The sequence below is a fragment of the Mustela erminea genome, chromosome 17, assembly GCF_009829155.1.
Source record: "Mustela erminea isolate mMusErm1 chromosome 17, mMusErm1.Pri, whole genome shotgun sequence".
Taxonomy (NCBI): Eukaryota; Metazoa; Chordata; class Mammalia; order Carnivora; family Mustelidae; genus Mustela; species Mustela erminea.
Window position 1 is genome coordinate 44939678 of NC_045630.1, and position 141762 is coordinate 45081439.

The window sequence follows — 141762 nt, forward strand, 5'->3', positions numbered from 1 at the left end:
CCCCACCTGCTCCCTCCATACTCCTCTCCCAGGGAACTGCCCCGCCCCCCCGCCCCTGCATCATGGTCCCATGTCTCCACTCTCGGCTATGGCCTGGAGGACCACACATAAGGGAGTGCTCGCAGGCTGGGGAACTGGGCATGGCCGCCTGGCTGAACGGGAGTGCATACCCCTGCTTCGGAAAGGAGCCCTGGCCCGCTGCTCCAGGGCGATGCGGTCAGGGCAGCGATAACGGCCTGTGCTTGCATACTGTGCTCTTCTTTTTTTTTTTTTTTTTTTTTTTTTTAAAGATTTTATTTATTTATTTGACAGAGAGAGAAATCACAAGTAGGAGGAGAGTCAGGCAGAGAGAGAGAGAGAAGCAGGCTCTCGCTGAGCAAAGAGCCCGATGTGGGGCTCGATCCCAGGACACTGAGATCATGACCTGAGCCGAAGGCAGCGGCTTAATCCACTGAGCCACCCAGGCGCCCCATACTGTGCTCTTCTAATCAGGTATTTACGGATACTAGCTCATTAACAACAACCCTATGACCACTGTTGTGACCCAATGTGACAAGTGGATAAACTGAGGCACAGAGAAAAATGACTTGCCAGGTGTCACACAGCATATGGTGACAGAGATTTGAATCTGGGCAATTTGCCTCCAGAGCCCGTACACTTAACAACTATCTACTCTGCCCTCCTAGACGAACGTTCTCTTCTGTTAGACTGCTTTGAAGGCAAATGACAGAAACACTGGGCAAGGATCGTCCAGGTGGAGGGAGCAGCCGCTGGTGGTCGGTGAGGGCTGTAAGCTACAGGGAGCAGAGATAGAGAAGTCCCGGCTGGGACCTTCAGTTCATTCAGGAGCACACATGGCCTCGCTGCTATGACCTGGAACTGAGGACACTGGTCATCTTGTCCCTCAGGCCAGGGCCGAGGAGAGACACCAAGCATGGCCGGGAACCTGGGCTCTCCTTGGCCTGTGCTCCGCATCCGCTCTCCTATTCCTGACTCTCCTCTTTCCTTCTCTACTTCCTATGGTTTTCCAGACCCCGTTCTGCTCCCAGCTCCCCTGGAGAGCCAGTGTTCCAGGGAGGGGAGCTGTGACCTGTCTCAGCTCTCCGGGAAGGGCCGTTTCGGGGAGAGACTGAGCATGTGGCTGACACGTATCCCCATGTGCGTCCTGTTCTTTTAACTACAGATCCAGGGGTGCCTGGTGGGCTCAGTTGGTAGAGCTCGAGACTCTTAATCTTGGGGTCCTGAGCCCCACATTGGGCACAGAGATTATGTTTTTAAAAAAACCTCAAAGATTCATAGGAGGGGTGCTGTGCCGGGCCCTGGGGGCTGCAGAGGGCCAAGTAAGCGTGTCCGTGATTCAAAGCCTCTTTTCTTTAGGGGTGTGGTCTTCGGTCGATCTTTTCCCCTTTGTGCTCTTACCCCTGCCAGTTTTATAGTTTGAGTTTCCTCTGGATCTCCACAGTGAACTGGCTTAGAAGACAGCATCCCTCTCCTGCGTTTCCATCTGCCCCACCGCCATATTGGACGTGGCTACGGGCGTCGGGGGATGAGGCCGACTGGTGGCCTGACCAAGCGTCTATCAGTGAGTGGCTTCCTCCCCCTGCTCCTGCACGGGAACTTGAGCAAGCCATGGAACCTTCCTGGGCTTCTGCAGCTCTAACGTGTGAGACAAGGTGTTCGGTGACTGCCTCTCCTGACCTCGCACGCAGGGAGCTGCCACAGGACAGACGGAATGGAGAGGAGACCCAGCGAGCAGAGGCCCAGCTCGCCTCCCCCGGAGATGCTCGGGTCGGAGGGCTCTCGTTCCCCCAGCAAAGAGTCCAGCTACGAGTAGCTCTGGCTGTTGACCTTGGCATCTGTGAGGTCGGGGCACGGCTGAGGGAGGAGAGAGGAGACGAGAGAGGGTTCACGTCAGAGCAGTTGCGTAGGGGGGAGGCTCCGGGTGGGTATGGGCAAAGCTGCTGTGAATACGGCCTCTTCTTTCTCCCCAGCCGGCCGCTGCTCTGACCCCGAAGGGCAGATGGACAGGGGGCAGATCTGCTCAGGAAGTAGGAGACGGAGGAGGTGGGGCAGGGAGCAGTGCTATGAGTGGGGTATCTGTGGGGCCTGGGTCCCGGGAAAGACAAGGAGGCCCTGGCTTGAGATTTGGCCTTAACCAAATGCCTGGGAGCCCCTGAGAATCGGGGAGAAGGGGTCTTGGAGACTTCAAGGACAATGGCTTCATTCCACAATGAGGAAGGGCAGACCTGCATTTTCTGGGAACGCAGGCAGGACCGGAAGATGGCAGGGAGGGGCTGGCTGAGGGGAGGCTGGGGGGTCCTACCCGCCCGTGGGAGGGACCCTGCTCTATGGTGGGTCCTCTCTGACGCGTCCCAGAGGTACAGAGACTTGGCGTTCATGGAGAGGTTTCTTCCTTTATGTTCCTCGTTCTCTGTGCATGTAATTTCGTTAAAGTGTCACCCCCTGCGTCAGTCACTGCTGTTGTCCTCAGGACACTGAGACTTGGAAAAAGGAACTATGGCGGGTCACATGGCCAGGAAGTGGTGGCGCCAGGCCTCCAACCAAAGCTCTGCGCCCCAGCAGCTTCAGTGCCCTCTGCTTCTGCTGGCCTTGCGGCCCTGGCCAGAGGGGGCGCTGCGGAGGCCTCAGGGCCAGGGCTCCCTGGGGGCGGGGGTGCTGTGAGCAGTCCCAGGCTTAGCCAAGGCCCCTGGACAAGGCAGCTCTGAAGCCAGCGCGTCCTCTAGGAAGCCTTCTCGAAGCCCCCAGGGGAGCAGGTCCTGACGGCACTCGCACAGCCTCGCCTGGGGCCTCTTTGACAGCATATCCTTGTGTTACTCTGTTTGTGTTCTTGTAGTTTGTAGAAGAGAAAGTTACACCAGGGCTTGTCCTCATTACCCTGCGCACTCTCTGGGGACAGGGACTTCATTACGCATTGTGCAGGGCAGCTCGCAGAGGCTCTGCAAAGAGCTCTAGGTGATCAATGAAAATTTGCGGAATGAACTCTTAGCCGTGATCACTCTGAAGACTGTCGAAAGTGATTTCAGGTGCATTATCTTATTTGCCCATTCATTCAAATCACACGCGCTTCCCGGGCCTCCAATAACGCACCTAGACCTCACTAGAATCCAGGGTTTGAAGACAGAGAGACCCGGTCTGCACAGGGAGCTCATGGTGGGGGGGTGGGGTGGGGAGGGCTGGGCAAAGGCAAGAGGCTAAGAAAGAGACAGAACAAAACAAGAACTGGAAACACAGACAACTGTAGGATGTGCAGCTAAGGGCCAGCCCAGATGCTGGTGAGGGCAGAGGAAGCAGGGCAGGAGGGAGGCAGCCAGGAGCCTTTGGGGAGCCTGTTTTGGGGGCCTGTACACAGGTAGTAGTTTGGGATGGCAGCCTGGTGCGGGACAAGGGAGATTTGAAGACCCAGGTCTTCAAAGAGGGAAGAAGGAAATAGCACCTTTCATTTGAACCTGAAGTTCTTTGTATTTTCTCAGTCCCTCTGGGGTCTGTGGTCTCAGATCAGCCACGGGTGTTACCCGCTTCTGCTCCTGCCGCCACCATGAGAGCAGGTGCTGTGATGATCGCCTCCTGCGTGGGGAGGGGCACCCTGAGGCCCTGGGGGAAGGAACTTCTCCGGGAGGGGTGGAGGGGGCACTGTCATGCTCCCTCAGCATTGGGGAACATGGAAGCTGGAGGGGCGGGTTACGGGGCAGGTGTCTGGTGTTGTGATGTATGGGGGACTTGGGACCCGAACTCAGGCCTCTGGACTCCCAGCCCTGCACCCTCTCCTGGAAGTTTCTCTAACTCCCACTGAACTAGAGCAAACAGCCAGATTGTGGGTGGAAATCAGCTCAGGCTGCCTGGGTGTTTCTCCAGCCATCAGCTTCTGCCTTTGCCACCGGAGGGGCGGGCAGTCACTGCCCACAGCCGCGACCTGGGCTTTGGGTCGGTCGGCTGGTGCAGCGCGGAAGCCATCCTCTCCCTCCTGAGTGCATGCTGCCACACCCAATCTGCTTGCTTAATTCCAAAGTGATTCCAAATTCCAAATTCCAATTCTTAATTCCAAATTCCAATTTGCAAAGTGAATCCAGTGATCCTGAGTTCCTAATAGTCTTCAGTTTCCCTTCCGGGGCTCCCCATCCCCTCCAAGCCCAACTGTCCTGGGGTTCTTGGTCACCATGGAAGCAGGGGCCTTTACCTTGGTTTCCACTGGCAAGATGCAAACTCAGCAGCCCTGCATGATCTGTGAAGTTCCCTGATCTCCTTCTATCCCCAAAGTTCCCGGGGCTGTGCTCTGCGGTGTGATCACAGTCCCTCTGTCTTGCCTCTCCCTCTTCTGAAACTTCTCTAATGGACTTACTTCTGGGGAGGGAATGTTCTTGGCGGCCACAGCTGCCGCTGTTCTAGCCTCCATCACAGCCTTCTTCTTTCGAATCCCGGATTCTAAAAATGGTTTTTGCTTTTCCTTCTCTTGTTCTTCCTTCTGAGGAGTTGCTCCGAGCACCACTGTGACAGCGCCCCTGGCCTCTGATCCCACAACCTTCCCTGTAACGACAAATAACTCCAGTTAGATGCCCCATCTGTGGCCTACTGGGCCCCCAGCTTGTCCCTTTCTACTGTCTGGCTCTGCCAACCCTAAAATCTTCCCTGGTGACCCCCATTTGTCACCTCACATGGTTCTGGAATGAATCCTATGTCTACCTGCTTCTTGTGCTCACAGATCTTCAGCCACTGAGGCAGGGAACAGAGTAGATGGGTAATTGGTTGTTAGGATAATCTTATTTGGATCTTGGTCACTGCCCACAACCGCGGGACCTTGAACGAGACTTGACCATATTTCTTTGAGATATTGTGCAGAGATTATGAGATCCAAATTATAAGTCATCTAGTATGTGCACAGTAAGCTTTCAACAAATAGTAGCTATTAACTAATCATAGCAAAGGCTTTTCAAAGGGAGTCTATGATCATGAATTTGAAAGTGGTTGGAAATTCCAAAGTGCTTTCCCTTCTCAACTGGAAACCCCGTGAGGGCAGGGGTGTTATCTTCTGTCCACGATATCTGGAACTTAGTAGAACCTTCATGTACATGCAGTAGTCCCACCATCACCCCTGGTTTCACTTTCCGTGGTTTGGCTACCTGTGATCATCTGTGGTCTGGAAGCAGGTGATCCTCCTTCTGACCTACCATCAGAAGGTCAACAGTAGCCTAATGTTTGGTCACCATGTCTACATCATTCCCCTCACTTCTCTCATCATGAAGGCGTTTTATCGTCCCACATCATCATTAGAAGGGTGAATACAGCACAGTAAGAGATTTTGAGAGAGACCACATTCACATAACTTTTATTACAGTACATCGTTACAATTGTTCTATTGTGTTGCTAATTATTGTTGTTAATCTCTTACTGTGCCTAATTTACAAATTAAACTTTATCAAGATATGTATTCGTAGGGAAAAACAGGATGCATAGGATTTGGTACTCTCTGTGGTTTCAGGCATCCCCTGGTGTCTTGGAATGAATTTCCCATGGCTAAGGTGTGTGTGTGGGTCTACTGTATTTATTTTTGGGTGAATGAATAAATCTGAGCTATCTTCAATTTGGACTCCAGGATTCGTTTTTAGTATTAATTTTTCCTGATTATAAAAGTAATCCATGTTCATTATAGAAGAATTAGAAAATAATTTCAAAGACTGGGAAACTGAAGCTGGCCGTGAGCCTGATCCCTCAAGATGGCCACAGATGACGTTTTGATACATTTCCTTGCAGGCTTTTTTTCTGCGCTTACATATATTACAAGTTTTTTTTATTCTGTGTTTTTAGTTGACCAAATGAGCATTTCCCTGTGTTATTAAATTATCTCTCCAAACAAGGTTTTAAGTGCTACATATATTATTTTGTGATATGAATGTATCACAATTTATGGAACCAATATGCAGTGGCTGGATATCGAAGTTGGTTCAGTTTTTCACCATTGTAAATAAAGCTGCAATGAACATCCTCCTGCATAAATCTTTGTATATTATCTCTGAATTAAGATTTTTCTATGAAGAATAAATTCTAAAAGTCAGTTATTGGATCTAAGAGTGAACATTTTAAGGCCCCTTGTACTGTTAAATGATTCTTCACTGGGGTTGCGCTAATTGACTTTCCTCCCACTATCAACAGAGGAGACTTCTCATCACTAAATATTTGCAGGGTCTTGGGATTGAGTCCCACATTGGGCTCCTTGCTCAGAGGGGAGACTGCGCCCACAAGCTCTACCCACGTCTGACCCCTTATTCGGAGAACCGAAAATGTCTTCAGATACTACATCCACTGGAGAATAATGTCACCCCGGGTCGAGGATGATTGAGTTCCACTCCATTAACTATTTATTGGTTGGAAGTAACAGAAACCAACTCTAAGCAAAAGTTGGGACTTTGTTAGAGGAATCGTAGGGCATCGTGGAACCCAAGGGCATAGATGCAACTGGGTCTTCTCTTGTCAGGTCTGACTCATTTTCTTGCTGTTTAGACCAGCTGCTTCTGTATTTTTGCCTGCAGAGTGGAAAATGGTCATCACTAACACTTCTAAAGTGTACGTCTCTCTTGTTTATGAGAAAGCCAGATCTCCTTGGGATCTTTTGGTTCCAAATCCTCAAGGAAGAACTCCGATTGGCTCAGCTCAGGTGATCTTCCACAGCTGGTCCAGCCACGTGGCTGTAGCGGCAGCAGAAAGCCTGGGGACTCCTGCTGTGATCACACAGATGTGCAGTTTCTAGGAAAGGGGCTGCTGGGCAGCTGGGCCTCTGGGCGCCTCCTACGTGCCCAGGTACCTGGCGGCGGTTCCTCAAGTGTGCCCGTGCATCACTGCCCGAGAGGCCAGGGCCCATGTGTCTCAGCGGGTGTCCCCCTCCCAGCCCAGCCTGGACTTACAGGCTTTGGTGCAGGGCATCTTTGGGACGGAGGGGCCCATTTCTCTGTAACTGATGACATAGCTTACTCAAGCAGGTCCCCCAGAGCGAGCCAACTTGGGAGCCTAGTTTTTGCAAGTCCATAAAGAGGTTCCATGTGGGACATAATGGCTGGTCCTCCTTCATAAAGCTGGCTTTGGAGTGTGCAGCCGCTGAGCAGAGGAGCCCTGGGCCATCCCCGCAGCACGCACGCTGAGCTACAAATGCAGCTTTGGCCTCCAAGGCAGGAGCAGGTTGGTGCATGTGCAGCCCCAGCCCCAGCCCCTGAGCCCCAAATCCCGAGCAGACACCTCTCCACTTGCAGACGCCTTGGACCCCCAGGAAGTCAAGACGAGCTCACTCCATCCTATCCTGAAAGCCTTTCCATGTCACGGATGCTGTTCTTGCCCTTGTCAGGCTGTGACCTTGGATGAGTCACTGCTCTCCAAGTTTCAATATCTTTTCTTTTTTAATCAACCCTAATGAACTAGAGCCTAAAACATTGACCTGTATTCATCTATCTGGTAAGAAGCAACCTTCCCACTGCGCGTAAATGCTAGCTTCCAGAAGTTTAAGAAAAAAAAAAAAGGTCAGCAGTATTCCTGCTGGGTTGGCTCCCCCAGGCCTCCCTCCCCTTCCTTCTCCCCTTACCCCTTCTCTCCCTTCCCCCTGCACCTCTTTCCTCTCCTGCGTGTCCCCCTCCCCACCAGCTGCGTCCAGAGTTCCCCATCCTTCCTCTCAGTCTGGCAAACCCATCCCCAGCTGAATTGGAGCCCTGAAATCTCTGACCAGGGTTCCTTTTCTCAAGCGGGGGAACCCCAACTGTCTGATTTTCATGTTTGATGGGGATTATAAGAAGGCCCCACTTTGGGGTTCAGAGGGAAGAGGAGGGGGTACTGGGGGGGCCACGCACAACCCTTGCAGAGACTGGGCCTACTTGTCTGTCTCTCCGCGTTGTCCTGGGCAATTTCTCCATCTTCTGGCTTAAACCAGCAGCTGAAACATGCCGGTGCCTCCCAGAACTACACCTCGTCTCTGAGCTTCAGAGCCACAAACCTAGATGCCCACTGCAGCCCTTACACCCGCCCCAACTGTCTCACAAAGCCGGTGCGGCTGAGACCCCAGTCCCATCCCACAGGCAGACCGGCTTCTCCTCCAGCACACCCTCCATGGGGCCCCTCACCCAACTGCCTGAGATCCCTCCGGAACCTTCCTCTGCCCTTCACCTCAGTTCATCCTCACGGATGTGACTTGTCTCCCTCTCCCTCCCCACTGATGCTGCCTTGGTTTCCTTTCCTCCCTGCCTTCCCTTCGTTTCCTCTTTTCTTTTCTTTTTTTATAATAGGGTTTATTTTTTTAGAGCAGTTTTAGATTCACAGCAGAACTGAACAGAAAGTACAGAGATTTCCCCCCCAGCCCCACACATGGCCTTCCCCACCATCCCCACCCCACCCCCACCAGAGGGGTGCATTTGTTACAGCTGACGACCCGACACAGACACGTCATCGTCGTCCGCAGTCGGTGGTTGACACAAGGGCTCACTCCGGGCGTTGTCCATTCTGTGGGTTTGGACTCACATGTAATGACATGGGTCCACTACTGTGGTCTCCTACGGAGTTTCCCTGCCCTAAAAATCCTCTGTGCTGCACCTGTTCTACCCCCCGACCCCCTGGCCACCACTGATCTTTTTCCCATCTCCAGAGTTTTGCCTTTTCCAGGATGGCCTGTAGTTGGAATCACACAGTATGTAGCCTTTTCCAATCGGCTTCTTTCACTTAGTAACATGCATTTAAGCTTCTTCCATGTTTTTTCATGATTTGATAGCACATTTTTTTTTTTTAGTGCTAATCAATATTCCATTGTCTGAATGAACTACAGTTTCTTTATTCACCTACCAAAGGACATCTTCTTCACTTCCAAGTTTTGGCAATGAGGAAGAAAGCAGCTGTAAATATCCTTGAGAGGTTTTTGTGAAAACATAAGTTTTTAACTCCTTTGGGTAAATAAGAAGTAGCATAATTGCTGGGTCCTATGGTAAGAGTATGTTTGGTTTGTAAGAAACGGCCAAGCTCTCTTCCAAAGCAGCTGTTCCTGAAGCAGCCTTCCCACCAGCAACGAACGAGAGTTCCTGTTGCTCCACATGCCCGCCAGCATCGGCTGCTGTCAGTGTTCTGGGCTGAGGTCATTCTGATAGGTTGTGTAGTGTTTTAATTTGTGTTTCCTGGATGCCATATGATGTGTGTGGGGGGGGTGCTCTTCTTCTGTGCTCACTTGCCGTCCGCAAATCTTCTTTGGTGAGGTGTCTGTTCAGATCGGTTGCCCATCTTTTAATCAGGTTGTCTGTTTTTTTACTGCTGAGTGTTGAGTTCTTTGTAGATTTCAGATAGCTGTCCTTTATCAGATGTGTCTTTTTTTTTTTAATGTTTTGTTTATTTGAGAGAGAGAGAGAATATGAGCTGGGTGAGAGGCGGGGAGGGGGGCAGACTACCTGTTGAGCAGAGAGCCTGATGTGGAGCTCAATCTTGGTACCCTGAGATCATGACCTGAACCAAAGGCAGATGCTTAACCGACTGAGCCACCCAGGTGCGCCAATCAGATGTGTCTTCTGCAGCTACTCCCTCCCAGTCTCTGTGGCTTATTTTCTCATTCTCTTGACAGTGTCCTCCACACAGCACAAGTTTGTCATTTTAATGAGTCTAGTTCTTCAACTTTCTCTCCTGGGCCGTGCCTCTAGTGCTATCGACTTTTACGTGGACCGCACTGTGGTCTCCTGACTGCTGACTCCCCAGGTCCTTCATCTCCTGCCCTCCCTGCCTGCACTTTGAGGATCTCTGTGAACTCCATTAACACAGGTCTCTCACATCCTCAGATAGCTTCACTTGTTGCTGCCTTTGCCCAGCCGACTCGCCTCCATCTTGTGGAACTCACCTCATAAGCTCCCTTGGAGGCATCTTACCTGAGGTCACAGTCCAGCTGGGGTGCCCCTCCCCTCATCGCATCTCTCCTAGTCCCTGGCATCTACTTTCTCCCACTAGTCCCAAGTGAAAGATGCAGCTGCTTCTTCTTCTTCTTCTTCTTCTTCTTCTTCTTCTTCTTCTTCAAGATTTTATTTATTTGAGTGAGAGAGAGAGAGTCACAGCCGGAGAATGAACACAAGCAGGGGGAATGGGAGAGGGAGAAGCAGGCTTCCTGCAGAGCAGAGAGCCCAATGTAGGACTCGATCCCAGGATCCTGGGATCATGACTTGAGCTGAAGGCAAACGCTTAATGACTGAGCCACCCAGGAGCCCAAGATGCAACTTCTTGCTAAGATGTGAGGTCCAAGAGAGCAGGTATAATTTCTTTACTGACCACTGTTTATCTCTGTCTAGTTATGTTTTGATCATAGCAATAATGATTATTATTTTTTTAAATATTTTATTTATTTATTTGACAGAGATCCCAAGTAGGCAGAGGGGCAGGCAGGGAGAGGGGGGAAGCAGGCTCCTGGCGAAGAAGAGAACCTGATGCGGAGCTCGATCCCAGGACCCTGAGATCATGACCTGAGCTAAAGGCAAAGGCTCAACCCACTGAGCCACCCAGGCACCCCAATAATGAGTATTTTTAAAGAAGATTTTATTTTGATGTGATCTCTACATCCAACATGGGGCTTGCACTCATAACCCCAAGATCAAGAGTCACACACTCCACTGACTAAGCCAGCCAGGCACCCCGATAATGCTTATTTTAATAGGAAATACATCTACAGTACTATGTGCCAGAAACTCTCCAAAGCAGGCTGCATATTTGACTTAACTCTGCAATAATTCTGTGAGTGAATATTGGATTATTTCCAGTTCACAGACAAGATATCTGAAGTAGAGTCTGGGCAAGACCGTAGAGTTAGTAAGTGGAAGAGCTAGGGTTCGAACCCAGAAAATCGGGCTCCAGAGCTGGCATTCCTTACTGCCCTAGATTCCCTCTCAAGTTCATTATAGGTTTGTTGCATAAATGACTACATCAGAGAGAAAGCGACAGAGATGATTGGGAAATAGTACAACAGAGCAGGTGCTCTGTTCAGATCAGAGTGAATGAAAGAGGCATTTGCCTCTGAAGGGCCCCTTAAGGTTGTTGATGGATGGACTCTGGAACAGGGATACTATCCTGCCCCCACCCCTCGTTCCTTCTGGGATGAGCAGCACAACGCAGGTAACTGGTGAGACAGAGACCGAGTCCTTTGTGAGGGGTGTGTTGAAAGGATGCCACAAGACATGTTAGTACTGAGCCACAGATATTTACTGCTGAGATGTTCAGGACATCAAATAAAGATTCAGTTGGTGGGGACTGCCTGGGTGGCTCAGTGTTAACCCACTGAGCCTTCAGCTCAGGTCATGATCTGAGGGTCCTGGGATCGAATCCTGCATCGGGCTCTCTGCTAGGCGGGGAGCCTGCTTCCTCCTCCCTCCCTCCCTCTCTCTCTCTCTGCTTGTCTCTCTGCCTACTTGTGATCTCTCTCTGTCAAATAAGTAAAATCTTAAAAAAAAAAAAAATCAGTTGGTCATTCACAGCAGCTCTGGCTCAGCCACAGCCTTTTTAGGGGGAGACACTGGAGCATCCAGGGTGCCCTGAGGTCACTGCCCGCATTTCTGCATCTGACCCAGTTCTGGTCACAGCAGGGGGGTCCATTGTTGATCCACCTCCCCTTCCCCAGTCACCCCATGCCAGGAAATTTTGCTTCCAGTTGTGTCGTGTATAAAAGTAATTTTCCCAGACAGTGAAACTCTAACTGAGCAGTCTTGGGGAATGTTCTGCTCCTCCCTGGGGGATACCTGGATGTCACAGCCTCAGTCAACAAGGCTGGTTCCCTGAGCTAACTTTTTGTTCTGTCAGTCAAGCCATTTCTGTTGTTCCTGCTCTTTAAAGGAGAAACATGGCACTTTTTACACGGGGAACAAGGACTTGGTGGGGCCTCTGGAAAGAGAATCCCGCTTTGACAGGGATGAGAGGCATGGGACAGGAGCTGACTCAGAGAGAAGCTGGGCAGACAAGTACAGACAAGAAGCAGGGCAGAAGCCCCTTCAGAGATTGTGTCTCCTGTAGAGGCTGCCAAGCTCCTAGAAAGCCAGAACCAAGATGGCGGCCCAGGACCTCCCAGGAGAGGGTGGGCCTCCTTGAACACACCTGGATTCCAGCCTCCTGGGCACACGAGGAAGGTGTGGGCAGACAAGTACAGTGCAGCCTACAATACTAGGAAGGAATCTAGAGGCCAGAGAGAGCTGAGCATTTCTTACTCAGGAGGCTACAGGATCTCCTGGGGTTCTGGGCAGTAGGAGAGCAGATGACAAGTGTACCCACGTACGTTCCTGGTGCTGACGCCTTGAGAAGAGGTAAGGGGAGAAGTCCGGAAGGATCAGAGGCTCCCCAGCCCCAAAAGCAGGGGCCCCTGAGCTTCTGTGGTTAACAACCACCTCCTAGAGGGTTGGGGCACATAAATGGAACTAGGGATTTTGGAAGCTTGAGCAGTGCCATCTGGTCTTGCCTTTTCCACATTTGGGGATATGTCATGTCATTGTGTTGGACATTCCTGAGGGATTGCCCTTAACTTCTTACAGAAGTACTCCTCACTTAAAAAAAAAAATTTTTTTTTTTAATAATCGCTATACCCAGCATGAGGCTCAAACTTACAACCCTGAGATCAAACATCGCATGGTCTACCAACTGAGCCAGCCAGGCACCCCACAAAAGCCTCCTTTTAAAACCTTCTCTTCTGGGGCACCTGGGTGGCTCAGAGGGTTAAGCCTCTGCCTTTGGTTTGGGTCATGATCTCAGGGTCCTCAGCGGGCTCTCTGCTCAGCTGGGAGCCTGAATCCCCCCCTCTCTCTGCCTGCCTCCCTGCCTACTTGTGATCTCCCTACAAATAAATAAATAAAATCTTTAAAACAAAACAAAATTAAAACCTCTTTTTATGTTAAGAGGAAGAAAGCCAGGTACCTGGCTGGCTCAGTCAGTGGAGGTGGAACGTCCAACTCTTTTTTTTTTTTTTTTAAGATTTTATTCATTTATTTGACAGAGAGAGCGTCCGCAGAAGTGGGGAGGGGCAGAGGCAGAGGGAGAAGGAGGCTCCCTTCTGAGCAAGGAGGCTGATGCAGGACTCGATCCCAAGAACCTGGGATCATGACCTGAGCTGAAGGCAGACGTTTAACCGGCTGAGCCACTCAGGCACCCCAAACATGCAACTCTTGATCTCGGGGTTATGAGTTCGGGCCCCACAGTGGGTGTGCAGATTACTTAAAAAGAAAATAAATTAAAAAAAAAAAAGAGGAAGAAACCCTTTTCTAGCTTTGGGTCCATTTATGTGAAGCTCAAGAACGGGTGAAATCGACCTATGGCAAGAGAAACTGGGAATGGTGGTGGCCTCTGTGGCATGTGCTTGTTTGTCTAAGCTTACTGAACTGTAGACTCAAGTTCTCAAATAAATACATGGAACAACCCCCTTGCACTGTTTTTAGGGAAGAGATTTTCCCATTCTTCTTCACTGTAGAAAGGTGGCTGGCCAGGCCCCCAGGGAAGCAGTCAAGGGCATAAGAGACTGAAGGTTGCTGGGAGTAGGGTGGGGGATGGGTGATGGACACTGGGGCAGGTGTGTGGAGTGAGCCCTGGGTGCTGTTTGAGACTGATGAATCACAGACCGTACCCCTGAAACAAATAATACATTATATGTTAGTTAATTGAATTTAAATAAATAAAAAAAGAAAGTGCCTGGCTTTGGAGTCAGTTCTGGTTCTAATTCTGTTCTGCCATAATTACTGTGACCTTGGATAAGCTGATTTCTGATTTCCTAATCTTTAAAACGAGGTAGGAGGGGCACCTGGGTGGCTCAGTTGGTTAAGCGTCTGCCTTCCGCTCAGGTCATGATCTCAGGATCCTGGGATAGAGCTCTGAGTTGGTCTCCCTGCTCAGCAGGGAGCCCGCTTCTCCCTCTGCCTCCACACCCCTGCCCCACTATGCGTGCACTCTCTCTCAAATAAATAAATAAAATCTTTAAAAAAATAAAATGAGTTGGGAAGTTGCTGTAAGTAATCAAGCTCTACAGCTAATTGCCTGGCTATAGATGGTACACAGGCAGTCACCTCCTACAGGAAGCCTTCCCTGTGCTCTCCAACCTGTGTCATGTGTCTTCCTCAATCCCACCCAACCAGCCTTGGTGTATGTGTTGTTCAAATCTGTGTTGTTGAGACAACCCTGGACCTCTTAGGTTGCTTACTGAAGAGTCAAACAGCAAATATGGAATCTACAAATGCTAAGTGTCACCTTTTTTAAAAAAATTAATATATAATGTATTATTAGCCCCAGGGGTACAGGTCTGTGAATCGCCAGGTTTACACACTTCACAGCACTCATCATAGCACATACCTTCCCCTATGTCCATACCCCCTCTCCACCACCAACCCTCAGTTTGTTTTGTGAAATTAAGAGTCTTTTACAGTTTGTCTCCCTCCCAATCCCATCTTGTTTTATATATTCCTTTCCTACCCCCTAAGCCCCCCATGTTGCCTCTCAGCTTCCTCACATCAGGGCGATCATATGATAATTGTCTTTCTCTGATTCACTTATTTCCCAAGCGTCCCCTTTATTGTAATATTTTATCGTTCTGGTCCCCACCCCCCCACGAGGCTCTCAGATCTTGAGGGCAAGGGCCGGGTCTTGCTCACCTTTGTATCTTCTCTGCTTTAACAAGTGCTTAGTATGTGTTTAACCAGTGAGTGAACACATACTACATAAATTAGTACAAGCGTAAGTCATTGAATTGACGCAGGAAAGAACACATGCACTAGTGAATTATGAAGAAATGAATGAGTCTGTATGGACCTATTTAGCAAGAGACTTTCATTAAAGTTAAACTGTCCCTGCTCCCCTTCCCCCAGAGGATTTACTTGGAGACAAGTCCTGGAAACCAGCCTCAGGTAACAAAGCTCAAATACAGGGGTGGGTCGGGCTAGTGGAGACATCCATCAGTGGGGGGACGCATACTGTCTCCCTGGTTACCAAGGAGTATGGGCCCCGCCCTTTGCGAGACTTTGGGCGCCAATCCCAACCAAGGTGATAGGCTGGGTCAAATGTCTACTAGGGTAAATTGTAACTCAACTGGTCACCTAGCATCACTGTGGAGTTTCCTGTGTGTGTTACAATCTCATTGGCCACCTGTGCGTGGCCAGGCCCGACCGCATGGCCTTTGCCCTTAAAAACTAGTCTGTGAAACAGAGAAGGTCGCCCTCTCTTGTAAGAGGTGCGTCCCCGAATGTTTGGTTAGATTCTTGATGCTTGGTGCGAAATAAAGCTTTGCTTGACCTTCGCTTTATATCAGTTTCGCTCCTTTAATCACGGACCCATTATTGGGGCATAACAAGTCCCTCAGGGCATAAGGGAGGGACTAGGTGAACGGTGGGACAGTGAATGAGGACAGAGCTGAATGAAAGAAGGAATGAGGGTTGCTGGAGGGATAGCCCCAAGGGAGGGCTCCGCAGCTGGAGTTCTCCAAATACAACCATTCTAGAGGATTTCTCTCCCTTTGCTTCCGGCCAGCATCTACCGCTGCTTTGTGGACACAGCGGTGCTGAGGGAGTGTGAGGCAGGGCAAGCCTCCAGGAGGCAGGGAGCTAAGTCCACGGCTTCCTCCTCTGACACCACATCCCCAGCAGATCACCCCAGTCTTGTCCTCAACGGAGCACAGAGCGGCTGTCGGGAGTTTGCATTATTTATCTGCTCTGTAACATTTACTGGGATGTAGTGTTTAATAACTGTCACTCCAATATATCTTCTCTTAATCCCTTCAGATCTGCTGCTGTGGCAATTTTAAACATTTATCAACACTCTCCGTGTATTCGCTGGTTGGGCCGCAATTTTCTTGTAATTAAAGATTTACAAGACATCGCTTGAGATTTACAAAGGGTTGGTCGAGATCAAAGGGGGAGCAGAAGAGAGATCAGGTCTTGCGATCTGTGGTTGGGAATTCCCAAGCTGGAGTTTGCTCTTCCCCAGGAAAAGATGGAGCTTCCTTCACTGGCTCCCACTTTCCTCTCTCTTTCCTGCAGCCCAGTGTTCCAGTAAGCAGAGCTCACAGTGAGTCCCAGGCCACGGTGTGGTCCTGCCTCCCTCTGGAGGCCCCCATCACCCCACAGCAGCCTGGAGCTGGGTGCTGGGGGACAGCAGGGAGCGAGGCAGAAAAGGTCCCTCCTGACGGGGGCTTATGTTCTAGTGGCAGAGGCAGACAATAAATGTCAACAACGTTTTTTTTAAAGACTTTCTTTTCTTTTCTTTCTCTCTCTCTCTTTTTTTTTTTTTTTTTTTGAGAGAAAGCGAGAGTGTTCAGGAGTGCGCAAGCAGGGAGGGGCAGAAGGAGAAGGAGAGAGAGAATCCTAAGCAGGCAGGATCCCACAACCCTGAGACCATGACCTGAGCCAAAATCAAGAGTTGGACACTTAACTAACTGAGCCACACAGGCACCCCAAATGTCAACAAATTTCTAAAGATCATTTTGGATTTTGAAATATGCTATGGAAGGAGTACATAGTGACTGAGGGTGGGAAACTAGTATCAGAGTTCCTTCCCTTAAGCAATAGAAACGGACTCAGCAAAAAGAAATTTCTGGAAGTTTCAAGGATAAAAGAGAAACAGGGTAAGGCGAGGCATAGGAACCAGGGCTGGTTTGTGGCAGGCACCAACAGACCGTCTCTTCAGAAGGTGGCCTTTGAGGAAAATGTCTTCTGACCGTGTTCTGTTTTGGTGATACTGCCCAGGAGTCACAATACAGAGACCGAGATGTTGGTTCTTGGGCAGGGGTGAGCGGGGGCGCTTTGACTGACAGCTTCACCCAGACTGGGTCTGTTCGGGGAGAAGTAGTTAACCAAAACAGAGTCTGAGTGATGAAACCCAAAGAGGGGTGTCACAGGTGCTGGCCAGGCTGAGAACATTAGGGGCATATTCATCTCAGAAGGCTTCCCGGGGAGTATCTGAGCTGCCATCAAAATGATGAGGAGGGGCCGGACACATGAAGAACTGGGGAAGGAGGGACATGTAAGGGCAAAGCCCTATGGTTGGAAAGAGCTTGGATTTTCAAGGGTCTGGCTGGCTGGTTTGATCTTTCCTCATAGACCAGACTGGGGAATGGGCCCATCTCTAGGTCCACACAGGCATAACATGGGTTAGGGGGCCAGAATTTTGTTTATTCCAGATGGAATGGAGTAGAAGTCTCAGGCCCAGGGGGTGTTCCCTAGCTCCTAGGACAAGGCAACCAGTGAGCATGGAATTTTGGTCAAGTCATGTTTCTGGAGGCTGGGACAGGGGGTGGGAGTACCAGGCACTGTATTCAGTTCGGTAGGCTAAGGATGGCTACGATACAGCACAATCCTCAGAGCGCAGACACGCTGGTAGGGAAGACACACACAGATCACGACAGCAGGGCAGTGACAGCAGGAAGCCTGGAGAGATGATTCGAAAGCTGCTTCTTTTCTATGCCGTGTTGTTAGTGCTATAAATTCCCCACAAGGACTGCTTTGATATTTTGTTTCTCTAAGTCTCTGTTTCATCACGTAGAAAACAAGAATCATAATAGTACCTTGTTCACATGAAATTTTTCTAGGGATTCAATGGGATAATATAGGAAAAGTACATACACCTGGTACATAATAAGTGCCCAATAAATTTTAGCTATTATGATTAATAATAAAGGCTTGTGAGTTCCACTATCCCAACACCAATGACTTTGAGATGTTGCATTTTTATTTTCCTTCCATTCAAAACACTTCCTAGTTTCCCTTTGTTTTGGCCCATGGATTGTTCAGCGGTGTGTTACTTACTTCCCAGATATTTAGGGATTTTCTAGTTATCTTTCTGCATCGATTTCCAATTTATTTCTCCTGTGGTCAGAGAGCATACTTGGTATGACTTCAATCCTTTAAAATTTACTGAGTGTTATTTATGGCCCAGAAGATGATCCTTCCTGATCAAAGTTTTGTGTTTACTTGACAGAATGTGTGCTCTCGGCTGCTGTTGGGGAAGGTGCCGTGCGGTGGGGATGGGGTGAGATCCGGTGAGGGTTGTTCCGGTCATCGATAAGCTGGCTTGTGTTCGGACTGCTTGTTCTAGCAAGTGTGGAGAGCAGGGGATGGAACTCTCTGACTGGAATTGTGGCTTTGTCAGTTTCTCCTTGTGGTTCTATCAATCTTTGCTTCACATATTTTTGGCGCTCACTATACAGTATGTGAATGTTTACACCTGTTGTGCAATAAAGAACTAGACCCCAAATGTCGGCTGAGAAAGCTGAGAAGCCATAATCTAGAGCTGATGAGACAAGACTGTTCGACGTCCCGCACGTCAGGGGTCTTCTGATCGGGCCTGTAGGAGCTCGTGTGAGTGGTGAGCACTGTTCCTCTTCACCTTTTTGATGTCCATCCCCCCACTCCCCTTTGCACAGATTCTTCGCATGCACATGTTGATGAGAACTCAGCTGTCATTGAGGGAGATTCTCCGTGTGGATCTCCAGGGTCCGCCTCTGAGCAACTCTTTCTCTGCAGCTTTCTTTCTGCAAATTCTACCTGCCCTGTACCCTCAGCACCATCTCCTCAACTCTGCAAGCCCACCAGGCCCCATCTGAAAGCCCTCCCCCACCTGGGAGCCCCCCAACCCACCATGGCCCGGACACTCTCTGAAGGTAGTGAGCCTGGGCAACCATAGTGATGGTCTTCTGTATTTACCATCTTGAAAGGATCGCTGTGCTGCCTTGCCTGGTGCCTTGCCATGTCCTGTAAATGGTTGTTTCATCTATTTTGTCTGGGTTTTTTTGTTGTTGTTGTTGTTATTTTCAGTGGGAGGGTAAGTCCTATCCCTGTTACTTCCTGTTGTCTGGAAGCTGGTCCCTTTGGATTTTGGAGACCAGTTTTATGATGCTGATGCCACCTGTGGCAACCTCAGTAAGAGCATCCCACTGGAGGTCCTGAGGCATGAGGAGAGGACAGAGGCCAAGTTTCTCAGGTCGCTATTCTTTTCAGCAATGATTTTGGCTTTGTCCTGGCCCTGATAGGCAAATCTCCTGACCCCTTGACCACACATGAGTTTGCAGCTAAAGCTACTCATCATGTGGACCCAGCCATCAATTTAAGCATGCCCAGAAGCACCTCATCATCAAGGACAAATGTTCTCCATGGAACTTGGCCACGAAGATCGCAATGGCTCATGCAAGTTCTAGTAACAAGTCACTCAACCTCCCCAGTGTGCCCACTCCTGGGGCTCTGCCCCATCTGCCTCCATGTACCTCTATAGATTCATGGGAAGTTGACCAAGGAGGAGAATGATCAAGATGGCTTTGCAAAACTCTTCACAATGTTCGATATCCACCTAAGGTAAACTATCTTAGCGGTACGGCTCTTCAGAAGTGCCCTTGAAATGGACAGAGGACAAATATCCTCCCGATGGGAGCACTTTGAGTAGTACAACTTGTTGACTACTTGGCTTGGAAGGAAAGAGGGCCTGAGGTAAGGTTCTCACTAAGTCATGCACTTTGCTAATGGTTTGGCCAGATGGTAAAGAACTTGAAAGAGGTCAGATTCAAGAACTGGTGACAAGAAAGTTAGGAAACGAGATGTGGATGGGCCTCTTGGAATAGGCACAGAAATTGAGGATGTCTGTGTTCCATTGGATATTTACCAAGCTCCTATTGGTAATTGGGCAGACAATTCCCTTAGCAACCCCAGGGTTTGCTCAGTGGGCTTCTGAACCCAGTGGCCACGGTGACAAGTTGAGGGCATGGCAAAGGCTTCCCCAGAGAGTCTCACCAAGGCTAACCTGCCATTGTTAAATGCTGACCATTCCAAAAGCAGAAATCGGCCCTGGGCTCCTGACTTGGTACAATAACCTATGGGGGCCATTCAGCTGCCTCCACCCAGGTAGGTTGTTTCAGATCCCACCGGTCTAGAGGGCATGACTTGTTTTCCTGAAACAGACAATGGTTCCCAGTGGAATGAATGGTATCCAGGGTCACTTTTGTAAGGATGGTGGTCTGCAGACCTTTGTTTGTTTGTTTGTTTTCCTAAGGAATAGGTTCAGGAATAGAACCAGGATGTGGCACACAGATTTGGCTGCCATGGGCGGATCATCAAGAAGGTCCAGAGACAGATTGGGAGGTGGTGCATGAGCCAGAGAGGGCTACAGGGGTGAGTGAACAGCCAAGTCCTGAAACATTTATGCTTTGCACAGAGCTGAATGATTGTCGTGGAGTGTGTGTGTGTGTGTGTGTGTGTGTGTGTGTGTGTTGTGCATGCCCATATCTCATCTTTCTGATCAGCTGAGGAGGGCTTTCAGGCAAGGGATGATTAAGAGATCTCAGAGGGAGGGAAGAGTGGGGCAGTCTCTCATCCCCTTGTTTATTCAGGGGCGAGCATACATTCTCCCACAGAACAGTTTCATTTGTTGAATGAGAAAAAAGAACAGGAGACAAAATGAGCAAATCTGTGTACCTTCGGGTTAGAGGTCATCTCTGACCCAGCACCGTCCCCCACCATTCGGAGACTGTCTTTGTTGACCTCCCCCCGCTGGCAGCCCCTGGTGTCTGCTTGCTGTTCGATCTAATGATTGCTCTAGCTTCAACTGATCTAGTGTTTTCGTACCTTCGTGAGGGACTCTGTAGGCATTAACCTCATAGAAACCTCAGAACGCGAGAGGGTAATTATGCGTACATACTGGCGAAGAAGCAGTTTCAGGTAACTTTGTCAAAGTGACCCAACAGGTCAATGAGAGAGTCGGGAATTGAAGCCTGATGGGTCTGACATGGTGGCTTGTGTTCATAAAGCCTCCTCTGTACCGTTGGGATATGCACGGTGCCGGAGGTCTCACCACTTCAAAAGAGAGCTCATGTTCTGGCTGTGGAAGCAGATATAAGCAATCTCTTGTGCCCGGGATATGTGTCGCTTAGCCAGATTTGGCTGTTAGAAAATTTCCTTACGTCGAGTTGAAGCCTACCTCCCTGTAATTCGTTCTGAGTGTCCTCTGTGGACTCCTGAGAACCATGTTCCTCCCTCCTCCCCACGATGGTCCTACCTTTGGTTGCAAATACTGTTAGCCTGGGGTGCTCAGGCCGAGCAAGGTGAGGTCTGCCCAGTGCGGAGACTTTCCAGACCATTGCCTCCTGTCTAGACACTATATGGTTATTAATGCCATTTCACCTCACATTAGCTTTTTTTGGCAGGAGAAATTCTTCCCCTGCTCTGGGCTGCTTGGCTGAATGACTATGGAACTTAGCTCAAAGCAGGAAATAATAGGAGAGGGCAGGAACAACAAGTTCCCCTGGGTCTGGTCTGAGTCACCTGTGATTCTGGTCTCCGGGTCTAAGAGCACGGCAGGGAGAGAGGGAGGGGAGCCCGTGCATGAGCTGGAGTGCTGCTCCGGGTTTGTGGGGTGACGCTTAGTAGCAGTGTCTTCTGGAGCAAAGCTGCACACTGTGCGTGTGATGCGTGCGTTCATGTGTGTGTATGTGTGTGTGTGAGTACACATGCACGTATGTGCAAGTGATGTAGCAGAATAATCTAGAAAACAACTGTTGAACCTTTGCTTCAGCCTCGTCTACCTGAGCCTTTCCATCCTTACCTTGGAAGCAAATGAATCTTGTTTCACTAGAAAAAGTATCTTCCAGACTGAGCTGAGTCTGCACATGAGATAACCTTCAGATCATCCCCCTGAACCTCCGGGCCGCAGTACAAAGAGGTGAGTTAGGGAGCTACACTGGGGTGGGAGCCAGGAGGTCCAGAAGCCCAGTTCTGGCCTCCCGTCGAGGCTGGAAGGAGAGGGCACGCTGCCTTTCCACCTGAGCCCAGGCAGAGTCCTCTGGGACCTGTGCACGTGGGGAGGTGGTGGTTTTCCGTAGATGTGTTCCTTTCGTGCAACTCCAGGCTAAATGGCTTGGATTTCCTCCTCATTAGGATGTAACGTGGCTCCTGATGCCCAGAAGGGAATGAGCATGAGAGCTCCAGGTCACTAACAGACTGAAATCGGTAAGGGCAGGGAACCAAATGCACCCAGGGACAAAGAGGACAGGCGCATGGGGCTCTGCTCTCTCCTGCTGGCCACAGCACGGCAGCTGCGAGAGGGCAGGCGTCTTGGGCTTCCATCCCAATGTTGCCGTCAGCTCGCTGTGTGACAAAGGGCTGCGTCTCACCCACCTGCCCCATGAGGGAATGGCTTGGGGACCTGTGGACTTTGGTTTGAATCCTAGACCTGATCTTGGGTAAGTCACATAAACTTTCTGGATCTTTGTCTATAAAATGAGGTTAAAACTCTTCACCTCCTGGGATTTCTGGGAGGATCAGAGACACCCCTGTCTCACAAGGTCACTTGGTGAAGAATTGAGCTGTCGCTGTAGGGAGCCCTTGCTGTCACTCCCGCCGTCATGGGACTAACGCCATGGGAGTAACAGGGCTAACGGAAATGAAAGCTCTTTGGGGTCCTGTGTGCTGTTATGAGTTAGCTCGATAACAATAGCAGTATTTACATAAAAGTCCCCAGTCCTCTGTGTTCCCAGGATGGAGAGCTCTGGGGGCCCCAGGGGAGAGTACCAGCCCTTAGGGACAGACCCCCTTCTGCACGCCTCTCCCCCAGATCATTGCTCTTCCCTTATAAACGTTTCCAATTCCAGGACCCGCCGTTTACCAGTTATATGAAAAAGATTCAGGATGCTGTAGGGGACATTTTTGTCGTGCTAAGGTCTCTCCATTCCGCAGGGAATGGCCAATTACAGCCTGGCTCGGAGAGATGCATCACCATCATACCTGGCTCCTAGGCACCACCCCCCCCCCGCCCCCGGCCAGGCTGGCTGCCCGGGCAACAGGCCACAGATCCCAGCTGTCTCCTAGCCATGGCAGGAGGGCCGAAGGGTAAAGGACACGATCACTGGGCAGAAACTGGGACACCAGGAGGCCTTGAAGAAACCATAAACTCTTCGTTCCTCAGTGTCACAGGGCAGGGGACAGCTAGATAAAGTCAAAGACATCAATAATCCAGAGCTTTGGATCAGATTGCAAAGGAATCCAGCATTCACGTTTCATTGCTTGGTCCCCGCCCTTCTGCCTACCCTCGTTTCCCATAATTTTGGGGAGGCCCTGAAGGCCAGAAGACAAGAAGAAAGTTGAAAGATCCGGCTAATTTTAAACTTGACATTCGTGGTTGCACGTTAGAACACTTTATGCGGGTGGAAGGAGGATGGAAGCCGGCCAGCCCTCCCCCCGACCCCCTGCCACCCACCCCCCTGCCCCCCGCCCCCCACCCCCCTGCCCCCCACCCCTGCTCCTCCCATGTCTCATCAGTCTCCCGATTCAGGCCTGCATGCATTTACTCACACATTCATTCACTCATCAAAAACTTGTAATGAACATCTACACCGAGCCAGGCCACGTTCAAGGTGCCAGGGATAAAAAGTGAACAAGACTGCTCTGTTCCCAGAACCTAGTCTTTTCAGAACACGAGCAAGTCACCAGGGAGTACACCCAGTGTGCGAAGATTCTCACGATCCCCATGATAATGCTGAGAAGAGGTTCCGACTCAGAATGGGGGCGGCCACGGAAGGCTTCCCGGAGGAAGTGACATCTAAGCTAAGACCCTAAGGTTGAACAGAACCAGCTAGACGAAGAGAGGAAGGACAGTGCTGTGGGGAACATGTTCCAAGTGGAGAGAGCACTGTAAGCAATGTCCCAAGATAGCTGCGAGCGTGGTATGTTCTAGCAATGGAAACTCCTCCGTGTGGCTGGATCTCAGACAAGGAGGGAGTGACACAGCAGATGTGCTGAGAGGTGGGTGGGGCTGGGCGGTGAAGTGCAGTGTTGACGCGTCCAGAAGTTTCATCTGAGGGTTGTGGGGAGCTACGACACATTCGAAGCAGGGAAGGAACTGGATTGTATCTGAATTTTAGAAGGAGCCTTTTGGCTGCTGATTCGCTGCCTCACACCAAAAGGGAGGCAGGGAGGCCAGGTTGGAGACTATCACAGTGGTGCAGGGGAGAGCTGACAGTGGCCTGGACTTCCACACCTGTGTCCTCAGCCAGCCCTCTCCTGCGTTCATCCCCTTTGCCCTGGGCTCTGACCACGGGCCCCACACAGCCAGTGGATGGGGCAGCAGTCCTGTTCTTACCCCAAATCTTTCTCATCGCGGAGTGCTCCCGCAACAGGAGCGATTGTAGGAGCACCATTGTTCTGGGGAGTTTGCTTGACTCACTGCCTTGCAAATTCTTGTTTTCTTTGTTCCTCGCAGGCCTGCTAGAGCACAGAGCTCATCAGGGCCCAGGTCACGGCCATGGGACTGCCCCATGTGGACGGAGAAGTGAGCTCGGAGAAGCCTGGGGACGATGACACCAGTCATGCGGACTGACGTTCTCATTTCAAGTCAAGCGGTGCTGGGAAGCCCATTGTTCTCAGGGACCTCTGAAAAACAAAGCAGGTGGAGGCACGAGAGCCCTTGTGCTCAGTGGGTGGGAAGGTAAAATGGTGCGGGAATGGAAAACACCACGGCGGTTCATCAAACATTAAACATAGAATGACTACATGATCCTGCAATTTGAACTCTGAGTCAAGACCCCAGAGAAGGGAAGGCATGGGTCTCAGAAAGCTGTTTGCACACACATGTTCCCAACGGCCTTGTGCACAAGAGCTAACAGCTGGAAGCATGGCAGGCGCCCATCAGTGGAGAAATGTGTAAGCAAAATGTGGTCTCTACATCCAAGGAAATACTCAGTATTAAAAAAGAAAGAAATCCAGACACCTGCTACACAGCATGCATGACCCTTGAGGACTTTATGCTCAGTGAAATAAGCCAGTCACAAAAAGACCACATGATTCCACTTATTTGAAGTCAAGGTCACAGAAACAAAAAGTAGCATGGTGGTTACCCAGGGCTGGGGGAGGGGCCAGCGGGAACTTGACTTAATGGATAACAGTTTCCGGTTTGGGAGATGAAGAAAAAACTCCGGATCCTAGTTGCACAACTGTGAGTACCCTTAATGCTTCCGAGCTGCACAATTAGAAACGCTTATGATAGTAAGTTTTAGGTCATGTGTTTTTAAACCACAATTAAAAATTAAAATAAAGAAATCATATCATTTATATAAAATTTTTTTTTTAAAGCCAAGCAGGTGGGAGGGTAGGTGGTGGGGGTGTTAGCAGCTCTCTCCTTCTGAGAGCAGCGGGAAGTGAGAGAAGTTCAACCCAGATTCTGACTCCCCTCCTCTGGGCTTCTCCAAGTAAGGGCATTAGATCCCCAGCCTTCCCCCTTGTCCTCACTGGGGTTGAGGAGGAGTGAGAGGCAGCTGGAGGAGGAGGAGGAGGAGGAGGAAGAGAGGCAGCTGAGCCCTCAGTTGGTACCCACGGCCAAGGGTCCCAGCTGCCAATTTCTCGACAGCATCCCTTCCACACATACACTCTCTCCTCCAATACAGACTTACTTACTTCCCTCTCTGTATTAATCAGAGCCTGTTTCTTCTCTGCAGAATTGATGGGCAGGCTGAAAGGTGGGAAACACGATATTGCTTTTGGTCCCACACTCCTCCGGGGTGTCTCTCCCTCCGTATTTCTCTCACCTGGTTTCTCTCCAGAAAGCTCGCTGAGGTCCGGCTGGAGCCAGGGGATGGCTGGGATGACAGGCTGGCAGCCCCTTCGATCCATCTGGGGAAGAGTCCGCGCGGAGGGAAGGCTGCTGTGGATTTCCCTTTTGCTCAAGTGCGACGTTGCCCTTCCTCATGCCCCCTCTGGCTACAGCAGCTGGACCTGATGGGGGTCCCAGCATGGGCCTGCTGGTAGTACACCCCGACGGGCTCGGCCGCGGGCACCCAGTGGCTTGCGTGGTTTCTCAGATGTACCCATCTCTGCCACCGCAGGGGTTCCTCCAGCTCCAAGCCCCACTCTGCCATTAGGCCTGACCCATTGTATGCCTGTGTCGGGGGTCTTGACCACACACGCACCGTGACTGAGTTCCTCTATGTGCCAGGTACTCGGGTTCCCTAAGCTTTGCGGCTTCTCTCCACCAGGATGAAGTGGGTGTCTGCCGAGGGGTCGGCAAGGAGGAGGAGAGCCGGTGTATTTATTAAAAACAGGGCAGGGGCACCCTGCTGCCTTCGGCTCAGGTCATGATCTCAGGGACCTGGGATCGAGCCCCGCATCGGGCGCTCTGCTCAGTGGGGAGCCTGCTTCCCCCTCTCCCTCTGCCTCCTCTCTGCCTACTTGTGCTCTCTCTCTGTCTAATAAATAAAATCTTTAAAAATAAATAAATAAACAAACAAGTAAATTAAAACAGGGCAAAGCCCCACTGGCCTCCCTAGTCTTGGCTGATTCTCCTCTAGCTCTTCATCTGTGTTCCCCTCCTGGATACTGGCTTGGTGCATTGTCCCCTCCATCTAACCCTGGATCGCCGCCATCTTGTACCGCCGGCCTAGTACAGAAACGCTTTCACTGGGTGAGACTCGACTCCCTCATCCCAAGGTAGACTCCCAAGGGGAGGGGAAAGGCTCTTCATTTCTTCTTGGACTTTGCAGCAGGATCTTAACACAACTTTTGTTTTGTAAAAACTGTAGCTCTTCGTCTGTTTCCCATGGGCCTCTCCCAATTTTTTCTCTCCATCGCATTGACTTCTGAGGGAGCTGTTGTGTCATGATCCTTGTTGACATTCTTGTCTCCAGTTATTTATTGACTGCCCCCCACCCTGCCACGAGACTTATTTTCTCCGTGGCTCTGTCAGTGGCTGAAACACTGCTCGCATGGTTGGGGGCCGAGATGTGCCATTTCCCTTGGCAGTGGTTTTCCATCGTATCTGTTTGTGAGGTGATGACCACCCACCATCAGCAGGAACTGATGAAGATTTCTGGGCTGGGGCAGGCTGAGGCTGTGGGCCAACGGGAAAGAACACTGGAGGGGAGGTCACGGTCCGAGTGCGGTCAGTTCCTCTGTGAGTGTTTTGTGTCATGCTGCCTCTCATGTCCCCGCACAACCTGTGGGAGCCGGAGAGTTAGCACTTGGGTCACAAGGAGCTCCATCTTGGCCTTCTGATGCTCCGAGGGTGGTGTCGGCTGCAGTCCCTTTGCCGGGTCTCATTGGCTCCCACCACTGAGGGAGCCCCCCTGAGCTGTGGTTTTGTCACGTGGGAGGGGAAGCCTGGGCTGAAGTGCTCCGGAAGTTCAGAGCTAATGAGTAGGAATCATAAGGCCAGGCTTTTGGTTCAGTCTAAGAGAGAAATTTGAAACAAATAGAGTTGCTACACCGGACAGGCTGCCTTATGAGATGCGAGCTCTCTGTCACTTCCAGTTTTTAAGCTGCGAGGAGATGATGGGGCGGCTGTAGAGGGAAGTTCTATGGTGGGACGGGGGTGCCTGGAAGACTCTTCCAGATCTGAGAGAGTCATTAGTCTCTATCATGGTGCGAACTCCTGAGGACAGGGCTGGCTTTATTCAACCCTGTATCCCGGGGGCACACCATAAACACGGCCATTGCCTCTTGGGTGATGACTGAGCGAATGCCTGACTAGGCTCACTGAACGCAGGACCCATCCTCTCAATGGGCCTTCATACCCAGCCACACTAGAAGACAAAGGCAAAGTTATTTCCCCATAGTTCTTCCCGAAGAAGCCAGGAGTGGATGATTGGAGCCCTGGGGAGAGAGGAGAGGTCCTGAAAAGAGGGGCAGCTGGCTCAGTCATAAAGGTGGTTTTGAACGTATTGAGCTCCTACTACAGTGACTCTCAACCTTGACTCTACATTTGAGTCGCCTGGGGAGCTTTAAAGAGAAGTAGTAATGGCTGTATCCCGCCCCCAGAGACTCAGGTTTAATTGGTCTGTGGAGTTGGGCATCAGTTTTTAAAGCTCCCCTGGTGATCCTAATGCACAGCCACGGCTGAGAATCACTACGTTACTAAGTGCCAGGTGCTTTACCTCAATTTTCTCATGAATCCCCCAACAACTCACGAGGCAGCTCGCAGCGTCTGGGCACTGGTCCCGAACCTGAGGCACCAGAGTGAGGTCCAGCAGCCCTTGTTCACAGATGAAGCGGACAGCTACCGTCACGAGGAAGGACCACAGCCAGGATTTGAATCCAGGTGTAAACCTCTGTCCGGACCCAAACGTCCTCCCTTTTGCATGTGGTCCTGCATGGTCAAAGCCAAGACATACTGCGCTGCTGGTGGGGAAGGGACTGGGGTCTCCTGCTAGCCCTGGGTGGATTCTTTCTCCCCGTCACTTGGTGCCAGGATGGAGCTCCATCTGGAGCCCAACTGCTCTTGCCCTAGGGAAGCAAAGGGCAGAATACCTCAGGATTCATTCTAAAATGGTTTTATTAGGTGCTTAAAATAGCTTCTAGCAGATGGTGTGTAGAATGCGGGACTGGAGCAGAGCTGCAGATGACATTTACAAGGTTGTGTGTGTTGGTGCAAGCACATGCCTGGGCACGTGGGCACACAGCTGGGGTGTGAACAAGCAGGGTGGGAGGGGGTTGTCAGAGACGTTGAAGAACGGTGGAAGGGGACATGAAGGAGAAGCAGAACAGGATGGGTGATTCTAATCTACCTAAGATTACAGAGGAGGAAGCCTTGAAACTGGTTTTCCCAAGGCACTTGGGTGAATCCCGTGCCAGCCCCCGGCTCATAGTAGTCAGAAAGATGTTGTTGCCTGGCGGCGGGACCTCTAATGTGGCTCCTGGGGTTGAGGAACCCATGGAATTGGCATGGGGGTGCAGCACATTTCCAGGAGGCTTGTTGATTTTGATGAGCTAAAAGCCTGAAGTTGACTGAAGGTTAGGGGCAGGCCCAGGAATGCTTGGTTTGCAAATGAAAACACTGGGAATTCACTTCCTTCATTAAAAAAAAATGTCTACTTGCGGAAATCCGAATCCCATTAAGGTGCAGGGATGGTGGATGTCTGCCACTCGGATCCTCCCCAACAGATTCTCAAACTGTTGGGGGTGTCCCTGTTTCCCTTGGCAGCTCCCGACTGGACTCTTAAGGCTTTGTGCTTGTGAGTGTGACTCTTGGACCTTCTCATGCGGTAATTCCTGATTTTTCAGAGTTCTGGACCCATTTCAGAGTCTCATTAAATCCAGAGTGCCCTCTCTCTGGAAAATTTCACAATCACATACACAGAAAAATCTGTCAGCAATTCGTAGAGGCCCATAGACTCTCCAGGTCCATCTTTGAGCTACTGGCTCTAGTGGAGGGTCCCGAGGAGGAGGACTCAGTCCAGCCCTGCCCTGAGCCAGGAAACTAGAGGGCTCGTTCCCTTGCACTGTGACATGAATGGAGATAATGACACTGAAGCCAGGGGAAGGCAGGGGCCTGAATCAGAGGACTCTGTGGCTGGCTTCAGCTGTGAGAATCGGGACTTCCATAAGTGGTGGCTGGTGACCCTTAAGCTCTGAAACTAGGACCTGTCACAGCTCACTCTCTCTACTGAGGCTCCTCTGCTCTGTCAGCCCCTCTCCTGTGAGTCCTGGGGCTCTTGCTCCCGTCCACCACGCATCCATTCCTTTAACCCTTGCCAGTACAAGTGAGAGCATCTTCTTTTTATCGTCTGTAGTTAGTGCCTGATTATTGCCAACTAACCTCCCAGATCTCCGAGAGGAGTGTACTCCACTTGCTTTCTTGTTTTCGATGTAGAAGATAGTGTGGGTAAGTGGGTAGAGCAGGGGAATTGGGAATTAGAAGATCTGTGTTCAAATTCCGGCTCTATCCTTATTGGTGGTGTGACCTGGGGTCAGTGATTTAAATTTCCCAAGCTTCAGTCTCCTTACCTGTAAAATGGGGACAATAATCTTATCTGTGCTGCCTGACTCCTTGAGTTATTACTAAGGACAGACGAGAAAGTAGATAACCAAGAGCTTAGTAATGGGCTGCAGTGGGCCACCCATTATTCTTACCATGAGGTTGGGCCGGGTTCCTTCTTCTGTCCTTATAGGCTGACAGCCTGGCCCTTTTTGATTTCTGGTGACAGCAGTCAGGGGATGAAGTAGAGCTCCTTACCACCATGTCCACGTACTCGAGTCCTCTTGCTGCCAAGCCAGCTACCGTTTTTCAGGGATGGCCCTTTCAGAGCTCTAAGGCATCCCCCAGCAAGACCACTGGTCTGCATAGTGGTGCTGAAGGTGGGAGTGGGGAGCTGTGGGGATCGGAAATTTCTACAAACAAGGCACAGGGGAACTCTGGGTTCCTTAGTCGGCGACTACAGGAAAGAGAACCTGGAGGGACCCAAAGACACTGAGTGTATGCCGGGGACAGAGTGGGGGTGTCATGGAAGGTCACAAGCAGCAGAGCCAGCTTTTGGATGAAGACAACAGGAGAAGGGCTCAGGCGAGCATTGTGGTAGGACAGTGATCTGGGCCACTTGGCCAGAAGGTGGCCATGGGGGACTGCATTTTCTAATTAGTGCTCTAACATGGGTGCAAAGGCCAGAGCTGCCATCTGGATACTCGCTTGGTGCCATGTCGGGCTCGGCGTCGGGTCTCCGAGGAGCTCCTGACTTGCCCAGCTGCCGCCTGGGCTCCGAAGCAACGGAAACCCACTGGGAAAGCTGCTCCTGACATAATTCTGACCAACAACAAAGAACTGGTTGGTGAGGGGAGCGATCAGCCCCCTGGAGGAAGCCACTCCGCTGTTCTAGAGTTCCTGGCATCTATGGGAGGGAGGGGTGAGGGGGCAAAAATCAGACACACACCCCCAGACTTCCACAAAGCATGCTTCAAGAATTCAGAGAAAGGAACCAAAACTGTGATTCTCAAGAGAATAGAGTTCAAGAGGTTTTAAAACTGAAGTCCTGACAATGAAGTCGCAAATTATACTGAGTGTTTAAAAAAAAAAAAAAGAAAGAAAGAAAGAAAAAAAGAAAAAAGAAAAGAGGGCAACATCTAAAAATAAAGGTGGCTGGACAGGGGAGCTCTCCAGTGCACACAGATTTTAGAAGTTCTTGTGTTCTCAAAAAACTCCTGACATACTTTTAAAGTGTATGAATTTGAATAGAGTCGAGCGGGGTGGTTAAAACGAGCCCTTGGAATCCGTGTTTGAATTCCAGCTCTGCTACCTACTAGCTGTGTGACCTTGGATAAGTCATTTGACCTCTCCCGAGCTCTGATACCTCAGTTAGTAAAATGGGGATAGTGGTATCCCCTCTATAAGGGTTTGAAATGCAATGGGGCATGTGAATGCTGACCAGAGAGGCTGGTGCACAGACATTCTCCATAGCCCTCCTTACCAGCTGTCTATAAAAAATACAGGAGCTGCTCTGAATCAGAGGGCTGCAAAAGGATCCTGCCAAAGGGCTGGAATTGTATGCGGAAGGTGAAAGACGGGTTGATGAGACCCTTGGGAAAACTCTGCAGAACACACAGGGGCTCTCTTTGGAAAATCATCAAGAAGGAAAGCAGACGTCAGGCCGGAACAGCAATGCGCTGTCTGTGGTGGACAGAAGAAGGGCAGGGTAGGGACTCCTGCTGTCCCTGCAGCCTCTCCCTCAGAGGGACATGCTTGATGACAAGCACAAGCTGGCACTGAAGGCCGGTCAGGGTGGTTCTTCACTCCATGGAACAAGTCCCACTGGCTGTTGCAGGGCAGGGCACTGACGGAGCCTGCACACGTGATGGTGGGAGCGACCTTGAAGGATCAACCAGGAAGGCTCACGCTTGCCCTTCCCTTTGCTCTCTCGCTGTGGCCACACTAACCTCCTTGCTCTTGGCCTTCATTCACCCTTACTGTTCTCTTCGGCCTGGATCACTCTTCCCTCAGGGCTTTGCTCAAATATCAGCTTCCCATGAGGCCTTCCCGGAGCACCCCGTGCAAGGCCCCATCGTCCCCCAACCCTCTTGGGTGACTTAGGTTTTTCTCCACAGTCCTCATGACCACCCTGCATACGGTCGATTCTTGCTTGTGTGTCCTGTCCATCAACTTTCCCCACTCACGACAGTGCAAGGTCCACGGGCTCAGAGATGTGTACCTGCGTCCCCATTTCCGACCACTATGCTTCCCACCTAGTTACGTTCATTAACTATTTGTTGGCTGGGGGAGACATGTTGGTGGGGGGGGGAGCAGAGGGAGGGACAGGAAAGGAGGAAAGGAAGGAAGGAAGGAAAGTTAAGGAAAGGTCAGGAAAGGTCCGGAAAGGTCAGGAAAGGTCTGGAAAGGCAAGGCAAGGCCAGGCAGGAGGAAGGGAGGAAAGAAGAGGGCACAGTTAGAAAGAGGCTGCCAGACTTGGTTGACCAACCATCCCAGTTTGTCCAGGACTGGGAGACTTCCTGAAACAAAGGATTTTCAGTGCTGAGACCAGTAAAACTCTAACTGGTCACCTACACTCACTTAGCCAACAGCGTGTACTTCTCTGAGTGGGGACTAGGCTGCTAGCTCCCAGGACTGCCTCCAGCTCACCCTCTCCGCATTTCACACAGCTTCCCACAAAGCGTGTCCCTGGGAGGTTGCAGAAACGTGGGCTGCAAGACAGCGTGTTTGAGCGGCGGGTAGGTGGCTGAGTGGCCACGCCAGGCACGCGGAGTGATGGAGCCCGTCAGGATGGTGGGAAGGCTGTGCGGTGAGCCACGGAACTGTGTCCCAGCTCCACAGTCAGAGCCGTGGCTGAGCACGTGGCAGGCAGGGCAATCTCGAAGGGGCATGTCCTAGGGAGGGAAGGCTAATATGCACAAGAGCTGGGCCGCGTTTTGAAATCATCTCGATGTATGGAAATGACAGACCCTTTGTAATAAGTTAAAATGTAAAGGGAAATAAATACTGTTTTCTATTTATGGTTAAAGAAAAATCCATCTTAAATGCACAGAAGAGACCAGGCTTAATGGCTGTTTTGTTTTAGACCCAGCATGTTAGCTGCCCACACGCTCGGTCCAGTGTGAAAACAGAGACTCTCCCCACAGAGATGGTGTCTAAACAGACTTTTGGGGCGTGGTGGCGCTGTCCCCCTGCCAAACCCCACACACCTGAGCCGAGTACCCTGCTCGGTACCAGGGGAGGGGCTGCTGGCTCTCATCTGCTTGGTTTCTAGCTCTTCTAGGACACAATACCCTGCAAAGCACCTCTTCCTTCCTTTCCCCAGCTGGCTATGGCCCCACGGTGACATCTCTGTGACAGGGAAGAGGCCACTCCCTCCCTCCTCTGCTAGCTCACCAAGTTTCTCTGGGTAGCCACTTATTTAGGACTGGGGATTCAGCTGAGAGAGAGGTTCATATACCTACAACAGTTCCCTGCCTCCCCCTCCCTCCCAAAGAAGGAGGGATTCATTGTCAAGGGCACAAGAAGTGTAAGGCCCATGGCAGCCAGGAGGCAGCAGTGCAGTGGGTCCCAGGAACCATGAGGACTGGGAGCCAGGAGTGCATCCCCTTGCCCGTGTGGGGGGCAGGGGGTGGAGGGGGGGCTCAGGGCTTCCACATTCTCGCAGGGCTTTTTCCCTGCAACTGAGAAGACTGTGCAAAAGGAGGGTGGCAAAGAGGCCTTCTGCCTCCCAGGCTTAGGCAAGCGTATAGGTGTTCTGAGCTCGCAGGCCAAAGGCCCTGGGCCTCCGGCTGGAGGTTGGGTCGCTAGGACCAGGCCTGGGGCTGGTAGGAAAGTTCTTGGGTGGCAGCTGCGGTGGTGATGGGAGGGGGCTGTGGGGCTCCCCAGGCTTACATGGCTCTGAGGGCTGGTTTAGGGGAACGACACCTTGGTATTTCGTGCCATGGGGGCCCGGATCAAGAAAGGCAACCAGTGCCCAAGAAGAGGCATCGATGTCTGACTCCCCTTCTTCATGCTCAACCCAGGCTCTGCCCCACATCTTCCCCACAGAGCTCTGGATTGGGGTATGGCCCAACCCTTACCAATGGAGAGCAAGCTAGATCCCACCGGCCAGCTCCAGTCAGTGGGCGGAGTTGCCAGGAGTAGCCACCAGAACCTAAAGCTCCCCAGGAAGGAACACAGGGCGGGAAAGGGGGGCTGTTAGGAATGTTGGCCATGGGTGCCCAAAGGGGAGAGGGAGACAGTGGGTCCTGTCTTTGCTTTCCCAGCCCCTTACCCTAAAAAGCACATGACTGGCCCATGGGGAAAAGCAGGCATGAACGGGGCAGAGGGTGGTCATTTCCTAATGCGGGCCGAGCAGGCCACTTGTGGCGGGGGAGGGGCGGACAGACCACCCTCCAGCCCCTTTTCTGTCTCTCCTGGGGCCAGAACCTACTGTTACCCCTAAACACGCTGGGGTCCACAGAGGAGGGAGTGAAACCTTCTAGCCCCCACAGGCCAGACTCTGGGGTTCTCCGAGCATGGTCCCCCGACCAGCAGCAGCTCCGTCCCCTGAACACTTCCTAGTGATCCAAATTCCTGGGTCCTCCCAGATCTAGAGCAGAAACTGGCAGTGGGCCCAGCCACCTGTGCCCCACAAGCCCTCAGGTGGTTGTGATGTGGGCGCCCCCTGGCTGACAGGAGGAAGGCCTCTGGATCTGCGGCCACCAAAGGGCTGCGGAGGAGCCCTGCCCGGGGCCTTGGGGCGAGTGTCCTCTTCCCTGGCTCCGTGGGGCTTGATGCTCCGTCTCTACCTGCGTGTCCATTTGCCATCTCCGCGGCGGCTTGGAGCCAAATCGCAACAAGTCTGCCATCTGTGTCTGGAGAGCAGGGGTGCTCAGCCTCACATGGTGCTTCTTTGGTCTCAGGAGACCTGTGGCTTTCCTAGTCCCTTCCAGGAGCAAGGGCTGTGGCCCCGTGATCAGCCACAGCAGCCCCTCCCCTGGGCTCTACAGCCTTTCTGACAGATGCTCCTCTTTGCCTTTGGTCCTAAGAAGTCAATCTGTCTTTTAAAAAGAAAATACTGCAAAAGCAAACCAAGCTCATTGCAGATGATGCTGAAATGGACCAGAAAGATCAATGTAGCAATTTCTTTCTCCCACAGTCCTCCCCTCCCCAAATCCTCTATCGCCCCACACCCCCTTCTGCCCCAGTGAGCCAAAGTTCGTGCTGTCCTGATGATTTGCAATTCTCTGCATGACTCTGCCTCTTGGGTTTGTTTAATTAGAAATAGGCCGGGAAGTGCTTCCTAGGCACTGGCATGTTAATTGCTTATCAGGGAAAGAGAAGGGGTGACAATGTTTGGTGATGGAAATTTCCACTCTCTCCATCTCTCTGAGCTTTTCTCCATTCTCCTCTCCCGCCCTCTCCTTTCCTCCTGTGATTCCTCCCTCTCCCGTCAGCCTCTCCTGCTCTCTGCCCTTCTGCCCCCAGCTCTCCCGTTCACACTGACGGAGGCTCTGGGGAGTAGGCCCAGATTCAGACCCCCAGGGAACACCTGTGCCCTCACCATCTCCCTCTCCCCTCCTGCCCCGTCCCAGCCCTTTCCCACGCCAGCCGCTGGGTGTACAGATCCCTGAGAAGAGGACTTTAGAGTTACACGTAGTAGTCAAAGATGATTTTTCCTTTTGTTTCCTTTCCCCCTTACTATTGTTATTCTTGTTTATTTTTTATTTTTTACAAAACAGGAGAAAAGAGTGAATGGGGTTGGGGGGAGGTGACACATTTCTCCACAAAGGTACAAAATTGCCTGTAGAAAGTCAACCTTGCAGTGCCAATCCGGGCTTGCCAAGATGAGGTGTTCCTGGGCATCCCTCTCCCCAAACGTCTTTCAAGATCTGGTGGGGGATCTGGTGAGAGTGGTCCCCCAAGGCGGGGAGGAGAGGCCTCCCTCAGCCCTTGCCCAGGAGGGGAAAGAGCAAGCAACTGAAACTGTACAAAGAAAGAGAAGAGGAGGGGGCTTCTCCCCCTGGGCCAAGGGCCTGGGGACAGAGGCAGGGGACATCCAAGCAGGGGCCCAGGCGCCTCTGAGCACACAGACAACTAGGGAGATGGGAGGCTCCGGCCAGAGTCCTTCCTGTTCCTCGGAGATGCTCCTCATGATATCAGCAGACTGGCCCCCAGAAGGTAATGGCGACTTTCTGGAGGCAGTAGGAGCAGCTCCTGGAGGGACAAAGCCCCATCTGTCTCGGTCCAGCTGCCAGGCCTCCAGCACGCGCGTCCATGTCACTTTCCTGGCAGGGCATCTGGCCCAGACCGCTTCCCTTTCGGTAAAAAGGAGTCCTAGGTACTTGTCTACTGCAGCGAGCAGGCTGAGCTTCAGGAATTTTGCAGCAATGGTGGGGACAGTGTTTCCCCTTCCAAAGACCTGGACAGCTTCCTTCCTGGATTCCAGGCCAGGACGAGGGGCGCAGACACCACTCGGACCGAGGGGGTGCTCCAGCCCCAGAAAGCCCAGGCTGGAAGGAGAGGCTGCCCACCCACCCCCTGCCTGGGCCGACCAGTGCCCAGGTGGGCGGCTAGCCCCACTGCCAGCAAGAGGACAGCAAGAGCCAGCATGGCTATGAGCCCGGGCCGGTCCCCTAAGGCTCTGTGGCAAGGAGTGGCCTCCTTAGTCCTGGTCCATACGCATGCCAACTGGGTGTGGGCATCAGCAAAGGCCACTTGCAGGCAGGCCCAGTACTCCGTGGCCTGAAGGAGGCGGGTGATGTTGAAGCTGTGAGTGCCCCGTGGCAGGCGGGCCAGAGCAGGGGAGCCCTGGCCCCGGGGGGAGGCGGCGCTGGACCAGGTGAGGTTGGTAGAGACTGTGTTGGGTGGGGGGACCCAAGACAGCAGGATGCGATAAGGGTGGGTCTCCTGCACCCGGAGCTCCAGCCCCCATCCCTCGTCCCGGCCTGGCTGCAGGGGAGCCCGGCCAACCACCACACTAACCGTCTTACTGTCAGTCCCCACCAGGTTCTGGGCCACACACGTATACAGCCCCGCCAAATCTGCCGTCACCCTCCGCAGCTCGAGGGTCCCCTCGGGGTACACCCGGTACTTCCTGCCTGCACGGGCAGCCGTCAGTCGGACCCCGGCCGGAGTGACCCAGTAGATCTCAGGTTCCGGTTCGGCCAGCGCCCGGCAGTGCAGCAGCAGGCTGTCTCCACTGGCCACCTGGAGGCTGGCGGGGAAGCTGCGGGGGGAGATGAGGGGCAGGCAGTGGTCCGTCATCTCCCGGAAGGGCACCTCGCGGACAGGGCGGCGCTGGAGGTCTGGCGGCTCGGCGCACAGGGTGGACTGCGGCTCTATGAAGCGGACCCGGGTGCCCGTGGCGTTGGCCCAGCGGATGACGCAATCGCAGCGGATGGGGTTGCCATGGAGACCCACTTCCTGCAGGTTGGGCAGGGACTCCACCGTCTGCTGGTGCAAGGCACTGAGAGCATTGTTGTTGAGCATGAGGGTCTCCATCTGGGGCAGGTGGTGGAAGGCGCGGGGGTGGATGAAGGACAGCCGGGGGTTGTTGGTGATGTCCAGCTTGGTCAGCTCGGGGAGGTTGACCAGAGCGAACTTGTCGATGGAAACCAGCTCCTCCATGTTGTTTAGCCCTAGCTCCTTGAGGTGCAGCATGTCGGCGAAGTCCCCGGGCCCTACCCGCTGCAGTGGGTTCTTGTTCAGGTCCAAGAATTTGAGCCCAGGCACCTGCTCCAGGGCCCGCCGGGGCACCCGCGCCAGCTGGTTGTCATAGAAGGAGAGGCTCTCCAGGCTTTGCAAGCCCTCCAGGGCGTAGTCGGAGATCTCCCGAAGGTTCATGCCTGCCAGCACCAGGCTGCGCAAATTGGCCAGCGGCCGGAAGTTCATGTCCAGGATGGCATCTACCTTGTTGCCCCCGATCATGAGGATCTCCAGGTTGGGCAGCGACTCGAACCAGCGGCTGTCGATGGCCCTCAGCAGGTTGGAGTTGAGGTGTAGCCGCAGCAGGTTGCCGAGGCCGGCGAAAGCCCTGGGGGCGATGCGGTAGAGCTGGTTGTGGTTGAGATAGAGCTCCTGTAGGCCAGTCAGCCCTGAGAAGCTCTGGTCCTCCAGCCGGGTCAGCTGGTTCTCCTCCAGGTGCAGGCTCAGCAGCTGGGGCAGGGCCCGGAAGTCACAGTCTCGGGCGTCCGAAAAGCTGTTCTGGGACAGGTCCAGCTCTGTGAGGTTGACCAGATAGCTGAGCTCACTCTGGTCCACACGGACGATGCTGTTGCTCTGCAGAAGCAAGGTCTGAGTGCCCACGGGCAGCCCGGGCGGCACGGCTGTTAGGAACAGGTCGTTGCAGTCCACGGTGTTGGCCTCGCGGTAGGACGATCGGGGTGTGTACCAGGGCCGGATCTGGCAGGCGCATTGAGGGGGGCAGGGCACGCGCCAGGGTACCACGGGCACGGTGGCAGTGGCACCAGCCACCCAGGCCAGCACGAGGGGGGCCACAAGGAGCCTCATGATGGAGCCGCAGGGTAGGGGACCATCCACGAGAAGAGTCTGGAGTCCTTCCACTCTTGCCAGTTCACAGGCTGAGGGTCCTCCCAGGACAGTCATTCTACGTGGAGATGGGTGGGCGTCGCTTCTTACCCTCCCGGGTGCGGCTCTCCATCCTTGTCGGCTGGGGCTGGGCTGGCTCATTCATCGCCACGCCCCATCACAGCAGCCCTGGAAGAAGAGGATGCAGAGTAAGGGGGAGGCGGGGAAGCAGAATCCATTTCCCCCTGCCTGTGTCACCCCTGTTTGACTGCGGAGGGCAAAGCTGCTGAGAGAGGTGGGCTGGGCCACACTCAGGGCTCCTGGGTTCTCTCCTACAGCCCTCAGGCTTTATTTTTTAAAATGTATTTGTCAGAGAGAGAGAGAGAGAGAGAGAATACAGAGAGCTTGCACAAGCAGGGGCAGCAGCAGAGGGAGAAGTAGGCTCCTGGTGAGCAAGGAGCCCAATGCGGGGCTTGATCCCAGGACCCTGGGATCATGCATGACCTGAGCCGAAGGCAGATGCTTATTAACCCACTGAGCCACCCAGGTGTCCCACTCTAGGGCTTTAGTGTCCTTTTCTATTATCTGCTGAGGGAGTAAGTCTTCCTGGGAGGAGGGCAAGAATGAACCAAGAAGCTTCCAGGATAACTCAGGAAGGAGTATGAGTGCGTGCGTGTCTGGAGGGGAGAGAGGATGCCGGAGTTCTGTCATCTCCACAGTCCTTCTGAGCCGAGACAGGTGGAACAGGCTCTCCTACCTTTCTTACATCTCCCCCTCCCTCCTTGGCTCACTGGGTAAATGGAAAATACAGTGAGAGTTTCCAGGCACCCCTCTGAGCAGTGTGGGTAGGGGGTGGTGGAAACAGTACAGATTCTAGATTCCGGGTGAGGGGGCTCCCAGGATTCTGGCAGTAGGAAGGCAGTGGCCCCCAAGCCCACACCCAGACTGGCTGGGGAAGTGGCTGGTGCAGCCCGGGGTCTGCTTGGGATTCTCCTCGTGTACAGCTTCAGTTTTTAGCAACTTTCCCACCAGTCCAGCAGCCTGGCTGAGCTCGCCGGAAGGAGGAGGTGGGATGAAGAAGCCTGGGCCTGGGCTCCTTGGCACGGCAGGTGAGGTACATGACCTGGCCATAGCCAACCTCCTGGCTTCTCTTCCTGTCCTCCCCCTTTACCCGATGTGCACAGCCTTCTCAAGCTGAAGTTATCCTGCTACACGCCCCCTTCCCATGTCTCCTTCTGTCTCCCAGACAAGGCCTAGCTGTTCTTTGAGACTCAAGGTCAGTCACCTCCTACAGAAGCTTCTTCCAAACTCCCCACCCCTGGCTGACCTAAGGGGCCCTCCTCATGCTCTTAGAGAGCCCCACGTTCCCCTCTGTCCTAGCCTGGACCCCATCTCATGGAAATGGCTCTTCAGCTGGGAACCTCTCTCAGTCATGACTGTGTTAGGAGCACACAGTAGGGGCCCAGTGAATGTTTACTGTGTGACTCAATCTCTGTGGCCCCAGGACCCCATCCCCCCCTGGAGTATTCCCCCCTACCCCCAGTGTAGAATCAAAGCCACTGCTCTTTCCCCCCTCCCAGGTATGGGTAATCCGGGCTCTCCCACAGATCCCAAGGCCAGGCTCCACGGCCCTGGAGGCAAGTCCAGCCTTGGCCTACAATCGACATGGGGGAAAAGCAGCGGGCCTTGCTGGGCCCAGTCCCTTCCTGAGCAGAGGTCCCATTCAGGTAGTGTTCCAAATGCGGGTATCAGGGAATCACCCAGCACTTACAGCACCTGAGATGTGCCCGGGCTCTTCAAAGACTCTGAATATCTTATTTCACTTAACGGTCATAACATCATAATGAGTCGACAAGATAAGCATTAATCCCCCTCCCACACCGTTGCAGATGACGAAATTGAGGTTCATGAGAGGTTAAAGAATTTGGCTCAAGACACAGAGCTGGTAAGCGACAGGAGACAGGAGTCCGCCCAAGTCCAGAGGCTGGGCGACTTAAACCAGACTTCTCCGTCCCCAGGCCACTGCTGCAGGAAGCTGGCTGCCCATTCTTGTCCCCTGGGGCCATGTGTGCTACTGCCTTCTAGGCAGGTGCCTCTCAGCCAGCCAGAGGGGCTCTGTGTCCACCTCAGCCAGCTTCCAGGATGCTGGGGAGGGGTGGGAAGCAGTTGGGAGGCGGGGTGCCCTCCCCTGAGCAGGAGAGCGGTACGCCTGTTTACATTTGACTACTTCCCACCTTCCTCTGCAGCTATTTCTGAAGCTGGGAAAACAACCGTGACTTAAAATGCACAGAGGTTTTGCGTGGGGGTGTGTGTGTCCTGACATAAAACTGAGAGCAAACAAACACACGTGTCCACACGCATGCAGGCCCGCACATGTGTGCGCCGGGGAGCCCGGGAGACTTGGCCGCCCAAGCCAGGGAGTGGTGGGCAGGAAGATGGTAGGGGATTCTGCAGTCTACTCTGTGCGTGGAGAGGCAACAGGGACCAGCTGAGTCCCAGGATGACCTAGTCATGGGCCTGGACCAAGGCCAGTTGTCCTCCACCTAGGCCAGTTGTCCTCCTGCACGTACACACCAGAGGCCCCTGCCTCCTGCCTAGGCCTGGCACGAGGGAGCAGAACCCACCGGCAGAGAGATCTTACTATTACTTACCCCTTCCTACCAGAGCACGCTGGGAAGACATACTACTGACTGACTTCTCAGAACATCAGCTTCTTATGTCTAAAATGAGGCGATCATCAGGGTTAAGGGAGCGGAGTGGGGCACACACAGAAGGAGCTCAATAAACGTGAGCTCTTGTCCAGCTCCGGTCATCCCCCGGGCTTGCGAGACTCAGCAGCTCTAGGACTTCTGCGGGGGGTGGGGGAGCAGAAATTGGGTCCTGTTGCTCAACAGGCCCCTACTGAGCTCGCCCACAGTGGCCCAGCGTGGCCGCCAGGTGGTATGGGGAAGCCTTGGCAGAGACAGAGAAACTGTCACACCTTTACAGAGTGACCCTCTGGCAGGGCTGAAAAATGCAAAATCGTTAGGAGAGCCCAGGACAGTTCTGAAGGGCAGAGAAGGCTGCGGGGCTGGGGAGGGGGTCTTCTGCTAGGCCCCAGCATCCTCCTGGCTTTGGCTGCTGACTGAGCCACAGGTGTCTCTCCTCCAACACTTCTGTTCTAACACCTTTGTGCTACAGGGGCTCAGATGTGCGCAGGGGCTGAAGGAGCCACTTAAGACTTAATTAAAAACCTCCCAAGAGTCGCCTTTCCCTCTACCCCAGGCAGCACGCTCCTCCTCATGCCCCTCTGGCTAGGCAGGTGGGGGAGGCAGAGGGCCTCCTCCTCCCCTGGGGTTTGGCACCCAGAGAGAGGCAGTGGCTGGATGACTCACGTTTGGCCACACCCCTGATCCCAAGGCTTGGCAATGGCCCATACAAGTCCTCCGCCCCGCTGCTGAGCACGCAGCCCCTTCCAGGGAGGAGCACGGAGCTGCCTACTCACCTGCCAACACAGGTTCAGGCCGTCTTGCACACGCCCACTCATGCCCACTCATGCAGGCTGATTAGCAATCTCTGCCGGGAGCTGCAGAGAAAGCTAATTGCCTTTTATCTATAATCTCTGGGGTGAGCAGGAGTTCAAATGATTGTGTGGACATTTTTCCCAACTGGATTTCAAGCTCCTTGCAGCAGGGGCCACGTCTGACAAGCTTTTGCAACCCCAAAGCACTGAGTGCAGGGCTGCGCATACAGAGGGTGCTTGTGAAAGACACCAGCGGTGAAAGAGATGAGCCTCCCATCGACCCCGCATGCAGGTGGAGAAGGGATCATTCAGTCTGGACCTTCAGTGGATGCACCTAGGGCTTGGAGGGCTTATGTAACTTCTCAGAGGTTATGCAGCTTCCACATGGCTGGGCCAGAATTCGAACCTAGGTCTCGGACTCCAGAACCTGAGCCACCAGCCCAGCCAAGGCTTGTTGCCTGGTGGATCCAAGTCTGCCTTATAAGAGCAGAGCACAGGGCTGGCCCAGAGCGCCTGCCTCAGATGCAAATCCCTTTAGAGCTGACCTGGGTCCTCAGCTCCTCCTCCCCCAGAGCCACCTGATGGGCTCCTGCAGACACCACTCCTTGATTTCAGGCTAGAGGGACACCCCTCTCCACCTGGACAGCACAGGGAAGACACTGTCCCTGTGTGAGCGTGGCTGGCCCTGGCACCAGGGGGACACAGAGCCAGCAGGCTGCACACGACCTCAGCCTGCCTTCTGATTGGGGGCTGGGGGTTGCTGGCCAGCCTTCGCCTTCAGTGATGGGAGACTGAAGGCCCTGGGGCCACAGTCAGGGAAGCAGGGCTGTCCACTCCAGGGGCAAAGTTTCTCTTGCAAGAGCTGGCTCTGCAAGGTATGTGGGACTCACCTCCTCCAGGCAGCTGCTCTGGATTTGGTATGAAGTGTGGAATGGTCCCTTACATTCCCTATTAAACTCAGATCCTTGGCAAGGCTCTGAACGAAGAGCTTGGGAGAAGCTGTTGGTCAAACGCTGCTCCTTCTTCTGCCCCGCCCCCCGGTTCAGTCCCGCCCCACCCCGGCTCAGCCCCGCCCCGGGCCCGCCCCGGCCACGCCCCTGGCTCGGCCCCGCCCCACCCCCCGCTCGGTCCCCGAGCACCTGCGCGCTGCGACCGTGCGCTCCTCCAGGTGGTTGGTGGATAGGGAGCCTCATCCTCTCCTCCCTTCCCTCCCCTTCCCGGCAGCCTCCACCCAGCCTCCCAGAGCCCGAGTCAAGGGTCCGGAGGGAGGAGCGGTGGTGGTGATCGATGGCCTGGCCTTCGCCGCTTCAGTGCCAGGTCTCCCTGAGCTGTGGAGACAGATGGGCAGCATAATTGAGTGTAGCGTTGATAAACTCCGGCCTCCTCACCCGCAGATAAGCGCTGGGTGGGAGGGGCGCAGTGGGAGAGAGGCCAGCCCTCCATCAGCGCACCTGGCCTCCTGCTCCTCCTGGGAGGTGAGCCGAGCTCCTCACTCCCACCTCTCATTGAATCACAGACAGGCAGGACCTCGGAGCGAGCCGAGGGGAACTGAGCGTTTATCTAGCCTTGCAGAGTGTGAATTCCATAAATAACTTATGCAAAGGAGGAGCAGTGGAGCGGAAAGAGCCTGGGCTTTGGCATCAGAGTCAGCCTGGCTCTGCTGCCTGCTGTGTGACCTTGGGCCAAGCAAGCAACCTTGTGAGCCTCAGATGCCCGAGCTGGGAAGTGGGGATAATACCCTCCTCCCAGAACCACCGTGGGGGGAGTGCGGGGGTCAGGTGTACAGAGCGCTGTTCTTGGCCTTCATTCGGCCCCCTCACAGCTGCCTCTCATTCCATCTTACCACCTACGTCTCAGCTCTCACCTTTTGTGATAAACTTAGAAAAAATATTTTGAAGTGTAACATATGTACAGCAGAGTACGTACATGGCACTCGTCCCAAGTGCGCGGCTCCACGAGTTTCCCTATTAGTAGGTACCCGGACGGACACCAACCAACACAAGATGTGAAGATTTCCAGCACTCCAGAAGGATCCCAGGGCACCCTCCCAGTCAATATCCAGCCATGTGCCTGAGGCAGGAAGATGGCAGGATAACCTCCTGCCCCGCACACTCTGTGCCTCTCCTCCAACCTCCCTTCCCCAAAGCCCTGCTGGGTCCTGGCCACCTCCTGATGCCTCCTGTCTACCGCCGAACACCCAGGTCTTCCCTTTACAGAGAATGGGGCACCAGGCATGAGGACAAATGTGGGGGTGGCCAGGAAGGAGAAGCTCAGCCTCCCTGCTCGCCATCCCCGGCCCTCTCCACAGCCCTTGTGTCAGAGGCTCTTCCTCTCGACTTGCCCCACATCCAACATCCCACATCTCCCGCCACGCCAGCTCTTGGTTCTGCCCTCCCACGTCTGTCCGCCAGCCCCGCCGTCCAGCGGTCTCCAAGACGGGAGCTCTCCACCACCTTGACCTGTCCCTCTCCCGCCTCCCACACCCGCCGCAGTGCTTGCACTTACTCTCCCCTCTCCTTTCTTGCCGTGACCCTTACGTCAGTCAGCCTTTTCGGGGGGCCTCCCGCTCATCTCTCTGTGGCCATTTCATTCCCAGACACCCCACACTCCCGCGAAACTGGACACTTGCCAGTCCCTTCCACACCTGGGGCCCCTCGCCCCACGAAGCCCTTCTCCAACTCCAACCGTCAGGTCTTCTTCAGCCACAAAAGCCCGTCGTCCCCCATGCCACCTCCTTGGTGACGTTTTGCACAGGTCTGACTCCCTCCAAGAAGGGTGGTCTCTCCCACTGCATCCCAGCCCCCGAGACTCTTGGAACAGACCTCCTCCCGAGGAGCCCCTTCCTTATGGTGAGTCCGGGAGTCTGACTTCCCAATCAGGCTGTGAGCTCCTGGAGGCAAGGGCGCTTTGTTACTGGTTCATGTGTCCTCAGAGCCCGGTGCAGGGCACAGGCTCCCTGTAGGGCTTGGAGGCGTTCTACGGTGTGCACTGTCGATCTCAGCCCATGCAGTGGGGCATGGAAACAATTTTTAAAGTGAGTCACAATCTGCATTTTTAAAAAATGAAATACTATAGAAAATAACACTGAACGCAACTAGACTGAGCGCTGTTTTGCGAAAGTTTAGCTCTGTTTTGCATGCACACATCCACACTTGGGCACAGTCAGGAACGTGATGCAAAACCCTGCATTTACTTTGCCCTTGGGTCACTGTGGTAAAACCCTGAAAACCATTATTCCACTGAGCACCTCTCTTCCGTGAGGCAGAGTCCCTTCTGCTCCCATTGATGCCTCTGGAAGGATGACCTAAGGCGGAGTCTCAGAAGAAAGGTGTGACTTTCCTGAGCGCCTGCTCTGGGCCAGGATTTCTAGCTGGTTCCCAACCATTAGCAGAGAGCTGGGTCCTTCACAGACCCAGAGCTCAAGCTCAGTGGGAGCTGTGGGGTCAGACCAAGGCCCGCAGCTGGAACATAGGAAGCCCAGACTGGGGTCCAGGGTATCACTGCTCGCCCTTTCTATTTCCATGGCTCTGGAGCCAGAAGCTGATTTCTGAGAGCAGGTAGGGGTGGGTGGTGGGGTGGTGGCGGGAGGAGAGGAGAGAGGGAAGTGGGAGGGCACCTCCTGGGGAAAGGATGAGGGGCTCCCTTCTCCACCCTGCCCCCCTTTCCTCTGTAGTGCAAGAGAGAGCACTCCAGGAAAAACCCCTCCCTGGCCCTGGAGGACAGGGCCTTGTCCCAAGCCGAAGACTCTCCATTCCCTGTCTCCTGGCTGGCCTGGGCAGAGGGTGCTAGAATTCTGGTGTCTGGAAGGGAGCCTGCCTCTTTCTTTCTTAATTAGCCGTGGAGGGTGCCAAGAGGTAGCTGCACTGCGGGAGGCTGCAGGGGAGTGGGGAGCGGGGAACGGTGTGGGCTGAGTCTGCGGCTGCCGTGTGCTGCCAGGTTCTGCCGACCCTCGGCCCACCCGCAGGACCCCTGCCCTGACCCCTCAACCCCTCTCCTGGCTCCCATGGTGCCCCAGCATCCCTCCATAATGAGCTGCTGGTTCCTTTCAGTCTGTGTCTCCCACCAGACTGTGTGGCCCTCCTTCCAAAGTCTGGCACACAGTAGGAGCTTAGGAAATATCCGCAGAAGGACAGCAAGAGGGAGGGGCAGGTGAGGCAGAGCAGGGAGAGAGGGGGGCTGCTTGCGCAGGTGCTCTCGGAGACCAGGCTGGTCAGAGTCTGCGCTCACGCCCTTCTGCCTCCTTTCTCCCCGCCCCCCTCCCCCCCAAGGAGACACATGCTGCTCCTGGGGTCTGTATTCTTACATATGCCCCTGGCTCCCCTGCCCCTGGCTTGGGCCTGCCCCTGGTGGAGATGGCACTGCTCTCCGACTCAGGCTTCTCTGCCTCTGGATTCCACATGATCCTACGATGAGTCTCGGCCTTCTAGAGTAGTCCCAAGCCCCCTCTGGCAATCCTGTGGACTCCACCAACCCCTCTAAGAGCTGAGGTTAGTGGCTCAGAGGTGGGCGCTAGAAGCACTCTGCACCTGAGTCCTGGCGCTGGCTGGGTGACCTTGAGCACCCTCACTCAGGTTCTTCCTCTGGGTCTGGGGAGAGAGCCTACCTCCCAGGGCAGTTGGAGGAAGAGCACATCTGTAAAATGCCTGGTGCTTAGTAGAGCCCCCTTCTGTTTCATCCACCTCAGTCTGTCTGAGGCCCGGTCCCTGGCTTCTAGACCATCTTTGCAGCAAGCCAGCACCAGACTGGCCCGTCGCTGGTTGCCTGGCCTCCAAGGCACGGGCACCCTCTCCTAGGAACCCTTCCCCTGCAGGCTGCCACCCCTTCCCTGTGCAGCTAGCTGCCCTCTCTGGGGCCTCCCAGTGGGGTCCTGTCTCAAGTCTCCAGGACAGTTCTGGGGCTCAGCTCGTTTATAGGTCACTGCTGTCCGACAGCCCTCACCCAATAAACAACATGGCTCCTCCTGGCTTAGGTGAGCAGTGCCTCTGTTTCCCCTAGATGCTCCCTAGCAGCTGGGAGAGGCTGGGGCCAGAGTTCTACAGGGCCCAGCCTGACGGGCAGCTCATGGTCGTTCCACAAGGGCTATGGATCCTCCCAAGTCAGATGGGCGGCCAAGCCCAGCTGCCGACCCATGGGCCTCTCCAGCCTCCCTCCCTGCCGCTCCCCTTGGCCCTCCTACAATCCAGTGTGTGTGTTGGGGGGTGTTGCTGGGCAGTTCCTGCATTACTCCGAAAAGGCTGCCGTACCCCCACCTCTGCCGGGGCCCCAGAATATCTTTTTTTTTTTTTTAAGATTTTATTTACTTACTTGACACAGAGAGAGAGAGAGATCTCTCCCTGCCTCTCCGAAGGCAGAGGCTTAACCCACTGAGCCACCCAGGCGTCCCCCAGAGTATCTCTTGAAACACAGGAGATCCCTGGGAGCTTGGTGCAAGGGCAAGGGAAAGGGGTGGGGGAGGGGGGCTTCGGAGGGGTGCAATCCATGCTCTCTCCTGCCCCTGAGCCTTTGCACAAGCAGGGTCCTTGCTCAAAGAGGTCTCACCTGTATATCCTGGGACTTCCTTCCCATCCCTAAAGTCTTCCCTGACCGTGGCCTCTCCTACAAATTAATCAATCCCTTGCTCCTTCCCTCATCCTCTGAGAACCCACGCCTCCTCTCTTGGACTGTGAGCGGTCCCAGAGCAGCTCTGTGGCTCTATGGCCCTGGAAAGAAGAGAGGGAATCAGCATTGTCCGAGGTGCATGGGGAGCTAGATGAGGAGGTTTCTCTTTCCACAGTGTTGGGGTGCGGAGGGAGGGACCCCGGGCGCGCCGGGAGATGCCCGGGACAAGGGGTGGGGGGAGGGTTTGGGACCCAGAGAAAGGGAGGAGAAAGGGAGGCAGAGCGAATGGGGAGCAGACCAGTTAAACACGGAGAAAGGCCAAACCTCTGCTAACGGAAAAGGAAAATGAAATCAGAATGAAAACTGATGAGGCGGAGAGAAAAGAAGACTGGTTTCATCAGCAGGTTTGCCGGATGAAGCTCAGAGAGAAATCACGCGGCGAAGGAGCCTCTGTCCCGGGGCAGCGCTCCCGCCTTCTCCGTCAGCTGTCGGGGCAGCCTGCGGGGTAAATGGCTGTGGCGGAGGCCCTGCCGGTGGGTTGTTTTCTCCCCTAATGGCAGTGAGAACGGCCTGTCAGTCCTCAGCACCTCCTCCGGGTCTCCTCCCCAGTGCCGCCGGCCTCTCCCTCTGCAGCCCGGGTCAGGCCTGGGATGAGCGTCTCTCAGAAGTTCTCTCCAGGCTTCTCTGCCCCTTGCGCATCTTCCCTGAGGCCCAGAGCAGGGAGCGGAGGTCAGGACACGGGACCCGAGGGGAGACGACACAGGACACGATTGGGCTGCGTTCTAGTCTCAGCCTGGGGGCAGAGCTTGGGACGTGTCAGGACTGGGCTTCTCATCTGTGAAACAGGGTGGCTGGGCTGGACCAGCAGCTCTCCCACGGGGGTCCCCGGACCAGCCATGGCGGCGTCACCTGGGAACTTGTTGGAAGGGCGGGTCCTTGAGCCCAGCCCAAGGATGGCTGCAGAGTCAGGTGCTCAGAGGGTGGGCCCTGGTAACTGAGGCCGAACAAGCCCTCTGCGGGGGGATTCTGACCGATGCTCCTGCTCAAGGCTAGCGGGGCCGGGTCCCCTGTAAGGCCCCTCCTGCTGAGATCCAAACTCTGCAAACCGGGGACAGTGCCTGCTGGGCGCGCTCAGTGACAGCCACATGGACGATGATTTTCTCATCACTATGGTGACAATGAAGACTCGGGTATCCCAGATCCCCTCAGCCGTTCTGTCAGGGCCGCAAGGAAATGGTTTACCCAGTGAGCATTAATAGAGCCCCGACCGTGTGCTGGCACCATGATAGGGATGCCAGGCGATGGGAAGGGCAGGCAGAGAGTCACAGATTAAAAAAAAAAAAAACCCTGATCTACTAACATCTGATAAGAGCGGTCACAGAAGCATATACTGAGGGAGCAGGGGCACAGCCTAGCAGAGAGAACGCGATTCTGCCACACATTTGGGCAAATTTACTAAAAGTCACTGAATTGTACAAGGCAAATTGTGTCATGATAAAGTTCCTTAAAACAAATTCCCAGAGGAAGTGTCGCACAGATGGTAGGAGGCATTCTACGCCTATTGGGAACACCAGGAGCAAAGGTCCTTGGAAAACAAAACAAAACAAAATAAAAACAGAGGAAGTGACTTCCAAGAACCACATGGTCCACCTTCGGGCTGGAGAATGTGGCTGATGTGGCAAAGAGGCTGGAGCAGCCGGTCGGAGCCAGGATGGTCTGCACAGGCTACTGCCCGCAGAGTGTGGCCAAAGGAGCCTCCAGGCGGCGGCTACCACGGCCTTCGGTCATAACCCATCAGGACTGGATGCCCCTCGCCACTTCAGTTCTGCTGGGTTTGTGATCCTACGTGATCCTTAGGACAGCCCAGGGAGGTCGCAGATGTCATCACCCCATTTTAAAAAATGATTTTATTGATTGATTGCTTTTGAGAGAGAGAAAGAGAGAGCAAGAGCAGGGGAGGGGCAGAAGGAGAGAGAGACAGAATCCCAGGCAGACTCCGTGCTGATCCCTGAGCCCAATGCCAGGCTCAATCCCACATCTCCGAGATCATGACCTGAACCAAAATCAAGAGTCGGCTGCCTAACTGACTGAGCCACCCAGGCGCCGCAGGTCATTACTCCACTTTATTGGAAAGGGTAGTAAATGACTTGCCCAAGGTCCTACAGCAAACAAGTCCTAGAGTCAGGGCCTGAAGATACAGTGTGCTTCCAAGGCTAGTCCTGATTTTCCCGGTGGGACAGCAATGCTGCTAGTGGCAACTGTGGATTGAAAACTGATTGTGAGCCCGGCCTCGGGCCAGCAGCCTGACGTGAGCCTGCGCTGAGCGCTCGGAGGCACACTGTGGGAGGGGGGTTAGAGCCCTGTTTCCCAGATGTGAGAGGGCAGGGACCTTGCTCAAGAAGGTCTAGCTGGTAGAGACATGACCCAGACGAGGTTCTGGCTGTTGCCAAAGCCTAAAGGTTGCTTTCCAAAACCTGTGCTCTAGACCCTGGCCCCACATTCTCCTCCTCCACCCCCCACTGCCCGGTTCTCCTAGGACCCAGAATGCAATGGGGGAGATTTCCAGTGACTTCTTACTCAACTTCCTTTGGTGTAGGCCAACGCAAGAGAAGAAAACTGGCCCATGGTCTATGAGGAACAGCTCTCCTTCCTTGGAAAAGGAAGGCCCTTTCCAGTCTGGCAGAGGCACCCTCCCCTCCAAGCCTGTCTGTGCCTTCTGAGCCCAGGGCACCTGCTGGGGGACCAAGGGCTCCCAGATGCCGCACAGCCCGGCGGATGGAAATGCTTCCCTCTGTAATCAATAACAGGCATAATTCAGTGACTGCAGCAAGTACAAAGGAGTGGAGGTTAAATCAATATTTAGAAGCTTCAAAATTAAACTAATTAAGGACAAGTCTCAATGATTTTTACTGTCTGAGAATAAAAAAGATAAAAAGCCCGCCTATATTTCACGATTCTACCTTAGTAGCTCGTAATACTTTGGGAAGAGCAGAAGATGAAGCAGGGCCCAGCCAGCCCCCACTTTCTGCACCGCAGGAGAGGGGAGCACCCTGTCCTTGGTGGCACACAGGGAGGACAGTGGGGGGTGGGATGGAGCACAGCATGTAAATAGCATGTTGTAGAAGGACATGGGCTTGGGATAGGGACCATTATGGGTTGAACTCTAAACACCACCCCCCCCAAAGATATATTTAAGTCCCGACTCACAGTACCTGTGAATGTGACCTTAATCTGCAAATCGGACCTTTGCTGATGTAATCAAGTTAGGATGAGTTCATACTGCGTTAAGGAGGGTCCTCCTCCAGGGGCTGGTGTCCTTATAAGAGGAGGAAAGTCTGGATGCAGAGAAATCCATGTGATGGCTACAGCGGAGAGCTGAGGACTGCCAACAGCCAAAGGCCAACGGCCGGCCCCGGGAGCTAGGGGGAGCGGAGCAAGGAGTCTCCCCTGGGGTTCTAGAGTGGGTGTGGCCCTGCTGCACCTTGACTCCAGGCTTCAGGCCTCCAGCACGGAGACAATAAATTTCTACTGTTCTTAACCGCCCCCGGTTCCTGGTACTTTGTGATGACAGCCCCGGCCCACGGACACAGGACACTTGGATCCTGGTTCCTGCTCTGCCAGTTACTAACTGTGCAAGCCTGGCAAGATGCTTCCCCTCCGTGAACCTCTGTTTTCTCCTCTGAAGAACAGGGATAAGACTAGTACCTTCTGTCCTCCATGCAGAGATAGGGTAGGGAGGAGATGAGCACATGAGTGTGAAGGGTGCACTCTGAGCCGTCAGTGCTACAAATATGTCACGAAGGGCTCATCGCTGGCGGCAAGAGTCTGGGAAGGGGCCCAGGAACCGTCTGTCAGATGGGCAGGAAGTTGTTGCCGGCTCGTTGGCCTGGTCTAAAAACCCGGTCAGATCCCAGGTGTGAGATATCTGCATCGTTAGAGATGCTATATCCACGAGCGGTATTTTTACTGTTGTTCTCAGCACTCTCTTATTTGCTGCCCACTTGGCCTTGGTTTTCTCATCTGTAAAATGAAAGGATTGGACAACATTTTTTAAAATTTATTTTTATTTTTTTAAAATTTTAAATTATTTTTTAAAGATTTTTATTTATTTATTTAACAGAGATCACAAGTAGGCAGAAAGGCAGGCACACAGAGAGAGAGGGAAGCAGGCTCCCTGCTGAGCAGAGAGCCCGATGTGGGGCTTGATCCCAGGACCCTGGGATCATGACCTGAGCCGAAGACAGAGGCTTAACCCACTGAGCCACCCAGGCGCCCCTGGACAACATTATTTTATACGTATTTTCTGGCATCATTCTATGGGCTTATTTATGTGCATATTTTAAAAGGATAGTATGTCTTAACAGCCCAACCTCATTCTCATCCTTTAACATCTCTCTGAAACCCAGCAGCCCAGGACAGTTCAGAGGGACGCCAGCTAACAGCCGTAATGAGAGATCGGGAGTGTTCTGGGGTTTGGCGCCTCTCGGCTTCTCCTGCCTGGTTTAACGGAGAGGGACCCAGAGCACTTCTCCTCTGTCTTCCCACGAGCGTACCAGGCATGAAAGGAACAGGAAACCACGTAGGCAGCAAATAAAATCTCTATCGATCATGAGATGGCTGGCATCCCACTCCGGCTGGCTCCCAGGACTGTTCGTCTTAAGTACATGTTCCTAATGACCCACTTGTACTTAATATGGGAGCTGGGTCTTGTTCAAGTGCCATGGGACGGGGTGGCTGAGCGTGGAGCTACTGCCACTCTGTCGGGCCCTCTTCCAGGTCTCTGGGGGCAGATAAGGTTCTCAGGCAGCTTCTCTGAATGCAATGGTGTTCTCAGATAGACGGACCAACCTCCTGGCCCTGGGACAACCAACATTCTTCCTAGACGGTATTAGCAAGGAGAAGGAGCACCTCTTTGCACACTGTCCCCGCAGGATGGGTGACGCCAGCAGCATCACCAGGATAACGATCGCCACAGCGCTGTGCCCTCAGATTCACCGCCGCGCCACACCTGCAGCCTGCCGTCTCCACCAGTAGCACCAGCCCCATCATGCCGCCCTGGCTGGCGTCACCACACCCATCACCTCCTCCATCTACTGCCATTTCATAAGTACCCTACTCATCATATGAAAATTTGTATGGTTTCATCACGGTGACAGGTACGGAATCTGAAGCAGGTATGGATGGCCTTTGCCACTGGAAAGACACATTAGATGTGTATAATATAATGCTAATACAAGAAGGAGTGGATTCACATGGACCCAGAGGCCCCCCTCCCCCAACGAAGCACGGCCGTGGTTGTACAATGCACACATGGAGAGCACCAGGGGAAGGGAAGCGGGCAGAGGACCTCTACGTTCTGCCTAGGGGAAATAAAAATAAGTCTTTTGCTTCTTATTATCTCTGTTTCTCAACTCTGACTGCAGCATTGAATCAGAGAGGGCTCTTTTATTTATTTTTTATTTTTATTTTACCTTTTTAAAGCAATTCCACACTGGGAAGCTCCCCAAGGCGGGGGACTCCCCCCCTTGAGATCAAGACCTGAGCCGAGACCAAGAGTCACACACTTAACTGACTGAGCTGCCCACGCACCCCCCGTATATACAGGGATCTCTTAAAATACTCTGATGCCTACATCCTGCTCCAGTCCAGTGAGATCGCTCTCTGGGGGTACGATGCAGGCATGGTATTAAAAACAAAACCCAAAAAACCTCTCCAGGATTTCCTTGTATGTAAATCTTATATCAAAAGAGAAAACCCTGTAAACCGAAATTGAACTCCGTTGTCGTTGATGCTGAAGTATGTAGGGCAAAGTGTACTGATGTCTGCAATTTCCTTTGAAACGCACCAAAAATAAAATGGATTTATGGATAGATGGGAGAGGGAGGTGAGAACAAGTCTAGGAAAAGGTTAAGGGTAGAATCTGGATGGTGGTATATGGTTGTTCGTTGCCAAATCCCTTCAACTTCGCCATATATTTCAAATGCTTCATGTAAAATATTGGGGGGAAATTCCCGAGTGGTTTAATAGGAAGCCAGGATTGAGAACCACTGCATCGGACGGAAAAATCCCACACGGATGTGTGTTTCTCTTTCCTTCACTCTCCCTGTGTGAAAGAACATCACCCCCTCACCCCCGCCCACTCCTCCAGTTCTCATTAAACCAATCAGAATCTTGCCCAGTACTTCCCACCCTTCTTAGGTCGGGGCCCATGCTGGGAAGTGTATTTGTACACTGCACCTGGGGAGGCCGGAGCAAGCGGCCAGGGAGGGGCCAGGCTGCCCCCCACCCCTGGCCTCACGGGGTGGCCCTGAGCGCCCAGGGTTCTGCCTGGGACCCATGGTGGCCCTGCCCGGCAGCTGGCTCCACTGTACTCAGATGCCCCCGAGTGTCCCCTTTCTAAAGCCCTGGCTCAGCATTCTTAGCAAGGATTTGATGCTTTCCCAGAAAAATCAGATCAGAGGCTATTGCAGTGTGTGCGTGTGCGAGTGTGTGTGTGCACGCGGGTGGCGGGGAGGACACTGCAGGCAGGGCTACCCTGCGCCTCATCTGCATGCCCCCCCCCCCAGCCCGCCCTCCCCGGCTGTGGGAGCGCCATGGCAACACGGTGCCCTTTAAACACGCGAGTCTCTGCTGCCGTCGCAAAGCAGCATTAGGCAATTTAATTAAGGAGCTGGCAGCAGACAAACTTTGTGAGTTAAAGGCATTTTATTAAATCCCATTGTATTATGCAGCTCAGATCCCGCAGGAGCTGCAGAGCTGGGGGAGGACAGAGAATTTGCTGGGGTTTTCTTTGCTTTGCTTTGCTTTTTCTGGCCTCCCTTCTGCTTCATGAGAGCAATCACTGAGCGTAGGGGGTCCCAGCTGTGACTGCCACCCCCCCACCCCCCAGCTTGGGCCTTGGCCTAGGTCTGCAGGCAGCAGTCTGGGGACCGTGATCAGCAGCACGGACCCCGTGTGTTGCCATTCGCAGAGCGCCTTCACACTCAGTACCTCTGGGCCCAGGCCTCCGACCCCGCTGCGGGATCCACTACACACGCCTCACCTTGCCCGCCCCAAGCTCTGTGCTTCCCAGGTATTATCTCACTGAACCCTTCCACACCCTCGGAGTAGGAACTGCTGGCATTCCCCTTTTAGAGCAAGGGAAACTGAGGCTTAATGATGCTAAACAGCTTGCCCAAGATCTCATAAGTACAACGCGTGGCGGAGCAATAAGTGCAGACAGGCCGAGCGCAGAGGCCAGGACTCAAGGCATGACCCCCTGCTACCTTCCAAGGCTGGGGATCTTCTCCTCTTTCGCCCTGCAGAGTGGGTTCCACTCCAGCCACCCAGCGGGGATAACTCTGTTATCCCCATTAGGCAGATGGCAAGGCTGAGGCTAAAAAGAAATGAAGCCTCTTTCCCAAGGTCATACAGCTAGTCAAGGGCAAGAACCAGTGCTCTTGACAACGCATATCTATATAAAATGCATACAAGACATGTACATGGGCACCTACACGTACGTATTATACGATTATATATTTCAAAAACAGCGCTGAGATATAATTCATGTACCATAAAGTCACAATCGTGTTATATCTGAAAAGCAAATTTAATAGTTGGATTTCCCACCGGGCTTAAAGATGTGTTCTTGTCTGATAGGAAGACATAGGTTTTGCGAATGTGGGCTGCATCGTTCTGGAAGGAGCCCTGGGGAACTGTAGCGAACCCCGCGCCTTCCAGAGGCCTGTGTCTTCTGCCCCCCCCCCGCCCTTGCTCCTCATCCATCACCATCCTCTCCCTGCCCCTGCCAGACCCTCAGGTTTCCACCTGGCTCCAGGGTCTCCCCCACCTGACCCCACTAACTCCACTTAGCAGCGACCAAGCCACAGCTGTAGTGCTAGCCCCGCTGACCCCATTGAGAAGTCCCTGGAGGGGTGGCTGGGTGTGCAGTTGTGGGGGGGGGGGACATCAGGGAGGACAGAGCTGGCTGCTGGGGAGGGCCAAAGGCCCAATTCAAGGGACCTCAGTTCCACACTGCCGCCAAGTCTCCCAGGAAAAATCTGCCTCCAAAGGGTTTGGCAGTAAGAGAACTGGTCTGGGTGGAACTTCACAGGTTCTAATCCCAGCTCTGGCACTTATCAACTTTGGGACAATCTCACGGAGCCCCGTTTCTTCTCATCTGCCAAATGCTGACAAGAATGTCTGTCTTGAATTTCAATAGGTACCATTTATTGAATGCTTACCAGGTGCTGGGCCTTTTACAAAGCTTATTTCTTATTTAGTCCACACAATCCGCCCCCCCACCCCCTGCCACTGTGAGAGTAAAAGGGAAGTGACAGCACAGAGAAGTTAAGCAACTGGCTGAAGATCACACAGCTAGCACCTGTAGAAGCCCTGCCTCAAGTCCAGCCCTGTGCGATGCTAATGCCCTCAATTGCTAGGCTGGGAGGGAGCCTACGGGATGATATGTGAAAAACAGAAATCTCCAGAACAACGAAAGCAGGGGGTCTTCCTGCGGACCCTCACATGGCTCTGCTCACCAGCTTTTCTTTCAGAGTGTTCCAGGGACTCATCACCCTCCCCTCTGCCAGAGCAGTGTGGGCAGGGTATATGTGTATGTGTGCACGTGTGAGCGTGTGCGTATGTTGCACGAGCATGTGTGTGTGTTGGGGGAGGCGGCGGGCAGGGAGGTGTGCGCCCAGCCAGGTGAACCAGCTGGGAGGGGCGGATTTGGAGGCTGGACCTTGCCAGGGCTTGCTTTCCAGGATGCAAGTCCTGGGTGGTGCCGACTTGTTTTTAGAGTCGTTTTCCCAGGGACTTAACAGGGGAACATTCCCTTCTGCAATAACGATAAAAATAATAATAATTAACACAGCTGTAGCTTATATTTCTCCAGCGCGTCTCTTGCCAGACCTCAGAACCCTGGGCCAACAGCAAACCTGCAGGCATTACAGCCTCACCTTGGGACCCGGGAAGCCTTAGTGTCACCATGCTTTCCCACTCGGGGCCGGGTGGCCAGTGCAGGTGTACGAGAGACAGATCTGCGCTGGGAGCTGCCCTCTCAGTGCCACAGCAGGGCTGGGAAATGACCCCAGGCCTCCCCACTCCATCCCCTTCCCCTTCTGGGATGGCCTTGTGCCCAGGAGTTGGAGAGGGTCAGGGAGGGAGCGAGGGGTCAGCGGTCTTTGCCCAACCTCCAAAGCCGCCCCCCCAACCTCTGGTCTTACCCACACAGCCAGTTCTGCCTCGGGAGGACTGCCGCCCTGCTCCTGCAGCCAGTGGGGACACAGCCGGCAGGCCCGGTCCCTGCAGAGGATGGCTGATGGCTTTCTCTAGTCCCAGCCAGGAATCATCACACACCCAATGTCTAGTTTAAACAGGTGATAAGGCAGCTTTATTCAGAGAGTACGTGCTTCCACTCAGGGAGGGACAGGAGCTTCTGGGGGTGGCCAGGGTTGGGGGGACCTTGCCACAATGGGCTCTTCTCCTCCAAAACATTTTCCAGTGAATGTGGTGCAAGCTGGAGCTCCCAGGGTCCTGAGTGGTGGGGAGGCAGATGGAGTTTCAGACAGAGGGCCCACGACAGATTCCCCAGGCACATGCCCACTCCCTGATGGACATAAAGAACGGCCAGCAATTTCAACTCGCAGAGAAGACAAGGCTCTCTTGAGGCCAGCGTCTTCAACCTCATCGCACACACACTCTTGAAACCAATTACTAGACCTGAGTTGAGCATTTCTTTTGCTTTCTCCAAACACTGTAGGACAAAGAGGGGGTCAAGAGGGGAGACAAGGTCAGGAACTATGTTTATCATGAACGTATACCCCGAGAATCTCCAGGGAGAAAGCCTACTGAATCTCGAGTCCACGGATGGACTGAAGAGTGTGGAAGTACCTACAATCGTGCACACACACGTGTGTGTGTGTTTTCCTGGAGAGAAGGGCCAACGCTTGCATCAGATTCTCATGGGGTCATAGACCCCAAAATGTTAAGAAGCATCGCCCTCTTCCTTGGTCAGTTCTGATGATGATGGGCTGGCCAAGGTTACTTCATCTTCCTGATGCAGAGGTGGATTCTGAGGTCTGGATTCCACCTGCTTGAAGAGGGGGGCTAGGATGACTTTGGGGACACAGCTACAGCAGGACGATAACAGAGTCTTTTGCCAGGCAGAGCTGTGGCTACCTCGAAGCCAGAGGCAGTGATGAAGTGCCTTCCCCCTCATTTTTCTCACTGCGACAGCTCTGTATCTACTGTTCCCCGTCACCCTAGTGACAGCCTTCTAATGATGAAGGCAGCATCAGTGTCATATACCCTCCTCCAGAACCCCAGGGCTAAGAGGAGATCAGGTAGAGGAAGCTGGGAACCCAACATTCTGCAGGGCAGTGTGGAAAGAACAAAGCCTTTTGGCAGCTGAGTTCATATCCCACTTCTGTGTCTTCCTAGCTGTGTGACCTTGAACAAGTTACTCAGCCTCTCTGTCAGTTTCTCTACCTGTCGAAAGGGAATAATACCTCACGGGGTTATCCCGAGGATTAAATGAGGCAATGCTGGCAATCTGGCCTAGTGCAGGTACACAGAAGGAGCTCAGCTGATGAGCTCTCCTCCCTGGCAGGCCCACGTGGGGACCCGCACGCCTCCATCCGTCTGTTGCGTCACTACAATATCAGAGGAAAGGGCGCCCTGGGTGTGTGGTTACTGGTGACACGTCAATGGCAGTTAGAGGCCACTTTCCCCACATCAACCAGAATCTTCTGATCCTTTGAGTTTTCTTGGCTCGCCTGGGGCCCCTCCTCCTCCATGAAGTGTCCCTTATAGTGCTCTGTCCTGACATTCCACAACTGCCATCTATACATCCTGTCAGGATCCCACAGGCTCCACTCCATCTCTTTCCCTGTGATGCGAGAGGTCACTGCTCCCCTGGATCAAAGGGCAGACCCCTAGGCTCCTCCAGCCATAGCTGCCCACCCAACCCCCCCTCCCGCCCCCGCCCAAGTCCTATCTCTGCCCACCTCTCCAGGCCTTTCCCTCCTCTTCTCTTTCTTCTCTTCCCCTAAAAGCTGCTCTCTTTTGTGCTTTCAGGCCTTTGAACTTGTTTTTCTGGAATGTTCTTCCATTCCCTGCTTGGGGAGCTCGTAATTATCCTCCAAGCGCCAGCTCAATTGTCAACTCCCCTGCGACACATTCTGTCCCTCGGCTTGCTCCCACAGCACCTTCCCTGGCATAGCGGGCACCATGAAAAGGCCATCTGCCTCCCTAGTCTGGGCTTCTGCAGAGCCTGGGCTGGGCCTGGTCCCTCCCGGCCTCCCCTCAACCTTGCACAGAGTCTGGCAAGTGGTCTGTGGTCAATAAAGGTGGGCTGGGGTAAAATAACAAATGGTGCGCTTGTCCGGGGCTGGCAGTGGGGTCCCCCTTAACAGAAGGCTTCCTGTGAAGGGGGCAGTCCCTCCTCAAGGATGGCTTGCTTGCGTCCTGCTGACGGGGGGGCCCAGCCCTGTGTCCCGACTAGACTCATAGGCAGGTGACAGAGGCTGACATGTGCATCCCATCTGGATTCTGCACGTGGCTGCTCCAAGCCACAAGGCAAGGGCAGAGGAAGCCTGGAACCTTCTCCACCTCATACCTGCACGGGAGAAGGAAAGGCTGAGGAGGGGCTGGGGAAGGGGACTGACCATCGTGAGCACTGGCAGTGTTAGGTCTAGCTCTACGAGACTGGCTTCCTTGATCCATCTCACAAATGAGGTACATTGAGGCTCAGAGGGGGCTTCCTGGCAGAGAGCCATGCACAAAGTGGCACGGAGCCAAAATGAGAGCCGAGTTCGTTCAGGTCTGGAGTAGTGTTCTTTTCTTTACAAGATGCTATCTTCTGTGGAAAATATCACACAGCACCCAGATGAAACAGGAATGGGGGAAAGGCTCACAGTGAAAAACTTTTTCTTTTCTTTTCTTTTTTTTTTTTTAAAGACTTACTGATTTATTTTGGAGAGAGAGAGCACAAGCAGGGGTAGGGGCAGAGGAAAAGGGAGAGAGAAAATCTCCAGCAGACTCCCCACTGAGTACAGAGCCCCATGCAGGGCTCGATCTCATGACCCGAGATCATGGCCCAAGCTGAAAGCAAGAGTCCCACACTTAATGGACTGAGTCGCCCAGGTGCCCAGCATAGCAATTTCTTCCTCTAACTCAGTGACAACTCGGGAACCTATGTTCTGCCTGTTTCTAACCCACCATGTTTGGTTACCTGCACTATTTGTCCAAAGCCTCAACCCCCAAATGGTGGTGAAAACGTTGCAGGGGGGTTGGGAAGGAAGCCCTCCAGAGTGAGAAATGAGGGGGCACTCCAGACACAAGGGTGAAGTGGGGGAAAGAGCCAGGGGCAGGCTGCTTGGACTGAACTGGCCCATCTCATCAGGGACTTGAGTTGCCTTTATTTTTGATCAGAAATATGCGATCGGAAAAAAAACTCGGGACTTATTTCTACGCTTTTTTGAGGTTATTTTTTTCCCACGTGTGTTATTGTTTTTCTTTAGTTTTTAGTGACCATTCCTTTCCAAAAACCTACACTTGTTCCTGTTGAAACTGAGAGAAAGTAGGGACTGTAGATGCTTGGGTTAGTGCACAGCTGGGGGAGCAGTAGAGCCCCTTGGGGAGAGCAGCTGCAGGCAAGCCCGGAGGGCTGCAGGAGCTGGGGCAGGGCAGGAGGGAGAAGGGGAAGGGAAGAGGGACCAGCATTTGCATCCAGGAAGATGGTGGCTGCCTGAGAAGGAGGCTCGATCTCCTCCTGGCTTCCGGACCCAGGTGAGGTTCACGGACAACCCCAAGCACCTGGGTTCAGAGCCAGGGCCCTGCAGGGGGCCAGTAGCTCTGACAGCGACCTGTAGGGGTGCCTCGAGGGTGGCTGGCTTGATTCCTGCGGGAGTGGGAGAGGAGCTGCCTAAGAGCTTGACCTGCAGGACCTGGAAGATTCTAGCAGTTGGGAAAGGAGGCTGGAAAGCGATGGCAGAAGAAGCCCTTGAGGAGCCTGGTGTGGCAAGGTTAACGGTTTCTTTCCTTCAAGAGAGATTTCATGCCACGTTAAATAAATAAAATAGTCCGCAATTGTAAAAGACGCGTTCTAGTGTATTAGATGCTACCGCACGGTCCCCCGTCTGTCAGCCGCCATCAGGGTGACGGATGACTTATCAAAGGCCACTCTGACATTTCCAAATGAGATGTTTGGATAGAGGTGTCACTCAACAGGGCCAAAAAATGCCAGAGAGAACCAGAATGTAAATGAGGGACATTTGTCACCTTTGTCTCACCTATTTAAAGGTCTCTTGTCTGACAACAAGGCCTTCTCCAGGAGAGGTTGAAGGGGGGACAGCAGATGAGAGAGACTGAAGGTGCGCTGGGTGAGAGGGACGGGAAGAGAGCACCGTCAGGAGAAAGCCCAGAGGAAGGGGGGGGCTGCTCCCTGAGGCCAGCAGGAAGTCAGGGGCAGCAGACACCAAGGGATATGGCTCCAGATTTTATGCTGAGTCACCCTGTCCAATATGGTAGCTCCCATGTGTGTCATCCGGCTTTGGGGACGTGGCCAACGTGACACAACACTCTACGTGCCAATGCACACAAGCTTGAGAAGATTTAATGTGGACAAAGAACGCAAAATACCTCATTAATAATATCCTGATGAAATTCTGAAATGAGAATTTGGGGGATATAGTGGGTTAAATAACAGTATTAACTTCACCTGTGACATGTTACTTTGTAATGTGGCTGCAGGCATGTTAAAATCATACATGTGGAGGCGCATGGGTGGCTTGGTGGGTTAAGCCTCTGCCTTCGGCTCAGGTCATGGTCTCGGGGTCCTAGGATTGGGCCCCACATCAGGCTCTCTGCTCAGCAGAAAGCCTGCTTCCTCCTCTCTCTCTACTTGCTGCTCTGTCTACTTATGATCTCTTTCTCTCTGTCAAATAAATAAGTGAAATCTTAAAAAAAAAAAATCATACATGTGATTTGCCTTATACTTCTACTCAACCGTGCTGGCACCGACTCGGTCAGAAAGACTTCAGTTCAAATCCCACCTCCACACCTTACTCAAGGATTCTTGGTTGAGTCGTTTGACCTCTCTGAGTCTTCTCATCTCCAAAGACTTCTCATCTTGTCAAATGTGAAACTGTGGTAGTGTGTTCTTGGGAGGCAGGTATAAGGACCAAATCATGTGATGAGTGGAAAAGGCTTGGCCTGACACCAGCTCCACATTGGGGGTGGGGCCCCCCCCCACATCCTGGGGGCAGGGCTGAATGTTCTTCTAAGCCTCATCACTGATCACTAAGCTGCACACTTAGCTCTTCTGCTCTCCGTGAGAATCCGAAACCACTACCCCTTTGTAGATCTCGATTTCTACTGTAAAACCAAAGGATTGGGCCTGTGCCTTGAGTCCTCCCAAAAGTCAGACCCTTACTATGAATTACCTGATCTCCGGAAGCCTGTTTCCTCATCTGCATCATTTTGAGGGGCAAGGAGCCCTAGTGGCCCAGGGAAGGGAGGGGGTGTAGCGCTGGTGCTCCTGCGTGTCCTAGGGTGATGTGATGCGCTCGTGCCTTCCTGCAAAGACAACACTGCCCTCTGGGTTGGGGTCTAAAACCAGCCAGGGGCTGTGCCAAAGCTTCTAGAGCATCTGAATCTGACCCCTGGGGCTGTGACCAGCTGAGGGAGCCCAGGCGAAGAATTCAAAGTGCTCTGATCACAGGTATGTCTACAGAGGAGCCTAAAACCTTTAGCTAGGGACACGACAGCATTGCCTTATCCCTGGGGAAAGGGATCTCCTTCCCAAAGAGATCGTCCCTGCTCCCAGCTGCCGCCCCCGACCAGCCCCTCTCCTCTCCGGTGGCTCCCACTTCTCAGTCAGTGCACTGGGGACGCAGGTCAGGATTACCAGGGCGAGCAAGGCAGCACAAGGAAATCCTAGGGTCAGCCTGGCCTCAAGGCCTCTAACAAGGCCAGATGGGGAGCTGATGGCTTCTCTCTCTGACCCTAAACTCCAAGGCCTTAAAGAGCAAGAGACAAGGGGTGCCTGGTGGCTCAGTGGGTTAAAGCTTCTGCCTTCAGCTCAGGTCATGATCCCAGGGTCCTGGGAACGAGCCCCACATCAGGCTCTCTGCTCAGAGGGGAGCCTGCTTCCCCACCACTCCCCTGCCACCGCCTGCCTCTCTGCCTGCTTGTGATCTCTGTCAAATAAATAAATAAATAAACAAAATCTTAAAAAAAAAAAAAAGAGCAAGAGACAAGAGCTCCTTTTGGTGGATCCAGAACAGTGTCTCCCCAAGGTGTTCCATGGTCCCCCTGAGCCGTAAATGCAGGCAGAGCGCCTGTTCCTCACGAAGATTCCTGGAACCCACCCCAGACTCCCAGCTTTGGACTCTCTGAGGTGAGACCCAGGAACCTCCGTGCTTAACGCACTCTGGAGGTGTTGTCTGATAGCCACAGAGGGAGGTCCCAAGACTAGTGACTCTTAGGAGGACAGAACCCTCCCCTGCCATCCCTAGTGGGACACCCACTTCTCCAGGGAGCCGGCTTCCTTTCCGTCAGTCCCCTCAGCAGCTAGGTGTGAGATGTTTGAGCAGAAGCGGAAGACCAGGCATGCATTATGAAGGAGGGAAAGCTTGGGGGGGGGGTGCACAGGTGACCGCACACCTGGACACTTGGGGTCACGGCTCACGTTGCTGCAGGAGGGGTTCCCGAGAGAATGTCTGCTGTGAGGAGGCAGCCACACTGGAGTGGCTGGTTCCTCTCCTTCAGTGACAAGAGACGGGCGTATGATGATGGGTTCCAAGCTCCCTCTGAGCAGACTGGCACTGAGGCTGTGGACCTGACCTCCCGACACCCTCCCCTCGGGGCCCCGCCAAGGAGGGGCAGGAGGGAGGTGTGGTGCTGCGGCAGGGGTGGGGGCAGCGTGAGGAGGGCAGGAATTTGAGGCAGGTAGCCCAGCTAAAGCCACCAAAGGCCTGATAAACCGTGGGGGAGACAAGAGGGCTGGAACTGAAGGGGTTGGGGGCCTGGGGGTGTTCGAGGGGAGGGGGAAGATGATGGAGAAAATGTAAAGAGGAGGAGAGGGTTGGAGTAGCGCAGCCTTCCCCCAGGGGTCAGCAAGAGGACCCTGGGCAGGCACAGAGGAGCTGCGAGCTCTCACAGTGGCCCTCACATCAGAGGAGTCTGCACTGCGGGGCTTGGGGTATCAGGGTAGCTGCCTGAGACAGGACCAGTCCCGTGGCCTCAGGAGGCTGAGGCTCAGAGACAGGAAAGCCCTTCTCCTAGTTCCCAGTTCCGTGTGCCTCCCTCTCTCCATGTGCCTCCACTGGGCTAAGGGGTGGCATCTGAGGGGCTGTGGGGACCATCAGGACACGCCAACACCACTGTCCTTTGTGTGACGGCAGGGTTTCCTCACAGGCTCACGTGCGCCCTTGGCGCTTGTCCTCTGTTTTGTAAACATTTTCCCCTGCATGGAGGTTGTCACCATGCAACACACTTTTGTCACCACTATCCCCATTCAGCAGATGAGGAACAGGAGGCCCAGGGGTTCCAGGCTACCTGGCGGTGGTGGCAGGCCTGGACTGGATTTCCACCAGCACGCGAGGCCAGGAAAAGGTTCTGCCATAGTCACAGGATCCAGAAATGAGCGCTGCAGAGCCTGGTGCCCAGGGAAGGGACGTGTGTGAGGCCACAGAGCACATCAGCGAGAAAGCCGGGGCAAGAGCTCAGCATTCCTGGTTCCAAACTTACAAGCCACAGCCACTCAAAGATGTGGGCGAGCTGAGGGTTGCCCCCCAGCCCGGAGCAGAAGCCAGGAGCTAGGGTTGGTTCCTTTACAACTTGGGGTCAGTTCTCCCTGAAGAGCGATCTGCTGAGGGTTTGGGGCCCTGGGCTGAACCGCTGGACTGGGAGGTCCTTGAGGGCAGGCTGGTCTCTGGATCCCAGCACCCGGTAGGGCTCCCGGCACACTGCTACGTACGGCAGACAGCCAAGAACGGATGATGTGTGAATGAGTGAATCAAACCAGCCGTATCAGAGCGCGGACAGGTGTGGTAGGAGGACGCAGACTAGGACTCAGGACTTTGCATTCCTCCTTTCCTGCATCTGCAGTTCGCCAGGCACTGTGCTGGGTGCCAAGCCTGGGGCACGAGAGGAAAGAAGTGTCTGGGGAGGGAGGACGGAATTCAGCAGTAATAACAAAGCACGACAGACCTCTGTGTGACCTAGAGCAAGTCCCTTCCCTCTCGAGGCCTTCATCTGCTTCAAGGCAAGTCGGCATTAGACCACCCACCTGACCCCCATGACTAGCACGTGGTGGGCCTGGGAGCCCCCCCAGCTGCAGAGAATCACAGCCTCGCTGCCCCAGAGCAGTGGGGTGGATAAGGGAAGGGCAAGACCAGGCAGAGGTGCCCTGGCCCAGGGGAGGCAGCCGGATGCTCCTGGAAGCGGGTCCCCCGAGACCGCGCAGCCAGAATTAACTAGCTGTGACAGAGGAGCGAGCCAGTAGTCAATTCTGTTCAATAAAACTTTGATTGCCTAGGAGCCTTGTAAACAGGCAGCTCCCCTGTGGGCCAGAGGCACTCTCTTTTTCCCGGCCCTCCTGCCAGCACCTGCTTTCTCCTGCTCAGCCCAGCCACAGCTCCATGCCAGCCCGAAAGTGTCCCTCAGCCACTGGTGCAAGGCGGGCAGCTAAGGGTTAAGTGCCCCCCCACCCCGGCTGGCAGGTGAGGACCCAGAGCCACAGGGCAGTGTTGAGGGGGGGAGGAGGAAGCCAGAATCACTTAGCCCTCATTAGTCCAAATTAAAATCAGGAGTGAGATGACAATTACAATTTGCAGTGGGCTAATTGTTTTCCCTCTGAAGCCGATCGTTTTGCAGATTGGGGAAATTAATTGTTTGAAGTCCCAGGTGGATTGGCTTTGAACCCAGTTTGAGGCGTGGCAACTCGGCCTCCCCTTGGGCTGGTCCTCCACCTCCTCATGGTGCTCAGGGCAGCCACCCAGCCTCAGGTTTCTGCCCTTGGGGATCCTCAGGACAGGGAGAGACTGAAGGTCTGGGGGTCCCGGGTGGGAGGAGGGGAGAACAGGTCAGAAAGGCAGGGCTGTGGAAGGCGCTGTTCAGAAGGTCCAGCGGCTCAGAAGCCGGCCGCGCTCAGGGCTTCCAGCTGCCAGGAGGGGGCGCCCTAGCCTTCAGGTAGGCGTCTCCTAGCGAGCTCCCTCAATCCCACCGGCTTAAGGGTGGGCTCCGGGAAGCGCCCTTCTGCTTGCCAGATGTTCTTATTTCTACGGAGTATTCAACAGCCCTGGCGGCATTCATTCATTCAACAAACACCAATGGCCTACTGTGCGCCAGTAGGTACTGTTTAAGGAGGGTTAGGGACCTGCAGTGAACAGAGATACAATCCTTTTTCTCATGGAGTTCATGATAGCGGAGCCGGATGGACAATGGACTCAACGTGTGAGTTAGTATGACACCAGACAGTGCCGAGGGCTCTGAAGGAACACGGGAAGCAGCACGGCCCTCCAAAGATGTCCATGCCCTCCTCCCTGGCACTGTGTTAGCCTTAACACAGCCAGAGGAACAGCACAGAGGCAAGTAAGGTTAAAGACCTCAAGATTAGGGAGAGTGCCCTGGATTATCTGGATGGGAGAAATCCAATCACACGAGCCCTGAAAAGTGACCCTTCTCCATGGGGAAGCAGAAGCGGGGTCCCGAGCACTGAAGCATTTCATGTCGTGTTGCTGGTTCTGAGATGGACACACGGAGGTCAAAGAGAGGCCTCTAGGAGCTGACAGCCCTCAGGAAACAGGGACCTCAGTCCTATCGCCTCATGGAACAGAAGAGCCAACATGGAAGCAGATTCTCTCCAGAGCGGACACTGGATTTTGGCCTTTTGAAATCTGGAGCAGAGAAACCAGCCAAGCCAACCCGGACGGACTTCTGACCTACAGAACTGGGAGACACCGCGTCGGTGCTGTTCCTAAGCTGCTAAATTTACAGTAAATGTATGGCAACGATAGAAAACAAGTTCAGGAACGAAACACGGAATTACAGTAGAGTGACTTGGTACCATTTTCCCCTGAGGGGCCAGGGAAGACCTCCTTGAGGACGGGACGTGTGGATAGAGACCTGACTGAGGGGGAGGCAGGGTCGGGTGACCCATTCCTCCCCACTTCCTGGCGTTAGCACTGAAATCCTGAATCCCCCAAAATCCTCTCGTCTAGGGCAAGCCAAATGGTTGGTCACTGTAAGGCAGAGGGAACAGCCGGCAAAGGCTCTGAGGTGGGCACCTCTCAGGGGAGGGTTAGGGTTTGGGGACACTTAGAATACTCTTTAGAAGGGGGACCTGGGACTAAGATGTATAGGGGGCAGGTTGTGTGTGTGGGGGGCGTGTGAGAACTCCTGGCACCCACCTCGTCCCCAGGGAGGGCCTTATGAATGACGGCCTCCCCTGCTCTGCCTCCCTTCCCCAGTTGAACTCTCGCAGGTGTCTCTGGGTGTTAGGGTACCAGGTGCCACGGCCACCTTTCCCAGCGGGCTGCAGGTGCACTGCCAGCTGCACACAGCGGGGAGCGGGGAGGGAAGGATTCCAGGTGTCTTTAATTAGGGAGATCATGGGCGGGCGGGAGGGAGGGAGGGAGGGAAGACAGAGGCTGTGGACACTTCACACCCTATCCAAAGGGCATCAAGGAGCCTGCAGAATGCCTTAGGGCTAGAGGGACAGGGAAATCAGAGATGGGCAGTGGGCTTCCTGTTCGATCCACTCTGCTCCTCCTCAGTCCCACTGCCTTCCTGTGAACCGCCCCCTAGCCCCCAGTTCAGCCGGTCACCTCCAAATGCTGGGGATGGGCAAGCAGCAGCTGTTCAGGCACAAAGCAAGGAGCCAGGGTTGTGTCGTGGAGGAGCGAAGAAGGACCGGAGTGAAAACTTTTGGCTCTTTGTCTGGTTAGCTGCTTGATGTCTGGCAAGTTAATTGCTCTGGGTCTCAGTTTTCTCCTCTGTACAATTACAGGAATAATACCTACTTTACAGGGTGGTGGTTGTAAAGATTAGAGATGTCAAAAGTGCCCCACGTGGAGCAGGTACTGGATAAATGGTAGTTACTTCGATCACGAGCACTGAACCTCCTCTCCCAAACACCAGCCCCCTTAATCGGACATTTCTCATATCAACATGCCCCAGGATCTCCTGGAGCACTTGGGAACATGCCAATACCCATCCCACTCCTCTGGTCCCTGAGCCCAAAAACTGCAGGCTGAACTCGCTCCCAAGCAGGTGACTCTGACACAGGCAGCCGGGGGCACCCTTGCTGTCCCAGGCCAGGGGCCACCTCCTGGCGGGGAGAGAAGGACCGCAGGCTGTTCTGCACCTGTATGCATTTCAGAAGCTGCTGGCAGTGACGGAAAGAGCTGGCTGGGAGGGGGAGGCTTTCCCCCACCTTCTACGCAAAGCAAAGGAGCCAGGGTTGTGTCGTGGAGGAGCGAAGGAGGACCGGAGTCTTGAGAAGATTCCCCACCTAAGCCGGGTGAGTTGGTCCTCCCTCTCCTGGGATGCTGTAGAGCCTGGGAAGGTCAGAGCTGGAGGACAGCTGCACATCCCCCGCATCTTTCTTCCTTGTTTTACAAGGGAAGAAACTGAGGTCCGGAGCAGGGAAGTGACCTGTACAAGGTCACACACTGGAGCTCTGGGCTTCTGGTTCTGATCCACAAGGTGAAAGGACTTGGCCATGTGAGAGCTAGTCCCTCTCAACTCTGAAGTTCTATGCTGGGGGGAGTGATCGACTCCAGGATTTGGCTTCTCTGGCCCCAGGTTGGGGAACCCCGAGGGAAGCCCAAGGCTGGTCACTTTCCTTGATCACTAGCCAACCTGATCTCCCGTCCAGGAGGTCTATAAAAACCTCACGGCATCCCAACCCCAGGGTCTCGTTCAGTTTATGGTCTACCTTTGGTGGGGGTTTTCTCTTTCCTATTTTTCTTTTTTCTTCCTCCCTCCTTCCCTCTCTCTCTCCATTTGCTGAAGCACAGATTCTGTTCTTGCTGTCTGCCAGGCGCTGGGGTAAATGAGATGAACAAGACCCAGCTCTGTCCTGGGGCCGCTCTCAGCCCAGCAGAGCAGACACTCAGATCTGATGCAGCCGGGGAGCTGCGAGGAGCGCCAGCAGGGCAGGGGAGCGGTGGTGAGAGCAGCTTGCTGGCCCTCAGAGCAGCATGTCTTTCCCCTGCACCGTTCCTGCCTCGGGCTCTCTATCCCTCTCTGCCAACAAATAGACAGTAATTTGGGTACAGTACAGCACTGTTATTAAAAAATTAGGAAATACGGAAAAACATATGGAGAAAATGTAAACTTTTTTTTGTTTTTTGAGAAAGAGAGAGTACAGGGGTGGGCAGAGGGGATGGCATGTGGCAGAGGGAGAGGGAGAGAGAGAATCTTAAGCAGGCTCCACGCTCCGTGTGGAGCCTCATGCAGCGCTGGATCACACAAGCCTGAGATCACGACCTGAGCTGAAATCAAGGGTCAGGATGCTCAGCCGACCAAGCCACCTAGGCTCTCCTCCCAACAATCTCCTTTTCTACCTCGTCATGCTAACCTCTGTGATGCTGGTGGATCCTTTCATGCGTTCTCCTACGGTGGTAAACATTCTGTCTCTCTCTCCCCCTGGGGTTGAGGTCATCTTTCTTAATTTGGAGCAGCACACCCTTTAGTTATTTTGAAAAAGAAGTAAGGTTCTTGGAAATCTGCATGTTTGAAAATGTCTTTAATTGATCTCTGTCATTAATTGACAGGTTGACTAGAAATACAATTTTAGATTAAATATTACTTTGCCAGGGATGCCTGGGTGGCTCAGTGGGTTAAAGCCTCTGCCTTCCACTCAGGTCATGATCCCAGGATCCTGGGATCGAGCCCCGCATCGGGCTCTCTGCTCTGTGGAGAGCCTGCTTCCTCCTCTCTCTTTGCCTGCCTCTCTGCCTACTTGTGATCTCTCTCTGTCAGATAAATAAATAAAATGTTTAAGAAAAAAAAAGATAACTTTCCCTTGCAGGTTTGAAGGCATTTTCCCACTATCTGCTTGCTTCCAGTGTACTGGGGAGAAGTCTGCTGCTTACCCTAAGGCCTGTCTTTTTCTTCCTAGATACCTGTAGAATCTTCTCTTTATCCCCGATGTTTTGAAATTTCAAAATATGTCTTCATGAGGGCCTTTTTTCACTTATAGTGCTGGGCACCTGGTGGATACTTGCAATTTGGAAATAATCATTTTCTCTTAAGGAAGCAGAATATATATGTTCGATTTATAAGAGCTCATTCCTGTTCTCTGCATTTTCCTTAAGAAGCAAAAATCACCCAAATGTCCATCAGGTGATACATGAAAGAAGAACATAGGAAATGGTCCTAAAGCGCAGTATCGTGCAGCCATGAGAAGGGGCGAAGTGCTGACCCACGCCACGCCACGAATGCAACCTGAGAACATGCCGAGTGAAAAAGCGCATCACGAAAGCCACGTGTTGTATGTTTCCACTTATGAAATGTCTAGAACAGGCAAATGTCCAGAGGCAGAGGGTAGATTCGTGGCTGCCAGGGGCTGGGGGAGGAAAGAATGGGGAGTGACTGTTGATGGGTATGAGGTTTCATTTGGGGATGATGAGTAGGTTCTGGAACTAGGTAATGGTGATGGGTGCACAGCCTTGTATATAGATGGAAAACCGTTAAACTATGTATTCTAAAAGGGTGAATTCTATGGTATGTGAATGATTTCTCAAATTTTTAAAAAGGTCCCGGAGATGTTCCATGGGTATCAAAACTTCTCCTCTCCCTGAGGACGTTCAGTGTGATGCTGCTGGTGGTGGGGTATGTTTTCTTTGGCTCCTTGCATAGGACTTGCTTCTTCAAGTTGTTTTCTATTTACTTTGGCTTTATGCTTCTTCTTCTTTTTCTTATTCTTTTTTAAATATTTGATGCTTTCTGCAAAAGTCTAGTAACCCTTAGCCTCTGGTACATATTGACGAGTGAGGCATTTCGAAGGTGCCCGGAAGCTCTACTTGCATAGGTCGAACCTGTTAACGGCTGGTCTGGCCACAGGGTGGGGGGTTCAGGAGAGCCCCCAGAAGTGTCCATTTGCCAGGCCAGCTGCCAGCATTTCCAAAGCCAGCAGGAGGAAATGGGCAAGGGGCTTGCCCACTGACTTGCAAACTTGCAGCAAACTTCATTCTCTTTTCTTTTCTTTCTTTCTTTTTTTTTTTTAAGATTTTATTTATTTGACAGAGAAAGAACATAAGCAGGGGGAGCAGGAGAGGGAGAAAGAGGCTCCCCACTGAACAGGGAGCTGGAGGCAGGGCTCAATCCCAGGACCCTGGGATCATGACCTGAGCTGAAGGCAGATGCTTAACAACTGAGCCACCCAGGCATGCACCTCCCCGCCAGTTTTCAATACATTGTCTCATCTCCATCCATGCTTGTCCCCATGTCCCCAGGCCAGCACTTGTTGGGCTCAGTGTCCCTGATGAGTCAAGTTCTCTCCAGGAGGCTGTTAGGGTAAAGTAGGGATAGGTCTGTGATGAAATGGGGTGAGGAATCCCTCTAGGGGATCACTCTCCTGCGTCGGGCCCTGGTCAAGAGCCTGTTTTCTGATGTCACCCATTTCCAAGCCTTTCTGTGGTTCTAGGGCAAGAATCTGCCCTTTTCTCACTGGCTCCTCTATGGGGGGTCTCCAGTATTTCTCTATCAATCCAAGTCAGTTAGCTTCTCAACTCCCCAGATGGCTAGGCGTTGCCGATGGGCTGTGTTCTCCTCTCCCTTGCCCTGGTGGGCTGAGTCTTTTTTACCCCTTTGCTCTTATGTGGGCGCGGCAGCAGACGGGACCATGGATGCATTTAGTCCACCCTGTTTAACTGAAGTCCCTTTTTTGCTTTGTGGTTTGAAAAGCAGCAGATGGTCAGCATGGTTGGTTTTCTCATAAAGTGATTTCTCCTGTAACAGGCAAACCCTACCCGACGTGAGTCAGGGCGCTGTGCTGAGCTGCACGGGCTGGGAGCCTGATCCCGAGCAATGTCCTGGCCAATGAGTTCGAGGACTTCACCCTCGCTAGCCAGCCTCGCTGCGGCTCTCAGTCCTACATGGCTGCATTTTATGGGGGAAAATTACGTGGCGATCTCCGTGTCATAGACCCATGAAGGGCTGTGATGGATTCCTGGAGATGTCGAGGGTCTGGTGTACCTCTGTCGCTATGGAAACTAGTTCCCTGGTGACAATTGGGCTCAGTGACATCTACAGTGGTGTGATGCATGTGGATTCTGGCTCTGGTAATGGGCAGAGAGTAGTCCTTAGACGACTGTGTTCACCCCTACGACCAGCCATCACCTTCAGGATGTCACCTGGCTCCCTTTCTCCCTGAGCACCTAGCATGGGGCCTTCTCGGACCACCTCAGCTCAGAGGATGAGGATGAGGACAGGGCGGGAGAGGGTGACCCTCTAGCCCAAGATCTGGAATCATTCGAGTGCTCCTGGAGCTGCTTCCAAATCTAGCCCCCCGGGACTTCTGCTTTGCGGTCACCCAAGCGAGGGAGGGTGGGCTCAGAGCTCTTTTAGGGGTCAGCTTTCTTCATGTGCAAGTTAGGCTAGGGTGAGGAGGAGATAGTTTGAAAGTCACTTGTGTTTGGCTTTGAAATGTATGTGTCCCTGCCTCCCCCCCAATATTTAGTATGTAAATGAACTAACACAAGTTAAGTGCTTAGAACAGCCTGGTTTATGCTAAGTGCTTTGTAAGTGTTTGCTATTATTATTATTATTATTATTATTATTACAGAAATTGTATTTCACTTTCCCTATGAAAACAAATTTGCACGCCTTGCCTCTCTGCAACACCCTGGACTCAGAAAATGCACAAGACTCAGGATCGAAAACTCCTGTTTTTTTTTTTTTTTTTTTTTTACTCCTTTTTACATAATACGGAGTATATCTCTGTACAAATATTTTGCTTATTGGTTCATCCCATTCACTAGACTGGTGAGCTCACTCCTTGTCATGCTACCAAGAACCAGTTAGCTGTGTGTGAGGTCTCTCTCTGGGCTGCCCTCATGGCTGTCCCTCCCTGGTGCAGGGGTGAGAGAGCCAGGCCGAGCTGCTCCTCCTTCCAACTCCTTCCTCCCTGCTTTGTACCTACTGCTCCAACACATCCCGGGTCTTGAAACGGCCTTGGCTGGGGGAGGGGATGGGGGGGGCTTGCTCTCGCTCCTCTTTCCAGCTGTGTGCACCACTGCCCTCCATCTCTTCTACCTTCTCTGTCCTCCTCACCCCTTTTCTCTCTCTCTGTTTCCCTGGGCTGGGGGGCCCTCAAGGGCAAGCTGTGTCAGTCTTTGTGGTCTGAACACCCAGCACATGGCCTGGCACATGGTAGATGCTCAGAATATTCCTTTTTCTTCTCTTTGGAATGACAGAAGCTTCTTTCTGTATTGTCCTGTGTCTGTTCTGCTTTGTGTCCTCTGCCTGTCCCCGCTTATGCCCCCGCCCCCCTGCTAGTTTCCCCCCAAAGCCTCTTGGGCTGCTGCTCTGCCTGGCCCGGTGCAAAGGGGACGGGGTTCCCCATGGCCAGGAAGCCTGTCTGACCTCAGCTGCGGGAAAGGCCCGAAGAGGGGGCTCCACTCAGCATGTCAGGACTGGTACCTCCTGAAGAGAAGTAGGCTTGTTCTGGGCAATTTCCATCTCATTTGTCTTTTCATTTGTACCTTCAATTGGCCAATTTCATCTGGAATGTGCTTGGACTCACTGGCAGTCCACACACGACAGACGAGGGGCCCCGGCAGCTGATACAGAGACTGGCAGGGACACGGGGGATCAGTCCTCCGGGACCTCAGGCGATGGGGGCGGGGCCTCCAGGAGCACTCCTGCTTGAAGGCCGGTGACCTTGTGATCTCCACAAGTCTGGAGGAGGGGAGGACAGAGGGGAAGCTGTGACAAGTGGGGTTTAAGGTGAGGATATCTACCTGCTGGCCTACCTAGCCATCTACCTACCTACTGGGGGAAGGGCAAGTGCAGGGAATGGAAGAGAAGTTGTTTGGGCTTTTAGGAGTAGACGGTATGAAATGGTACTCAGTGAAGGAATCAACGTATTCCAATCGTATAAAATTCAGAAACAGCAAAACCAACCTATGTTGCTGGAACAGTGAACAGTGGTCATCTCTCCACGCGTTTCTGGAGTGCGGGGGGGGGGGGGGGGGGCGCTTCTCTGTCCTCATCTGGGCTGTGGTCACATGGGGGATTATTACAAACCCCGTGTAAGAATGCATTAAGTTGCACACTTAACAATTTACGTGCTTCGCTGGGTAAGTTCTACCTTGATAAAAATGAAGGGGAAAAAAAAGACACCCAAGGTTTTCAAATTTTACTGCACGTAAGCATCCCACGGGTGCTTATGTAACATGCAGAGTGCTGGGAGCCCTGGAATCTGTTTCATTGGTCTGGAGCGCTGCCTGGGAATGTGCATTGTTGACATCTGCATCCTTCCCAAGGGGACTTCTGAGACACATGGTTCACAGATGAGATGACACGGGCTTGGGCATCTGCCCAATCAAACGGCCTAAGTGCCATCCTGCTGGCAGCCATGAGGGGCGGCTGGGTGGTTAAGGACTCCCAGATGCCCTTGGCAGGGAGGGTAAGAGGTTGGCCACGCTGCAGCATAGAGGAAGCAGTCGTGGGAAAAGTGAGGGCAGCTCTCTGGGCGAAGAAGGGTCAGGACAGAGTTGTCTGGGCAGCTCAGTCAGTGAAGTGTCTGCCTTCAGCTCAGGTCAAGATCCTAGGGTCTGGGATCAAGGCCCACATCGGACTCTCTGCTCAGCAGACTCTGCTGCTTCCTCTCCCTCTGCTCGTTCTCTCTCTCTCTTGCTTGCTCATTCTCTCCCAAATAAAAAAATAAAGTCTTTAAAAAAAAAAAAAAAAAGAAGGATTAGGACAGGGAGTGTGCTCCCTCATCAAGGAAAAGCACTATTCCGAGCAAGGAGACCTCTCCAGCACTCCTGTCCCCGTGTACCTTTGGTGCTGCTGTGGCTAGGGAAGCAGAGGTGGAGGACCATGGAATGGGACACTGACTACGGGGACTGGGGACTGGGTATGACCCGTCACGCATTCCTCAAGCACCTCAAGCACCTGCTGCCGGACGGGAAGAAGGAACCCAAGCCTGAAGACACAGGGCTAAAGAGAAGACCGTGGGGAGGGTGTGGATGGGCTGATATTTCCACAGCTGAACACCAGGACTGGCTGAATGTCTGAAAATGGACGTAAAGGATGTCTTCTGAGATGACCTTGACTGGAAGGCCTGGGAGGGCTGAGATACAGGGAGGGGAGCCATGCTTGGGGAGGGCTTGCCGTGTGCCTGACCCTTTACAAACACCGTGTCACTTGACCCTCACAGTAATCCCCTGGCCTGCCCTCCTCATGTCCCCCTTACGGAAGATGAAACCAAGACGAAGACACACGCACCCACTTGTCCAAACCACAGACTCCCCAATGGCTGCACTGTGAACTCTGGTCAGTGGGATTCAAGCCCCCGCTCTTTCCCTGTCCCCTGCCGCCCCTCCCGCTCAACCTCTCAGAGTGACAGCACATGTGAAGGATCCACACAAATGCTTTCTCACACATGATCTCACTAGATTTCCCCAAACCTCTTGTGTTAGACAGGTGTGAGTGTTATGGATGAAAAATTCACCTTCAGGTAAAGGATAACCTGCTCAAGGTCAAACAACTGATAAACAGCCAGGAACGAGGCCTTCAGCACAGGTCAGATGGCTCCAGATTTGCCACCGTCCCTTGTCTGGACCCTGAGAAACACCACCCAGCCCTGTCAGAAGTCAACTGGGAGGGCTGGGAGATGCCACTGCCTAGGTAGGGCACAGCCTGGTTTCACGATGACTGGAAACGGATTTTCCTAACCTCCCCATCTAGGGACCGAGACGGAAGGCTGGCCTCAGCAGGGATGTGGAGGCCCTGAAAGCTTCAGTGGCGGCTCAAGATCCTACAGGACGTCGAGGCCAGAGGGGAGGGCAGAACCCATGTTTGCTCACCTGGACCATTTCCAGAGGCTTTTTGGGATATCTCTTCAATCTCACATGCTTTGCCTCAGAGGGCCTCCCCTTCCTCCTTCATCTGGACCGTGAACTAGCTGATGCCAAAGGCGCAAAGGAAGCATCAGCCAATGCTGGGGGGAGAGGGAGGGCAGGGCAGTAGCCCCTGGGAGTCTTCACAGTCCCTCTGGCAAAGAGCACCCATTGGCATCAGTCCATGGACCCAGGGCATGGGAGCAAGGTCCAGGTGGGCACCGGGATGTACACGGGCTCTCTGCCCTGACCCAGGCATTCTCCCCCGTTCATGTGGCCATTAAGGGGTCAACACACAACATGCGAGGAACACGTTGCCTAGGGAGCTGTGTCCTGGGCTGAACTGCCAGCATCTGGACTGCTCCGGGGTGCCAAGTCTTACAGTGGAGGCCGACACAGACCCTGCACTCTGCTCACGTGTGCTAGAGGACTGTCCGCTTGGTGGCTTCCTTCCAGCAAACATTCTTTGCCCACCCTGGTTTCTTCTCACTGCCTACTCTGCCCTGGGATATGAAACCAGCGCCCTCGAAGTCAGACCTAATTAGACCAGCCACTCGGAGGCAGTGAGCTCCTCACGGCACACACCAGGCTCGCATGGCCACACTGGATTATCCTGCAAGCTGTTCCTTGTGCCCAGTTGTCTCCTTGGATTATCCATTCTGTTTCCCCGCCTTCCATCACCTCCCTAATGGAGAGGCAGGACGCACGCGGTCCCCCACAGGCCCGCATTCATCTTCCCAGTCTGACCCTCTTGCAGCCTATTAAGCTACGGCTGCGAGATGGAGGAGGGGAGAAAAATGAGAACGGTGCGGAGAGAGCCGTGGAGGGCAAATGGGACTCTTTGAGAAGCCGGCCCATTGATAAGTCAGGCCAAGGAGAAATGGCCTTGAGCTCAGAGAAGCGGAGAGCTCTCCAGACGGCGAGGCCGGGCGAGCAGCCTTCCTCCCTGGGCTGTGAGCACGAGGAGGCCAGGCCAGGAGGGTCTCTGTGCAGAGGGCTGGGCGGTGTGGGAAACAGGCCACGGCTGCCCCATTTCCGAGAGAAACTTAGTGGTTCTCCCCACTTGCCTCTGGTGCTCCAGGCACTGCGGGAGTAAGTACGGAAGCCCACAGCCCGGCCCTATCACAGATTCCGGATTCTAGCCTCACCCGCCCTCCGCGGCGGTCTGTTCACTCCGCTCCCGGAGCCGCCCTGGCGCACTCTGCAGAGCCCTGTTCTTCCTCTGCGGCTCTCCGTGCTCCCATCCGCACCCTGCTCTCCACCCTGCTCTCCGCAAACATCACCCCGGCGGCCTCCTGGGGCTGGTGCACGGGGCAGGCTGCACGGGGCAGGCTGCACGGGGCAGGCGGGGCCTCCTTTGCCCGCCTCCTGGCTGCCCACTCCCTCTTGCTTCCCTCTAACTTGGGAGGGAGGTTTCCTCCCGGGGAAACACCATCCTCTTCCCTCCCTCGTCCTCAGGAAACCTACTCCTCCTCCTATTGTCTCCCCGCCTTTGGAAACCGCCATCGAAATGCCCCTTCTGTCTGTCAGCCCCTCTGCACACAGAGCCTCCTGCAGATCTGCAGATACCCCGTGAGGGCTTCTTCGTCTCCCAGCTGTGCTCCATCCCCCAGCCTTTCTTGGTGGCGGGCTCTGGAGCTCTGGCCAGCATCACCCTGCAGGGCTGCGTCCCTTCCTTCTATGAGTGCTCTCCCCTGCACCTGTGCCTCCAGCGCTCGCCCCCACCCCCCGGGGCCCGCTTCCCACCCCCCCACCCCCGCTTCGCTTCCATGGCCACCTCTCCTTAGGGCCTCATGGGGCCTCCCGTCCCCCTGGCAGCTCTTCCTCCGTCACCACGTCAGGGGGAACGTCTCCCCTTCCAGGTACAGTACAGAACCTCCACCCGCATCCTGAGTTACGCACACCTTGGCCCCACTCCTGCACTTGCCTTTTTTTCACCCAGCGGACCCTCCACCGCCCCAACCACCCCGATGGTGGGTCCACTCTTCTTGGGCGCGCCCTCTGAAGTGTGTCTGACAACAGTGGTCAGGCATTCCCAGGACTCTGAGGACACAATCCCAGGTGGCCTGCCGGGAGGTCAAAATTACTGTGAAGTCTGGTTTTATGCCTCTTTGTGAACGTCCCCCTGGCACTGCCTTTGCAGTTTCTCCCCAAGTCCGAGTCTGGGCTGGCACCGCTGAAAAACCTGTTCCCAGTCCAATCCTATACCTGGGCGCGCCTCCCACCTCCTCTAGGACACCTTCTCCAGATAACACCGTCTGTCCTTTCTACCAACTACCACTGGCTTTAAGACTGGTACGATTTAGCTTGGCGTTTAATGATTTCTTATTTGCTTTGAGGGTAGGTCAACCCATTAGCAGTTCCTTGAGGGCAGGACCTACCCCCCTTTATGTGTTCCTCTAAGGCACGGCCCTTGGTAAGGCCTTGATTGGAATAAAGCCAAATGGGTTCCCTCGGAGGCCCTGGGACACATTTCCCCAACGCTCTCTGTGATGGTCCCAGTCTGGACACACCACTCGTGTCCAGTGTATCGCTGGAGGCTGGGGCAGGCTCCCCGTGACCTCACCTCTCCCAATGGGGGGACGGCAGGGTGCTTAAGCTAACCTATCTCCTGGGCACTGTGCCCACGAGCAAGGCTCGTCCGACTTGTGGTTCCTTTCCAATCACTTAATCGCATTTGGCTCTCTGCACCTGAGGTTGAGGACTTCCAGCAGCTCCACAAATCCTCCTTAATTAAGCCTCCGGAGGCCCCTGCAGAGTGGCAAACAGGCGGCTCCTCTTTTTCGGGCCCACACGGCCTGGGGGCCGTTCAGCTTTAAGCGGGCACATCCAGGACCCAACCCACTGTTTGTGCAGGCTGCCCCTGGCTCTGCCTGACCCTGATGCAGCACCACCTGACCCTGGAGGGCTGAGTGGGCGGGGCGACAAGCAGCAGGAGCCCGGAGGGTTTCTTGGGATTGTGCAAAAATGAGCGACCTGCAAATTAGATGCAAAATACTGTGCAAGTATGGCTGATAGTAACTGGGAACCAATAGCTTTGGGCGTTTTAGGCCATGAAGTGCCGACCCCGTATATAGTCATGTTTACCGCCCCAATGTGCCTTTTCTGATATTCCAAGGAACAGGGAGAGCGCGCTTCTGCAAGACACTGAGGGACATACACCCTCTCTCGGGATTGCCCAGGCACAGGGCTTGTTAGAGTCAGCTGCTACCTATGTAAACGTAAGACCCCATCCCCTGCCAGCACTCACCGGCAAGCCTCTACCAAGCAGCTCCTCCCTGCAAAGCCCCAGAGCAGAGCGTGAGGTGTCCTCGATGCATTGAACTTGGTACCATAAACATCTATTGGGTGCCTATGAATGTGTATTACGTGCCACTTACTAGCTGGGCGACCCTGGGCAAGTTCGTTTTCTCATTTGAAAGGGGGTCACGCCAAAGTGCTGCAGTGCATGAAGAGGTTTTTTTTTCTTTTTCTTTCTTTTTCTTTTTCTTTTCTTTTTTTTTTTTTTTAAGATTTTGTTTGTTTTTCAGAGAGAGAGAGAATGAGCACAAGCACGGGGAACGGCAGGCAGAGGGAGAAGCAGGCTCCCCGCAGAGCAGGAAGCCTGATACAGATACAGGAACCTCGGGGTCATGACCTGAGCCGAAGTCAGACGCTCAACCGCCGGAGCCACCCAGGTGTCCCCAGTGCATGAAGAGCCAACGGCAGGACATCCCTCTCACGGGATTTGCTCAGTAACACAAGGAGCCAACTGTGGATACAGCAAAAACCTGGATGAACCCCAGAGAGTTATGCTGATGGGGAAAAAAAAAAGCGCCAGTAACAAAAGATTACTGGCTGTGTGATTCCATTTATGTAACATATGTGAACCAACATAATCCTAGCCATGGAGGGCGGACAAGGGGCTGCCGAGGGCTAGGACAGGGGGTGTGTGGCTCTGAAGTTTGGCACAGGGAGCCCAGAGACGGTCCAGGTAAGTAACCTTGACCGTGGCGGTGGTTACACGAAGGAACACGCATGAATGCGTGTGTGACTGGGGAAATCTGGACGAGTTCTGTGAGTGACATCCGTGTCCGTGTCCCGGTTTGTATATCGTACTGTAGTTAGGTATGCTGTTAACATAGAAGGGCTGGGTGAAGTGTACTCAGGACCTCCTTGGACATCTCTTTGCAGTTTGAGTAAACCTACGCATATTTTATTTTATTTTATTTTTAAATTTTTTTCTATGCATATTTTAAAATAAAATTTTTTTAAAATGGGATATAGTACTTGGAGCATAAGGGTATTTTTGAGGTCTGATGAGTTAGTATCAAGCATATCACACAGCATCTAGCGCATCATAAGCCTTTGTTATATGTTGCTGTTGTGACTACAATATGCCAGGCACTGGAGAGCTGGAAGCCACGGTCTGTGGCCTTGAGGAACTTCCTATCTAGCAGAAGAGGAAGACACAGCAAAGAAAGGTTTTTAATAGGATGTGCTGAGTGTGCCCAGTACATGGGAGGAGTTCTGTGGGTTTGGGGGAAGGTTTCCTGGAAAAGATGTCATTAGACTCAAGTATCGAAGCACAGCAAGAGTCAGCCAGGTGAGGGGACCGTGAAGGGCACCAGGCAGAAGGAACGGTCCGAGCAGAACTGAGAGGTATGAGCCGCACGGGATGGCTGAGAAACCAGGGGCAGCTGGCTCTACTTGGGCCTCTGGGGGGCAAAGAGTGACAGGGGAAGAGGCTGGCAAAGTAGGCGTAAGCCAAGCCAGGGAGGCCGTGAATGTCTCAAGAGCCCAGACTTTGTCCTTCAGGAGGCAGGGGCAAGGAGCCACTGTCTTCCACGAGCCTCAGCCACCCCTGCTCTTGACTCTGTGGATTCCCTGGGCGCTCCTGCCAGCGGGACCCCGGAGAGGGCCGAATCAGTGCCTCTGTCCCAGCCTTGAGTGAAGGACTGGAAGTATCTGAGAAGGTGAGAGGCGCCGCACAGGCTCTGCAAAGCCAACTTGGACTGGCCTTATACACAGCCGGTAAGCCTACTGCAAACCAACCCGCGCGTCACCTTCCAGACCCACACTCTCCTTCCCTCCCCGCGTGGGCTTTTGTCTTTGGTGGGCTTTGGGGGACCACTACTCCTTCCACTACGGTGGATAATCCACATGCTCTTTTCTACAAGCCTGTGCACGGAGCGGTGCACACCGCATGGAAAGTGGGGCCACAGACAACAGGTCCAAGTCCACCTCCTCACTGACCAACCCCGACACTGGGAAAGCCACCAAACCTTCCTGAGCTGTGGGTTCCCCCATGGTGCAACAAGGCTTCCGAAGATGCCAGAAGCTGGGGTGTGGCTCCAGGGACACAGAAAGTCAACCATGATGTGCATGAAAGAGCCTTGTGGGTTGAGAGGAAGTGTTCAGATGGGACTGATGACTGTTATTGCTCCCGAAACTGGTTCCTTCAACCTGCACCTCTGGTTGGAAAATCAGAGTAAATCCCCTTTGAATCTGGGCAGAGTCTTTAGAGATGCAAGGACAGAGAAAGGAAAGGAAAAGAGAGAGGAGCAGGGGCCAGGCAGCGGTTATCTGGTCTACCAATGCCACACTCGGGGTAGTTTTTCCCATGAGATCCTTTTTGTGCCTAAAGAGCTTTCACTAATGAATTCACTCCCCAAACAGTTTTTGGACGCCAAATAGGTGCCAAGCGCCAGTGCCTGGTGAACTCAACAGATAGGGCCTTCGCTCTCATGGGGTCACAGTCTACTGGCAGAGACAGACGTTTATCTAATAAACACCCAATTATCTAATTAGATCTCATGATGCATGTTGTGGGAAGGAAGAATCCAGGACATTGCCAGAGTGTCTACCACAGGCCTGATAAGATTCTGGAGGCCCTCAAGGGAAGCTTTTCAAAGGAAGGGCTATTTGGGTGGAGATCTGAACGGCCACAAGAATTTAGGGAGGACCAGTATGGATGGAAAGAGTGGTCAAGGGCCAGGGACCAGCATGAGTAAAGGCCATGAGCCCAGAAAGAGCCTAGCAGTCACAGAGCTCGAGGAAGCCGGTGTGCAGAGTGCAGAGCTGGGGAGGGCCCTGGAAACCACCAAAGTGTTCTGAGGGTATGAGAGAGGGTGACCAGATCAGACTTGTGTCTTTAGAAGGTCATTCTGGCAGCTATTTGGAGTCTGGACTTGAAGGGCAAGGGGAGATGCTCACATGTCGGTCACAAGGTGACCCCAGGGGCACAGGCTGGGGTAAAGTGGAGACAGGGTGGGGTCTGGGTCTCGGTACTGCCCAGGGATCAGACAGGCACCGGTGAGGGACCGGATGCAGGGGAAGTGTGGACCCTGACTCCCAGTGCACACAACTGGTTGGAGCGGGGGCCATTCGCAAACCCAGGGGACACTGGAAGGGGATCCTGCAGGGGGTGGAGAAGGCAGGGAGGGGGTGAGGAGAGGAATCATGCCTCTGTCTTTAGATATGTCAAGTCTCAGGTTTCCCGAGACATCCAACCGACTCAACTAGGCGGGGGCCTGTAGGGGGCCCAATGGAGATGAAAAGATGCAGGCTGGAGGTGTGCTTCTGGGTGTCACCTGCACGGGGCTGATCACAGAAGCCTTTCATGAGATGGCCTGGGGACAAGTGTCTAGTCGGAAGAGAATGCCTTGAACCGGACCAGACGGAACGCCAACGTTCAGAGATGGAGACGGGAAGGATGAGTCAGCAAGATGACTTGGGAGCGAGCAGAGAAGCCAGGAATAGGGGACCAGAGGAGCCAAGGGAAAGGGAAGTGTCAGAAAGGAGTGAAAAATGCTTCTGAGAACTAAAATATGCTCCGTGGTATAGCGACACAGAGAGCTGTTTCGGGAGAGTGAGGGGGGAGGAAGCCAGGCCGAAGTGGGGCAGAGGAAGAAGCTGGGGGTGGTGTGCATGTGAGGAGGGCTACGCGATAGTCCGCGCTCCCAGGAGACCCGGCTCGGAAGGAGAAGTGGAGCTGCGCTTGAGGAAGGCTTTTAGTTTTGTTGTTGAAGATGGGGGAAGCGTGGGCGTGATGGGAAGGATGTTCCCGAAGAGACCAGAGGGCAGGATCAAAAGCACAGGTTGGGGGGCGCCTGGGTGGCTCAGTGGGTTAAGCCGCTGCCTTCGGCTCAGGTCATGATCTCAGGGTCCTGGGATCGAGCCCCACATTGGGCTCTCTGCTCAGCGGGGAGCCTGCTTCCCCCTCTCTCTCTGCCTGCCTCTCTGCCTACTTGTGATCTCTGTCTGTCAAATAAATAAACAAAATCTTAAAAAAAAAAAAACAAAAACAGAAGTTGGGGAGAAGGGGAGTGGGACGTGGCCTCCTCTGCTGGAAGGGGAGGGTGGGAGCGAGGACTGGCGCAGAGACAGGTGTGTGCGTGTCGGGGCGGGGGGCAGTTGGTGCGTTGAGTAGAGGGATCCTGCCTGAGGACTCGTATTTCTCTGGGAAGTGGAAGGTGAGGTCCTCCGTGGAGAGTGCAGGTGTAGGTCGAGGTCCGGGGAAGAATGTGGGAAACAGGCTTTGTGGAGAATCAGGAGAGAGACAGCCAGGGGAGTGGGGTGGGAGCACCAGGCAGTTCTGAAGAATAAGGTGGGTTAGTGATGGTGAATTTCTGGAGGTACCGATCTGCCTTATTTTGCGCCTTTTTCTAAGTGGGTTGAGTTATTTGGATGCAGGTAGAAAGCAGCAGAAAGTGATTAGCCCAGAACTGGGGCTTTGCCAGCCTGGGGCAATAGAAAGACAGAGGGTCAAGAGAGTTTGGGATATTGGAGGGGGCGGTTCTTACAATGAGAGGACATGGGATGTATCTCAACTCGGAGAAGGGACGGCAGAGGAAGGTGACAGGCGGCGAGAGAGGAGAGGGACTGAGGGGACCAGTGGACCGAAGATCCCCTGAGGCCTCAGAATGCTTGTTTGAGAGTCACTGGACAAGCAAGCTCAGTGACCAGGAGGTGGTGACCAGAAAGCAGGGTGTCTCCACCCGGTGACCCTCAGGTGATGGCAGATTGTCAGGTGACTGGCTGGGGCGGGAAGGGCTGATGGTTTGAGGTAGTTAGAGCGGTCCACAGAGTCGCTGGTCTCAACCAGGACAATGGGCGGCCTGGGAAAGGGGAGCGTGTCTATGGGCAGATGCCAAAGGCCTCCCTGCATGAGAAGAGCGGCTGGTGATGGGGGTGGGGAACGCAGCCTGATTTTAAGATTTGGGGAATACGTCTCTCGGAGAAATTATATTCTCTTGCATCTCAAGTACATTCTCCAGAGCTAAAGTTCAGGAAAGAAAACGGGAATCATAAGAAGAGATAGCAAATGGCGCACAGGGTCAGAAGTTAAGAGATTCATAGGTAGTTCTGACGAGACTGACATGCTGTGTGACCTTGGGCCGGTCTTTTCCCCTCCTGGAGTCTCAGATTTCTCATCAATAAAAATAGGTTGGGGGGCTTGGCTATGCTGGACTTTCCCCAGTGACGTTAAGGAGCCACGAATGGGTTCAGGCATGCTGAGATGCTGATCTCCACCCCCACCCCTCCACCCCCCAGCCCTTGGGTCGGAGTTCCTGAGCCATCACCGCTGTGCATGTGTGCTCTAATGTGAATGAGCAAGTGGGGAACCATGGGCCAGACACTCTCCAGGGCCCCCGCCGCGTGTGACGTTCCATCGTGCGCATCTCTGCTGCTTGGTCTTGGAGGGGGCTGCGGGGAGGCTTGTGGAAGAACAGACAGACTCCCGCTGCCGGCAGAAGTCCATCTGCTGACAGAGACAGGAGCCAAGTCTCCCAGCTCCCCACTGCTCCTCCCGCCTCCCACCCAGCACCGGCGGAGGAGCTGTGATCGGCTCAGGTGCCCAGGGGAGGGGAGGTGCGTCTGCCCCTCTTCTGTCTGGTGGCTGGGTGGTCCCTGCACAGGTGGTCCCCTCAAGCCTCAGCAGGGGCTTAGGGAAGTGGAGGAACAGCCACCCACGGGCTCCTTCACCCACTGTCCAGTCCCACGAACAGACTCACTGCTTCTGAGGAGTCAGGAAGCAGGTGCGTCTGCACAGGACTGGGACAGAGCCATCACAATGCAAACCCTTCTCTTGGTGCCAGCTACTTCTCAGAAATCCACGGAAGATCCGCTTCTGTGGCCGATCCTGGACCACGCTCCTGCGGCTGCTGGCCCTCCTCGGCCTCCCCCTCCTTCCGTCTCCCATCAGATGCGATATGCCTGGGTATGCACCTGCAGCCTAATTGTATCAGGAACAACCCAACACTTGACCCAGTACTTGGTACACAGTAGATACTCAATGAGTATTTACTGAGTAGACGAAGACTACTCTCAAATATTTAAAAAAGAAAACTCAAGCCCACTAGAAGTTTTTGAATTATTGATCACATTGCTCCTGTGTATTTGCGTCAATCAATGATCACTTTTAAAACTCTTTGGTATTTACTGGCGCTTACTGGGTGCCACGCATTTCACAAGTATGGGCTGGTTTCATTTCCACAACCTGTGAGATGGGTCCCTTAACCCCATTTTACAGAGGAGCACACCGAGGCTCAAAGAGAGGTAAAGAAACATGTCCAAGGTCATAGAACTGGTAAGCAGGGGCCGCAGGATCCTAACCCAGAGGTGTCCCACTTTAAAGAGCGCAAAGGCGGCACACCAGGCCACCTCTAAGGGCATGCACACAGAACAGAATGGAGAGAGACGGACGCAAAGGCGGAGGCAGAGAAGCGTGCAGGAAGGCTGCAACAGCCCAGCAGGGGACTCCCTCCTGCCTTACCCCGGGGAACTGCTTCCAAGGTTGTCTAAGTTTGGCTGAAGAAAAGTGAAGAGGCTCAGGCCCTCACTCATCTCGCCCCCTTTGACTGTTCCCCTGGTTCACCCATGACCCAGGCAACCTGGCATTTCATTCAGTGCTGCTGGGCTTGGTTCTCTGAGTCCCTCGAAGGCCAGGGAGGACTCGTCCTGGCGACAGGCCTTCCCAGCTTCCCTTTCCACGAGGCAGAGCGACTAGTGGACCCCAGGAGCAGGCAGGAGAGCATCAGCAAACACAGGCGCTTTGACCTGCCGGCGATGAACACTGCTGCTGCCAGCCCCCTGCACCCGCCCCCTGCCTCCCCGCCTCCGCCTGACAGGTGAGCAGCTGTGCTCTGCATCTGTCCATCCACCTGTCTCCCGCTCAGGGGCCCGGGAGAGAGCCGATGCTCCCGAGAGAGGGGGCCCTGGGCCTGAAGCAGCTCCCTTACTCCAGAGATTAATCAGCAGGGACGGGAAAGGGTGGAGTGGGATGGAGAGGGGCCTCTCTCTCCATCCCAAACCCCAAGCCCCTCGCCATTGCCACGGCCCTCTCCCTCTCGCTGCCCCCCCAACCCCCACCTCCTCCTAGCTCCCCCAGCTCTGCCTGCCAAGCTCTGCAAATTACCACACATGCCAATAAGTCATTAGAAACCAGAACGGCAAATACGGGGTTGCCATGGAGACCGATACCAGGAGCCCGCAGCCCTGGGGCCGGCCCGTGGCTCAGGTGCGCTGTGGGGAGAGCTGGGAGGGCCAACGCGCCTGGCAGACGGGAGATAAGGCGCTCTGCTTTCAGGTTGCTGATTCCGGGCCTTGGGCCCCCTCTCTGGGCCCGGCCCGGTGACCCTGCATTTGCTCCAGGGGCTGGTGGCGGAGGGGTGGGGGTGGGGCGAGCCCCACCCCTCACAGAGCCCCGCCTGCACCTGGAGGAGGTGGCTATGCTAACCCAGCTTCGGGCCAGCCCTGGGGCCCAAGGGCGCCTGTGCCGATTGCCCGGGCTTGGAGGAAACTGAGCCCAGGAAGGGGCTGCGGGCAGGACCAGCTCTCAGGCAGCCCTGTCTCATCTTCCCAGACTTGGAACTCACTTCTGCTTCTGCCCCATGCTGCGCACAGTACCGGGCCTTTAGCAGCAAGAAGACACACGTAACGCTTGTTGGAAATGGACGCGGGGCGGCGCGAATGCGTGTAAGCACCAGCAATTTCGGGCAAGACAGGAGCGAGCAGCCCCTGCCTCCACCAGCCCAGGGTGGCCTCGGCACATGCCCTTTTCTGGGGCCTCAGTTTCATTAATTGAGAATAACTCAATCGGGTTTCCCACGCGGTGTATTTCCAACCGAGCTCTCCTGAGCTTCTGAGTTAGAAGGGGCTCCTCTGCGGCCATGGTTCAGGATGAGGCCAAGGCCGTGGGGGTCTGGTCCACCGGCTTTGCCCCTCTAGTCTCCTGCTGCGGGTGTCATGTAGAACCACAGCACTGGAGGCCTAAATAACCCATTTGTTATCTTACAGCCAGGAGTCCAAAGTGGGTGTCACAGGGGTAACACCGGAGTACCATGTGGGGCTGTGCTCCTTCTGGAGCCTCAGAGGGGAGAACCTGCTCCCTCGCCCTTTCCAGCTTCTAGAGCTGCCCACATGCCTCGGCTCACGGCCCCTTCTGTCTTCTCAAGAGGGAAGTCTTACCAAGTCTTTCCTCACATCTCATTGCTCTCACGACTTCTGCCTCCCTTCTCCACAGGTAAAGGACCCTGTGATTGATTACACTAGCCTTACCTGGCTAATGCAGGATAATCTCCTTATGTGAAGGGCAGCTGATTAGCAACCTTAATTCTACCTGCAATCTTAGTACCCTCCGCTGTATCACAATATAACATATTCGAAGGTTCTGCAGATTCTCAGGCAGACATCCTTGGGAGGCCACCAGTCTGCCTACCCTACACACATACCACTGACCCTTGGAGAACACAAAGTTCAACACACCGACCCACCCACGCCCACCACGCTTAGTGAAAAAATCCATGTGTATTCTCAACTCCCCCAAATCTCAAAAACTGAACGACTAATAGCCTACTGCTGACCTTCCAGAAGTCTCTCTGATACCATAAACTGCTGACTAACATGTGTTTTGCACATTATATGTATTATATACTGTATTACAATAAAGTGAGCTAAGAGAAAAGATGTTTAGAACATCACAAGACTGAGCGTGGGTGGCTCCGTCTGTTAAACGCCCAACTCTTGATCTCAGCTCAGGTCTTGAGTTCAAGTCCTGAGCTGGGCTCCATGCTGGGTGTGGAGTCTACTTAAAAAAAAAAAAAAAGTCAAAAGGAAGAGAGAACACATTTACAACGCTGTGCTGTGTTTATCGATACCGTAAATGTACGTCATTTGTTTATAAGATGAATCGTCCGTCAGTATCATTATCGATGCTGTCTTATGTGATACAAGTGCTGGAGATGCTACCTAGGTTACTAACGCTGGACCTCCAAAATGAGAACGATATGGGGTATCTGGGTGGCTCAGTGGGTTAAAGCCTCTGCCTTCAGCTCAGGTCATGATCTCAAGGTCCTGGGATCGAGCCCCACATCAGGCTCTCTGCTCAGCAGGGAGCCTGCTTCCCCCTCTCTCTGCCTGCCTCTCTGCCTACTTGTGTTATCTCTCTCTCTGTCAAATAAATAAATAAATAATTTTAAAAAATGAGAATGATATGACAAAGAAATTCACATTTATTTACAAAATAGTTTTCCGATGTATTTATTGAAACCATCCATGTCTAAGCGGACCCGCATAGTTCAAACCTGTGCTGTTTGAGGGTCAGTTGTATAGTTTGTTTTTGGCAAGAAAAAAAAAAAAAAAAGGACTCTCGACTGCTGCCAGTTTTAAAGTGCTATGACCTGGACACCTTCTTTCCTCCCGGAGGGGTCCTGGCGAAGAAACCGGGAGGAACCCTGTGGATTGCCCCTTGGGTGTGCATGTTGGCAGGCTCGGGCTGCCCCGATGGGGTGTACAGGGAGATGGGTTTCTATGTCCACCAGAAAAAGGGGCTGCGGGGAGGAAAGCATGAGAGACGTTTTGGGGAACCCACCTGTCTTGGCTCTCTCCTCACCCCTCCGTGAGCACCCCTGTATTCAGACTCCTCTGCCATCATCTGTTCTTATTTTTATTTCCAGGGACAGCCATAGGGAACTGTGTATGCAGCATGTGATCTCTCCCATCAGACTGAAAGTTTCCTGAGGCCATGACCTTGTTCTACCTACCCCCATCGCTCACTGAAGGGATACTGATTTCATCGTCATAAAGCTGAGATAGGATCCTTCCTTCCCACACCCTGACCTTCAATACTGTCTGTCTTCTTCCTGGATTTATCCAGAGGACTCCCCAGATTATTTATAACAAACTCCAGAAACAGTGCCCAAGTTCAGTAAGCACAGGTCTGAGGATCTTCCTGCTAGCGCCTTTCAGGACCTGTAAGGATCAACTCTAGCCTTTGCAGGTGGGACAGGCCCCAACATGGTTGGGGGGACACGGTGGCCTCCGTTCCTACCTCTGCGAGACCCCCCTCTGCTGACCATCCAAAACAATGTGAGTCTCACAAGAAAGGTGCCCTGGGTATTAATCACAGGCCAGGTGTTTTCAGATTTTATGCAAATTCCTCACCCTCTCCCAGCCTTATTTTTACCCTTGGTACAAGCAGACAGCTGCTTCTCCTCGCTCCCTCTGTCATATGTCCCCGGGGACACGGGAAAAGCAACGGGATGTGGTGGGAAAGCTCTTCTTTGGAGGAGTTGCCCTGGGGACATGCAGGAGAAAAGGAACTCACATTTATTGAGCTTCTACTTTGTAGCTGGTACTTTACACAGATTAGCTCGGTTAATGTGGTGCTGGAGGAGCTGGGTTTGGGGCTGACTTCGGCTCTGCCGCTTGCTGGCTGTGCGTGGCCTCTGGCAAGTTACTTAATGGTTCCCAGCTTTCCAGTTTGGTTTCCTCAACTGCAAAATCAGGGAGAATCATATCTACTTCACAACGTTCTGTGTAAATGAGGTAAAGCTTTCCGCACACCCTGAGCACTCGCTGCTGTCAGCTCTCGGTATGAACCGCCCCAAGTGGTGGGCGCCTTTAACTCGGATTTATAGGGGAGGAAACGGAGCCTCAGAGAGGTTAGGTCAAACGCCCAAGGGCCTGTGGTTAGGGAAGGGGCTCTAACCCAGCTCCGATGCCAGCCACTCTGAACTGCGAACCATGCGCAGAGGAGCTCTGAGCTTAGGCCTGTGTCGTCTAGGTGGTTATGCCCGGAGCCTCTGGGGTAGAGCTGTTGGGCTCTCCTTTCTCAGGCTGCCCCCCACCCAGAGGGGAGAAGACTGTGGAGCAGACGGCTTTGCCCATGTGACCCTTGGCCCCCCGCTCTTTGGTGCATGGCCCGGGAGGGGAGGGTCCACTTGGGTCTCGGGTCGGTGAGGCACTATCCATGGACGCCACTCCACTCTAGAGCAATCTCTCTCCACGTGACAGGAGTGAGCCCAAACTGCCAAGCCCCAGGCAGCCTCTCTCCAGGGTAAGGACAGACTTACCACCCCCCATCCCGCCCCACCATGGGGGGGGGGGGATGCTTGCTCCTTTCTGCACAACTTTATTTCCAGTTAACTCAAAGTGAAACCCACTGGAATGGTCTAGGGGTAGCCTACTCAAAGGAGCACAGGCAGTGAGGGAAGGGAGACAAAAAGCTGCTTGCAGACTGGGTAGAAAAAGGGGAGCTCCTGGGAATTCCAGATAACCAGCCGGGGGCGGGGGGGTGCGGCGGGGGGGGGGCAGGGGTGGAGGGGGAACGGGGGGGGGGGGGGGGGGGAAGGCTGGTGGATGACAGCAGACCAAAAGAGTGCGGATACATGAAAACAGCCAGAGAGTGCAAAACAGGGCCTTCTCAAAGCAAGAGGGCTTCAAAGGACAGAGATGGCTGGCTCTCCAGAGGAGAGGGCAGGAGCCCGGGAGGGTAGGTTTGCATTCTCTAAAGGGCTGCTCTCCTGTCCCAGGATGGCGGGTAAGGAGGGACCCGCGACTGAGGGCCTGCCCCCCCGGAGCTTACACCTCCCTCCCATGCTTGCCCTCACCTTGGTCACCCTTTTCCGCCTCCCCCAGCTGTACGTTCCCCATGGAAGAGCCCTCCCCTCTGCAGAGCCACACTGCACCCCTTCCCTAGGCCCAAGTCAGTCGCACCTCCTCGAGGAAGCATTCCTATACACTCCCACACAGAGCTCGCAGTTCTGATAACATTTATAGTCTAAATCACACAGTTTAGCGCTTGGTTTTAAATAACTGTCTGGTATTATTCCCTCGTTATTGCTTGTGAGTATGAGTTTTGCCTCCCCAGCTGACTGGTGGGTTTCCTTACCAGCAAGGACCGTGTCTTACACTTCTTTACTTAATCCCCTACCCCACGGCCCATCCTGCCTGGGAGACAGTCCCCGGAAAACGGGGACTTAGTGGGTCAGGACGGATGGACCACAGTGGCTTCGATGGCTGGAGAACTTCCTGACTAGCCTCTCAGGGAAACACTGACATGGACACAGCGGCAACCTCAGGTTTTAAAGGGTCGGCTCCCGTCACCCCAGCTCTCACCCCTGCAAAGGCGCCCCCCATTTGGCTCTGAGGAAAACTCTTCACTCCAGGCTCTCCGAGATCTGGCCTCCAAATGTCCCTCAAACCCTCCAGGCATAGCCCTGCCTCTGAGCCCCCGCACCTGCTGTTCCCTCCACCTGACGTGCTCTTCCCATCTCGCCTCCTCTTCATCTTTACTCATAGGTCCCCGTCTCAGCAAGGTCTCCCCAGGCCACCATGTACAGAATTACAAACTCTCCTCTTCCTAACACAGACTCTCCCACTGCCCCACCCCCGCTTTATTATTTTTTTCCAGCACTCGCCAGTCTCAAACATACTATTCATTTTACTGTATTCCCCAGACCATGAAGTGTCAGCTCCACAAGGACAGAGATGTCTGGGTCCTCACTGTCTCCTGTTCCCCCAATGCCTAGCACAGATGCTTAATTAATACTTGCTGAATGAAGAGATCCCAGTCCCACCCTGTGTCTGAGATGGCCCAGAGATGGGCCATGGACAGGAACATTCTGGAAGTCCCTTCCAGAAGTGGCATTCCAGCATTCCACTCCTGGACCAATGCTGGGGAAGCACCTTCCGAAGTTCAGAGGCCTGGAGCTGTGCGAGCCCCAGCTGCCTTCATCCCACTGGGAGGTCTGTCCAAAAGTAGAAGGCGGGGGCGGGGGCACTGGCAGCAAGGTCCTGTGTCAAGTCCACCCCCCACGCCCAGACACAGCTTTTAAATATCTGGCTTGCCCAGCAGCTGCCCCTCTGTGCTCGCTCGCTCCCCTGGATATCGCACCTCTGCCCTCCCAGGCCAAAGACAGACACTTCATCACCTGCCTTTGAATGTTCATACTGAGAACACTCTAAAGAGGGACAAAACCTTTTCTGCCTTTCTTCTCTTCTCCTCCTTTGTCTTTAAAAAGACAGGGTCAGGTAAGACAGACCCACTTTTCCTGGAGGACCCAGGCTGGCTGTCTAACTCTGCTGCCCCTTCTTGCTTATGTTTTTGTTTTTTTTTTTTTTCCTGGAGGATCCACCTTGTGACATGTAAATATGAAGGCTTGTCCTTGTTCCTCCCAAGACACATGAGCCTCCCTAAGAGACACCGCACTGACAGCGCTCATTCCAAACCAACCCCACTAATCTGCCCCATCTGGGGTCTGCATCCCATGCTCACATCTCCCAGAAGTCACCTTCATATTGGTTCCCACTATGTGGCTGTGGGGACTAGCTCTTAGGGTCCCCCTTCTCTGAGGCCACTGGCTTCCTGCAGCCCCAGAGGCACTTAGCTAAAACAGAAGGAAACAATGTTGGCTCTCGAAGAACTGTGACCTACAGGGGCAAGAAGATGGGAGACCTTCTCTGAAGATCCCCCAAAGGAGACAGGCAGTTCCTAGCTTGGACAGGACTCGGGAACTTTCCAGCCGGGGGAGGGAAGGGACTGAGCAGGATGCCCCCAGAGAATGTTCTAGGAGGTCCAGGGGGCACTGGATTCCGGAGTGGTTCCAGAGCAGGAGCCCTTGGGTCAGAGAGAACATTAACTCCTCTGTTTTTTTTCCAGCTATGCTCCTTGAGCAGGTTACTGAACCTGAGTCTTGGTTTCCTTGCATTTAAATTTGAAGTCATAAAAGCACCTACCCCATTGGGGTGTTTTGGAGGATTTAATGGGCGAACGGATGTAAAGCACTTGGCACAGCACCTGGCACATAGTAAGTGTTCAATAAACACCCGCAGCTACCGTGAGTGCCATTTCAGTGTGAGAGGAAGAGCCTGAGACACAGCTGTCACCCCAGAAACCCCCTGCCTCCTCTTCAGTTCGAGACCCACCTCAAGTCCATCAAATGCTGATCAGCAGGGAAGGAGTAGGGAGCAGGGGGAGAAATGTCCAGAGAGAAACTGAGTTCTAAACCAAACCTGGTTCTGCTCACCTCCTACAAAACGGCTCCCTCAGTCCATGGGAACATTGGAGAGGACATGGTTATGAGGCCAGTCCCAGCAAGGGCGCACCAGATCCCTTGCCCAAAGGCCAACAATGTCTCCAGGCACTGGAGACAAAGAGGCCAAGGTGGGCCACATTCAAGGTGTTCCTGATATCCACAGATGGTGACGCACATACAGCAGGCCCCTTTTCATCCACGACTCCGGGGACCCAGGCTCCTCCGCACCACGGTCCCCAGACCCACCATCTGTGCCCGGCTGACTCCTTTTCAAGCCTTGCCCCGGATGTGATGTCCTTTGAGAGCCATTTCCTAACCCGCAGACAGAGCCAGTCCCCCTGTCTGCGCACCCTGTATCACAGCACTTCTTCATTGCTGTAAGCCTGCCCCTACTTAATGATAGCGGTTGTCCCACAGCACTTACTGGGCCAGGCTCTGTTCTGAGCTCGCTACATGGGTTCACTCATTAAATCATCATAACGACCCTCCAAAGTAGGTTCTATGGTTATCCCATTTAGACACAAGGAAACCGAGGCACAGAGAGGTTAGGTGACACGTCCAACATGGCTCAGCTAGAAGTGGAGCTCCACCCAGGTAGAGCCTGGATTTGAACCCTCGCAGTGTAGCTCCAGACTCTACACTCTTACTGTGAACTCTTAAAAGGCAGGGGTGACATCTGATGAGCCTCTGTCCCAAGCATGGGGCTGTGCACACAGTAGGTGCTTAGAAAGGATGGGTTGACTGCATAAGCCAATGCCTGTTTGAGGCTAACCTGGTGAATATTCCAACCTCTGAGCTGCAGGATGGAGAAACCCAAGCCTCTCAGGGAAGCAGGAGATAAAGGTACCCTTCTTATTCGCTGTCTTAGGGATCCCACCGCAGCAGCACACCTCGACTGCCCTGCTTCTGTCTAGTCTCTTGCTCAGTGTTTGTTGTTTCCCAGTTTCTCTTCTGCCTTTGTGTTCCTCTCCTTTTGTTCTTTGATCACTACCCCCCCTTCCCCCGCCCCATCCAGGCCCTGCCCATTGTCCCTCCAGGTAGCTCTTGCATCCTTCAAAGCCTCCTACCCCCATTCTTGGCCTTGGAGCTTTTATAGAGCCCAGGCCCGCCCGAGGAGGCTGAGAAACACCAGTGATATTGACTCATTACACTGGCCATGGACCAAGCTCTTACACCCTGACCCTGAATGAAAACAGCAATTTCCCATCAGTTCTACCTGGATGCAGAGTGGGGGTGCGGGTGGGGGGTGGTTGCCTGCCTATAGCTTGTCACTAATCTGTGTGGGCTGAGGAAGAGCCACTACCCTCTCCACCTCCTCTCTCAGGGTCCCAGCTCCTCCAAGAAGCCCCCGCCGAGCCCCTGAGAAAACGTATTCATGCAACCATTCAGCAGATCCTTATATATTCTAATATTCTAGCTGAGGAGAAGAGGCAGCCTTCTGAAACACACGGGTACAATGTACCTTCAGACAGCTGCACGAGGGGCCAGATGTCACAGACATCATAGAAGCTAAAGGAACTGCAGACAATTAGTGCTTTCAAAACAGAGACCTGTGTGACCTGGGGCAAGTAGTTTATGCTCTCTGGTCCTCAGTATCCTAGCTCTGAAGAAGGGGATGACAATCTAGCTCTTAGGTTGTCAGGAGCATCAGGAGCAAATTATCAGGGATAATTTTTGTAAAGCTGGTGACAGACTGGTGCTTAGTAGGTGCTAAGTAACACTTTTCTTTCTCCATCCTCCGTCTAAAACACTGGCCGTCTGCTCCACCTCTCAGATAAATGGTAAGATACGAATGGACCAGCCTTTAGATCAGAAATGTCTTAAGGACAGAATGATCCTGGGTCTGTAAGCTCTGGGGTAAGTGGTAATGCTGTAAGCTGCTGGGCTCGTCCTGCTAGAGATCACTTGCTATGATGATGATGATATTTCACTAGGATTGTTCACACTACCCTCCCCCGCTCCCAAGCAGTGGGTCTTTGAAAGAGGCTGGTGGGCACAGAACTAATCAGCCGGGGAGTCCAAATACAAGTTCAGTTCTGCCCTGAGACATGGAGGTTTGTTTAATTGCTATATTCTCAGCTCTTAAAATAGTACCAGGCACATAGTAGGTGCTCAATAAATTGCTGATTTTTTTTTTTTTAAAGCAATGGACTTTCTTTTTCTTTCAAATAAAAAGATGGATAAGGGTGGGCTAGGAGGGATAAATGGCAGGGGCCAGGGGGCATGCCAGGGAAATGAAGTTGCCAGGCCCACCAACCCAGTCTCCTCTGCAAAGGGGTACAGCAAAGCCAACAGTGCGTGTGTCCCCACCTTACGACGTTTGGTAACCGAGCACACATGCCTGCCTTGAGGTTTATGCTGCAGTTTTCAGAACAGAAGGAGGGCAAAGATGGAGACAGAGATCAGGAAGCGGGGGAGAGAGAGGTCTTGGAGAGCAGTGTGAGGAAAAGGGAGACAAGGAGATACCCGTGGAAGAGAGAGTGAGGGGAGGAGAGAAAGAGGAAGAAGGAGGGACGCAGAGGGAGAAAAGAACAGAAGTGCGGAGCCATCCTGGACAGTTACAGAGGAAAGCTGCTGTCACAGCCTGCTGGGGAATTCATCCCAGCAGACCCCTGAGTTCCCACCGCCTCTGCTGGCTCCTCGGGAAGGAGGGTGCCAGGGGGAGGGTGTGCATCTGGGGATGCTAGGTGTCCACCAGGCACTGGGCAGTTCTTAGTCCCTGAAGCACTGTGCCCTTAGTTCCTGCCAAAGATGGGGCCCCATCCTGGTTCTGAGGGACCCCCCTAGGCAGGAAGAAGGACACTCAGTGTGAAGCAACCCAGGGGGAAGGAAAAAGGCCTAGAAGGCTCAGACCCCTAGCTGTGCCCTTCTCTTGCCTCTTCTCCACAGAAGGACACCTGGCCAGCTGGGAAAATGGGTCAGGCCACCTACAGCTGACTTTTTTTCCTGATAACTACAAGGGGCGGGGGCTCAATGCCCCAGACACAGCCCCTGCCTACCCCATGCCCAGTGATCTTTGTTGGTGGGACCTTTAAGAAGCAGTGGGCTTTGGGAACCGAACCTGGCCTTCTTACTCAGGAAGAAGACCTCGGGCCAAAGCCCATCCCAGGAGTGAGTCTGCTGTTGGCCTGCTACATGGAAAGACCCAAATCTCAGTGATACTCACCAAGCTGCTGGGGAGCTGCCTCTACTCCCCTGACCCTGGGAGGAGGCCATTCTCTCAACCACCCCACCACCGGGGTCTACAAACTGCGCACTGACCGACCCCTCTCTGGCAACTGAACGCTGTGCCCAGCCCACCCCCTCCCGACCCTGCCGGTTGCCCAATTAGAAGCTGCGTTGGCTCCAACAGATGGGAGCTGCGGCAGCCTGAGGAACAGAGCACAAAGCCCAGCTGACATTTTCCTTCCTGTTCTTTCGGCGGGGGAGGAAAAACAGGGACTGGTGGGGGGGGGGTGCACAGCAACATCCCTAGGGCCAACCCCCCAGTGCCCAGGTCTCCCGCACCTCTTTAGCTTCTCAGCTCAGCCCTAAATGGAGGTCAGTCCCCCCTCACCCAGCGGTTCCTCGCTGGCTGGGCAGCCAGAGCTTGCGCCGCCCTTCGCCTGCAGGACTGACGGACCACCTGTGGCTGGCCAGCCCCCTCCTGTCTCCTGGGTGCCGCGGTGGGCCCAGAGCTGTCCTTCCGAAGCCGCTTCCTACTCTCAGAGACCCCCCCCGCCCCCCGCGGTTGGGACCAAGGCCGGCCCATCCCCCACCCCCAAATGTCCCATCGCAGGCTGCGGACAGACCCCTGCTGGCCCGGGAGAAGCCTGGCTCCTGGTTCCAGATACTTCGGACAGACACCAAGGCCACCTTGTCCCTCCGCGCGGACACCCTAGCTCCGAGCGGCCCCGGAGAGCTTCCACCCCACCAGTCGGCCCCTGTCCCGCCCTCTCTATCGCCTCGGCCACCTCTCGGCTGCCAGACGTCTCCGGGCGCCGCTCTATCCAGCAACAGTTTGGGGCGTCTCGGGCCTCCCCCGGGGGGATTACGGCCCGGCCGCCCCCTCCCCCGCCGCCTCGGGTGCTGCCCGCGCGGCCGGCTGCCTTCTTTACCTTCTGAGCCAGCCCTGCCTCCGTCTGCCCCGGCGACCGCCTCCCTCCCCGAGTCCCAGGCTCCTGGGCCGGCGTCCCCGCGGCCGCCCGCGGCCCGCCCCTCCCCCAGCCCCCGGCCGATCCCGCCGCGTCCCCCCGCCGCCACGCCGACGGGCCCCCGCGCTGCCCGGGGCTCAGCCCGGGGCCGCACACTCACCCGCGGGCGCCGTCCGGGCTCCCGGGGCCGCCGTCCGCCGCCCGCGCCGCCGCGCCCCGCTCGGCTCCGGCTTCAGCACGGGGCTGGGCTGGGGGAGGCCGGGGCGCGCCCTCCTTCCGCGCCGGGGCCGCCGGCGCAGGCCGGGCAGGGTCGCGGGCGCCTTCCCCGCCGCCGAGTCGTCCGGGGAGCGGTCCTGGGCCCCGGCCGGGCGAGCGCGGCCGCAGAATCGCCGTCCTCGCCGCCCCCGCCCGCGCCCGCGCCGTCCGCGCCCCGGGCTCCGCGCCGCCCTGCGCGTCGTGGCCGGAGGCTGGCGGGCGACAGCCGGGCGCTCCCTCCGCGCGGCGCGGCCGCAAGTGCACAGAGCAGGCCCTCGCGCGCCCCGCGCCCCTCGGTGCGCCCCTCCTCCCGGCTTCGCGCTCAACCTGCCCGCCCGCTTCGCCGCTGCTCCCCCAACCTCCGCGGCCCGCTCCGGTCGCCTCCTCCCCGTCTGCATGCCACGCCACCACCCCCCCCTTCGGTCCCGCTGCCAGTTTAACTCTTGAGTGGCCGGAGGCCCCCCTCTCCCTAACGCGCACACGCACCCGGGAGGGAGGAGTTGGGTGGGGCCGATGCTAAGGCTGGAGTCGCTGGGGCCGGGGGGTGGTCCTGTGCCTTTGGACGCTAAGCTTAGCTGAGAAAAAGGGGAGCGGAGCCCAGATCGGAGGGGAAAGGGATGGCGCTTCTGATACTGCCTCAGCCTCTTGTAAAGGCCGGGAGGACAGAAGAGGAAATTCAGCAGCTTTTAGAGGACAGGTGCATCTCGAGGGCAGTGCGTGCTCCGAAGACAACATTTCTGTTGCCCTCCCAAGTTAACAGCAGACTGAGGAATGCAGTGAATGGGTTAGAACTTGTTCCTGGGCACAGGCACCTCTCATCCTAAAAGAACGGAGTGGAATGCCCACCCCACCCCCCACCAGCTCTCATGCCCTTCCAGCATTGCCCCCTGAGCTGGCAGCTCTGGCATTCTGGAAGAAGCTCCCATTACGACCCTCAGTGAAGGATGGCAACCTCCATAGGCGTTAGGCAGGAACTGGCAAGTCCGCTCAGGGGCTTGGCTTCTGGGGGTGCCGGTTCTGCTGGCTGTGCTATGAACACTGGGAGAGGAGAGCAGGAGCTGATGGGTGCTGAGGGTGGGTGCTGGGCTGCTGCCAATGCCTTCCAAAAGCTGGGTCACTATCACGAACTGGGGCTTTTTGAGGGTGAGTCTTCTGGAAGACACTGCTTGAGGCCCTTGCCTCGGTGGGGCCTTCAGCCTGGATCACTCAGAATACAGGCAAGCTCAGCTCCACGATAGGCCACGCCCCGCGGATGGGTTTTGAGCAGAGCCTGCAGAACCAACCCTAGGGGAGTGGGTGAGGGGGAGCCCAAGGTAGGGGGAGTCCTGCCAGAAGTGGCATCTATCTAGTCTGCCTTCTTTCTTTTAGGTCTTGAGTTTGATCAATGCCTCCTGTGAGCTGAGCTCCGGACAGAGCATTCTGGTTCTTTCTTTTCCAAGGGCACAGCCAGTGGTAACTCCATGCCTGGAGGCTTTTATAAAGTCAGTTTGAAAGTCTGTGTATTCTCTATGCACAGAAGGGGTTCTCACTTTTGTATTGCCAATAAGCAGGTATTAAGTTTCCATTGTACCTCCTAAACCACCTCTACTCCCCCCCCCACCTCCACTCCTGCCGTGGGGCATAATGGTCTCAAGGAGCTTAGGAGGATGAGTTGGAGGTATATGAAACAAATTTTAACATTTCGAGGCAATGGAGGTGCCATAGAAATACAGAATGAAAAAGCCATTATTGGCTAGGGTTTATTCGTGGAAGGTTTTATGGAGGAGTTGAGATTCAAGCTGAGTCCAGATGGTAGGATAGGATTTGAAGTGACAGAGAAAACAGGGGGCAGCCAAGGCAGGAAAGTGGAGAAAAGCAGAGTAGAATGGCTTGTGTGGAGGCTAGGGGGCAAGAGGGAATGTACGCAGCTAGTTAGATGCCAGGGCTTTTCACATATTTCTCTCATTTTCCCCTCTGAGTTGGTCCTTACCCCATTGAACAGACAGGAGAATGGAGGCTCAGCTAGTTTAAGATCTATAGGCAGAATTTGAACCCTATTCTAGAAACACACGATGTTCCTACTATAACACGGTACTGGAGACATTAGAGTGGGGGCAGCTAGTGAGCCTGAATTGCCAGGCTGAGCAGTTTAGCTGTGGCCCAGCACACAGGAGATTTGGACTGAGAGAGGCAGGAAGGTGGGAGACCAGAGGGGAAGCTGTGGTAGGAGCTATGGGGAGGGAGCTGTGAGCATGGAGAGTAAATGCCGTGGGCCTTGGTCGGGAAGACCTGGCAGAACTCTAATTCGGGCTAATTGAGTGAAAGAGGTCAAAACTTGCCTCCAGGCTTTAAAGCTTGAGTGTTTGGGTCCTGTGTCAATTTCATGGAGCCATTTCGCCCTCCTGGGGTCTGCGTATTCACAGCCTGATCCTGAAAAGGAGGGGAGGTCAGCAGTCCTTGACTCTCTCCGTGACCCCAGGATCCAATCCAGGGCCTGCCCACCCGCAGTATCTGTGCCTGTGGCCCTGTGTGTCTCAGCTCCCACCCAGACGACCAGATGGTGCACCTCTGGGGAGACTGAGACTGTCCCACACAGCGTCAAGTCATGACCAGTACCTTTCAGTAAGTAGATGCTCAATAACCAGCTGCTGAAGAAGAGATGGGGCCAAGCAAGCGGTGGGGTCCTCAGGGACAGGCCCTCTAAGACCCACAGCGGGTTAGGAATAAGGGAATCCCAACATTTTCTGTGGGGACAGAATGAGGAAACGCTCCCTTGAGTTGACTACATTTCACATAACCCAGCGGGATGGAGGAAAGAGTGTCATTTTTCGAGCCAGAGGTCTGAAACTTTTATCACTTACTTTGTGTTGCTTTGGGAAAAATGCTTCACTTCTCTGAGCTCTAATTCTTTCCTAGGTAAATATATGAATTCAAGTGGTCCCAGTGAACACGTGTTGCATACCAACAAGGAAGGCATGATGTTAAGCACTTTCATGCATCTGCTCATCGAGAAGTCCACCAGCCCCAGGACTCTGGAGGTGGGGGGAGAAACGTTGTACATTGACGTAACTAGTAATAATAGAGCTGAGATCTAAATGCAGGGCTATCTGACGGCCAAGTCCAAGCACCGAGCTGCCACCTTGCAACACTTCTTCAAGAGGAGGGTAGTAACAAGGGTATTCATTCCCTCTCAGAGGACCTTAGTGGGATGTAACGGGTTTGGGGCACATCTGGTGGCGAGCACTGTGTCTGGTACATAGCACGCCTCAGTAAATGGGAGTCTCTCTCCCTCTTTCTCTCTCTCTCTCAACCTGGCTCCCATGGCAGCTGCTCCAAGCCAGATACTTTGCTGGGAAAAGATGGGGACTCAATTCAGTCTTTTGGAAGCTCTTAGGTAATTAGCAGAGGACTTAATGGCCCTCTTACTGACCTTTTGCATCATACGTTTAATCTCTAGGCTTAGCCATGCATAACTCCCTGCCAGGAAGGCTGGGACTCCATGACCCCAGAGTGTCTCTGGAGAAAGATGCTGGGTACACGCCCCTATAAAGTGATCTTGAGCGCAGCTCACTGGGCTCTGAAAGTAGGGGTCAGACACAGAGCGAGTCGGCATGCTGTTTGTGCGGTGGGGCAGTGAAGAGAGGAGGGTTCCTCCTGCAACCCAGCAGATGAATCGAGTCAGGGAAGGAAGGCTGAGGGTGTGGTGCCACCTCCTTCTGTGGGTGCTCCTCTGCTGGAGACCGCCTCTGCCCAGCCCCCACCCCAGGAGGCTCCTGGATGGGGCCTTTGGAGTCCCTGAGGACTGTTGTCCCACCAGTGCCCCTGGTAGATAGAGTGTGGCTCAGAGCAGTGGTCCTTAGCCTTAAACTTCACCCAGAACCTGTGTAACAATACAGACCCGCTGATCTCTGAGAGTCAGATTCCGCAGTTCTCAGAATCCGCATTTGGCCAAACTCTCCGGGCGATTCTGATTCAGGTCAGTGGATGAACCCTGTTTTGAGACAGGCTACCCCAAGGTGCCTGTTGCTCTCTGACCGCTCCCTGTTTGGGCTCAGCGAGTACAGAGCCCTGTTTGTGGCTGTTGGGAAATAGTGAAAGTTGAGCACAGGGTCCCTAGTAGAAGTGGGTGCGTGGGAAAGTTGATGAAACTTAAACTTTGGGGTTGCTCACTTGTGGGATGAGGAGAGAAAGCTGGGAAGTTGTAGAGTGTTTTCGGTAGGGAGAGGAGGCCTTTTTGCAAATAAGAAGCATTTTTATTTTTGTTTTTTATTTATTTTTTAAAACTTTTTTAAAAAAGATTATTTATTTATTTATTTGACAGAGAGAGAGATCACGAGTAGGCAGAGAGGCAGGCAGTGAGAGAGGGGGGGTGGGAAACAGGCTCCCCGCTGAGCAGAAAACCCGACACAGGACTCGATCCCAGGACCCTGAGATCATGACCTGAGCCGAAGGCAATGGCCCAACCCACTGAGCCACCCAGGTGCCCAGGAAGCATTTTTATGTAAGTATTTCTGGTCAATCAAATGAAGAGACATTGGAAGAAAGGGATCTGAGTTTCCAAGCTTGTGTACATTGCTGTGATCTCCCTGGTTCTAAAGAAATATCACCATTGGACTGAATTTTGTATTGGTTCCTTTTTTTGAGAGACCTCCACGAAACCGGGCTCTTCCTTGGCCTCTGCCCTCAGGGAGCTCTCGGGATCCACAGATACCCTTGGAACACAGAGAACCAGAGGGCGGGAGGACATTGCAGATGGCAGAGCTGTGTGGAGCAGCAGGGAGTCCTCGGATTCCTGGAAAAGGCGCTGCAGGTAAAAATGATGGAGGTTGAATCTGTTTTTGCCCAGAAACAATGTGATAATGGAAATTACATTCCTCACCAAGGTCCTGGTGCCCAACTTTTATAGGAATAAGTGTACATACCATAAACACCATATTTAATCAACTGTAAATGATACACTTGTGCTCTGTTCAACTGAATCTGAGTATACAAAACAGTTAAACTGGGCAATATGGTAACCAAATCCTGTTCTGCTTAATTTAATGTATTCAAAAGATTCCTAGGAGAACTGCTATTTTGGGGAGGGGGGTGCAGGAGGGAGTGGTGGAGAGGATCAGAGAGACTCCCCCTTCCCTCTATATGGAACCCGTAGAGGCAAGAGGAAGATTCTCGGAGGTCTGAAGCTGACGGACAAGGTCTCGTACCCCATGGTGCGTCTGAAAAGAAACCAACCAGGCAGCATCATTTGTGGGTATGCCTGGCTGATTCTGATGTGCATGTCAGCACTGCCTAGACACACACCAGAATGGGAAAACTTTAAGAGGGCTTGGGGTGCTTGACATTGGATGAGGCTGATCTGGAATGATCTTTCTGGAGGAGTACATTTTTGAGAAGACCCTTGAAGGCAGGAGCGGAAAATGGTTAGGTTTCCTGAGAGATTAGCACCAGGGGTGCACAAGACATATTCACTTGACTTTGACCCACAGGCTGTCAAAAAGACTTTGTCCCTAAGTGTTTATTTCTCACCTATCTACTTCAATATTTCTCGAATGGCGGGTGGAGACCTATGGGTGGGTTACAATAAGAACTTGTTTTAAAAAATTAAACAGAATAGGAGAAAACGTACTTTGTTTGTACTTTCATTCAGTTTCATGTGAACACATGTGTATACTGAGTCACGGTGTTCTGCGTGTTTCTTACCATGCCTCTTTGTCAAACATTGGTTATTTATTCTTGAAGCCCGCAGATGAGTTACACATGGGGTATCTCATATGTTAAGAATAAAGTATTTAGGGTGCCTGGGTGGCTCAGTGGGTTAAGCCTCTGCCTTCAGCTCAGGTCATGGTCATAGGGTCTTGGGATTGAGCCCTGCATCAGGCTTTCTGCTCAGCTCTCCCTCATCAGGCTCGCTCTCTCCAACTGCCTCTCTGCCTAGTTGTGATCTCTCTCTCTCTCTCTGTAAAATAAATACATAAAATCTTTTTTTTTTTTTTAAGAATAAAGTATTTACTCAAATCCGGCCTTTTTCCTTGGCATTACTTTTGTTGGTTGTCTTCTTTTCCAATCAGACTCTATTCATTTTGGAACACTGCATTTCAGAAATCATTCACGGGGCAGAGAAACTGGGACTCTATGTATCTGGATCCTGCCCTTTTCTCTTTGTCCTGTCTCTGACCCCTCTATTTTCCTTCTTATTTTCTCTCTGAGAAGGAAATCTTGATGGTCTTACTTCCAATATTTGGATTAATTCCAACATAGATCTTAGAGCTCACGGGCTCTCCAAAAAACCATTCCCAAGGTCTGTCCCAGTAGCCACCACCTGGGTCTATTTTTGCTTTCTTTCTTTCTTTCTCTTTCTTTCTTTCTTTCTTTCTTTCTTTCTTTCTTTCTTTTTAAGATTTTATTTATTTATTTGACAGACAGAGATCACAAGCAGGCAGAGAGACAGGCAGAGAGAGAGAGAGGAGGAAGCAGGCTTCCTGCTGAGCAGAGAACCCGATGCGGGGCTCTATCCCAGGAGGCTGGGATCATGACCTGAGCCGAAGGCAGAGGCTTAACCCACTGAGCCACCCAGGCACTCCCTATTTTTGCTTTCTAAACTCGTGCTTCTTAAGCTGGTTGTGCGAAAGAACTATTGGGGAACTGATTAAAACGTAGTTTCCTGGATCCCACCTCATTGGGCTAAAGGGGGGGCTCCTGAATTGCATTTGAAACTAGCTTTCCCAAGTGGTTCTGAGGACCACACTTTGAAGAACACTATCAATAAACCATGGAGAAAATTCCACTCTTTCCAGGATTCCCTCATCCCCCCACCGTCCCCCCTTTACTTCGGTTTCTGATCACACCACTCTGTTACCCCTCTGCAGGAATAGTCTTAGTGTGTGTCACTCTGTGTTTATTTGCAATCCTCTGAATGTCATCCAATTTACCTTATCTGGGTGTCCCACCTTCCTACTTAAATTATAAACTCCGCCCAAGGAACTGTATCGCTCATTATTGTTTCCCTAGAGCACCCAGCAGAAGACCCAGCTCCTGGCAGACTTCCCACAATCTCTCTGTGCACAGGAGAGAGTCCTCCCACATCTCCCCCTGCCCCTCCAGGCCCCTAGCCTCTGGGTGGGGGGTTCCCATCCAGGAGTTTTGAGGGCAGGGGTGAGTGACTGAGTTGTTCCCCCCATATCAAACAGCGCTATTGATGGGTGATTTTGGTTCTGTCCGACTTTGTTCTTTTCATCTTACCTCTGTGGGTTTAGGGAGAAATGAATCAGTAAAAACTAAGGAGTCCAGATGACACCCCCCACCCCCATCCCGGGATTGTGGCTTCATCAAGGGCTGTTATATTCTTTGGTTCTAGAAACACAGCAAAGGCAGAGGGCTGAATGGCAAGGCTAAAAAAATAAAAAGACTAGCTAGAGCCTTTACAGAAGCAGTCGCTCTCGGCTGACCACGCAGGACCCCGAGTGTGGGTGCCTTTATACATTTTGGTTCACCCCAGTCCTAGCCCAGTCCCAGCCTAACTATAGCCTAAAGCAAGCGCTCTGGGCCCTCAGTCCTGACTGTCAGGCCTTACGATGGACCAAGGGAGAGAGAGGGCTGAGGATGAATGGTTCATCAAGCAGAGGTCAGCCTGGTCCATTTTCCTGCCATGAAGAGCTGTCCTACATGATAAGCAGCGTGGGTGAAGTTGACACCGAGCCCCTGATTCTGTGCCAGGAGCTTCTGGGTGTTGTCTCACTCAATCCTCGGTGGGGAGGCGGGGCTCCCAGTCAAGGGGAGGCCCCGGGTCCTCTGGTGGAAGCCCACCTGATTGGTCTGGTTTTTTTTTTCCTTTCTTCTCCCTCCATAGCTCCCCTGCCTCTGGTGGAAAAGAGATCCCACGATCCCCGAGAGCCTCTTGTCAAAGGGATTAAAATTTTCACCTTGGAAATCTCATCTTTATGTTTCATCCCTATTGCTCCTTCTGCCATGAATCACGTTCCTGCCCATTTTATCCCCAGATGCCACAAACACCTGTCACTTGGGCACCAGTCTCTCTAGGTGGGGATCCCCAGGGCCTTTTGGTTCATAAAGTCTTTTTTGTGCTCTTTTTCTTTCATCTCCTTTGCTGCGGGTTTTCTTTTCTTTTCTGGAAGAAGAAAAATTATAAGGACAGGAAAAAGAAAAGCAGGGGGAAGAAGTCAGCTGAGAACATGAATTCTTGCTATGCCTCCCTGAGGGGAGGGGGACCAATCTGCCTGAAGACAGGAGAGGGGGACATGATCTCTCAGATGCCGAGCTCCTTATAGGCTGGGACCCTTGTCAGAGAATCCCGGAGCTGGGGCCACTTCTGCGTACTTCTGCATAAGCAGGTCATGGTCCAGATCCCTTCACAGTGGGTCTCATCCTGGATGCCTGGGTCCCAGAGAGGCAGAATGTTCAGCTTCCACGTGGGAGGACGGAAAGCTGAGGACGGGGTCAGGCACCCAGCCCCTCTCCTTCCCGGCTCTCCCCTGCAATCCCGGGGATGGTCTCCCCACACACGGACTTGGGTGGCTTGAGTGGATGACTAATGCGTGTCATTGTCAAGATGCTCCCTCTGCACAGGAAAGTACATTCAGATCCAGGTTTTAATTGTGTGTGATTTTAGCTGAGACGGCGCTAATTTATTTCCTTTGCTACTTCAGCGGTTCTTCATCACGGTGAAATTATCTGGAATGTATCTTTTTTTTTTTTTTTTTTCTTAAGGACAAAGAGAAGAAGCTGATCTTGCTCCTTTCCCACGGATTGAGGTTTGGAACATTCTAGGGGCTGCCAGATCCCATTGAGGGAGGGCTTCAGGTTGGAGACCCTATCGTCTCCCACTCCCTGCCTTCCAGTGGCCAGATTTCCCAAAAGGAACGCTTGATGCACAGGACCTTGACCACCCAGACAGACTCTCCGACAAATTCACCAACAGACTGGATTTTTCCGGCGGGGCTGGCCCCAGCTTCTAGAATGAGAGATGCTTTCTTCCTTGGATGACTTGAGAAAAGGGAAACAACCTGACATCTACAAAGGGCTTCTTGGAGGAAAGGGACAGTGTTAATCAAAGAATGATGGTGCAGGAGGCACCCAAGGCCCCCGACTGGTGTCCCGAAGCTCTTGCTTTCTGACTTCGGTTGAGAGAGAGTGTCTACCATGCGGATAGGGCCAGCACGAGTATGAGAACCTCCTAGAACAACGTTGTGGGGTGGTTTTTTCTTCACTCAAACTCTCTTTGTGAGGGGCATAAAAAGGGCACACACCCCTTCAAAGATTCTGCTGTGTCTTGCCCCAGAATTTTGCCCTTTTCGAGAATTTTCCTTTTCTGTGGATCTGCACTAGCTAAGACCAACTTTTTTAAAAATTATTTTTATTAACACATAATGTATTATTTGCCCCAAGCTAAGACCATCTTATCAAGCCTGAATTACTCTAGTTTTTACTATAAAAGTGAAAGAACGTTTATTTTCCAAATGTAGAATTATAGTATCATTTCAGATATGCTTTTCAATCTCTATTTAAGCTCCAAACTAGAGGTTAAACCTCCCCACCCCTCCACATTTGAGAATCCCTGAATCATTACTCAAATATCCAGCAAAGGAGATCAGAAAAGCATGGACTATGCTAGACTGGGACTATTCTAGGAGGCTTTTGTCTCTTGTCACTCTCCCTGTCCTGTGAAATCAGTGTCCTCTTTGGTCATTCTGGCACATAGTAGGAAATTCAGGAAGTACCTGTTGCATGACTCTTACAGTATTAAATTATTATCAAATGCTTGGCATGGGCCTGGTGTCTGACAAGGTGTTCAGGGAGTGTTCGCCATTGTTCCTAAGGTCTCTCATCCACAGGTCCTGGAGTCCACCATTTTTAAGAAGCTCAAGCTTGTAGAGATGCATATATATATATATATATATATTTTTTTTTTTTTAAGAGAAAGATGCTTGATTTTTTTTAATTAAAAAAATTTTTTTTAGAGAGAGAGCTCGTGCACGCGCGAGAGAGTACAACTGGGGGTAGGCAGAAGGAGAGGGAGAGAGAGAATCCTAGCTAGGGTCCTCACACAGCACAGAGCCCAGTGCGGGGCTCGATCCCATGACCCTGAGATCATGACCTATGCTGAAATCAAGAGTCAGACGCCCAACAGACTGAGCCACTCAGGCACCCCAAAGAGATGCCTATGCTCTTAAGCTGCCCTGGGACAGCCCTCAACATCCTCTTATTCTGCAGAACTCATGTGTTACCTCTAAGTGGTTGCTGCTTGTCCAGATGCCAGCTTCTTTGGGTGCAGACAGAAGCCCAGCACAGTGCTAGGCACATAGAAGGGCCTCAGCTAATGTCTGTGGAGGGAGAGAGTGAAGGGTTTGGGGCCCTCCCCTGGCAGCCCCTCTGGTCGGAGGAGGCTGGGGCTGGACCACACAGCTCCTCAGTGAATAATTAAGCCTCTCTGCTTGTGCTTTTTGGGTAGAGGGCCCTGACTTACCAGCACATGACCACAGCTTGAAAATCATCCTGGTCAGCCCATCTTTCTAGCATGGTTAGGGGTTTATGGGAGGCTGGTATCACTCTGCTGTTCATAATTTGTTTCTGACTTCTGCTTTGAATAGCTTTGGAGCTCAGATAGTTCTTCTTTCCAGTTGCCTTTGGACATATCCCCAGCATGCCCCCAGCGGTCTCAGTCTTTCCAGGGCACTAAGCGTACATTCCTTTCCCAGCCTGCTGTTTCCACACATGTCTATCTGTCCATTCTCCTCGCCAACCCCCACCCCCCCCCAGCTGCTTTATCTTAAACAGGAAGCAAATACTATGTGATCCTGCTCTCTCCTCCCCAGGCATGCATCCCAGCAAAATGAAAACTTACGTCAACATAAAATCTTGTACATAAATGCTCACAGTAGTTTTATTTGTAAGAGCCCCAAATTGGAGACAGCCCCAATGTCCTTCAGGAGATGAACGGTTAGACAAACTGTGGTACGTCCATGCCACAGAGTACGAACCAGCTGCAAAAAGATTAACGAAAGACTGATACATGGAACAATCTGGATGGATCCCCAGGGCATTATGTGGAGCGGGGGAAAAAAGGCAATTTCAAAAGGTCACATACTGCATGATTCCATTTATGTGACATTCTCCAAGTGACAGAATCATACAGATGGAGACAGATTCGTGATTGCCAGAGTCTGGGGAGGAGGGGAGGTGGAAAAGGAGAAGCGGGATATGGCGTTACTATAAAGGGATAGCATGAGGGATCTTTGTTCTCTATCTTGATTATGGTGGTGGTTACATGAATCCACACCTGTGATAGGATGGCACACAGCCACACGCATGGGCGCGTATACAAGTGCACTTGAAGCTTGTGTAATCGGCAAAAGGTCCGTGGCTTGTCCCAACGTCCATCTCCTGGTTTCTGTTTTTGTTTTGCAAAAAATAGAACCTCCAGCTTTTGTACTGCCATTTATCAGCCTCTGGTCTCCTTTTGATCTCAGGTGTGACGCTCAGAATAGGTTTAGAAGGACTAGATTCTCTCTACATTCTCCAATATCAGGAATAACGCTAAAATACTTCAGTTCTTCTAAGCCACAATGAATCCATTTCCCCAGAATCATTATAATCTCATCTGGGAGCTCTAGGAGCCTATGTCTCCTCTTGGGGTATTGTATTCTAAGTGGATTATCTACCCTGTGAAGTAGGCCTATAAACTTACTTTGTTTATTTGATTATCCTAAGCCTAATCAGCTTCACCTTCAAGTTTAAGGAAGATCCTGAATTCAATTACCCATAGGACTTGGTTGTGCTGCTGCTTTATTTGGGGGCCAAGTCTCTGAACCCGTGGTGGGCTTCTGGTGATCTGAGGCCCTATCCTGCCATTGTCGTGGGGTACCTAGTGGTGCCTGCCCTCAGGGGCAACCAGGGGAGGGGTTTGAAAGAACCATTCTAAGTCTTGATTCATTTAACCTCCCTCATTGCTCTCTCTCCCCTCCTAGTCTCTGGAAGGGGAAGAGGACTATCTCCTGCCCTGGTTACACTTGATCCCCCCACCTTTTGCATCCTGATCTTCTGGGGCTCCCAGGATGGTAGACAATCAGCTGGGAGTGGATCTCACCCCCTTGCCTATCTCCTTAGAAACAGACTAGGCCCGCTTGGACAGAGCTGATCTTAAGGCCCACTGTGGCACCTCATGCAGCTGCTCTTGGAGAATGAGTCCCGTACATTTATTTCTGGTTGGCAGCCTTGGTTTGTTAACGGGGGGGAGTCTGGGTGACAAGAGATGTGGGACTTCATCTGAGCTGCCTTGGCAGTAACTCGGAGCCAGACCTGCTCTGTGCCCCTGGCCCCTATCTCCTCTGGGACCAGATCTTCAAAAGGGGCTGATGGGGTGCGGGAAGATGAGAAGGATGAGATGCTTCTGGCTCTTCTGGGGGCTCCTTTGCTTTTTGGCTCTCCGGCTTTTTGGAAAACCAGGTTTATGCTCTGAAGGATCAGCCCCTTCCAGGGCAGGAGGGCTGAGCGTCAGAGGGTAGGGGCAGGTGGAGTGATGCTGGGGAGCACTGTGGACAGACGGGACAGCAGCCATCAGTTGGTTAAACAAACACCCTCCCACCACTCTCCCCCAAACCATGCAAATGTGTACACACACATAGCTGGGGATTTAAGCCTACTTCTTCCTGACTTCCAGTTTGGTGAATGATTGAGGTCGCAAAGGTTAAGACCCCTTTGACATCGTGTGAATCTCAGCACTGCCACTTCTTGGCCATGTGACTCAGATGAACCTTGTAGATAACTCTCAGACTCCATCTCTTCATCTCTAAATAGGGGTAATGAACAGCCCCTTTCCTACAGGAATGTCCTAAGTATTAGAAGAGAACGCATGTAAAGTACCCAGTCTAGTCACTGGTACTTAGTGATGGTTCGATAAATGTAAGCTATTTTGACAATGCTGATCGTGCTGATAGTGAATATGAATGTTTTTCAATCATTCCATATTTGCGCCCCTCATGTTTCAGCTTAGGCACTGCTTCCTAGAGAAAACCTTGCCTGGCCCCACAAGAATGGTTGAAGGGCCCCTCTGCTGGCCCATCTAGCACCTTATTATGTTTACCTTGTCTAGTCAGTCTTGCTAATTAGATGGAGTGTGACAGCAGTGTCCACACCTTGCCCGTTCGTCTGTCCCAATGCCCAAGGTTAAGCCCAATGCCTGGCAAATAGCAGCTGCTCAAGAAAGATGTGTTAAGTGAATGGCTGAGTAAAGAGATGAATGAATGAATGCAAAGACGACACAAAATGGTGGAACTCAACATGCCCTCTTCATACCTAGACCATCCTACCTCTGGGGCTTTGTGCATTCCATTTCTGCCTTCTGGAATGTGTCTCCTTACCTTTCCTTTTTCTTGAACTTTCCCATCCTTCAAGGCCCATCTGGACTCCCTGCCTCCTCCGTGAAGCCTTCCCTGATTATTCCAACCTGCTGTGACCCCCTCCTGGTCTGGAACTCACATGGGATTAGTTGGCATTGATTTAACTGTCGGTTACTTTTTTATATTTATGTCCTCTCTGCCCAAACTCTACGTTCCAAGATGGCAAGGATTTTACCTTCTTCTCTCTAGAGACTCAGTGTAATTTTGTAAACCTCAGGGGCTCAATAAATGTGTATGGCTGAGAGTCAGAGGAGCTGCGAACAAGACAGAAGGATCAGGACCCGCTCTCCAGGCAACCTGGGGCAAGTGACTCATTTTCTTCAACTGTACTCAAAAGCCAACGTGCTTATTCAGAGGGTGGATGGGAGCGAGCACAAGTGAAATCCTTGCCACAGTCACGCTAAGCCACCATTACTGCTCTTCCTCCTTCTGGACTCACCCCCCCAACACACAGACACAGACACACACACACAAGCGCACGTGTGCGCGACCATCTGCTGAATTCATTCTGTGGACCTGCGCTTGACCTCATCTTACTCTGACCTTTATGAGAACACTGTAAGCAACGCATTGGCCCCCTTGTTTGAAACACTGATGAACTAAGATTCAGACTCATTAGGTAACTTTTCAAAGGTCACACGGCCAGGAAATGGCAGAACCAGAACTCGAGCCCTGGTCTGTCTGACCGCCAAATGCGTACGTATTACCTTGCAATTCTGGAGAAAGCATGAAAGTCTAACGCTCGCTCTGCGACGGGCTTCCTCTGTGACCTTTCCCAGCTTCTTTCCCGTGAGGTGGCTGGGCTGGTTGGCGTTTGCCATTGCTCCTGACTCTCAGGCCAGAATTCCCTGCCTGACTGTGAGCAACTCAAGGGCAGAGTCAAGAACGCAGTCCAGGCTCCCATGCTCCCTGCATCTAGGAGGCCCACGCTGCTTGTGGAATGACAGACTAGCTGAGTGTGGGGTTAAGTGGGAAGGGGGTGTTGGTTACAAGTGAGGGGTGTGATGGGGTTGCACCCGTGGAGGGCAGCCTGGCCTGGGCAGGAGAGACGAGGAGCAGGGCTTCTGTGGTCTGTCTCTGTGTGGGTTAAAGGACATGGACAGGGGTGTCGCTTAGGCTGGCAGTTCTAGCGCAGGGACTTTCGCTAAATGGGTCTAGGTGAGCTTGCGGTTTGGGTGGCCGTGGACAGAAGGTGGCCTTGACTTGAGCTGTGACTGCAGTGGTCATCTGCGCTGAAATAGAGCAAACAGGATTCAACAACGCTGTTACCGTGACCTACCCCGCTCTCCACAGCTGCCTTTACTCCTCCAGCCAGGAAACTCCGCTCTGTGACAGGCTCCCGGATGCCCCGGGAGAAGCAATCCCTCTTCTCTGCACTCCTGTGCGTGATTAATGAGAGGCTTGCCTTGACAGTTCTCACTGCAGAAGAGGCCATTGGAGGCCCTCAACATCTAACCGAACACTTGATGTGTTTGAGGCCCCCTGGAGGGGAGCGGCTGCGGAAATGGCGGCTCCCCCACCCCTCGCTGGAGTCCAGTGGGAGGGTCCAGAGAGATTAAAAACGCCTCCCCCTCCCCCGGGGTCCCTTACCTTATCGCTCAGCCCGCTCCTTCATGGGCTCGTGCCCCCTTTCCCTCGCTGACTCATCTTTCATCCCTCACATATGTCTCCACCGCCTGCCTGCCAGGAGCCCTGCCCAGGAATGACAAGAAGGGGGCCCAACGCTGTCCAAAGTATCATTTTTTAGAAGACACTATTCCCCACAAAGGACCAGCACCGTCCCCTCGAGTGCGGGTCTGGAGGCCTTCCATTATGGACCCCGAGCGCTGTGGGCTTGCAGAGTGATGGCTGAGCTGTCCCCTGGGGGATAGCATGGAGCCCTGGGGTGAGGACATCATCACGGCCTTCTTTCTCCCAAATGTTGTCCTTGGTCCTCGCCCTCTCGGCAAGCACGGAGAAGCTGGAGGGGGAGCCACATAAAGGGCCGGAGAGTGGATTCCAGGTACGGTCAGCCAAGAGGCAGAGAGGCGGGGACACGGCTTCGGTTCTCTCCGGAGGGGCCTAGGGGGCTCTCCTCTGAGGTGTTCCAATATGGCGGCGAGCCACCTTTGATTTCCCCACCAACCTCCTCCGGTGTGCCTCCTGCTCTGACCGGGCCAGAGGGAGTCACTGTGGAGTGTCTGTCACAGAGGGCATTGGCTCCTCAGCCCCTGAGACAGAGGCCCTGACACAGCAAACACGCTGGGAGGGCCCAGGCAGAGGGGGAGCCATTGTTCCTTTGGCTACTTTATTTCTTTGGTTTGTGGCTGTTTGACAACAGCAGTAAAAACAGCTTATAAATTAGGTGCCCGGCTGTAAACTGCAAACACAGCCGCGGTGCAGGGAGCAGAAGAGCCCTCCTCCGCGTTTCCTGCGCACTCCCAGAGCCGAGCCGGGCGGCACCCAGAGCCAAGCCCTGCGGTACCCTGTTGGGGAGGCCGGCACCCCCAGGCCAGGCTGCAGGGCAGTCAGGACGGCCCAGGCTGGTGTCTCTAACCTCCAGTGCTTTCCCTGATCGTGGCCGGCTGGGGAGCCGCTGTCGGGTCCTCAGGGGGCTCTTCAAACGGAGAGATGTTTATATCTTTTCGGTGCGGTCCAAATTACAAGCAGGAAACTGGAGCCAAGGGAACATAAACCCGGGGATACAAGGTAGGGATTTTTTTTAGAGTTTGATTTAAATCAGCCTCCAGAAGATCTCCAATGAGGCCAGGGGGAGGAAGAGCTCCTCTTTAGGCAAGGAGGCCCGGCAGTCATTTGAGGTGGACCCGATGCCCGTGTCCTCTATGTCTCCTCCTCTGTGCGGTGGCTTCTCCCTCCCAGCTTGTTCAGAAGGCCCGTTACAGTCAGGGAGGACCCGCAGGACAGAGGAGGGGTGCTGGCGTGGCGCTGTGGCTGGGCAGGACGGGCCTGGCTTTCTGGCCGCCTTCTCTGGCCCCAGGAGGTGGCTGGCCCAGCCCTCCACGGTGGAAGCACCTCCTGTCTACCCCTTCGCTGGGGACAATGTCTGGTCTCTTGCCACTTCACCTTCCTTCTCTAGACCCAAAGGGACCTTCAGGACCTTGGTCAGAGCCTGTGGAGTCTAAGCAGCCCCCCACCCTCTGCTCACTGCAAACCGTATATGGATGGGCCTGAGGACTTACATACTGACCAGGGCTCAGCCTGAGCATTAGTTCCTGAATCCAGGACACAGCTGCTCAGCCCCAACATGCAGCAGAGGTGCTCTCTGTTCCCTCCATCCACCCCCTGGCATGGCTGCGCAAAGCTCCCACAGCTGGCTGGGGTCTCTGCATTTGTTTGTGTCAAGTCCCTGTGTGTGTGTGTCCCGCCCACAGGAGCAGGGCTTGCAGAGCAGGAAGGAGGGCTGTTCCCCCTTCTAGACTGGGGTTTCTGCTCAGGGAGCAGGCCTGGCCACACGGATGCCCAGAGACAAGGAGAGGACATCCGGGCAACCAGGGAGTGGTCGCCCAGGTGATGTGAGCATGTGCACATAAACCAGCATTGAGGAGCAAGTCACACGTCTTATGAAAAAAATGCCTCTTTTTCAGGCATTTTGGTCTTTTACTTACTTACTGCCTCATCTTGTCAGGCGGCTGCCCACACATCCCACCCTGGCCCAGGCCCGGAAAGTCTTACAGTGGCAAGTTCCTGGGCTGTATTGGACCAATGTTAGAGCTGATGTGTATGAGACCAAGGAGCCACAGAGCGTATTGCGCTGTCTCTTTTTGAAAAGGAAGACGTTTCTGACCCACTGGAAACATCAAACATTGAATCTAATAAGCTGTGTGGTCTTAGGCAAGTCACTTACCCTCTCTGAGTTCAGAGCCTTTCATCTTGGGAGTTGGGAATGTGATCCTTGTGAAACTGCTGCGAAGATCAAGGGAGAAAATAGACGAGAAAGCTCTGAAAAGTCAAAGTGTTCTAGAATGTCACAACAACCGCTGTGATCCGCGGGCGTAAACTGGTGAGTACCAGGAGAAGCGGAGAACTGCCCAGGCCTTACTGACTCTGTGTGCTTACCTGCCGCCTGTGCTTGCTGGCCGGGTCCTGTCTCTTCTCTCTCTGTGTGGTGTGTGCATGTATGTTTCAGAAATATCACTCACACACACACACACACTCACACACTCACACACTCACACACTCTCACATGCAACTCTACCCTGGGACACTTGGACCCAGAATCCGTATTTCCCCACAGTGTGGAGCCCTGGACCAGGAGTAAAGGCTCTTGGGGTGACAGCCCCCCTCCTCACCACCCACAGACCACTCTCTAGGATCCAGGAGATGCTTTGGTGACTCTGGATATTGGTTTGGGTCCATTTGGGGCATTTCCGGGGCCAACAGTTCCCTTGCAGGGCCCAGGGTGATGTCATGGGACATGCTTTGGCTAGCCTGCGCCTCGTGTTGCTATTTCCAGGTGGGGGGGGGTCCTCGGTGGGTAGTTGCCCCCCGAAAGATAAGTGTCTATAAGCCTTGGGGAATCTGTTTATGGGCCATTACTGACAGCTCTTTATAACTAAAGAGCATTTCTAGTTTAGCAGAATGGGAATCAAAGGACCTTTTTTATTATTGAACTTGAGTTTGGGTTCTGGAGAAAGTCTTCCCAAGCGACGTTCAGGCTGGCCCATGTCCTCGCTCCCAGCCCCAGGTCTTGGACCATCCAGCACACAGGCGTTCCAGCAACTTCGAGAGCTCCACAGAGCAGGGACCCAGCCCGCCCCCCACCCCCCGCTTCTTTGGTACACCAGTACACAACTCTGTATGCGGGGGTTTTGGGTGGCTTCAACAAATGCAGGATACCTAGGGTTTCTGTGGGGCTGGGCCCAAGATGAACTACACTTCAGAAAGTGCCAGTTTCCCCATGGGTCTAGAATCACAGTGAGCTGCAGTGTGGCACAGCGGTGTGGGGCCTTCTCTCCCTCCTTGTCTCCTGCCATCAGGGAGGGGCAGTGCTGGGTCGGGGTGCAGGCTGTGAGTGCCCGGGGTGCGTGGGTGACCTGCATTCCCATGGTAATGCTTCTGGGATCTCTGCTCTCCTTCTACTGTGGCAGGAAGCAAAAACCCTCCCGCTAAAGCCTCCCTCCCTGCTGTCCCCAGCGTGGTATTTTTCCACCTACTCCTCTGGCTTTGGTATCGATTTAAATAGAGAAGGCAGGTTGGGGGGGTCGAGTGGGGAGAGGACCTGGGGAACAAGAGGCAGACTGAAGCAGAGAAGGAGAGAGGAAGAGGAGAGAACAGCAGGGTGGGCAGGCAGGAGAGAAGCAAAGAGCTGCAAAAGAAGTTTGAGCAGAGGAGAGGGGAGCCAGGGAGTAAAAACGGAGAGAGCCAAGGGTGGGGAGCAAACCGGCTTCCCCGGGGGTGCTGGAGACTCCTCCCAGGCCAACCCTCCCCCAGCAACCAGAGGGATCCGCCTTCCTGGGATCCATCTGGAGCCCACCAAGGAGAATGCGGCAGGGACCCAGTCCTGGCCAAGAGCCCCTGTGGCTTTGTGGGGTATGTGTGGGCAGAGCTTTGCCACCTTCTGGCCAACCTGATGGGAGCCCTGTCCCCTGCCCTACAGAGCCCCACTGGCCTTAGTGTGTAAACCGTGTGCATAATCTTAAGGTTCATTTCTATTAGATGAAGGCCCTTTGCATTCAGGGTTTTCCTCTGTCTGCTCCGCAGGGAGAGGTGACCTCTGTGAGGGGCCCCCTATTCCTGTCCCTGTTGGGGGGTCCCTGGGCCCCTCTGCCGGGCCCAGCCATGCTGGGTGCAAGTTCTGTATGGGTGATCCCCATACCCTGGGCTCTGTTGTCTCCCTTCCTTTCTGTCCTGGGGCTTTGGCTTAGAAAAAGACTCACACACAGTGGTGTTTACGGGCACAGCTGGATTTGTCTGTGTTGCCATGACAACAGTGAGGGCTGCCCCTGTTCTCTCTCCACCCCATACTCTGCTCCTTTCACAGGCTAAAAACCTCTCTCTGTCTCTGTCTCTCCATTTTTCTCAGTTTCCCTTCCCCCACCTCCTCGCAGAGGAGCAAAGTGCCCTAGGCCAGGTTTTTGGGGATGATAGAGCCTTAGGTCTCTGAGTACCCCTGAAATGCACCCCATGCCTCCCCATCCTTGTCCCCGGAGCCTCTGAAAGGAGTCCTCGGTCTCCTCTGTGCTCCTAAGACCTGTGGCCCTCCGATTTCCAACTGGCAGTCAAGATTCACCACCCCTGTATGTGTTCCCTGCTTAATTCCACCTGACTCCAACTGCCAGGATCCCCCCACATCTAAGTGGCCCCTAGGGTATTAAATCTGCGCTGGCCTCCATCCTCTGTGCCCACAGCTATGTTCTGGGCTGGCTGGCTGGCTGGCTGGGTCCAGCCTCCGAGGCAGCCTGGGGCCGTATCTTTGTGTCCAGCACAAATTACCACCCTCCCCCCGCCCCCACACCAGCACTCTTTCCTATGGCAAACCTTCTCTGTGCAGACTGGTCCAGCCAACCAGCCCCCCTCTTCACCCTGCTCCATTGGTCCAAGGTGGGGGGCACCTGGCCAGGCCACACAGTACCCTCTCTGAGATCTGATATGAGGCCGTGGACTTCCCCTCCGGACTGTGAACTGAGGGGCACTTTTCCTGTGGGCTTCCGGAGACACCTTTCCCACCACATGCAAAGGGACGGGTAAATGGCAGGAAGCAGTGTCATGATTCACAGATTTACCCATCATCCCGGAAATTTCTTGAGGGCCAGGGATGTGTCCCTTCTACCAGATTGGAGCTCTCCAGGGGTGGGAGCTGGGTTCCCCCATCCAATTGGGAGCGCCTCAGAGCAGGAGTATCTCTGAAGCAAATGAGGTACCCAAGTCTTGGTCGTTTAATTGGGAAAATATTGGGCATTTCAGGCTTGTCATCCAGGGCTTAATTCTTTATTTGGAAAACTTTCTATAAACTCCATCTGAGTATAAACTCCACCTGGGTAGCACCTGTCTTGTTCGCCAAACTATGTGCTGAGTTTAAAGAGAGGGGAAGGTGGAGGGGGAACGGGGGGATCTCTGTCCCCTGGGGATCTGGCAGAGCTTGTGCGGGTTCCGACAGATGCATACAGGGCGTCCAGCGTCAGGGGAACTGACCTACCACGTGAGGGCAGGGCTGGCCTGGGTGCTTGTCGTGAGGGCTAGGGAGAAGGACACTGCAGACTGAGGTAGCAGCCGAGGCAGACACACGAGGTGGGAACAAGCCTTCGGGCTTGGGAGCTCTGGGGGTGCAAGGTGTGGGAGAAGAGGGGGAGGCCAGCCTGGCCGTGGCGCTCAGGGGCGTCATCCCTATCCTTCCCCTCCCAGACCCTCTGGGGCATCAAGCTTCAGGGAAGCCTCTTCAGCTGCCGGCCTGTGCGGACCTTCAGGATAGGCAGGGTAGACATGCCGGGCCCCACGAGCTGCCAGGATCACCTTCCTTAGCCCTTGCCCTCAGGTTACCATGGGTCAGAACCGATCTTCTCAAGTCCCAGCAACCACCTCTGTCTATCAGAAGCATAAATAGAATAGGAAGTTATCGAAAGATAAACTGGGGTGATGTGCTTTATCAACACAGGGTATAAATCAGGTCACGAATGTTTTTGATACTTGGGTTAATCCTTTAAGGATCCTTTGGCCAGATTTAGCAAGAACCCCAGGATCTCTTTCTCCATGGTCCTATCTTGCTCCCCAGCTCTTGCCCCTTGTACTTGTTAGGAAAGTCCTCGGGCTGTGCAGTGGGAAGGGACCTATGAGCAGATCATCGGAGGGCCCGAGCTGCCCATGCTTCTGTCCCTGCTGATGAAACAATGGTCCGCATGGGGCTCACGCGGTCCCGGGACTTTCTATTTGTGATTGGATTCCTGTACAGCCGCACCCTGCAGGGTCCCAGTCTTGGGCCCTTGACATACCGCAACTGAGTGTCTATCACAGGCTCAGCCACTGTCCCCGAAGATGGCCGGCTAAGTAGCTGGGTTGGGGAGAGTTTCCAGCCATAGAACCAGCCACTCTGCCATCAAGATATTCTAGTATCAGCACAGACTGGGGACATGCTTTTAGAGATTGTGACTGAGCAGGCTTGGGATGAGGGGCTGGGAGGGGGGCTGACAAGGTGCGTTTCTTACAAATCCACCCCCCCCACCCCCGCCAACGGTGTTGATGCTGCAGTCCGGGGACCATAGTGCAGAGTCTTGTCTAAATTCTCCTTGGTGTCCATTCAAGGTCCCCATCTCAGTGCGTCAGGACTTACTGAATCTGAGTAATTAGGGTGTCAACGTCTTGGCCCTTCTCCTCTCCAGAGGCTCCCTTGGCCCTATGCAAATGTGTCTATTCCTTCTCTGGCTACTTGGGAGCCCCTTTTACCAATAGTTCTCAAAGTAGGGTTCCTGGACCAGCAGCATAAGCATCACCTGGGAACTTGTGAGAAACTCAAAATCTTGGGCCTCCCCCAACACCACACCTGGTATCCTGTGTTTTCTTTTATGTGATGGTCGGTCAGAGGCAGCCACACAAAGAGACGCAGGAGAAGCTCGAGAGAACAGTGTGTTATACTCACAGTTTCCAGAAACAGAAGCACATGGTGCAGAGCCACGTGGGGCCACACCAGTGTTGTCAGGAGACGGAGGGAGCAGGAACAACGGGGTGGGGTGGGGGGGGTGGGGCCGGGCCCACAGCCTTTATCCGGGTTTCTGAGGGAAAGGCAAAGCAGAGCAGAGCAAAGAGCAAACAGGGTATGATGGGCTAGTTCGAATCATTTTGGGGGGCTCTAAGTGGTAGGGGTGGTCCTGGACTGTCGGTGACCGGGCCCTGGGATGGCGAAAGCAGAGGAATATTGCCTCCCGGAGTGAATGGGGTCGGGCAGAGGACCGGCAGAGGATGTGTGCTCAGGGTGAGTTTGCATCTCAAAGACATGCTTCCCTGAGCTCTCAGACATCTCTAAGAATTGGTTCGACCTAGAGGGGCGGGCTCTCTCCCCAGCTAGAAAGGTTTTTTGTTTGTTTGTTTGTTTTTAAAGATTTTATTTATTCATTTGAGAGAGTGTGCAAGCGAGCAGGGGGAGGAGCAGAGGGAGAGGGACAGGCGGACTCTGTGCTGAGCACACGGGAGCGGGGGCGGGTGGGGGGGGGGGATGCAGGGCTCCATCCCACGCCCCTGAGATCATGACCTGAACCGAAATCGAGAGCTGGATGCTTAACCAACTGAGCCACCCAGGCGTCCTCCAGGAGGTTTTAAAGATGTCAACGCATCCTATACAGAAAATAAAAAATAGAAACAAAACACCCACAGACTCAGAAAGTCCATGGAGGGGCTCTCAGCGCTCTATTTTTAAGGCCCCTCCAGGTGGTCCTGGCCTGCTTCCAGAAGCCTGAGAACCGTCGCTCTAGAGAGACCAAGAGATATTAGAAAGGCCCCCAGAGAATAGTTCCCTTAGGTGTTTCCACAAGGGAGGCCCTTCCCCCAGCAGTAGCTAAGCAGGCCCCCCCGTTCACCTGACGCTGCTCCGGTATCAGCCCCGTCAGCCCTGTCAGCAGTGGCTGTCACCCCCACAGCTGGGCCGCCTGGCCACTTCCAGCGCACTCTGCCACTCCCTGCTGTGTGTCTCTGGGCCTTGGCACCCCCTTCTTCCTGTCTCCTCAGCAGCACGTGGGGACGGAACCTGATGCTCTGGAAAGTTCCTTCCAGGCCTGCCTGCGCTGGCTTCTCCTTATCACTCCTCCGTGTCCTCAGCTGCGACCTAGAGATAATGCCCACCCCTGGGACCCCACAGACGGGGAAATGGGGGTGATGGGTGGGGGAAGCGCCCAACATGTGGCCGGGGCCTGATAAAGGTTTGCAGATTCTTAAATCACTCTCTGGTCCTCCCAGTGTTGCCAAAACCTTTTCTTTCTCCTTATTTCGACTATAGTCTGTGCTTTAGTCAGGCCTCAGGAGACCTCCCTTCTCTCTATAGAATTAGCCTCTTTATACCCACCATTTGTGGGGGGGCGGGTGTGTGGAGAGGAGCCCCCTGTGTACTGCCTCAAGAATGGGGTGATGGAGAGAAGAATGGGGTGATGTGGTAGCACCAGGCATCCAACAGACAGAAAGCCTCAGGCACATGACGGAGCCGGCCTGCTTCGGTCCTCTGCTCTGTGGCTTCCTGCAAAACTCCAATTCCCCTTCCTCTCTGGGGCCTCAGTGAGCACCTCTAAGCAGCAGCTCAGAGTATCTGAGCCCCGAGTCCCGAGCCTGAAGGACACCCCTGAGTTTCTTCCCTGCCTGTGGCCACCCCGCTCTGTCTCCTCCCCCCACCCCCGCCCCCGCCCTTCTCTGCCAGGGGGCCTCTGCCAACGGCTGGTTATTTATATCCCTGAGCAGCTGCTGACAGACAGCTGGGAGCTGGGAGGCGGCTGACAGGGACGAGCGAGGCAGAGATGACAGGGCAGTAGGCGGTGCTGTCACTCTGTGCAGGACGGCTGGGCAGAGCCTCTTCCCTTTCACCCAGGAGGTGCGGCTTCCGCAGGGCTGGCAGGGGCATCTGGGGAGGGGCGCCTCCAAGGCAGCAGGACGATGGGCCTTTAGAAGGGGAGACAACTGGGATTGGAAGATTGAAGAAGTTTGTCCCTGTCGACCTTCATCAGAGGGGAGGGATCAGCTCTGGCTTCATTATCTGGGCACGTGCCCGAGCACCTGCCGTTCACAAGCTGGATGACCTTGGGCGAGTCACTTCCGACGCTGCGTAAAGTGAGATGGTTGGACAAGAAGCTAAGTTCTCTTGAGCCATGTTAGCGTAGAGGTTGCAGACGTAAACCCTGGAGCCTGAATCTTGGCTCGGCTACATGCTTGGGGTGTGACCTTGGACAATTTCCTTACCCACTTTGTGCTTCTCCGTCCCTTTCTGTGAAATGGGGGCTTTTAATCACATCGACATCAAAGGCTTTCTGGAGGGATGAAATGAGTTAATACCTGTGATAGCATGAGAGCAGTGTCTGGAACACAGTCATCTCGTCTAAACAGAACCTCAAGTCTATGATTCTTTGCATCTGTCCCCTTGCTCTAAGAAGGTAACTATACTGGAAAATATTCAGAGAAAGGGTGGGGCCCTTTACCTATACGGTGCAGGGGAGAGGGAGGTGTGGGTTCTTCTGCTTTCTTCCATCAAGCGGTAACCTGCACGCTGGCAAATGCCTGGGCTAAGGCTACGTTGGTTCTGAGCCTGACCTTGGCTTCCCTTACTTTACCTGTGACCTCTGGGGACTGTTGTTTGCTCAAAATAGCCAAAGATCAAAAGGTGACTGTGCTCTTTTTCCAGCTCTGTCTGTCTGTCATTCCTCCTAGATATCTTTGCCTCTCACCAGCTCCTGTCTTCCTTCCAATCCCTTGCCGCCCTTCTATTTTAAAAACTAATACCTGGTCTTGGAGAGAACCGAATCCCAAGTGTGTAATTAAGCCCCTGGGCACAGCTGTGCCTACAGCGCCAGCCTGGCTCTCACGGTGGGGCAGGGGCTGAACCGGAATGGGGGTGGGGGTGACCTTGGAGCAAGGAGCCCATCTGTCCATGTACCAGCCTGAGCCTGGCTGCGGGCGGACAGGTGCAAGGGTCTAGAGCAACACCTCTTCAGCCTCAATGTCTGGGAGCAGTTGAGGCTGGTGGGGACAATGGCCGCTTTCTGTCCCTAATCTTGGCCCTCCTGGTTAGAAAGGGAGTCTCTCTGTAACGGAGGGGGAGAGAGCGAAGCCAAGGAAGCTGAGGGGTTACCACGGCAACCAGCTGAACGCAAACTCTTAGCTTCAGCTAATACTTGACTTGCAGAACTACTTTCATAACCACAACTTAAAAGAAAACACACACACACACACATAATCCTGTAGAAGGAGAGGCATCGTTGACGCAGTCTTCTCTAATCAGAGCAATTAGTTTCTAATATTGGGGTCCAGATGAGACATGAGGTTGAGATGAGTTTGTTCCCTCTTAGAGAAGCCCTGGGCCGTGCACTCTCTTCTCGGAAACCGGACGCGTTTGTTCCAACACCCTAGTGTTGCCCTGGAGTCACGTATGGAGGATTATGTCCCCCAAATCCCTTAATCCTTTGCTGAGTCATGCCTTTTGTAGACCTAAGTTAAGATTTCTGGTTTCAGAGAGTCTCCTGCCTTTGGCCGATGCCACAGCAGCAGGGAAGAAGAGAGAGTCAAAAATGGTGAGCCATTCATTAAGCATTTCCTGATCGCCTACTACGTGCCAAATGCCAGGAATTAGAAATGATAATAAACATAATAAAAATCTGGTCCCCATCATCAAGGAGCTCATAACCCAGGCAGTCGGAGGTGTAGAACACAAATTACCTCTTACTACCGATCAGGGACCCACATTTGCAATTGAGTTTTACAGATGCACCAATGTGCTTTCAAGGTGACCCCCATGATGCATGCTTTCTTCAGGGGGGAAAGTGGGGACTGGGAGGGAAAGGGTGAGATTGCTGGATCTAAGACCAGGGTTCCTAACACCCCGAGGCCTTCCTCTCCTCCATCTTTGCTCACACTGCCTCTCAGCTCCCGCCCGCCCCCCCGGGGGGCAAGCCTCCTTTTCAACTACATAAAAGCTACCTCCGTGAGCAGGGAGTCAAGCTCCTGTCCTACTGGTAGCAACATAGTGGTTGGAAGGACCGCCCTGGGAAGATGTCTTTCAGCTGAGCCTACTGCCCGCACGTGTAACCTGCACGTGCTCATACCAGCCCTCCAGATCCCACTTTGTGGGTGCGTTGCTGGGCCTTGGAGAGATAGATCCGGAGACCACAGTTTCAACCCTTTCAGCCCTGGTTTGGGACAAGCGGAAGAGCCCAGGGGCTGGGGGGAGTCAGGCCTGGGCGGCCAGCTCCCTTTTTGCAGAGCTGTGCTCAAATTTCCCTTCCCCACCTCCCTTTTCCAAACTGCATCTGCATCGATCCCACCACTCTCTAGCCCCTTCATCCTGGGTTTTCTTCCTGATGCTCCTTGCCACCTCATCTGATCTATCCGTGTGTTTGTGAGCCATCTATGTCCTCATTAGATCGGAAGCTCATGTTTCGGGGCACCTGGGGGGCTCAGTGGATTAAAGCCTCCAACTTCGGCTCAGGTCATGATCCCAAGGTCCTGGGATCGGGCCCCGCATCAAGCCCCATCAGGCTCTCTGCTCAGCAGGGAGCCTGCTTCCCCCTCTCTCTCTGCCTGCCTCTCTGCCTACTTGCAATCTCTGTCAAATAAATAAATAAATAAATAAAATCTTTAAAAAAAAAAAAAAGAAAGAAAGCAAAAGCCCATGTCTCATTTGTTCCCTGCTACATTCGCTGTACCTAGAACATCGCCTGGCATACAGCGGGCGCTCAATTTGCTTGAGTGAGTGAATGAATGAAAAAAATGGAAGCTCAGACAGGTCTTCCTGCCTCCTGCTCTTGCCCACTTTGGGGAAGACACTGAGCACCACCAGGAGATGGCATCTGAGGAAAAAGTCCTGGCCCCCTCCCAGGATCCCGGAAGCATAGACGCCAAGGCCCAAGGCCAAGGTCAGGGACAGGAAGTTCCCAACAGCCCCTGCTCAGAGACAAGATAACAAATGCAATAGTTTGGGGTTTGGGGTGAGGCGCTGCTTCTCCCTCCCTCCCTCCCTCCCCCACCGGCACCCGCATCCCCTCAGAGCCCCGCATCACCTCACTGCAGCCCTCTGGCTGCAAAGGGGCCTGTCCTCCCGCAGTCTCCGCTCCCATTCCCAGAGCCAACTTCCTCCCGCCTCGCACTGACACTCCCAGAGCTCATCTGGAACGTTCTGATTTGCATCTCCAAAGAAATAAAATAAATTCCACTAAATGCTGTTTATTTTCCCTTCTGTTTGCCCTGAGGCGGGCCTATTGTGGTTTGTGGGATCTGGAGTGGGTAATCAAGGTGATTTCCATGGCTCAGGGAGCCGGGGACCTCAGGGGCCTTCTTGGGGGGCCAACGGGAACTGCAAACTTCAGTACGAAGTGAGGGTGAGGGGAGACTTGGGGGGAGGAAAGATGAAATGGCAACAAAACCTGCCTGACACAATTATAGCCACATTTGCATAACAGAGACTGAGAGCTCTCTTAGAAGGAGTGGTAATTAGATTCTCTGGTGATTAGGGACACTTTCCAAAAAGTGGGGAGAGGAGAGATGGAAATGCAACCTTGAAGTGGAAAAAGAACGAACAGAGGAGGGTGGCTAGCAGGTGGCAGCCCAGGAGGGACTCCAGACCAGGAAACTAACTGGACTCCAGGACTCCCCCTGCCGGCAGGTAAAGATTTCCCACCCAGATCTTCCATCTGCCCGGGATCCAGGGTGGGGGAGGTGCTCAAGACTCAAAAACCTGTCCTCCGGAAAAAGTTTCCCAAAGGGAAGGATAGAAGCACAGGGTCTGGGGGAACACACCTGGGTGGTCAGGAACAGCGAGGAGTCCTGGGGCGGGAGCTGGGGGACCAAGGGAAGGGTGGAAGGAGAGATCAGAGCTCAGGGAGGCCTTGGGCATCATCTATGGCTCTTGGATTTTACTCTGAGTGAGAGGCCATTGGAGGGCTGGAGAGACCAGTGATATGGCACGATTTTGCATAAGGACAATTCCCCTGTTGTTTGGCAGGGCACGATTTTACATAAGGACAATTCCCCTGCTGTTTGGCAGACTGACCAGAGCCAACACAATTGGTTGCTGGATTGGAGGTAGAATATGAGACAAAGGATTGAGGGATGGTGGCCAAGGTTTGAGCCTGAGCCATTGGAACGACCCTTGACTCAGCTGGGAAAGAACGTAGATAAAAGTCAGGCTAAAGATAAAAGTTCCATTTTGGACATGTTAGGTTTGCGAAGCCTGTGAGGTCTCCAGGTAGAGATGTCGAGAAGAAAGCTGGAAATTGGAGGCTGGAGTTCAGAAGAGCTCTGGACGGGAACTACAGATCCGCAGATAGAGAGCACTGAAGAGTCTTGAGAATCATGTCAGAAGATGCCTCGGGGGTGCTTGCCCATGGTGAGAAAAGGTCTGAGAATGTACCCCGAGGCAGAGTGGTTAGAGGGTCTTGCTGGCAGATTGGTGGAATAGGAGAGGCAAACGGGGTAAACTGAGGCCTAGGTTTCCAGCAGCCAATCCCCTCCACCCCCATTCCTGAAAAACTCTTAAGGGCTCAGGTCCGGGAGATGTGAGCAGAGTCACTGTGGGAAACCGAGACAGGCTAGAGCTAATGGTAACCCAGATGAGTTCCTTACCATCCCCAGGCCTCACTTTGCTCCCCTGTAAAAGAAGGGGTCAATGCTTGGGCTCCAAGGCCCTTCCAGCCCCCTCCAGAAAGTCTAGGGCACTCAGGAAACAGAACTGACCTCAAGGAACACTTGGGTTGTCACCTTGTTTATCTGTCCCCTGTTATCTACAATAGAGTTGATCCTTGTTATCTGTGGATTCTGTATTTGCAAATGTGTCTATTCATTAAAATTTGCTTATACTACTAAAATCAACACTCAGGGCACTTGGGTGGTTGTTCACAGAAACATGCAGAACGGTGAAGAGTTTCAGTTGCCCAAGGCACGTGGCCCTGGATGAGGTCAAAGGACGAGCCCTCTGCCGCCTTCTCTCTCGGACTGTAAATAAGTGCTCATTTCATGGTCCATTTAGTGCTACATTTTCCACACCTTTGTGCTTTTTGATGGTGATTTCACTGTTTAAAATGGCCCCCAAGCGTTGTGCTAAAGTAGTGTCTGGTGTTTCCAACCTCAAGAAGGCTGGGATGTGTCTTATGGAGAAAATATGTGTTTAGATAAGCCTCGTTCAGGCGTGAGTTATAGGGCTGTTGGCTGCGAGTTCAATGCTAATGAGTCAACAATATGTATTAAATTAGGCATCTTTACGCAGAAACACACCTAAAACAAGGTTCTGGACTGACTGATTGATTGATGAAAGCATTGCAACAGAGGCTCACAGGAACCTCACCCTGTAGTTCCCCTAGGAGCCGTGCTTCGGTATTTGCTAATTCAGTGTTTGCAGAGATTAATAGACCATAACTACTGTGAATAAGGAGAGTCGATTATATTTAGTTGTTTGCTAAACCCTAGTATGCACAGACATGACATAGTTTCAGAACGGCTAGCCCATACCCCGGTGAGAAGCCAATTTATTAACTAGAGTACAGAACCTGAGGACAGTTGCTTTTGTCTTCAGCCTTAGAGTGTGTGGTCAAAACTGTTTTCCAAAGTTTCTTGGTTCTTTTCTTTCCCATCCCCTTCAGTGTGGGTAAATCTGAATCACACATAACATTCGTTTGGTTGATCTTAGTTTCTAGTCCATGATGGGTTCCTCCCAACATTCTGGTTATTTTTTTAAAAATTTGCATACAGTGACATGCACTCTTGGTGGCACGCGAGGTAACAAGGCTTGACAAATGCAGAGTCATGTCTCCACCACCACAGACATGATACAGAACAATTCCATGACTCCCAAAATCCCCGTGTCCTGCTCCTTTACAGTGGGCCCCTCTCCCCATCTCTAGTCTTGTTGTCCCTAGAGTTGTACCTTTTCCAGAAAGTCTTACCAGTGGAATCGCACAATAAGAGCCATCTAGATCTGACTTCCTTCACTTTTCGAGATGCATTTAAGACCCATCCACGCTGTGCGTCAATCCGTACTTTGTTCCTGTTCCCTGCTGAGGCGTACTCCACTCTGGGGAGGGACCACGCTAGGTTTACCCATTTGTTGGTTAAAGAACACGTGGGTTGCTCCAGCTCTGGGTGGTCTTGAATACAGCTGCTGTAAACACTCATGAACAGGTTGTTGGGTGAACGTGAGTTTCTGCTTCTCTTAAGCAGAGAAAAGTGGGACTAAAGGGCCATAGAGTAGACGCATGTTTAACTCTGTCTGGAGCTGCCCTACTGTTTTCCAAAGTGGCTGTTCCATCAGTCGTCTCATTGGCAGGGTGGGAGAGCTTCTGTTGTTCTAGGAGCTTCTAGCACTTGGTTTTGTCAAAGTTTTTTATTTGTTTGTTTTTTTTTTTTAAAGATTTTATTTATTTATTTGACAGACAGAGATCACAAGTAAGCAGAGAGGCAGGCAGAGAGAGAGAGAGGAGGAAGCAGGCTCCCCGCTGAGCAGAGAGCCCGATGCGGGACTCGATCCCAGGATGCTGGGATCATGACCTGAGCCGAAGGCAGAGGCTTTAACCCACTGAGCCACCCAGGCGCCCCGGTTTTGTCAAAGTTTTTAAAACATTTTTATCCATTCTACTAGGTTCCAAGTGATACCTCATTGTGGTTTTAAGGTAACATTTCCCTAATGACTAGTGGTGTTGAACCTTTCTCCATCTGCTCTTTGCCATCTCTGTGTCTTCTCTGGAGAACTCCCTATTCTAGTTTTTTTGTCTGTTTTCTTACTAGGAGTTTACTTTCTTCTTATTATATTTTGAAGGTTTTTCATGTAGTGTGGATACGAGTCCTTTGTCAAAAACGTGATGTGCATCAGAGAGGGACAACTGTCATATGATCTCTCTGTTATGAGGTACTTTGGGAAGCAGGGTGAGGGGTTGTGGGGGGTGGGGAGGGAAGGAATGAAACAAGATGGGATCGGGAGGGAGACCAACCATAAGCGACTCTTAATCTCATGAAACAAACTGAGGGTTGCTGGGGGGTGGGCAGGAGGGATAAAGTGGCTGGGGATGGACACTGGTGAGGGTATGTACTGTGGTGAGGGTTATGAAATGTGTAAGCCTGATGATTCACAGACTTGTATTCCTGGGGCAAATAGTACACTGTACGTTAATTTAAAAAATGTGACGTTCAAATATTCTCTCCCCATCTGTGGCTTGTATTACCCTTTTTAAAAAAAAAAAAAAGATTTTATTTATTTATTTGACATAGAGAGAGATCACAAGTAGGCAGAGAGGCAGACAGAGAGAGAGGGGGAAGCAGGCTCCACACCGAGCAGAGAGCCCAATGCAGGGCTCGATCCCAGGACCCCGGGACCATGACCCGAGCTGAAGGCAGAAGCTTAACCCACTGAACCACCCAGGTGCCCCTATGGCTTGTATTTCTATTGTCTTACTGGTGTCATTTGCAGGACAAAAGTTTTGAATTTTGAGATCTGATTTATCATTTTTTCTTTAAGGAATCGTGCTTTTGGCATTATGTTGAAAAACTCTTTACTTAATCAAGGTCATGAAGATTTTCTCCCATGCTTTCTTTTAGAAGTTTTACAGTTTGATGTTCTATGTACCATCCATATGGAAAATGACTTATAAGATCCATTTTAAACAAATTTTGAGTTAACTTATTTATGAGGTGTGAAGTATAGGTTGCGATTCATTTTCTGGGATATGGTTATTCTGTTGTTCTAAGCTCCATTGTTAAAAAGACTAACCTTTGAGTAGTCTTTTTTAGTCAATTGAGGAAAAAACTGAGTTTCCCAATTGGTTGAAACCGTCCAATTCTGACACCAATTCCATTTTTTTTTCAACACCGCCAAGTAATTAACTCAATAATAACACTGTCCACCTGGAGATAGCATCAGATCCCACACATGAAGGGCTCACTCAGTCCCACAAGACCCCCCTACCCTCTCCCTGCAGGTGCCAATCACAAACCCAGACTATCACCTGTGCATTTGACCAACTGGCTATAAATCAGGGGTTCCATTCATTTGCTGGGCCAGCTCATACAACTGGAAGTTATAGAACATCACCCAAGAAATTACAGAAAGGCTTTGGACTTTGCACAAGTCATTATGGTGCAGAAGGGTTGTTGAGCCAAGTTCAGGCAGCCCTTCTGGGAAAGGGTGAGAGCCTCGCTGACCTGCAGGTACCCCCAGCAGGGATATGCAGTTTTCTCCTCTGTTCCGGCTCCCCAGCCTGGCGTGCATGGGTGAGGTAGAGGCTGCAGCCTGGGCTGGCAGCCAGGTTGACTCACTGGCCCAGGGTGAGTGTCTGGGGGAAAGTTTGTTTTGTCTGCCCTCGCAGGAGCCCCGTTGCAGTAACAGCACCAAGGTGTCCCTCAGCTTTGACTGCTCCCTCCCTGGACTCCTCATGGAGATTGACAGAATCTAGCATCCCAGATAATTCTATTGTCAGTTTCAGCAACCTCCTGTACCTCATTAGACAAAAGCGGAGAGAAATGAGCAAAGAAGGAATGTCAGCCCCAGAGCAGAGGGGGCCTGTTAGAGCAAGCAGCTTTCAAGAGATGACAAGGTAGTGAGGAAATTATCTGGGCCTTCCAACCAGCCCCTCTAGGCCCTGGGTGGGAAACTGGGACATTGGCGACGACAAACCGCAAAGCTGTTCAGTTTCAGCCACAGGCCCTGCTCACTGAGGGACAGACGAGAGAAGGCTAGGAAAGACAGCCTCCTGCACTGCCCAGTCCGTGGGTCAGAGGCTCCTCTGGGTAGTGGGACTCATCAGGGAGGTGTCCCTGGGTGACTAGGGCGTGAGCTGCGAGCAGATACAGTTGGGGGTCAAAGCCTTATTCGATATCCTTAGACCTTTAGGGTTTCACTCAGTCTGGCTAGATGGTAACAGACCATGGGAGAGCGAATCCTAGGCCGATAGGAAGATAGGAATCCTGTGACTGTCCCCAACCTTGGCCAGAGGCACAACCAGACGTATGCAAATACACACATACCATGGAGTACTCACACGTAGAACCTCACGTACACATACGTACAACACTCACCCGTGTCCTCGGGCACTCTGAGGCACACGGAACATTGACTAGACCAGACCTCTACGGCAATGGCAAGCACAGACCACACACCCAGATTCCTGCTGAAAGCATTCATCTGCAAAGTTTTTGTCTGTGGCTTACGGCATCAGCCTCTCTGCCATCTATTTACGTCTTGGATGTGTACAGCTCACACACACATTCACACCCACCCACCATTCTCACAACACACAGCGCGCACTCAAACGCCGATGCCACAAACACATTCCCATGCACACAAACATACGTGCCTCTTCCGTTTTCCCCGTGCAGGAGGGCTCCTGCCCGGACCTGGTCACTCGGATGCCTGCTCATGCGCCACGTGTGCACACCTACATACTCTCACTCTCTCTGCCGCAAGTGCTCGCCAGGCCAGGCCAGGGCACACGCGGACTGGGAGAACAGGAAGCATTTTCCACCCACTCACCCTGCTGCCATTGACATGCAGCACCTGTCCTGTCTGTAGTTCTCTGCGCTCGGCTTCGACTGGGTTGAATGCCAGAGTCTGCTGGCACAGAGCCCAGAGCAGCGGCCCAGCAGCCCAGCGGCAATTGTCCTGAGGGAACGAGCCTCCCTGAGCCCGCGGGTGTGTGCCAACTCTGGAAGGGCCATCAAGGGAAGAGGCCCCCGTCGGGGACCCCCGCTCCTCACCTGTGCTGTGGAGAGCCACAGGGTGAGTCAGCACGTGGCAGCCTCTTCATCCCTCCTTTCTCCTCCACAAAATCAGGGACATTTCTGGTATTCCGGGCCTTTCCTAGAACCTAGGAGTGAGGTCTGGAAGAGACACCAGGCTTAGAGTCAGAGTCTGGGGCGATTGGATTTTCCATGAGTCTTTACTTTTGCATCACGGTAGCCCCTAATCTAGAACATGTCTGGAACTACAAATCTTAACTGAAAAAAACACGACTGTCTGTGAGCCTGGGAAACCGGACCAACACTGCTCTGTCTCTCAGGCTCTCCGTGTATTAAGAGGAGAAAGGCAGAGACGAGGAATTTTTGCGGTTCCTGTGACCGACACCAGAGAGCAAAGCATTTTCCTCTCCAGTTCCCGTGTTTCGGGCTCTACCCACTAGGGACGCCTTGCGCTCTCTGTTAATGCTCTAGGTCGTAATACAAGTTGCCATTATTTGAACATCTGGTAGGCTTCAGGTACTATACTAAGTCCTTTACAAACGTTTCATTTAATCCCCACAACATCCTTGTTAAATATTATTTCAGTCAGAGAATCTGAGGTTTTGAGAGATTGAGTCATTTGCCCAAGATCCCAGAGCTCATGAACAGTGGAGACAGGATTTCAACTCAGGTCTGTTTCTCAAGCCCGTGTCTTCCCTACAGCGAGCTGACACTCAGCCACCAGTCAGAGAAGGCAAATTCCCTTCATATGCCATCACTGAGCCCGAACCCCCTTTCTGTCTATGTCCATTTCTCAGTCGTCTTCTTCTTCTTCTTCTTTTTAAGATTTATTTATTTATTTGAGACAGGGAGAGAGTATGAGTGAGGTGAAGGGGAGAAGGGGAGAGAGAGAGAAACCCAAAAAGACACCCTTCTCAGCATGGAGCCTGATGCAGGGCTCGATCTCACAACCCTGAGATCATGACCTGAGCCGAAACCAGGAGTCAGATGCTTAACCGACGGAGCCACCCAGGCAGCCCTCCTCATCTCTCAGTCTTGAAGTGTAAGCCAGACTACACACTGCAGGAACAGCATTTATTGAATTCATTTCATAGTTCCCAGCATACTTCAGGGAAAATAAAGTTTACTTTTTAAAAAAAGACTTAATATATTTACTTATTTGACAGAGAGAGAGATTGAGCACACAAGCAGGGGGAGTGGCAGGCAGAGGGAGAGGGGGAAGCAGGTTCCCCACTGAGCAGGGAGTCCAACTCAGAACTCAATTCCAGGACCCTGGGATCATGATCTGAGTAGAAGGTAGATGCTTAACTACTGAGCCACTCAGGCACCCCTAAAGATTACTTAAAAAAAAAAAAAAGTAATGGTTCCTATAGATTTTGAATTGTGTCTGAAGTCCAGAGACCAAGTTCTAGCTCTTTTTTGAGAAAAGAACCAAGTTCAGAGTGGTCTGGGTTTGAATCTAGCACCACCCCTTGCTAGCAATGTACCTTTGCTCTTGTTTCCTCATCTGTGATCTGACGTCCCTGATGAGACGATCTCTTGAGTTCCTTCCAACCGTGACTTTCCAAGAGGCCACTGTGTCATATGCTACATGCTGGAAGCGATGACTAACATCATTTCATGGGCTTATCAACCAGGCGACTTCAGGAACACCACCCTGCCCCTTTCTCTGCACCTTCTTTTCTGGGCTGGAATATATATATATTATATATATACTATATATAATATATATATATATTATATATAGTATATATATAATATATATAAGTATATATATTATATATATAAATATAATATATATAAGTATATATAATATATATAAGTATATATAATATATATTAAGTATATATATAAGTATATATAAATATATATATTATATGTTATATATATAATAAGTATATATAATATATATAATTTTATATATTACTTATTATATATATATAAAATAAGTAATAAAATAAGTATTTTGTATATAAAATACTTATTATATATATATATTATATATATTATTTTATATATATAAAATAAGTAATATCCTGAAGGAATATAAGAAGTCAAGATGGGAAAAAAATGTTACCTATGTAGGATGACAGGTGAGTAGCCTTGTGGTGATCCCTTTGCAATGCATACAAATATTGGATCATTATGGCCTTGTACCCCCGATAGTAATATGATGTTATGTGTCAGTTACACCTCAATGAAAAGGTTATAATATAGAAAATAAATAAGCAAATAAATGGGAAAAGAAGAAGAAAGAAGTGAAGATGCCAAGTCCTTTTGTTGGAAAACAGACACCCTTTGACAGCTGGCCTGACAGGACAGCCACCAGGAGCTTCTCAAAGCCACAGTCAGTCACCCCACCCATGTGCCAAACACTCACGGGCTGAACATCTCCATGTTCTTTTTTTTTTTTTTTTTTTTTTTTTTTTTTTAAGATTTTACTTATTTATTTGAGGGAGAATGAGTGAGAGAGAGCATGAGACAGGAGAAGATCAGAGGGAGAAGCAGATTCCTCATGGAGCTGGGAGCCTAATGATGACTCGATCCTGGAAGTCCGGGATCATGATCTGAGCCGAAGGCAATTGCTCAACCAACTGAGCCACCCAGGCGCCCTATCTCCATGTTCTTAATGACCCTGTGTTCAGGACAAAAAAAATAGCCCCGGGAGATGACTGAGGGGCCATGAGGAAAGGAAGAAGGTTTGGGAGGGTGCAGGGGGTCAGGCTCTCCGGGACTGAGGGAAGCCTCCAGATGCCTGCCGACAGAAGGGGAGGGAGCCAGGTCCTCACTGATGGGAAGACAGCAGGCTTGCGGTCAAGAGGCGTCACTGCCCTGCATAAAGCTAGTCCAAGAGAAGGAGTCAGGGTTCTGAGGCTCTGGTTGACTCCCGGCAAGGCATTCACCTCTTTCAGCATCAATGTCCCCCACATGGCCAGGTTCTTCTGGGCCTCCCTGTTCTGGGGTGTAACAAAAAAAAAATATGGATCACAGTAAAGGTTGCAAACAGCAAGGCTCTACGGTTCTTCAGGAAGAGTACTGGAGCCTTTGTCCCCAAATACTCCTGGCTCAAAGTCTTCTTGGAACAAGAAAAATGCAGCCATGACAGTCCTTTTCTTCTGTACCCATGATGTCTGCCCTCTGTCCTGTCATTCTTCCCTCACTTGCTCAACCTCTACCCCTGTGAGTCTCCTGTGACTGGAAGCTCGGGTCCCCGTGCTGTGCAGGCAAATGTTCAAGCCCAAGCCTTGAGGTGAGGGGAACGCCTGATGCGTAGGGCTTGCCAGTTGCCAAGGTGTAAACTCCCACGATGGCCAAGTTCAAGATACCAAACGTGATATGGCTGAACGCAAAGCCAGGAGGAGAGCCACAGCGGCACGGTTCCATTGTATTTCCAACACACAGATACAACAGACATAAAAAACTGCCAGAGCAGAGGAAATAATAATACATAGTAAAATAATCAGGAAGTGATGAAGTTTGAGAATTTATCACCTTTGCTTTTATCATTTCTTTAATTGTAACTGCGTGTAATTTCCTTTTTAATAATAGCTGTGTTTAGATAAAAACAGAGAAGGAGACAAACCATAAGAGACTCCTAACTCTGGGAACAAACTGAGGGTTGCTGGAGGGGAGCTGGGTAGGGGGATGGGGGGGTAGGCATTAAGGTGGGCACATGACGCAATGAGCACTGGGCATTCTATGCAACTAATGAAACACTAAATTCAAACTCTGAAACTAGTAATACATGGTATGTTAACTAAATTGGATTTAAATATAAAATCAAAAAAATAATAATGTCTGTATTTTAGCAACTGTCTCACGGAATTCCTGAAAAATGCATGGTCCTCCCCATTCAGTCCTTCTCACACAGGACCGTACATGCCAGAATTTGCAGAGGTACATAGTTGAGGCCCCTGCTCTGGGAGACTTGTGGTTAAAGTAGGGACATTGATTTCTGCATGCCTGTTTTGTCTTCCTTTTTATTTATTTATTATTATTATTTTAATTTTAATTTTTTTTTTTAAGTAGGCGCCACACTGGGCATGGAGCCCAATGCAGGACTCGAACTCACAACCCTGAGATCAAGACCTGATGCGAGATCAAGAGTCTGATGCGTCCCTGACTGAGCCACCCAGGCGCCCCTTGTCTCCCCTTTTAAACCTCAGTTTTGCCATCTACCATGGAAGATATCCCACCCAGGTTCTCCCTCCATTGCAGGGATGGTATGGAGAGAAATAAGATCGAGGCAGTGGTAACACCTTGCATCTTACGGAGCCTTACACTTTACTAAACCTAGATTCTCATATTAGCTCTGTGAAGGGGGGCCGCTGGAGCGGTGAAGTTAGCGGATGGGCCACTTCACACCAGGTCAGCGCACTTTCTGTGTCAAGAGCTAGAGAGGAAAAGAGCTGGGGCTTCGCAGGCCGTGGGGGCTCTCCGACAGCTACCCAACTCTGTGGCTGCAGGTTGAGAGCAGCCGTAGACAAGGCGTCAGAGACCGAGAGCAGCTCTGTTCCCATAAACTTGACTCAGGGACAATGAAATTTGAATTTCATATCATTTTCACGTGTCACAAAATATTATTCTTCCTGTGATTTTTTTTAACCATTTCAAAATGTAAAAATCATTCTCAACTTGCACAACATAGAAAAACAAGCTGCAGACAGATTCTGACTGCAGGCAATGGTTTAGGGATTTTTTTTTTTTTTAAGAGAAAGCCTGCATATGCTTGTGAATGTGATTGGTGGAGGGGCGGGGAGGGGGAGAGAGAGAGAGTGTGTGTCTTTTTTTTTATATATATATTTTTATTAACATACAATGTAGTATTTGCCCCAGGGGTACAGGTCTGTGAATCATCAATCCCACACAGTTCACAGCACGCACCATTAGTACACACCCTCCCCGATGTCCATCACCAGCCACCCTATCCCTCCCTTCCACCCCCCAACCCCCAGTAACTCTCAAGTTTGTTTTGTGTGATGAAGAATCTCTTAGGCTTTGTCTCCCTCCGGATGAGAGCGTCTTAAGCAGGCCTCACATCCAGAGCGGAGCTTGACCCAGGGCTCAATCCACAACCCTGAGCTCATGACATAAGCCAAAATCAAGAGTCCAACACTTCGTCAACTGAGTCACCCAGGTGCCTCAATGATTTAGTGATCTTAACAAGAAAGAAGAACAATGTGGGGCACCTGGGTGGCTCAGTGGATTAAGCCTCTGCCTTCGGCTCGGGTCGTGATCTCAGGGTCCTGGGATCAAGCCCCGCATCGGGCTCTCTGCTCAGCGGGGAGCCTGCTTCCCACCCTCCTGCCCACCTGCCTCTCTGCCTACTTGTGATCTCTCTCTCTCTCTCTGTCAAATAAATAAATAAAATGTTTAAAAAAAAAAAAAAAAGAAGAACAATGAGTTGTTCAGGTTGATTTAAATGGATGGAATTGGGACTGGGTTGGCTCCTAGTCTGCTACACCTTCCACTAAATCAACCTGTCACTAAAAGGAGCCCCTCTGGCTCTTGGAGACACCTCAAGGGGCTCAAAGGTAAACTCTCCATTGTGGGATCCTCTGAACTCCCCGGGGGCTGATGGGTCCCCTTCCCCTCCTGCCATTTTTTGCTCTTTGACTGTAGAGGGCCTTGCTATGCAGCCAAGTCAAACAGGAGAAGCGTTTTGACAAGGTGTACTTACAAACATTTTGTAATCCTGTTCCCCTTCCGCTAGGGCAGAAAATAAAGAGCCCACTGTCTTTACGACTTGAGTTTATGACTCTGTCCTATTTTTTCCCAGGTATCCTAAATTTTCACGTAGCAGGGACTGCCTCTCTGTTTATTATCCTGTATTCCCAAGGGTCTAGTCCAGGACTCTTCCTTGGGGAGAATGCAGTGCCTAATGTCTGAGCTCCCTCAGTGGGAAGTGGGAAGTGGATGTGACTCACCTGTGTGATTTATTTTCCCTCCATTATTATGAAAAATTTAAGCATCCAGAGGAGTTCAAAGAAGTCCATGGTGAACTCCCTATGTCCACCAGTCAGATTTCCATAACTAACATTTGGCTATATTTGCTTTATTGCCTATCTGTCCATCTATCCATCCATCAGTCTATTCTCAAGTTTTCTACACATTTCAGCATAAATTGTGGACAGCAATGCAATTAACCTCTAAACCCTTGTCATTCACCAGAGCCCCGTATTGGTTCATGCCTCTAATTTATTTATTTTTTGACCTTGTATACATTTGAGAGGCTCTGGAAGGTACCTCCAGAAAATAGCTTCCCATGACCCTGACCCCTAAAGACTTGATGTGGGCATTTCTTTCTTTGGCCTTTCCACAGCTTTGATAATGAAAATTCCTTTGGTGGAGAGAACTCAGTTCCACCCGTGGTGACTGGCGCCGTGGACACAGCCTCTGGTCAGGCCTGGGTTTAAGTCACCATTCCATCACTTCATAGCTGTGTGTTGTTTGACAAAAAAAATTTAAAAGATTTTATTCTTATTCATTTTGTTGGAGAGAGAGAGAGAGAGAAAGAAAAAGAGCACGCATGAGGGAGGGACAGAGAGAGAGAGAAAATCTCAAGCAGCCCCTCTTGGGGCTTGATCTCATGACCCTGAGATTGTGACCTGAGCTAGAATCAAGTGTCAGGCGTTAACCGGCTGAGTCACCCAGGCGCCCCGACAAATTTTTGTTTTTTAATTTCTTTGAGCCTCCTTACATATCAAATGTGGTTAACAGTAACTGTCTTGAGATAATCCTGGTGAGGATCTCAAATTGCAGGGGTGAATTACCTAGCGAATGATGGTGTGGTAGGATAACCAGACGGAGAAATGAGCTGTCCGTTGTCCTGACTATAGGAATGTCACAGAAGCAGGGAGCCATTTCCGACTTCACCCCAGCTCTACTCTGGGAAGGCCATCCAAGCCCTTAGCACTGAGGTTTAAGCTCTTCTGTCCCCTAGAAGGTGTCAAAAGCTTCTTTGTGTTCACACCCTAATTTTGAAGAACAGAACGGAAGAAAACCAACTTTTGCAAAGCTTTTGCTGAGGAAGAGTTGGGTCCACAGGGAGGCTGCTGCTTGGGCAGGACGGAACTGTGGGTGGTTTGAGCCCAGGGGAGAATGAGGACTGAGGAAGGGGTAGGTTCTCCTTGTGGTGGGGACTAGCCCTCCACACCCATGCAGCTACCCAGGACAAGAGTGGACATCTTAGGGGTCTCGGGGTCTATGGCCAAGTCGGTATGGAAGGACTGGACTCTGTGAGCCACCTCCACCTCCCTGAAGAAACCCTACAGGGTTTAACAAAGGGTAGAAGGCTTTCCCCAAGCTTTCGGAAGCTTGGAGAATCGACCAACTATCCCAAACACTCAAACCGCCTCAAATAGGGGAAGGGGTTACTCCAAGCATAGTGGGGTGTCCCGCCAGCTAGGAAGGTGACATCTCAGTCACATTTAATTAAAAAAATTAACAATCCCCCCTTGCAATGTTCCCTCCTTTTCCCGCCACCAAACGTCAGTGTCTTGAGAGATGTGCCCAGGGGGAGCTGGCCACATGGCAGGGAGCGGGTGAGGGGCTCTGGGGAGGTTTTTCCCCTTCTGGCAGGTTTTTGGTCAGAGACAGACCTGAGAGCCACTGAATGGGGGAGACATGGCTCAAGAGTTTCCACCTCCCATGCGTGGGGAGGGCGAGAACCTGAGGAAAGAGCCATGGGGGTGGGGAGCAGAACACTCCAGAAAACCGGCACCTAGAATGCCTTACCCTGTATCCCAGAACCGCAGGCAGGTTCTTCTGCTCCCATTTACCTCCCAGCCGGCCTTTTCCTGAAGTGTGTCTGCTGGAGAGTAAGAAAACAAATGGAGCATGAAAAAAATTCAGCAAAAATAATTACAGGTTACAACAAATCAATTGAAGCTGTGTAAATAGCCTCAGGCAGGTAGCCCAGTCAGGATTCCTTAGTTTAACACCCTCACCCCCCACCCCCGTGGCAGCTCCAGTGTGAGCGCCGGCACCAGACACTGGAGACTGGACAGGAGTCCCGAGCCTGGCCTAGCCTGCTGTGCACACTTGGGTGACGGACCCCACTCTTTGCAGCTTCCTCTCCATCCTCGACGCCGGGAGGATAATCTCATCCACTCAGTATCGGTCATGGTTGTCGAGGGAGACGAATGAAGGACGTAGTAGGTTGCTTTGGGAACTGTGTGGTGTGAGACACACAGATCGTCCTATGACCTGCTGACTCTCTCTACGATCCATCTCCTTCTCTCCACCCCTGGCAGCTCCCACCATCCCTCCTTGGGTCCTGCAGTAGCCGCTGGCCTGCCTCTACTCGGGCCCCATTTCTCAGCTCCTCAGAGGGCCTCGATTGATCTTCCAAAGCCAAAGCCTGATCCTATACCCTGGGTTGTCTAATCCCTGAGGACAGGAGGGAAAAGCAGGATTGAGGGCTGAAGGGCTGGAGGTAGGTTGAGAGAAAGAGCTGGAAAGAAGGGTGGAAACGGGTTTATACAATTCGACAGGTACTCATTGAATGTGCTTGCTTGGCGTTGGGAGGGGATAGATATAAGGGGGTCTGTTGTGGTGTTCCGCCCTTGCGTTGCTTAACAACTATGGGGAAAGACAAGAATTTGCAAACATGAAACAGAGGGCAATGACATGCAAAGGTGTGTGCTTCTGATTGCAAAATATTTCTGTCCGCGGCAGAAGCCCGGGGAAGCTCATGACTAAGATTGGAGTTAAGACGGGACCATGAGGAGCAGCCTGGATTGCAGTTAAGAGAGAAGAAGGGGGCACCTGGGTGGCTCAGTGGGTTAAGCCTCTGCGTTCAGCTTGGGTCATGGTCTCAAGGTCCTGGGATCGAGCCCCACATGGGGCTCTCCGCTCAGCAGGGGTCCTGCTCCCCCCGCCCCCGCCCCGCTTGCCTCTCTGCCTACTTGCGATCTCTCTGTCAAATAAGTAAATAAATAAAATCTTTAAAAAAAAAAAAAAGAGAGGGAGAGAGAGAGAGAAGGGTGGGCTTCTGGGTTTCTGGACAGGGGATCAGACTGGGCTAAGACATCGGGGGCATGGGTCAGCAGCGTGGGGAGAAGGAGTCCAGCACGGGACTGAGCAGGCTGCACTCTACTGGACAGCAGGCTGCACAGTGGAGTCAGGTAAAGCAAGACTTCAAAGTCCAGCCTGAGGGAAGGAGATCTAATTTAGACTAAATGTAGATAATCTGATGAATTATTGATTTGCTCAATGGATAATATCATAGCTCAGAAGTGGAGGAAGCAAGGAAGAAATGCACTGCTCTGGACTGAGCTCGGACCAGCCCCAGGGAACACTTGTTGGCAGTGGAGTGACTAGGACCCTTGGAGAAAGTGACCGCATCGGTCTGGAGTGGCCCCAGCAAGCAAGCCACCAGGCATGGCAGGCGTTTGTGCTAAGCTCGAGGAAAGGGCTTCTGAAAAGCTATGCCTGGGAGAACAGAGAGGCCAGGGCCCTAGGCAGAGACTCAGGAATGGTGGTGGTGGTGCAGAGAGGAGTGGCGAGGGGCTGGGAGGCGGAGGCTGGGAAAGCAGAAATCTGCAATACTGTAGCAATGCTGAGGAGAGAAGAAGGCATTGCTGCTTCCCACCATCACACACACACGCACACGCACACGCACACACACGCTCTCTGCACCCCATGTCTGTCATTAAGCATTCAGGCAGTTAATTCTCCCAGACGCGCCGCTGAGAGCACCAGGACCCTTGTCGAGTTGACAATGGGATAGGTTGCAAGGCTCATTACAGAATCCCGGAGAGAGTCCATAAAGACAGGGCTTCCCCTCGCTGGGCCTCTGCAGGGGGTTCCGTGCCTTTCTGCCTCAACTCCAGCCCACCCTGGCAGGCCCCATCCCTCTGCCGGCCCCTCACCCTGGGCTCCCAGCCCTCCTCTGACTCTGCCCCAGGTCTCCAGCCATACGCGCCCTCTCCCAGTCCCATTTCCAGTTCCTGATCTGGGAAAGGTCCCATGCCACGTGCCCTGGAGAAAAAGAGGGTGGGAAGGGGCATCGAGGTGCCAGCAAAGTGGAGCCTAGAGAGAAGGCAAGCACTTCACCCCCTGCAGCCTTAAACACACAGCCCCCAGGACATGGGGGCGTATTTCCTGCACTGCACCCCATTATGAAGGGTCCTGTTGCCCAGAATGTGCAGCACCCGGCACAGGGTAGTCAGGATTCCAGCATTGAATGGGCATGGGTGGGTGTTTGAAATACTGTACCCTAGCCTTGTGCCAGCCGGGGTTTCAGGGGTTTGGGAAATGTTAGTGAACTGAAGCCACAGGAGGTCCTGCATCAGTGCACCTGCTTGAGGGAGGGCGGAAGGGCAATAAGCAACCAACGAAACAAACAAGTAAATGATGTCTGCTAGAGGGGCTAAGTGTTGCAGGGAAAACAGAGCCGAGCAAAGGGGACGGGGAGGGGAGAGTGAGGCAGTTGTCTATGGGGAGCTCAGGGCAGGCCTCTCTGGGAAGGCAACATTGAAGCAAAAACCTGAAACAGTGGAAGAGGAGGATTCACGGGCCATGGAAACAACTAGAGCAAAGTCTCTGAGGTAGGAGGGTCTGGCCTGTGGAAGAAGTGGCTAGCACGCAGCAGAGAGGAGCAGCGAGCAGGGCAGCTCCTGTTCCACATGAATGAATGACTGAATCAGCCTCAGGTCAGGTGGTCCTCCCTTGGAGACGTTCCTGGATGATCACTGCACTGCACGAAGCCCTGGCTCCAACACTCTATCCCTTACCACTACCCCCCTCCCCCGCCAGCCAGCATATTATATATTTGTTTGCATGGTCTGCCTCCCTTAGAAAGGACATACGCTTCATGAAGGCAGGATATTTAACTTTGTCTTCACTGCTCTACCCCCAGGGCCTGGTGCCTAGTAGGTGCCCCATTGGTATGTGTCAAATGTCAGAACTGCTAGCAAGCGTGACAAGGACTTGCTGCCTTCCACACCAGAGACTCCTGGAGAGCTTGGCAAAGCAGCTCTTCATTCC

At 52.9% G+C, this 141762-nt stretch overlaps 1 protein-coding gene across 6 annotated transcripts; it reads right to left on the minus strand.

Annotated features, from left to right (window-relative positions):
- Window positions 1–35339: 35339 nt before the first annotated feature.
- Window positions 35340–98019, minus strand: LRRN2 (leucine rich repeat neuronal 2). Of its 6 annotated transcripts, XM_032318674.1 has the most exons (3): window positions 96951–97498; window positions 88946–89114; window positions 35340–38382 (listed from the first exon to the last, which is right to left on the minus strand). In XM_032318674.1, exon 3 carries the CDS (start codon window positions 38353–38355, stop codon window positions 36037–36039), a length of 2319 nt encoding a protein of 772 aa, XP_032174565.1. In that variant the 5' UTR covers window positions 38356–38382; window positions 88946–89114; window positions 96951–97498; the 3' UTR covers window positions 35340–36036. The 6 variants fall into 6 exon arrangements, with proteins under 6 accessions (XP_032174565.1, XP_032174568.1, XP_032174571.1 ...); XM_032318677.1 differs by lacking the exons at window positions 88946–89114; window positions 96951–97498 and adding an exon at window positions 97998–98019; XM_032318680.1 differs by lacking the exons at window positions 88946–89114; window positions 96951–97498 and adding an exon at window positions 97532–97553.
- Window positions 98020–141762: the final 43743 nt, after the last annotated feature.

Bases quoted from the DNA above. Each gene is read 5' to 3' on its own strand.
- LRRN2 (XM_032318677.1), bottom strand. From the start codon at position 38,355: ATGAGCCAGCCCAGCCCCAGCCGACAAGGATGGAGAGCCGCACCCGGG.